This window comes from Durio zibethinus, chromosome 27 (genome assembly GCF_047325235.1).
Source record: "Durio zibethinus cultivar Kanyao isolate XHJ-2024 chromosome 27, ASM4732523v1, whole genome shotgun sequence".
Classification (NCBI taxonomy): Eukaryota; Viridiplantae; Streptophyta; class Magnoliopsida; order Malvales; family Malvaceae; genus Durio; species Durio zibethinus.
In genome coordinates this window covers 1,375,956-1,494,829 of record NC_143188.1, presented here as the reverse complement: position 1 = coordinate 1,494,829, position 118,874 = coordinate 1,375,956, and the positions used below count along the sequence as shown (strand labels likewise).

The following is a 118,874-nucleotide window of genomic DNA, read 5'->3' as shown; positions in this document are numbered from 1 at the left end:
CAATTTTTCTTTCTTTTAAAAATATAGGGATTAAATTGAAAGGATTACGATATATGAGTCAAAATTCAGTGCATATATATATATATTTATAGAATCAAAATCTTTGTCTGGAAAAAAGGAAAAGATGTTTTTTAAAAATTAAAAAAATTATTAGAAGAAAATTGGCAATTTTATAATTAGAAAATAAAATTTTCCCAATCCACTCCAATTTGAGTAAAAAATTCCAGATTTGGTAATTAATCCATGATCCCACATATTCTTTGATATTGAAGGAGAGGATTAGATTGTTTTGATTCAAAACTGAATCTTACAATCTTATAAAAAAATTATTGATGATCAAACATATTTTGATAATAAAAATTATCAATCCTGTTAAAAATTAATATTGATATTAAATATGTTATAAGATATTTTGCATGCTAGTATTAATCTTAAGTCTATTTGCTTAACTCCAAATTTTTTTTTTTTTATAATTTCTTGTCCAAAATTAACAATTTTTTATAGTCTAAACCCGTACAATAATTAAGGATAATAATAGATAGTAAATAAATAAATATTTATCATTATCAAATTTATTTATGTCAAATTCAGATAATTATAAATAGATAATTAATATATTTGTATAAAAAATCTATTGTCCATAATGCCAATATGGATAGTATATTTGAATATCTCATATTCAAATTTATTTAAATTTTAATGAATAATAAATGATATTTAATTCATATCTAAGTTCATTACTCGTTTATATATATATATAATATATAAAATTTTATATTTAAAAAAAATTTTGAATGTATAGCAAATATTTTTTATTTGTTATTAATTAAAAGTAAATTTTAATTTTAAATTAAAAATTTTATATTTTATATTTTAATAATTTTTTTAAAATAAATAGATATTTTAACCTAATTTAAATAATGATACTAAACTTAAATGAACTTTTAAATAAATTTTAATATTATAAATATTAAATAGATTAAAATAAAAAAATTTTAAAAATAATTAACATCCGATCTATTATTGTCATTCATATCTAAATTCGATACTCGTTTATATATATATATAATATATATAATCTTATATTTACAGAAAGTTTCGAATGTATAGTAAATATTTTTTATTTGTTATTAATCAAAAGTGAATTTTAATTTTAAATTAAAAAATTTTTATTTTATATTTTAATAAATTTTTTTTACATAAATAGATATTTTAACCGAATTTAAATAATAATACTAAACTCAAATGAATTTTTAAATAAATTTTATTATTATAAATATTAAATAGTTTCAAATAAAAATATTTAAAAAATAATTAACATCGGTCTATTATTGTTATTTCAAAATATAATTTGTTAGGCTTATAGGGTTTGGACTTCAACGATCCATGAATACATATGTACTTTATGACAACATTTGTACGACATTGCAATATTTTCATAGTTTTTTTTTTTTTAAAGGTTTGAGGGGCTTTAAAGATTTTTGATATTGGGAAATGGCAAATTCCAAACTTTTTGAACAAGAAAAATATTCACCAATAATTAAGTCAAATGCTTGTGATTTTTTAAAGATTTATCTATTAAGATAGCTGTGAATTTTGCTTAATATATGGCTGATGCCTTTCTTAGGATGAAGAATGTCCTACTGCAAGAGATTAGGATCTAACCTTAGATTCTGGCCTGGCTAGTTGAGCTTTGGTTAGTTACAAATACAAAGTATTAATTTAGAATGAATATGATGGAATGCTACAATTTCTTGGAGTAAGATTTTCCAAAAAAATAATAATAATAATAATGAATCCGTCGACCTAATCATCAATCGTGTGGTTTGTTAGTAGGGTATTAGATTTTTAATTTAAAAAATTATTATGACATTCTCAATTATCAAAAAAAATAAAAATCTGCCAATCTATCATGCATATATCCATTCTTGCAAAATATTGAAGTAAGAGTATGAATCAGATTGATTTTTCTGTCAATGGAGTTGCATCAGGCTGTTTCTTTTCTTGCAATTCAGTTGCATATACAGATAGCAATTCATATTCAACAATCCAGAGCCAAATGAAAAGAAAAAAAAGGGGTTAGTAACAGTTAAAGCAACTGACGAATATGTCAAAAGAAACTGGAGAATATGGTGACAAATCACAAACTTCAAGCAACTTTTTTTCGCTTCTGTTCTGTAGATAGCAAGAAACTCTGTCTCTTTCATGTTTCAAGCAACATTCAACCTAAATTTTCATTATCAAAAGCAAGAGATTGATCAATCTCCTGAATTATATGACACTGTCTATTACAAATTGGAAGTTTTTTTTTTATTAATATTTGTTAATGGCGTCTTAACTGAAAAGCGATAAGTTGACATTGAAGGAAAGACAGTCTAAACCTGCAACCAAAGAGCGCAGTAAGGGGACTTTGGAATTGTTTTTTGGGGATTAGTTCCGACACTCAAGTTAATGATATATTTGAGATAAGGTAACGAAGGACGGAAGGAAGCAAGAAGATGAAGCGTGTGTGAGAAGTTTCAGGGAAAAGAAAACTTAGGTATGAAGTATACGAATATCTTACATGCTTTAGCTTTTACATTACTTTATGCATGAGATAATGGGTGTTGATTTCATAAGGATAGCTGATACTTGTTGGGATATATAGGTGAGGTTGAAGAAAGATCTGTGTGATTGATTGCGAGTCACATTTAATGATTTTAAGTATGAGCTGTATTTAATGATTCTATATAAATCGAAAGTCAGGTGATCAATTTTGATGATTGCCTCGAGATATCAATAAGATGTTGAGCGAGTCATTCATTTGACGAAAGATAAACTGTTTCCTTAAGAACAGATGACATGGTAGTTTGGGCGTGCTTGATTTGGACGACCCAAGAGTATGTCTGTATTGACCAAATTTTGACCAAGTTAACCATTGCTCGGGTAACTGGGCATAACAAGAAACAAAATCTTAAAGTATGTAATCCTTGTAAGATTCATTTTTTATCCAGTTGGAGGCCTTGTTGGAATAAAATGAAGCAGTATCTTTAAACATGGCTTCTTCAAAGTAATTTTCATAGTATTTCATTAAGCCTTGTCCATCATCCACATAGATAGCCAGAACATTCTTTATCAGGGCCTGATCAATGTCTTCTCCTTCGCCCCCCCGATCAATCTGAAGATTGGAAGAAAAACATTAATGAAGGACCGATTAGTGTAGATTGTTAGGGACATTTTTGCACTGGTGGACTGAACAAACATGATCTAACCAGTTCTTGACTTAGTGATAAGTATTCATTCACTTGGTAGGAAAAATTTGGTAAAACTTATTGCTTTTATGCCACAGATGAAAAACTAGTATTAGGTTTCATAAGAAAGAGTAGAAGAAAACAAACAAAAATGCTCAAGGTTTACTTCTATACAGCATCAATCAGCTACACTTAGTTTTAGGCCGCAACATCCATCTCTTTTAAGCTCAGCCCAATCATAGTATTTTGGGCTAGGTCAGCCCCAACCAAGACCATGCCTCCACCCTCAAAGTCTTATTAGTAAGGGAATGCCCTGTCTTGGTGTTATGTCATGCATGGTGCTACGTCTAAATTTAGCTCCAAGTGAGGTCAAGTCAAGCAAAACCCAAAATATATATGCTCTTGTATCACGGACTTAAGGAGGAGTTTTGAATCCTACATCGAACATAATAGGAGGGTTACTGAGGTATAAAAGGGTTCACACTATCTTCGCCTTTTGAGGCGTCTTTTGTAGGATAAAACCGTGAGACCAGAAGGGATCAGAGCGGACAATACCTCACAAAGATGTGAACCGTAGTAGGAAGGCTGATCTAGGATGCCGAAAGGGTGAATGCCGGGGTCCTGGAGCCGCGCGAATTCGGAGCTTAAGTCTCGACCCGTGACAAGTGATATCAGAATCAGCCCTAAACTGTTCGATCCACGTCAAGCACCTCGAAAGAGATAGATTCGAAACTTAAGTGTCGACCGTGACACTTGCACATAACCAAACCTGCTTGTGCATGAACTAATGCAAGGTTTCTAATCACTTTGTGTAAAGCCTCTCCATTTTACCGATATTCAATCCAACTTACCCTTGGTTTTATCAAATTAAACATGTCTTATAGCAATCAATGGCAGTTCCCAGAGCATTCAATGTCCATTTGGGTCAACAGTTCTACTCATTTAAGATAATATGTAAAAGGACATGTACCCGAGTTTCTCTCATTATTCTTTCATTGTTGTTTAACATACCAGCTGGTTTCTTGACATAAATTTATATCTTTATTGCCAGCATCTTCCTCAGTAATGCTGGTGCTGTTGCTCTTTATGTACCTAAATTTGGTACAGGTTATAAATGTGTGCTTTTAAACTGCAGCCCTTTTATTGCCACATGCAGGAGGGTCTGATGCCAACTTCTTCATAATAATAGGCCAACAAATTTATGGTGCTGACAGTCAATTTAATATCCCTGGCTAGTTGAGCAAGATTGCTTGCTTCAGCTTCAAAAACTGGATGAATAAATCAGCAACGGAATATGGCAAAGAATTGTCACAAATCACACAGATACCATTGACAGATAGCATTCTTTTGTTTAGGCTTTTCATATATGCTGTGATCTTTTATAATAATTCTTTTCTTTTATTTGTTGGATGAAATGCTTATACATGTAACCTGGTGGATCTTCTTTATTATTTTTTTTTTTTGTCAGAAAAAGTTTAAGAGAAAGGGAAGTTATCAATTTCTAAGGCCAGGATAAGCCACCAACTCACAAAGAGATTTATGATTTTTTTTAAGGACTTTTCAAACTTACACATTGCTTACCAGCAAGGGACCGTGAAAGTTTGAATCTGGATCCTAAACCTTAATGATTTGCGCTAACTCTTATTGGCTTTTCTTCCGACCTTCTCAGTTATACCAACATGATTTTGGGAAGGGTACTATAAAAATAGGAGGTGGAGGCTCTATTCAATAGGTTTGTTTTGCTGATAAAAGAAAAAAGGGCTTTGAAGCAATATATATCAGAAGCAGAATCCTAGTACTTGCTAGCAATATCTGGACACTTTATTTTGATATCTCAACTCAAAATTTCTTCGTACATCCATCTTTGCCATGATTTGTTTGTGGTTGTTTTTGGTACTCTTTGTTGACTGTCTTTGAAAACCTACATATTGCTCTTTTCCTTGCTGAATTCCATCAACATTTTAACGCTACTTAATTTCTCCTCCCAAGGTTGATCACTTTTACACTCTAACTTCAATAATATTGGTGAAATTTTTTTATGTGAATTCTAGAAAACTCGAGCTTTAGACCCTTAACGTTCATTTGGATGACGAGTTAGATTTCATTGTATCATTATATCGTTTTGAAATTGGATCAAAATGATATAATAATACGATAAAAATATCTTTCCACCAACCATTTAAATGAAGCATTGATCAACCCGTTCAAAAAAAAGGAGACAGTGGCCAGACCATTTATTAATCCAAAAAATCATTTGCATTACAGTAATCTTCAACAGATTCTTTTCGTTTTTGTTGATAATAATTTCTTGTAATCATGATTGAATTTGCATTTAAAATTAATTAGATCTTAATTTTTTTATTAGGGGTCATGATGAAGAACAAAACTGTTGCCTCTATCAATGGTCAATTGCCCCATTTTTTTTGGTATTCAATTGTCATCCATCTGCAGTCAAAGAAAGAGAAAAATATAAGTGCATGATGATAATTTTCAGCCACTGAACCACCAGATGGACAGCAATTAAACAGTTATATTTAGGACAAATCATTAAAGATAATAGCAAAAATAAAGTGATTAAGGCTTCATTGCATGATGGATGAGATTTTTAATTACTGTCTCATTATGTATTCTACTAAATCCCTAAAAATCTAAGGGTTCAATTCTAAAATAAAAAGAAAACAAAATAAAAATATGTTTTTCATCTATCATTCAAATGAAACGTAAATAAATAAATATTTATATATTCGGTCATGCAGAATTTAGATTAATCTGTTTTAGAATATTAGTCAACTTTATGAATGACTTAATAAGTAATTGGGTCCCAAAAAAAGTTGTGGCTCATCTACTTGACCCTCCTAATTACAGAGTGGTGCTGATGGAATTTTGTTGAAGGATATTCCAGTTTCCTTGCATCTTTTTACTTAAATTAATTACATGTTTGGAATATCTGGAATAGAAAATTAAGCTCCAGCTGGAAGACTTGACTGCAGGTTCTCCTGTTTAAGTTCAAACTGATCTTGACCAACAAATTTCTCCTGTAGTTACCCCTTAATGCATAATGCAAAATAAATACGAGGACAGAATCGGAGCTTAGAAATTAAATTAAGCATTAAATTTACAATCGAAATCAATTAATAATAGGTGGAGAAATCCAATTTAAATATAAAATTATAAAAATTCAAAATTTAACGGATATACGATAGCATTACTAAAAGACACATGAACTTCAACTGTTATACTATCCACAATGGCCATCTAAATATTCTATGTTCAGTAAAAACTGTCTGGCATGGCATCTTGGCCTTTTGAACAGGCGACTTGAAAGCACATGAAAGACTTCATTGCTTGATGCTAAGGTGACTGTCATCACCTGGAGAGAATTCCTGCCATCTTGGTGTTTTTATCTGGAATGACTGATCCAATCCATTGCAATATATATATATATATATATATATATATATATATATGTAAGGAAGGATTTGCACTTGCCAACTGTCTGTTTGATGATGGCAAGGAGGCATGGCATGGCCATAAAGATTATGCACTGTGTTTTGAGTTTTATACATTGAGGATTCTGCTGAACATTCAATCAAATATTCTCCTCCTTGATGGCCATAGTGCAGAAATGAAATGATTGGGGGATATTTTCTAGTTTATACAATAGTTCTTTTGTCTGTCGTACACTTGATCTGTCTCATTTTTTATTCTGATGCATCTTTTTTTTTTCATGGGGAGGCTACAATTCAAGAGAAAACCTTGGAAAATGCGAATAGAAGACCATGTGCTAATGTGTAAAACAATAGAAACCCTAGCTAAACCTTAAACAGTATTGAGCAAATGCTACAGTGATATGGCTGCTAAATGGTGGCCCCTAACTCTCAACATTGAGTTAAAGGAACCCTAACCCTAGATAGATACTTTAACCAAGTCAATGTCTCCTACTTTTTTTTTTTTTTTGTATTTGAATTTGTCTTTAAACCTTGATTACCGGAACTAAAAGTCCAGTAATACTCTATTAACAGATCACACAGGTGTCAGCAACATCTCTTAACTTTGATACTAGTAAAGATAGTGTGAACTTACTAGAAAGAAAGGGAAAAAAAACAGACATGGCTAGAGAATATGATTTCATCATCTGGTATGATATATGGTACTATTGAAATGGGGTCCTTGACCAGGAGATCATGATCTCCAGATAAGGGGGAGAGTGACTAAATTAATGTGGAAGAACTAGCTCTGAATGTGATTATATGGTGAAGATGAAGCCAGATTCAACGAAGAAAGAGTACTGAAGACATTAGATGGACCAAAGTAAGCAAATTGCAGGAAGACTTTCTGAATTTCCTGAATGACAATGGTACTGGTTTGTTTAACTAACCTGATAGCTTCCTTCTTGTTGCAAACGGAGCTGATCAATGAAATACCTTGTCATCACCGTTGTCTTGAATCAGATTAATCAACATTCAAGTACACATAAGATTTCCAATATATTGATTATGTTCAAGTACTCAAACAAAAAAAAAAAATTGCAGAAGGTTTGGGTAAAAACCATGATGAACAAATTCCATACATGAAATAAAAGCAACCTTGTCATTTATCCAACAGAACACCATAAAATCAAGTAAATAGGACCAAATCTTGTTGATTAGTGTTATCATGGTTAAAGCTAGAAGCAGCTTTATATATATATATAACCTCAATTAAATGCCCCCGGATTGGAGTTGTTACTGCAGCTTCCAGTCATGCTGAACTTTAATGGAGTTGAAGCTACAGCCTGGTTTTCTGTTTGGATTTTTCCATATGAATTAGATGGTTCCTCCTTGTCTTGATTTGCTGCTTTATCTCCTTCTAGCTCTCTATACTTTTGCAAGTATCTTCTTAGCAGCACTGCGTAGTCATCAAAACCAAGAGTAGCCAAAGCCCAGCAAATATCATCTCCATTCACAGTCTTGCGCCTTTCCTTTCTGCACTTCTGAGATGCTTCACCAGTCACAAAGCAAATGAACTCAGAAACACATTCTTGCATAGTTTCCTTAGCTTCCTTTGAGACTTTTGCATTTAGAGGTAGAATTAGCTTCATTATGCGACCAACGTTGGCTATTGGAAGTAAGCGGTCTTGCTCTTTGATGCCGCCATCATCATTTGAAGCACTATCTCCAACGTTTTCAGCCATTCTTAATAAGAACTTGATGATCCTGTTGAACCTAGACTTGTTGCTCAAGGTCAAAAAGTTAGTTCTATAATCTATGCCAACTTAAATAAATGCTTGAAAGTTTATAACTACGCATGCAAGCATATATACACATATATATACGCATACACATACTTGCATATTAAACTTATGTCTTTTTCGATATCCATGTGACATGTGACGAAGCTGACCCGGTGTGGCCATGTCTACCAGCCCAATCTACTGGATATATATATGATTCAATTGTGAATTTGTTGTGATATTGTGTAAGTTGACTCAGTCCACCAGTGTAACAGGCAGGCATCGTCATATACTTTCCAAGTAAGCTGTTACGCTTCATCGGCATGCAACAATATATTGGATGCTGAGAGGGCTAATGATCGAATTTAAATAAACAATAAAGCTCCAATCATATTTTTGTAAGGTTTAATGGCGTAATAGTAAAACTTGGTGGAGATTATACTAATTGCATAAGGTTTCAGAGTGGATTCAACCAAACACTAGTGGGAAAAAAAAATTACTAAATATTAATTGCATAGGTTTTGCTCAAGATTACATCATTCAATACGACAGCATAACTAGTGTTTTTTTTTTTTTCTTCCTTAATTTCATAGAGTTGTCTGAAGTTGAAATTGGTCAATGGGGAGAGCGAGGGACCAAAAGGACAAAAGAGGAAACTAAATATGTAGTAAAGGAGCTTATGTTCATGATCTTGTTATGGTCCATATAATAAAGAACAATGATGAAATGTGATCCCATCTAAATATGATAATTTGTATATTCGTATCATAAAAAATATTAAAATTTATATATTCGTATTATATTTTGTATGAAAATTATATGTCATAATTTATAATGATATGAAAATATAAAATATATATTTTTAGTTTTGGTAAATTTATATATAATTATTATTAAAATTTTAAATCGTATTATTTTCATGTCTTATTTTTATATTGTGTTCATATCATGTCATAATTGCTTGGACCCATCCATAATTTTTGTTGAGAGTTGGGACATCGGTTGATAGTGCTTTTAAAAATTGACAAGTCTGCATAGATCCACATTAGCTGAACTATATGATCTCTTCATGAATTTTTTTTTTTTTTGGTTTTTTTGGAAATCAAAGTTTTCTGTTGGATATACCAATTAAAAATATGGGCAAAAAGACAGATCTAATTAAATTCTTAGAATTTTCTTTTTAATAAGCAGGCAAAAGCCTCATCTTCCTTTGCTTATTGCCTTCATTTGGCTTCTTACAGCTTGAAAACACCTTCCAATAAACTTGCCTTTACTTTTTCATAAATGATTGAGTTGAGAGTTAGAGAAATATGAAAAAAAGTTGGTCCTTTGTACAATATGACGTACAATTCTAGTTATTACATGGTGTTGGGAGAATTAATTATAAAGTGTATCATTTGTTTAAGGTACACATATATATTATTGAAAAGATCATCAGAGCGTGAATCATGATTGAGGAATGAGATATCAGTTTAGTGACATGAAAAAAGAAGGTTTCCAAATAACCTGAGCGAGAAACCAGGCCAATAATAAGGCTTTTCACATTGTTTTGACAAAGAGTAGATAGGGGCAATTACAAATGATGAAACTGATAGATGATGGGTCAATTCTTTCTAGATTTTGGTTGATGGGGGCAGATCTGATTCTTGCTAGTAGATAAAGATACATATGTGAGTAATGCTGCAACAATAACTATGATCCTCAGCTGTTCTGCCAACCCCACTTCCCATTTTCTAGTTTTGTATCATATTTTAGGTTGTTTTATTTGATAGTTTTGGAATGAAAACAGAAGAAAAGACAATTCATTTGAATTGAGTATTGTTTTGCTTTGGGACCACATATGAAAACTGGTTTATCAAAGAAATGTATACTATTGGTGGGACTATATTTGTTTGCATCTTGAAGATTTTGTTTTACATAAGAGGTCACAGCTTGGGAACAAAGGAATTACAAGTGCTGAGATTTGAACTCCAAATTTATTAGATGCTACTTCTTAAAAGAAAGTTATATGAGCCAACTGAATTAAGCTTCGGATTTAACTTAAAGTCTTTTGAGTCTAGTGATTTTTGATAACCTAAGACTGAAGAAAACTTCAGTGGAAGCAGCAGCAACCAGCAAAAGCAAACCTGGAAATAGCTTTTAGAAATGCTGGTGGAAGCTTTGTATGGTGCTTTGAAAATCTTGGGAATATGATATCCCATATATGATGTCCTGATCTGCTCCTTTTTCTTAATAAGCACAGCTAATTTTGCAAAGATTCCATTCTCTTCTTTCTTTAATACAATTTGATTTGGATTTAAGGATTGGCCCACTGGGATTTGGAACTAAGCCACACTGCCTTGTACAATCTCCATTGCTGTCATGCCACTTGCCATAATCTGAGTGGATTTTGCATATTTTAGATTCTAACCTAGCATATTTCTGCACCCTCTGCTAACCAAATACTAATGGTTTAAGGTCTGGTAATAAAGCACACAACAACTGTCAAATAAAGTGTTCAAACTTATTCTATTAGAAAAACATTTTAATTTAAATAATATATATTGCTTTTCAGTTGCATTTGTTGGTGTCCATATCCAGATTCTATGTATCTGCTCAAGTGGTGATGGGAATTTTTATACTGTGAACTAATGAGGATGATCAGAGACTTTAATATATTATAGGGTGAGAATCGAAACAACATACCAGACAACAAACTACCATTTATTTAGCTTTCATTCCTTTAGATATGCCAATTTAATATGTCCAACTTACTGCTTACCTGTTTTAGTTAACTTAACCAATTTAGAAGCCTAGTTAGTAGTTACTTTCTTATATCTGCATGTCTTATTCTTCTAGTTTGGTGTTGATGGATTTTCTGGTTGGGTGATTGGATACTTGCTGGTAGGAGGGAGGGACTGCTGACTTGGATGACTGTGATGACCTGTCACAAAGAGAACGGTCAGGGGATGTCACAAATATTATTCCGGGATGACTCCGATGTCAAGTCAGCAATATGTAGGAGAAGAGACGTTGGATAAGTCACCAACTTGGCAGTCAAGATGCCACAGAACGATCCGGGTATAATATTTGAAAAAACTATTGAAGCCTTTTTGTTCAAGATCCAAGTCTGATATGCTTAGGGTTAGGCGATGGGTCGGGACAGGGTGGGCTTTTGTTAGTCTTGAAATCGATCGGATTTTATAATAATAAAATTTAAATTCAACTCGATTTTTTTTTTAGAAATTTTTTATATCCGAACTCGATTCGATCTAATATGATATTGTATAAATTATATCTGATCAGATCCGAATTAATAAAATATTATTTTTTAAAATATAAATATATAAATAAAAAATTTTAAAAATAATTTTTATATAATATCGACTTGTGTTAGGTTTGCTTAAAACCCGAACCCAATTCAATCTCGATTTTTTTTAATAATATTTGATTTAATTCGATTTAAAATCTAATTTTAAAAAAAATAAATTTTATAAAGTCAGATTGGATCGAACTCGTCAAAAGCGGGTTAAACTGTCAACCCTAGATATACTTTTTATTATTAATATTTCTGCCAACATCTTTTTCATAGTTACAGGCTTGTATCCACTGTCAATGTGCAAAAGTGTAAATTTAAGTTAGATTATTGCACTTTATTAGGAAGGTGACAAATTTGCCACATTGTTGGTGAGAACTTTAGTGTCAAAAGATTCATATCTCAAAGATATGAACCATTAGGCTCTTTCATTTTTTTCTGGTTCAAGCCCCAAACAATTGATCCCTCCGCCACTATATCCACATTTTCCATCAGAAAGCATCAAAACCAATTCATCATTCCCACTTACAGCTGGCTCTCCATGAATCGGCTTCCGAATCGGAAATCAAGGTCATCGAATCTCAGTTTACTCCAAGCAGACGCATAGAAATTCCCAATAAAGGTTGCTGGAATCCCTCTATAGACCTCCAGCCAGTCTATCACTGACCACACATACTCATCTGTTATCCTTTCTCTAGCTTCCTTGATCTTCTCAAAACAGAAGGAAAATGGCTTCTCTACCAAATCAATCACTTTTGCATTAGCAAATGGTGTCTTGCTCTCCGATTATAAGCTACTATAGCCTCAAGTGCTGATCATTTCAGAAGTGAAAGGGAAGCGTTTATGAGTGTAAACTATTGAGAAAGTCAATGGAGATGGAGATCATGATTGTTCTGGTGCAGTAAAACATAAAGCAAGTGATAATATTTGATCTTTTAGTTTTATATACTCCATGTGTGTGAACCTAACCTGTAATGGATTTCTTGCTTTTAAGCATGTTCTATCATTAATGTAGATAACTTTGATTTATAGCCCTTCAGTTTCTCCTCTGCAAATAGAGGCAAGGTTCTTAAGCATCTCACTGGCTGATTTTCCATCAAGAATAGCATGGTTTGTCACAAAACCAATGGAGAAACCTCCCCATGCAAACCTTGTGACCTGCAAAATAAGAAAAAAAGCAAAAGTTTTGAATGAAAATTGTACAATAAACTTTCATGGCTAGTAACTACAACAACAAACTAAGCATTATATCTGATAACTGTGAGATCAATTATATGCAAGGTCCAAAAAAAAAAATCATATTAGGTTATAATTTTGAATTTTTTGTGCCACTCATTTCTATCTATGGATAGTAACCAATATACTAAATTTATTTTACTTGAACTCGGGTGAGTGTCCAATAAAATATGGGCATCCATATGTGTCCAACACAAATACATTCATTTTTTTTAGGTTTTTATATATTTGAAGGGTCGAACTTTCATATTCAATGGAATAAAAAGTCAGAGCAACATAGTGTTAAATAACTGGTTATTAAGCATTAATAATATGTTTACATGTATGAAGTGTTGTTTCATCTAGGCTTTTGAAAAGGACAGGCCGATGAACAAAATGATTAAATGTAGAATTCGGAAGAGAAAGATTCCAAAGATCTTTCAACCTAAGTCTTGATGTAGTCTATTGGTTTACTGGTTAAAGCTGAACCTGCCTGCCATGAAATAGTAAGGAACAAGGAGCACCTCAGCCAATGCTTGCTTCACTCTAAGAGAGATATTACTTCTTGCCTACTACGAGAGAAGGAATATTGGGTCAAGATTTAGGTCTATGTGTATTTTTTTTGTGGTAAGAAAAAAAATTTTAGATAAATAAATTATTTAATTTTTTATGTTAAAAAAAAATGTATTATATTCAATAATTTAAAATAGATATTTGAAGATCATGTATTTGAGATGAACTCAACACGCGATCACAAATTAAATTCTAATCCAATACTTTCATAAGAAGGACGATTCTCATCAATTAAATTAACTGGTAGATTAAAATTATGCTCACCTTGTTTGAGTTAAACAGAAATTGTAAATTATATATGTACGTTCAACTTTGATGAAGTTGTATTGGACCAATTAAACTCTAATTATCAATTATATCCATGGCAATTGACATGGGCTTTCTTTCTTTCCCCATTGAGCAGCAATTTATCAGAAAAAAAGGGACATCAACCAACGTTTTCTTTAAGGGTTACAATGTTTGGAATTAATTTGAATTTGATTTGATTTTTTTAAAATAATAATAAAATGTAAAATTTTAAAAATTAATTAAAATTTTAATCAAATTTTTATATAATTTGATTTGATTTGAATCAAATTTTATCGATTCAGTTTGATTCATCAGTTTTTAAATTTTAAATATTTTGAATATTATTTTAATATATTTAAATATATTTAAGTATAAAATAATTATTTTATTTGATAAAAGTCTTAAATATAAAAAAATTAATAAATGTATAAATTTGATTTGATTTAATTTTTTACTTTTCAATCTGAAAATCAAACTTAATATATATATTTAGTATCCAAATTTAATCTTAATTAAATAAAAAATCGATCCAAACCAAATTAAATAATATAATTTTAAATCAATTTTTGATTTTTTTATTTTTTTTTCTCAACTTCAGTTCTCTTTTAATCCTTTATTATTATGATTATTACTATAACAGTTCCATTTTTGTAAAATATTTTAAATTTTATAAGTTAGGTTAAAATATTTTTTAGAAGAATATGTGATAATTATTAAAACCATAGATGAAAGCATTTCATGCTATTTTATTCCACACCTGTCTTTCCTGTGTCTCTCTCAATTCTCCAAAACAAAGCCAAACACGAGTGACCGCACAAATAACAATATGGGTTTTTTCATTTTTGCCTGAAAGTGAAAAGCTATGAAAAGAAAACGAAGAAATAAGGGAGAGTAGTGGGCAGGCATTTCGTCGAGCAACTGGAAGGATTTGATCGGTGGACCAGTCACAACCCGCGAAATCAAGAAGGCCTTTGGGTCCCACCGATGAACAGAAGATCTCCAGAGCTTCCCAGTATGAAAATCTTGATCATGGTAAGTTATTTCCCCACTCGAATTAATAAAAGTTCGATTTTTTTTTAGTTTATATATATATATATATATATTTTTTTTGTGGGTGGTTGAATTGAAATTCTTTTGGGTTCAAGGAAATAGCTTCAAGAAGCAATCCTGATAATGTGTTGGAAGAAAGAGATCCAAAGTATGATGCAATGTTAGTTAAATGGTGGGCAGGATTTCAGCTAAGCCTGGTGGCAAACTTGAGATGGGCGAGGTCAGTTCATCAAAGTTTGGTCTTTTTTTTTTTTTTTTTTTGCTTGGCTTTATTTTGACCCGTAACAGCTCAGTCAAAAAGGAAAATCTATAGCTACAATGGTGTCCAAATTTCAAAACAATGCCGTAGATAGGATTGGCTGCAAGTTCTTTTTTTTTTTTTTTCTTTTTTATTTGGAAGGTTTCTCCTTGAAGGAAATGAAAAGTAGAGACATTCATATGGTTTCTTGATTCACTGTTTAAACACTGTGGCTTTGTGTTTATTCAACTTCTAGTGTCATTTCTACGAGAAAAAAGTTTGGAGCATTTGATGAACTTCATACCTCCATTTAATATGGGATTTGTCCTGTTTCACTGAATCCAATATACTATGACATTCGTCCAAATAGAGGGATGAGTGGCTAACGTAAAGAACTTAGTAAAATGATTTCACTTGGTCTTAAGTAGATGAAAAGTTTGATAAAAATTGCGGAACATAACGCCAGTGTCTGGAAGGCATGTAGAAAGGCCTGCACTTCCAGGAACCTTGAATGTCAAACAGCTACAACACCTGATGCTTTTACATCAGGGCAAGGCTGATGATCACAATGGCCCTATGGATGTTCAGCAGATTGCAGAGAAGTTCAGACTGAATGTGGCACAGGTCCAAAGGATCTTGCAATTCATGTCCCTTCATCCAGAGGACAGCACTAAACATAAAAAGCACTAATAAAGACCACTGACTTTCATTTGCTCTGGTGAACTATACTATTTGGGTTCTGTTGAATAACCTGGTTCATTTCAGGAGAAAATTTTTGAAGTCTCTATTACCTGACAAAATGGCTGCTATTCCTCAGCATGTAGATAGATACAGTAGATAATGTGTTTTGCTGTTCACTTTGATAAGAATGTTGTTTCCTGTATGATGTAATTTTTGATGTTTTATTTTCTTTTTAAAAGAAATGATGAAAAGAATATAGAGACCAATGCAAGTTCAAGGGAATTTTGAAGCTCAATTGATTTATACATAAAAAATGATATTTTGCAGGTCGAAAATTTAAATTCCCACATTTATCTCTTTATTTTATCCTTAAATTACAATATTTTTATAAAAAAAAAAAATACACATCAGCATTTCCTTGATTACACACTCTACATCTTGATTTCAACCTGGAATCTTTAAACTCTAAATATATGAACTTATTTCCTGCAAATACGGTGAAATTGAATGTAATAATAGGATAACCCCCTTCTTATCCTTCCTATGAGGGCTTTTCCAAAATTCAGGGAAAAAGAATGGATTATCTAAAAGATGAGAAGGAAAAGAAAAGTGAAAATAAAGGTTAGGTTCAAGTTAAAATGGACTCTAACCAATCTGATGTAAACTCATAAGCCACAAATGTTACAGCACCAGCAGGTGCAGCTTTGATTGTTGATGGAACAATTCCCTTATACAGACCATGCCAACCTTCTAACAGCAAGATTCGACGTAAGGCATCAAACATGTTCCTATAAGCATGATGTTCTACTCGAGCACCGTACCTTGGGTGCCTCTGTAGTCCTTCAATCTGCAACAGCCAATAACAGCAAAGTTGCGTAAAGAATTACACACTATTTAAAAAGAAATGAGCAAGATATGTAACACCTTGGTTAGTAGATCTAACAGAAATAGACATTTATCTAAAATTCACAGGTTGGGTGATGCTGCAACGTAAGGTTCAAGAAGCCCGGCAATCTACCTGGAACCTTTTCTTTACTACATCCAGCGGATGACAGACGAGTTTCGCAAAAGTACCAGCTGCTAGCCCACAAATGAAAAGTTGAAAACTTGAAAGGCTATCATCCTTGGTTGAGCTTGTATTAGAAGATCTTAACCGATTCCAAGCCTAACATGATAGTGCAAAATCCAAAACCATGCATCAAAAAGAGTTTGTTAACAAATATATATATATATATATATATATATATATTCAACCTTTTAGATCAAGACTAAGCATATACCAAGAGCAAATAAAATTTTCAAAATATTCAAGGAATTTCAGTTTATCTAGCATGCTCTAAAATTTAGCCAGTACTGCAATGGGTACTTAAACCTGCATTCCAAACTTCAGATGCAGGTAGTTTATAAGAAACAATAACATCAGAACCACCAAAAATATGTTATCTATTCTATGCATCATTCTTTTGGAATAATACATACCGCATGGACAATCAGACAAATGGTCTTAACATATAAGATCTAATCCCCACATTTCCTTAGAATAAAATAATCCAAAGAGCAAAGGAATGACAGGATACATGTATGACTTATACCAAGCATTTACAGAAAAGATTCTTTCAACATATAAATGAACAAAAATCTCACCACGGTCCAACGCTTAAATGTATCGTAGGTGCCAAATTGCAAGCCAGCATAAGGAATGATCTCAACCAATGTTGGTGACAACCCAGCATACAATCCGCTGAAGCCACGAGTTTTAATTATATCAAAGAATGCTGATCTCATGGTGGGATATACCTACACATAATCAGGATGTGCCAAATAAATAAATACCTTCAAGAAATCAAAGCTTTTTGCAGGTAACAAGCATGTGAGTAGACCTAATAATTTTAAACACGATACGAAAATGACATAGAAAAAACCGTGTATGGATTTAATGTAATCATATTTCATGTCTTAATCGTGTCAACTCGATTAAGACACGACATTATTCGTGTCGTATTCGTGTCAAATAATAATGACACACTTAAAACACAATTTTGTTCATAGCATAAAAAAATTTTAAAAACTATTTTAATTTATTTAATAATTGTATTCATATCATTTTAGTGTTTAAATATATTATAAATATTTAACATTTAAATAATTTTTTGTTTAAATACTAATTTAAATGATTTTTTTGTTTAAATAAATGAATTAATCATGTCTAATCGTGTTATTCGTACATAATTGTGTTAATCATGTCGTGTTATTTGGGTAATTAATCATCTAATCGTGTTAGTGGTATATAATAATGTTAACCGTGTGGTGTCGTGTTATTTGGGTATAAATTAATTTTAAATGTATTAATCATATTGTATCGCGTGTCACACGTATAATAAACATGTTGTATTCGTGTTTAAGTTATTTATGTCATTTAAGTATTCTTGTGGTATTTATGTCCAAATTATTCATGTCATGTTTGAAATCATATCTGACACGAAACACGATACAATGACACGAATTGCCAGGTTTACATGAGGGCAAATTGGGTGTTTGCATGCCAGAAATATTCATACATCACTTTATGAGTTCAGGTATACAATTAAAAAGATTTTCCAAAGAGGTTATGAACTTGTAAATTGTGTAGGGATTCAAATATATATTTTCACAGAATTGGATGTTTGTTGTCAAAGCAGAAAATGACAGTCATAACATTAGTCAAATTTTATACCTTAGGTTCACCTTGCGAAGCTAATATAGTCCGTAGAAGATCAAAAGGATAAGATCCAACAGTAGCTGCACAACCCGCTAATGCCCCACTGATGTAAGACAGATAGGGGCTTATATTAAGGTGATCCGCTGCACCATAATAAACAAGGCCATGACAAATCAAAATGCAAGGAACAACATAACGCTATCATCTTACACAATCAAGTCAAATACTCCATAAGTAACAGAGAACATCAGCCATAAATAATTTGTCATTAAGTGAATGTATGCCCCACATTACTATCACAATAAAACATAACTTATAACTTGTCACTTTTGATCATGCATGAGAAAGGCACTGCCCACTGTAAAGTACCTGTCTTGGAAGAACCAGAAGCAAATGTTTTCAATTTGTGTAACACCGCAAATTGTATGGCAGTATATGGCATAACCATAAGTAAAGCTGGGACATTACCACGCCAAAAACCCTGTCATAAGCAAGCATACTGAATGAAAAAGGAAAAAGAAAAAAAAAAAGCAAATCTACAGAATTTCAGGCAAATTAGCATACAGAAAAGAAAAGGGTAACCAACAATGCAACCAACCACACAAACTAATAAGCTCTTCATATAAATCATTGACACTCATAACCAGTAAAACAAATAGAAAACAAACATACAAGTCCACAACAAAAGGGCCTTCATACCGGTAAACCTTCTTCCCTGAATATATCCTTTGTTGCTTGAAACATTCCGGTGTATTTTGATGATCCTGAAAGATCTTTACGAAGCAAAGCCCACGAAGATGTGGGCTCCAACTGAACCTATCCCAGCATACAAAAATAACAAATTTCTTAATGTTGGGCAACAGAACACTAAAATGCTGAAACAAATGAGCGTGGCTGAGATGACAATTCTTCAATTGATGTGTGAACATACAACGATAAAGGAGTGCATATGGGACATGATGGATGCCACATGCATTGAGGATAAAAAAAACACATTTAAGATGATTTAAACATCAAACAAGGAGACATACAAATGCTCTAGTTAGCAAAAGTGAGAAAACGTGGATGAATGGAGGACAACGAAGAGGACGACCGAATAGTGCATGGTTGGAAATTATAAAAGAAAAAAGTGATTTTTAACAAGGATATGTTCCTAAGTACCACATAAGTACATAGCTATAAAATATGATTCATCTAGCCTCATCTCGCAATGGGAAAAAGGCTTATGTTGTTGTTTGATACCCAACGGCATGAATTTTTAAGCCAAACATGAAGCTATAATACAGTCTCAAGCCTGATTTCATTAATACTATGATTAATTCCCACAACTATTAGTTGATACTTATCAAGTCAAGTCAAGCATATATTTTGAAATGCAACATTACAAACCAAACTCAATTGGATTCACCTAACACTCTGTCAGGTCTAACAACTTTCCCTGTAAGCAGTTTTATTCAATTAAAAAATAAAACCCAAAAAGAAATTCATGAATACAACAATAATTACAGTAATTCCAGAATGCTCCTCATATTAAAATACTCCAAAAAAAAAAAAACAAAAAACCCAAAAATTTTACCTGAAATCTTATCTTAATAACATCAAGAGGAGAAGTAACTGTCCGGGAAATGCCACCAGCAATAGCGCCGGCGGTGGCATCAAGAAACGCCCTTTTTAACTGCCCTGGCTCTTCCATGGCCAGAGCTTTTGCCTTTAAAAAAAAAAAAAAAAACCCCTTTTTCTCTCTTGCTCTCTGGATTTAGGCTACCAAGCTGAAAAACCCAGTTTTCAAAAGGGCTAAAGGATTTAGAAAGATAGAGTCGGTGAGAGAATGCAGGTGGGAAAAAGAGGGATCAGGGAAGAACACAGAAGAGAGAAAGATAAGGGAAGCTGGGAATAAAGAAGGGGCAGATAAAGTGAAAGGTTGCCATTGAATACAAGTATTTTTTAAAAAGAAACTAATTAAAAAGAGAAAGCCTTGATTTTTCCTTTCTTGCCGCCTTATTTGATTGAGAGTGGGGCACCTCCTTCAAGTAAATACGGAGAGGAAAATGCACAGATATTCATAGGTGAAAGAAGAAGGGATGATACTTCAACACTTGAACTATTATAATATTTTTAACGTGGTATTTAAATTAAAATAATTTTTAATAAGATACCTTTTATTTTAATTTTATGTATTAAATTATTTTAACAGATGATACGGATTATTATGTGATAATAATATAATTGTTATGTATTATTTTTAAAAAAATAATTAAAATTTTTTTAAACAAAATAATAAAAAAAAAATTTTTTTAAAAATTATATTAAAATTTTTTAAAAATAACACATAATAATTTTATTTAGATAATGTGAAAGTCAGGTATCATTGACGTCAATATTTAAATGTTAAATCACGATTATTTTGATGATATTAAAAATTAAGGTAATTTAATATTTGGAGATGTAATTTGAGTATTGATTTGATTTTTTTTTTATTTAAACAGCATATTAGAAAAACAATAATAATTTAGATGCCAAATGAAATGTTATTCCTAAGAAGAATGAGAGATTTATTTTATTTTATTTTTGTTTTAATGAAATCTTTTTAGTAATAATAATATCTTAATATAATATTCTGTCTCAATTAGGGTTGAAATTTTATGATGAACCTTTTGGAAATGATATCTGTAAATTTTAGGGAAGATAATTGGAAAAAAGGTATTAAATTAAACAAAATCTGAGGTATTTTAGATTGTATTATCAAAATTTAATACTATCATTAAAAATCATTAACAATTTTAAAAATTGAAGCAAAAACCATAATATTAAGGTTGTTTACTTTAACAATTTAAGATTGATTTTGATGAACAATTGTTGCATCAAATATATATTATTTATAAGAATATTTTTCAGCATAAAATTTTCAATTGGAAAGTTAAATTTTATAAAATTATTATGAAACTTGTAAATCAATTAATATTATATCATATATAATAATATAGAGCAAGTTGATTTATTGAAAAAATTAATTCCAATTTTATCAATATTTAAAGATTAAAATGCATTATAGTGCCAAATACATATTTGTATAAAGTTTTTAGTAGTAAATTTTATGAAAATTACTTCATTACTTTGTAACCATACCAACATGTTTAGGACCATATGCTAATTATTCATTTCATGTGTTTAATTATTATTGGCATCACTAAAAAAATGTTTGGTCCAAAATTTTTATTTGTTCTTTTTGCATAAATGCCTCTGCTTCATGACAATATTGTTGGTTGAGAATCTTACAAGTAGACTTGGTCCAATTAAAGGTATAAATGATACATTAGTACTCACAAATTACTCGGATTCGATTCGAATAAAATTTAAATTCGATTCGATTATTATCAAGTTGAGCTTGAGCTAAAGTAGCCTGACTCATCTATCGAACCAAGTTCAAGTATTTTTATACTCGACTTAAGTAGCTTGTGAGCCTAATCAAATTTTTATATTTTAATATATTTTAATTATTTTATTAATAAAATATCTTGAACTCGAGCACAAATAATCGAATTTTTATTGAATATAAGAATTGAACTTATTTTTACATATTAATCGAGTTTAATCGAATGAGTTCGAGTAACTTGATTTTTATCTCAAGTCGAACTTAAGTTTAAAAAATAAAATTAGATCGAATTTGAGTTTGAGTAAAGTTTTGAGTCTTAAATTTTGAATCGAATTCAAACTCAAACTTAATATTGTATCAATTTGAACTTAATCGATTACACCTATAAATCAAACAATAGTTATCAAGACAATCTAGCATCAAAATTTTAAATTCTATTAGCTTATATTAATAAAGTCCCATTAATCCTCTTATTGTGGCATCCCACAAATTAATTTTTATAAATAAAAATTATAAATATTAAAATTTGAATATTAAATTTATTATATATCAATAATGATTGATTACATGAAAATTTTTATTTTTAAATATTTAATACTATGATACAAATGTTTACTTCTTAATACAAGATTTGATTAGATAAAACATAGAAATACCCTTTTATTTTTTACTAACTATTTGCAATTGAGAGGCTTTATTTGATTTGACCTCAGTTTGGTTTGGACCTTTGATTATGTCTTGGGGTCAATGCTTCCACATCTAAAGCTCACCATGGAAATTGTGTCTGGATTATCAAACATGGGTTGGCAACGTGAAACATTGAAATTGTGTCTTAAAATGATTGAAGTTTAGAGTCTAAACATAAAATATTTAAATTTGAATTTTATAATTTTTTATTGATAAATAATTTAAAATTTTAAAATTTTTTAAAAGATTAGTAAATTTTTTTATGGGTTATTGTTTTATCTTGACATTAAAAATAAAGTAACCTCGATTTTGAACTTTTTGTGACAAAAAAAAAAAAAAAAACCCCGTTGAAATTGTATCTAGCTCAAACAATTTGATGGTTGACTGGGAACAACTACCCTGAGGACTGGCTACATTATGTAAAGCATATAGATATGCGTCCAGAAACAAATCCCTTTTCGGAATGCAAAGGCAGATTGCTACCTTTGTGCCTTGGAAAGTGCCAGCTTCAGAATTACCTAATTTATGCAAGCATCATCTGATGATCTAAGTAAGTTTACAAGGTCGGCAGCTTTGGCAGTCGATGTTTCACCCAAAATCATGCCTGAAGAAGTCACGTGGTGATGTGTTTGGTGCGTGCTCTTCATATGAAAACCGTGTAAATTTCAGGTTAAATGGGGATCAAAGCAGCTGGAAACTATAATGTGAATCAACCGATTGGTTCTTTATTGTCTTGTTATTCGACTTGTGAAATTCCTGGGAACTGGCAGGTGTTCATTGCTCAATCTCCACCCGCTCTCCATCCCCTCCTAAACCAGATCACAGATGTGCTCAAGAACTATGTACTTGACCATTGCATTGCAGCCTGTAACGCAGGATGTCAATACGAGGCAAGGAACAACTGCATCTACAGTACATCCAATACCTTCAATGTTGACATATCCAGTCAGATGCCAACCGTACGACCAGGTGCAGTGAAATTGTATCTGACTTGAAGTGCTGGTTCGGTTATGTGCCTATCCATCTCTGATGATTTTATGGAATTAGTCATACAACTTCTTTCTTTGGTTGATGTGAAGTATCATTTGAAGTCAGTGCAAACCGAACTTGGGTTCAGTTGACAAGTCAAAAAAAATATCGTGAAGACTTTGATACCTGGCTTGAATCACTTACCATTTGTTTCCACCTTGTAATGTTTGAAAAATCAATGCAGATTATTCTAAATAACGTATTGAAGACTGCAGTGCAGGCTTTTCTTGCATTCACATTTGGCAAATTTAATGTTCTTCTTCTCATCCGCTTGGTTTTTGTGATGTTGCTGTCCAATGAACTACCCAGGAAAAGTAATTTTCTCACGTCTTCTTACAGAAGAATGTTAATTCATCAATCAACGCAAAAATTCTTATAAAGCAATAAATTAGAACTTCAGAAGTCAATCATCTTGGATCCAGCCAATTAGGAACTAGGGAAAAAAAATAAATTAAAAAAAATAGAAGCAATTGCTGGATATTTTATTCTTTTAATTGAAAAAAACATAAGAACAAGAAATTAGTCATTATCTTCCACCAACCGCCGTCAGTTCTCTTTTTCCAATGCCCCATTTCGAACGTAAAGATTTTCCAGGCAATGAATACCAAAAAGGAAAGAAAAAAAGCTTCAACTGGTTTGCCTAGTCTCCTCCAGCAAAATTTTCTTTCTTTCTTTCTCCTTGTAGCTATGGCACACAGAACCTTAGAGATTAACGTCATATCTGCAAAAGGCCTAAAAAATGTCAATCTCATTGATAAAATGGATGTGTACGCCGAAGTTTCCCTTAAGGGTGATTCATCGAAGTACAAGCAGAAGACTAAAACTCCAGTAGACAAAGAATGTGGTAAAAACCCAACCTGGGATTTCCCTGTTAAGTTCACCATCGACGAGTCCTTGCCCAAGAACAACAACCTGATTCTCAAGTTCAAGATCAAGTGTGAGCGTAGCCTTGGAGAAAAAGAACTTGGTCAAGTCAAGGTGCCTGTTATGAAACTCCTAGATTCACCAGGTGAAGACGGTTCCATTAAGTTCGTCAGTTACCAGGTAACGAAACCGTCAGGAAGACCTGAAGGTACCTTGAATTTTTCTTACAAGTTCGGAGACAAAGTTTCAGAGCCTGTCAAGTCAGAAAAAGGCAAGGGTGATCAGCCTGTTACTACATATCCTGTATCCATGGCAGTTGGGTCCATTTCTGCCCCATATGGTGGACCTGGACCTAATCCTCCACCACAGCCAGCTGGCTATGAATACCCTCCGCCGCCTGTAGCAGCAGCGTATGGTGGATACCCACCACAGGTACCACCATGCCATGGCTGCCTAACTCCACCTCCAGTATATGGTTACGCTCCACCAGGGGGATATGGCTGCCCACCTCCACCTCCAGTATATGGTTACGCTCCACCAGGGGGATATAGCTGCCCACCTCCACCTCCAGTATATGATTACGCTCCATCAGGGGGATATAGCTGCCCACCTCCACCTCCAGGATATGATTACGCTCCACCAGGGGGATATGGGTACCCACACCACCAGTGCAACAGCCACAAAAGAAGAATAACAAGTTTAAATTGGGATTGGCGGCAGGGTTGGATGAAGGGCGATAGATATGATCTCTGTCTCTGATGGTGGCGGTTTTGATCATTGATGTTTCTTGTTTTATGCTTTTCAATGGGAGCTTTTGTTTTGTATTAGGACCGTTATTGATCTTATTACATCAACTTGCTACTGTTTTCCTTTTGGATTTCATCACTTTTCTTTTTTAATGTTTTGTTGTTGTTGAAAGGAAATTAAAAAAAAAAAACAAAAGTTTCATTGCATATTAAAGAGCATCAGAATTACTATCTCACACTCAATTTTCGCTAACTTATGTGTGGAAGAAATAGCTCCTCGATTGGTATAAACAAAATGGCAGCTGTCACAAGTAGAAACCATGTCTAGGAGATCAAAAACCATCCAATAAGGATCCTGAAATCAAACACGCTCTCCTACAGTTGGTTTCGTCTCCGAGCCTTCCTCCAATTTTAAGAGATACCAAATGAAATAGCTTGGTATCAAAGGGTACAGCCAATTTTGCGAATGTGCTGATAGCTGGAGCAACTTTGCAGCTTTGCTGTTCGGAAGATGCATTGTAGGCAGCGCCGACTGACGGTAATTGTAAGGTCATGATCATCCATAATACCTTTTCTAAATTGTAAACCTGGAAATTCTACATGGATTAACTTGAATCAATGTTCCCTAAAAGACATTATGTGTTCAAGTAAAGACCAAGTCTTTTGTGCACTTTCACTCTAATGGAGCTATTGAAACTTGGGACCTTGGCGTCGTTGGCTATGTTCCTCCCTCTCCCAAAAGGATTTCCAGTGGCATTCACTATAGAAGAAAACGGTGAGGCATATGATTCAGATGAATATGACCCTGACACAGTTTTGTGTGACTCCATCCCAAGGTGGTATTTTTGTAACACTTAAACGTTGTGGAAGGTGGGAATTTTGTAGATGAGGGTTATCCACACGATGTCAAGTTGTTGTTTCTTGAATTTGTTTCCAACGATGCCTTTTCTAATAGCAAAGCAACAAGAACACCGGCAGTAGTTGAATAGAAATGAACGCAGGGAAACATATAAAAAAAAAAAAAAAACTGTGTAGCCGTCTTTTAACTATATAAACCAACCCTTCTTCTTCTTCTCCATCCCCATCTTCATCTCTTGCTTCTTGTAGAGCCAATTGGTTATAGCCATGGGAATCAAAGTTTATGGAATTGCAATGTCTACGTGTACTGCACGCGTCTTGCCTTGCCTATGTGAGAAAGGCCATGAATACGAGCTTGTTCCTCTTGATTTGGAAAATTCTGCCTGCAAACAACAACCTTATTTATCACTAAATGTAAGGCTACGAAGTAAACATTTGATTGCGAGTGAAATTGTTTGCTCTTTTCTTTGCATACAGCTAACATTATTTGGTTTTTTTTTTTTTTCTGTTCTTGTGTTCTATTTTCTTCTGACAGCCATTTGGCCAAATACCTGCATTCGAAGATGAGGATGTCAAGGTCTTTGGTAAGGTTCTTTAACGCTTACAATCACGAATAGTTTCGTTAATAGACTCCCATCACATGTAGACGAAAACAAAAATTATTTGTGTTGAGCTGATCTGTTAAAAGTAAAATCGTGAAATCAATAAAAAAAAAAAAAAGATAGCGGTTTAGACAAAGACTAAAAATGATCTTAGCGTTTTGAGCATTGGTTCAGATGGAAGTGATTCCAGTATTTATATTTGCACACTCAAATCAGAGATTAGTAAGAGAGGTAAATAGGAAAAAAGATCGAGGAAATAAAAGAGTATGAGTATTAGATAGATAAAATGGTACTTGAATGTTTTTATTTATAGTTGAAAAATAAAGGGTTTCATACAGCTCAAGCTGTTCAGGGTTAGTCTTGTGGTTAGGGGTGACCTGAAAGGTCAAGCTAACCAGAATGCTAACTGTTCACCTAGAGGAAGACGAGTCAGCATAAGTGAAGACTCGTTGGACAGCTTGATGAGGTGGTCGATCTGGGCACTATCACCTTAGGTTGGTCTAACATATCAAATCCGCTTAAAAATTTAAAATATTTTGGATTATACGTTGAGAACTTCTAACAAAAAAAATAATCAAAATATCTTTTAAAACTAAAAAATAAGTTTAATAAAATATATAATTTTTATTTTTAATTTATTTATAATTCACATATATATATATAAATAAATAACATATATATATGTAAGTTCGGATCAAGTTGAATCAAATTTAAATTTTAAATTTTTTGTCTAAAATTTGATTCAAAATTTAAATAAATCTAAAAATTGTATCGAAATTTATCTAATAAATTTTTAATTTTTTATCCAACTTTTTTTCAAAATTTTGAATGAATTTTTAAGTTTAAGCAGATAATTCGACCCTTAAATAAGTATACTTAATGTGTATGAGAATGACCATTTTTATTTTTATTTTTTTAATGGATTGAAGAGAGCTGATATCAAATTTTCAACACTTACGTTAAAAAAAAACACATTAATATTAATTTTTAACGAGTTATAAACAACTAAATAATAAGTTTAATATACTGAATTTCACAAGTAAATTTGGTAGGAAAAGAAATTGATATTCCCTTAAAATTAAAAACTTTTCCATCATTTAATTTTTTTTAAAGCAAATTTATCATTAAATTTTGATTTTGAAGAAAATTGACCATCATATTTTTAATTTTGGATAAAAAATCATGATTTGACATTATATTTAGTAAAAAAATACATGAGGAAAGAAGAAAAATAATAAAAAAGTGAAATGTGGATTTTATTTTAATGACTATTTTTTCCTCTTATATCATTTAAAAAAAATTTAATTATAAAACCAAAATATTTTCTAACCATTATGTCTTGAATAAATTAATTTCAAAATTAGAAATACGATAGTAAATTTGTTTCAAAACTAAAAGAATGATGTTACCATTAATTTAAATTATTTAGATAAATAGTGATAAATTTACACTTTATCCTTTTATAATAATATTTTTATATTAAATAAAGTGGTTAATAATTAATTTGATAAATTTTAATATATTTAATAAAAAAGATATTACTTAATTTTTTAAAAAAATTAATATAATGATAATTTTAAAAAAAATATCTAGCATTCGTTTTTACAATTTTTTTTTTTATATCCACCATTTAAAGCCCATTTAGCCCAATTAATTCAGTCTAGCCTTTTGGGCACTTTTCTTCTTCATTGTGAAACCTACCCAACTACCCAAGAAAAAAAAAGAAAGGATTAATACCGAAATAAACCCTAGAATTTTACTTTAAAATGCAATCAAGTCCTTGATTTTTTTTATTGCATGAAATTAAAATTATAAAATTTTATTTTTATTGTAATTATATACTTTAAATCTTAAAATTGAATAAATAATATCCAAATGAAGTAATTTTCAAACTATTGTTCTCTTAAATACTTATCATTTAACTTATTCAAATAAATTTAAGTAAGCATTTTTTATAAATTAAATCATTCAATTAAAAAATTTAAAAAGTAAATATTTCACACCGTTGAGATTCTAATTACAATAAAATAAAAGTTCATAGTTTTAATTTTATGCAATAAAATATTAAGGGTTTATTTGCATTGAGACTAAAGTTTAGGGCTTACTTGGTATTATACCAAAAAGAAAACATCATCTAAACCCTAGTCAACAGCCAGAAACAAACGGCAAAACCTCGAGCAAATCCTAAGCTGCAAAGATGAGACCCTTAGACGAGAAAGAAACAACTGCCGTATTCGAAAAGCTCTTCAAATTCACAGGCAACAACTTGAAGAACATAGTGGAAAACCCATCTCACGAAGGCCCGGACAAAACCCCAGGGCGCTACTGCTTCAGGCTCCACAAGAACAAAGTCTACTATGTCAGTGACTCCCTCGTAAAACGAGCCACCAACGTAGCCAGACCCAAGCTGGCTTCCATAGGGACCTGCATAGGCAGATTTACCCACGGAGGCAACTTCCATTTAACTATCGAATGCTTAAACCTGTTGGCTGCAAATGCAAAGCACAAGGTTTGGCTAAAACCCACCTCGGAAATGTCGTTTTTGTATGCAAATCATGTTTTGAAAGGTGGGTTAGGGAGGATAACGGAGAGTATTGCACCTGGTGATGGAGTTGTGATTTTTTCCATGTCGGATTTGCCTTTGGGGTTTGGGATTGCAGCCAAGAGTACCCAAGATTGTAGGAAATTGGATCCTAATGCAATTGTTGTGCTTCATCAGGCTGATATTGGCGAGTATTTGAGGATGGAGAATCAGAACGAGCAGCTAATTGAAGAGTAAATTGGGTATTTTTATATGTCTAGTTCTCAATTTTGGATTTTGAGGTTGAGTTTTGTTGCAACTTTGGTTGAATTTGTACTTTGGTTTTTCCTATTATAAGTATTTGCAGCTTCTTATGTTACTACAATCTTTTAGTGCAAATATTTTATTGATGCTTACCATTGCAATATCATATTCATTTGTATTAATCTGAATAAATGAGTCATAGAAGGTAATATTTTTATCATTTCTATTGCAATGTATATGTTAATAAGTGTTCTCTGAAAATATGAAAGATTTGAGCATGGATTTCATTATGTTGGTTAATTGAAACAAAAAATTGTTGTTTGTAGTGCTTATGTGTATGTGAATTGGGTTTCAAAATCTTAATCAGCTAGGAAAGTTTAAGGTGCAGCTTGGTATAATAGTTTTCTTCTTTCCTCAAACATATGAAAACCATTAGTTAAGTTATTTTGGTGCTCTAAAATTTTCTGAGATACTCTTAAGTTTCAATTTGAATCTTTTGACTTGTGAGTCAAATTCATTGTTTTGGTATGAGAAATCTCACATAAGGCTTTCTTAGTGCATTTTTCTTGTGGTATATCTATATGTATGTTTCAGTTTTTTCCCAGGTTAATATATGTTTTGATTTTTTTTTTTTTCGATTTAGTCTATATAAGCTCTAAGTGGTATATAAACAACCACATGTAGGAGTTAATGTACTTTCAGTTCAAATCTTTGTAGAGCTTTTGGTTTGCTTGCTTTTTACATTCTGCATGTTCTTATATACTATAATTTAACATGATCTGTATAAGATTTGGTTTCTCTCATTCATATTTGGTAAATCTCTGTCGAATGCTTAGCGGTGGTCACATGGATTGGATCCCTATGGACCTCTTTGATGTGTTCTTAAGGATAGCAGTGTTGCTAATGAGATGACAACCCCTTTAAGTATTGATAGTAACAAGTATGCAAGCGCTAACATTTTCACAAAGAATACTGCAGATCCTAAAGTGGAAGTGTCATCTGATTCATTTAGTTATGGGGTGTTTGATAGCCTCCAATGTGATCTAAATCAACCTGAGAATGATTTGATGGACATGCTTCTTCAGGGAGAGCTTTTTGCACACTAATAAAGGTATGTTGATGCCATTAATAAAATGGAAAATTATAAACTGTGAACAAGGCTGTTAGAATTAAGAAGTTTACCATGTGTATGTGTGTACTCATGCATGCATAAACAGCTGTGCAGGATTACATATTCTACTTCGATAGGAGCATTAAAACAATATTGCTGGTTAGTGTAAACAATGTGCAATCTTCCAACCTGTGATCTGTATGGTGGGCTATGTAGTCTGGGATAGGGATGTGGTTGTGTCATGGACCTATGGAAGAGTCCTAAATCTCACATCGAACATAATAAGAGGGTTACTAGGATATAAAAGGGTTCACACCACCTCAATCTTGTAAGGCATCTTTTGTAGGACAAAACTGTGAGGCCAGGGGGGTCAAAGCGGACAATACCTCACAAGGGTGTGAACCGTGGCAGGTAAGCTGATTTGGGATGCCGGAAGGGTGAATGCCCGGGTCTCGGAGCCGCGCGGGTTCGGAGCTTAAGTCTCAACCCGTGACAAGTGGTATCAGAGCCAGCCTTATACCGTTCGATCCACGCCAAGCACTTCGAGGGAGGTAAGCAAGGTGGCCGGCCTTAGTGACGAGGGCATCACGAGGTTGGGTGGGAGAGAATGTCATGAACCTAAAGAAGAGTCATGAATCCCACATCGAACATAATAGGAGGGTCATTGGGAAATAAAAAGATTTACACCACTTCAACCTTGTGAGGTACCTTTTATAGGACAAAACCGTGAAGCCAGGAGGGTCGAAGCGGACAATACCTCACAAATGTGTGAACCGTGATAGGTAGGCTGATATGAGATGCCGGAAAGGTGAATGCTCGGGTTTTGAAACCGTGCGGATTCGGAGCTCAAGTCTCGACCCGTGACAGCTGCATTCAGCTACAAAAGAGGTCGGATTCATATTTTAAATGCTAAGTATTGTGTTGTGTCTGGAATCTGGACTTAAACAGGACAGAGTCAGACCCAACAGACACAACTAGTGAGTTTTTAAACTCAAAAAACAAGACAATTGCGCATCCAGGGAATTGAATCCGGTCAGTACATTGGGAAGGTGCTTTAATAACCACTCAACAGATGCACTTCTTGCAGGTAAAGTTCCCAACAAAAATGCCCAAGAAAGAAATGAACCGAATTGACAGTTGCAAAAGAAAGAATAAAAGCAACTGCTAAAAACAGGGGAAAAGAATCATATTTGTTCTCGTCATTCTCCAATTCTATTGTACCAGGGCTTAACATGTGCCTATATGTGTTTAAGCTCGTATTTGAAGAATGTGAGACCTATTGAGCTTGCAGAGCTACTGCAGAAGAAATCTGTATTCTGCAGAGCAAACAAAAGGTCCTTTGTACGGTGAATAGGGATTACAGTCATATACGATGGTAAAACAGCAAATTAACAATTCAAGAAAAACAAGTCTTACAATCTGGGGGAGAAGTGTAGAAATGTAACTGATATTCATGATATTGGTGATCTTAAGACAGATTTTTGGAGTAAACATGTAAGATTGAGCTTGCTCCCAATTGTTCAGTTCAGTCCTCTGTGTGGTTAAGGCCAAAATAATATATAACACCTAGAGAGGAGAACACTGAATCAAGATTAACACAGTAACATAATGAAACCTAGTTACAACAAGAATCATACGGCCAGACAACAATATAGAACCTTCCTTCACTTTCCAGTTCAACTGCTGCTCCAAAATGATAATCTTTGAAACAGTGAAAGGACAGAATCCATGACACCTGCAGGAACCGCATTGCTGTTTGTTACCACATCCTTTGCATCCACCTCAATATCGAAATCCTTCCAGAACTTGATGATATGTAAACTCTCTTCCTCTGTTGATCTTTGGACAACAATTCTAGAAGCATAGCCCTTCTTCCGCATCTGAAGGCATATCTGTGAAGGATTATTTGCTGTAAGAGTCACCATGTACAACCAACCCCGTTTGGACAAAAGCTTATCAGCAATAGGCAAAATCTTATCGATTACCCTTCGACCATTCTCTCCTCCTGCCCAAGCTGAGGCAATTCCTTCTTGACCCACTTCATCTTCAGGTGTTGGCACATAAGGTGGATTAACAACCATGACATCAACAGAACCAGCCAGACGGCTCTCCAGCCCGGATGCAATGTCAGTATGTATCAACTCAGCATGAACTCCATGTGCTTCCATTGTCTCCTGAGTCACTCTAATAGCATGATGATTGATGTCAGTGGCAATAAACTGAGCCCCATTGCCTTCCTCCCCAAGCATAAGCATTAAAGAAGTGACAACATAACCACTTCCACAACCCACTTCCATGCACAATGTGGGTTTATGCTCCAACAAGTTTTTTCTATCAGCTAAAAGTGCATCAACTAATGCAAATGAATCATCACAGGGTTCATAAACCTCAGGATGTGAACTCAGAAGACAAATTTGGGCAATTCTTGAAGACATTTCACAGGAATTCCCTGGCATAACAATTAAGCTTTGTTTGGATCATGGAAAAATAAAAGGGAAAGGAAAATATGAAAGAAATAGAAATTCTCACAACTTCACCTCTACAACCATATCACAAACCCAAAGTAGCAGTTCATCATGTTTCAACGTAATGACCATCCATAAATCAATAACCATAAAGAAATGGAAGACCACTGGGTCTTTAGAATTCCAATAATTGGCGTAAGCTAGTGTAGGGTTCTTGTTGTCAACCTCTGGATGGATGAGTCTTAAATATCTCATTGCTCCAAGATTTTCCCTCATTTTTTTTTCACCTCCACCAAACATAAGAAAATAAATCCAAAAATTTCACTTTCTTTTTCCTTATACTCTCCATGAACCAAACAGGACCTTAACGTATAAGAAATTTTCTTAGTTTGATTATGGGAATTTGCCTAACATTCCTAGTAATTTTAAGGAAACAATTACAATCTGACATGCAAAACAAGCAATCCCAATTCAAGAAAAACAGAAACTTAATAAGAAAAAAACAAGAAATTTTCTGATCAAACAAACAAAGGTCTGAAATAAATAACTTTAATATCAACTGAACTTACAGATCTGTTTTACATGTTACTAACAACAAGCAAAAAGGTTGAGAAGAAAAGCAAACCTGGGATTTCGTGTCCCAATCCGAGGAAGTAAGATAGCAGCGAATTTTATTAAAAAAAAAAAAAACCTTGAATTTCAGTTGAAGAAAGAGCGACGCAGAAGGGAGGGTTAAAAGATAGAAAGAAGAGGAAGACGACGAAAGGATGACAATGGGCTTATCAACGTTCACCAATCAGAACTAGGGTCGAGATAAAAAAATTGAAAAAGAAAATCTCGTAGTGTTCTATTTGATATCGATTTTTTTTATTTGATTTGAATTAAAATTAAATACTAAATATTTAGATTAAATTTGAATTAAATTTTGGATTGAAAGATAAAAAAAATTAAATCAATTTATATATTTTTATTAATTTTTATATATATTTTAAAATTTTATAAAATGAAAATAATTATTTTATATATAAATTAAATTAAATATATTAAAATTTTATATTAAAATAATTTATAAAAATTAAAAAATAAAAATAAAAAACGGATGAGTTCATAAAATTTAATTTCTATTAAATTAAATCAAATAAAAAGTTAAATTAAATTCAAATAAAATTTTAAAAATTTATAATAATACATTATCTAAAAAATAAATTAGAATCCAAACCGTTATACTCTCAATCAAAATGGAAAAAACCCAGACTTGTTTTTATTGGGCCTATAATAAATCAATTAATAATTCGAAATTAAATAGTAATAAAAATAAAAATAAAAATTTATAAAAAAAAATGTAAAATCTTAAATGAACAGAAAGAAAGTAGGTCCCACATTTGCAGATCATCGAAGCTCATAGATGGCGAGATCAATGACTGATTGACTGTCTTAAAACAAACCCTATCTTCAATTTGCCCGCCCAAACGCTCCCAAATCTCCCAAATTCAAAATTAAGCTCATCAAATCCATTTAAAAAAAAAACCTAAATTTTCATTATTACCTTTTTTTTTTCAATCCATAATCGCTCACTATCACTATCACTATAAAAGTTCAAGTATTTCTCTTTCTTTACAACCAAAAGAAAAAAAAAATCAAAGCTTTGAATCAAATCAATCAAATACTAACCTCAGTTTCTAATTGTTACAAATGGCAACCTCTGATCCCACTCCTCCTCTTCCTGTCCCTGCTCCCCTAGCTCCTGTACTTTCTCTGTTTCCAGTTTTTTCTTTGTTTATTATTGGTTTTTCTACTTATAGTTAAAGATCTTTTCTTTTCTTTTTTGTTGCTTTTTTTCCTGCAAGTTTGGATTTGATCAGAAATATTGATCGAATTTTGTTTACCTATTTTCCAGAAGAAGGAGAATATCACTCCAATCGGTTCAAAAATCGCAGTAAGTTTTGGATTTTTTTTACTGTATTTGATTTATTATTTACTTATTTTTTTGTTCTTTGAAGAAAAATTGCTTGATTTGATTCATTTTGTTTCTAATTTTTAACTTAGGAATTGAATGAATCAAGGACTGAGCTGCTTGGTAGAATTCAAGGCTTGAAACAGGTAATTATGGAAACTATAACCTTTTTTTTTAACTTTTTCATTTTTTGGGTTATATATTTCAATTCTGACTAGAAAATGTTTGTATCTTCCCCATTAGGATCTACAAAATTGGAGGTCAAAGTTGGATACCCAAGTTAAAATTTACCGCGATGTAAGTTCTGTTTTGCATTTTTTTTTTTATCTTAGTTTAACATATAGTATATGTTAAAGTGGTGATTTGGTGAAATCTTGGGATTCATGTGGTCTTAAAGTTGGATGCTTAACATATTGGATCACATGTTATGTTATGTGATTCTTGTCTTATACCTCTTCTGAATTTGTCACGTTATGTTATATCTATGCGTTCTGAGTTATGTTAAAGTGATGTTATTTCACGTCTGTCAATTAGTTTTAGACGGATGCTCAACGATATATAATTCTGGTTGTTGTAATGTGCTGTGTTTGTATAGCTACTGCTACTATGGGATGCTTGGTCTGTGGTATTTCCATGGGTTCTTTTCATTCCTTTTTGTTTGTTCATACTGGGATTGTCGGTATCATAGAGAGAAGAAAAGGCTTGGAAAGGAAATCTATGGTGTTTGAATGTCTGTTCCATGTCATGCTAAGTATGTATTTAACATTTGAAGCATCTGAATCTTTTACCCTGAAAATGAAGGTCCTCTTAAGAGAATCTACATGTGGGTGCCGGCTTGTGTTTTAGTTTCCTGTGAATGAAATATCAAGTGGGGGCAAATCTGGCTTCAAACCCTGGTTTAAATTTTCATCCTTTGTATAAATGCAGTTGAGTTTACTCATATATATCTCTGCTGCTCATCAAAGTGTTGGTTATTTGCAAACATGTTAGCAATCTGCTTAACTGTGAAGAAATTTACAGGCGTTTAGGATATAACTAGATGTATAAGTGGATTTGATTTGATAAATCTTTCTGATGGGATGCCTTTCCTCATGCCTCTGAGTGGTTGAGACAAAGAATCTGAAGATTTGTGTTATTGTTTTAAAATATTGATGGTAGAACAGATTGTGGACTAAGAATACTTGCAATCAAACAATAAATTGTCTCATCGCTGTTTTACATAGATGCCTTAATTAATACTTTTTTTAGCCTTTTGGGTTACAATTGGAGTTCGAACTCGAGACCTTCAATCTTGGAGCCGACTCCAATACCATTGAGTAACAACTCGTTGGTTAATTAATTAATACCTTTTAATGTCATCATTTCTTAGGCTAATTTGCATGCCTCTTGCAGGAGCTGACAGAACTAAAGAAAACACTTAATGTTGAAGTGGAGCAACTACGCACAGTAAGTGCTTCTCTTGTGAAATTTTTTCATTCTGGATGAAGAGAATAAGTTACCTAAAATGTTTCATTCTTGAAATAAGGAATTTCAAGAATTGAGGAACACTCTCCATCAGCAACAGGAAGATGTTACTGCTAGCTTAAGGGATTTGGGGGTAAGTTCCTTGAGACTTTTGTTTTTCAGTCCTTATTCTACTCGTTCCTTAGCATCAGTCTATACTCTTTTCTTGTACAAAGGATGTCGTAGTCTGAGGATAGGGAAAGGGATCGCAAGTGTTGAGATTTGAATCCTAGACTTATTGAATGTCACCTCTTAAGGGTGGTTACACAAATTATTTGAACTAAACCCTGGATTCAGCACCAGTCCATGCTTTTAGAAACTAGTACGTGTTTCTATGTTGAATCGTTTGGAACTTTTTGCAGCTGCAGGATGTGTCAAAGGGTGCTGAAGATCCCAAGGTTGAAGGAGAGGATGAGGAAGTGGATAATTCACCCACAAAGGAAAATGGCAAGGAAGTGGAGAACTAGATGGGTTGATACTGGAATGTGCAGTCTCGTACTTCTTGCTCCTGGAGCTTGTTATAAACTATTATTATCATGTTTCTTTGTTTTCTAGCACAAGAAACAGCTTTCATCTGGATCAGTTGATATGGTATTGGCATTTATTTGGTCTTCTTTTTTAAACGATGCTTCCATATGGTCACAATGAAAACAAAACAATGCCTTTTGTCTTCCAGCCTGGGTGTTTAAAAGAATGCACATAGGCTCACCATCTGAGCTCAGGAAAGTAGAAATCATATTGCACTTGTGTGATTGTGTTTTGCCAGGATATGGCTTGTCTGTGAATGTTCCAATCCTATAAACTGGTCAAGGAGAGATTAGAGATTGGAGAAGGAGAATCACAAACTGATTCAATGTCACTTGGGGTATATATATATTGTACATATAAATAGGAAAATTATGATATACAATAGGCAACTATTTTTTTAACTTTTAAGAAGATGATATTTCCATACACCATTTCCGCAAAAATACTGGTAATATAACATCAACTATCTTGCCAACAATCATGTTGGTAGAGTATTGAAGTCTTAGTTTTAGTGATTAAGATTCAATTTCTGACAACCTTAAGCATAAAAAAAAAAAAAAAAAAACCTATATAATAAGGTTTTTTTTCCATCCCTTTTTTGTCCATGATATGGAAAAGGACCGGCATACATACCAGGCATCAATCATGTCATAGAAAGCCAGAATTAAAACATAGCACAAAATTGTGGTCAGAGAAGCTTGTAAGAATGAGGTGTGAACAGGTATAAAAGATGATGGGAGCATGAACAGGTAGTATCATGCTGAAGTGATTGCCCCATTGAGAAAATTGGATAAACTCTCAATATTCACACTAGGTACTAGAGGAAAATACTTAGAATTTGTGGTAAAATCGAAAAGAAAAGGAAAAGATCAGCTGATCAGCTACTTATTTACATTAAAGACTCTAATGCATGATTTAAGTAATACAAAAATTTGTCTGCAACAAATCAAGAGAATGTATCTGAATTTAAACTATATACAAATGAAAACTATGGTGATTTAGGACTGCGAAATCTACTACTGCAATTTGCAAGGCAGAAAAAAGGTTGATATGAATCAGAATCACACACAAGTTGATGGCTTAGAAGTGTGATGATTTGTTCCAAGAATGATCACAATAACAGTAACATCATCATGGTATTTCCTCCCACCAGCTGGAATATTCATTAATTCTTCCTTACTGAAACCTGTTATGGTGAAATTCATGTCTTAGAGATCTCAGTATAATTAATGAATATACTGCCATAGGCAACAGATATAATCTTATAAAATTTACCTGCAGAATGAGCTGCTTTTATTACAAGCTGTTCCACAAGATATTTTGCAGGATCTCCAGAAGGGTTACCTGAGATGTAAGCATGGACAAGCTTTACAGCCGCTTCATTGCTGAAGAAGTCAAATAAACCGTCACTGCCAACTATAACAAAGTGATCAGATCTTGTTATTTTGTGCACATTTAGTCATGGTTCTTTGGAAATATATGGGGGGCTAATGAGGTTATGAACTCGAAGAATTCCCATCAGTGCATCAATCAGTTTTTTCTGCAAAGGATAACAAACAAGATATGCTAATTTAAGGTAAGGACTGGATCAGCAGCAATGAAACATGCAATATAACACTTGGCATAAAGCTTAATGAGAAAAAACAGTACCAACCTTTTTCAAGTAACCGACTCCAAAAGCACGAGTGATCTTCAATTTTCCTTTCACTTTTCCAGCTATTATGGGCGTAGAGTCATCAGGATGCTCATGCAAGAGTCTAGTTCTTTCAACGTCATTATCAACAGTGTGACTGTCAATGAGCTGAATAGCTTTCAACCTTTCACTCTGGCCAACATCATTGCCTTCATCATATGTTGCCAATACAGCTCGGCTGTCACCTAAATTGAGTGTATGCAAATCTTTTCCGTGAAGAAGCATAACCAAAACACAAGATCCTACTGAAACTAAATCAGGGCGGTCCTCTATTTCCTGCTCTACCATGTACAAGAAATCATTCTCGGCTTGACTTAGAGCACATTGGAGGCTATCAAGCACCCCGTGCCTAAATGAATCAGATGACACTTCTATTTTAGGATCTGCACTTTTCTTCATGAAGCTTGCCCCACTTGCATACTTCTTGTTATCCATCCTAGGAGTGGTTTTCGCCTCATTACCAACTGTATCATCGTCAAGAAAATATTCAAAAGGTCCATTTGCGTCGAAACCATTGGATGCTTTGTGAACGTCCTGCTTCTGTTCCCAGTCTCGTAAATTAAAGTAAAACATTATAGTTTCATATAATGTCCCGGAAAGAAAATCAGCTGCATCCCTCCCATTGAAGCCATCATAGATTGCACAAAAGAGCCATTCATTTTCTTCAGATCAGACAGCTTGAATCCTGTCTTCACCAGCAGCTCCACCTGCCAATTGTACTTCCATAGCATTAAGGAAACTGTCACTTCTAGAAGGAGCACTCATGGTTTTCAGTAAATACGAATCAGGTTCCGGCAAAAAAACTGGACTTGGTGGACTGCAACTTAAGTTTGACATACTGCTTTGCAGGGAAGATGATAACATATCCAACCTTGAAAGAGATGGAGAAGAAGGAAACTTGCGAAACGAATTAGGGGAATCCAAACTAGGAAGAATCTCAGCTCCTATCAGACCATTGCAGATATTTGTGTTGGCCAATGTAGCATTGGCACTTAAGGCAGCACCAGACAAGCAAGAGAAACTGCCTGTCCTTGGCATTTCACTTCCCAACCGGATTTCGCACCCATTAGCAGCCCTGCAAGGAATACCTATGTAGCTGTTGCACTGATAGCCAAAACTTACCTTAATTTACCCTTCAGAATTAGTGAAATTTCCTCCTCGCATTATCTGCTGAAAATGAGCATAAATCTCCATTATGAAACATTTATACAGAAACGGATCATAACATTGTATTAACAAGATAAAATCCACAAATTAATACAAATTTCTGTAAGTTCATGATATAAATAATGTTTAACAATTCAGTCCAACATTTTACATAAAACAAATCTATGGTATTTCTCAAACGGTTACAAAAACTTGAAATGCAACAATCAGAAACTGAAGTCACTACAAACAACTTTCATTACAAGACTTAAGCCCTTGTTGCTAAAACGAACCTATAGAACGTATGGAATCTGGAGCATGATCATACCATTAAATCCAATTTCATCAAAGCATAAGTAACGATGATCAGTTGCTATGTAGGCTGTGAAACATATAAAATTTACATCTACATACAATTTCTGTTGTGTATGATTTAGCAACAAAACAGCAGAAACAGTTATAAGAGTAACTAAAGACTACTAAAACTTGTATTGAAATGATTATATAAAACAACGATATGCTTACACACAGGAAACAAAATAAAAGAAGAAAAACCCACAACAGTTTTTTATCTAAAAAAGAAGAACAACGTAACAAAACCAGAAAACAAATATAAGTAATACTGACTGTAATGCAAGCGAAAGGTGTGAACTTTGGGCAAAGAAAAAGCACTAAAAAGCAATGAAAGAAAAGGCAAAAGAAAAGAGATTTGGGTGTATGAGACTGAGAAAGAAGCAAATAGAGAAAAGAGAGAGATTTAGTGGAGAATCTGAAAGAATGGAATGATGCAATGCTTTGAGAGGAAGAATTGCGTGGTTGGTAAAGAAAGGGTCTTTGCTAAATTTGGTGGAAATTTTTTAGTTTTTTCTTCAGCCTTCTTTTCCCACTCAGATTCACTGTCACCAGTAGCGTCGGTTTGGTAGATTAGATTCTTGTTAGATTCAAACAGAAAGTAGAATATTTCAATAACAGATTTTTTGAGATTGCTTTCTGATTTTGTTTGTTTAAGTTAATTGCATCTGATCATGGATATTCTCATATGCTGAAAATAAAAATAACTAGAGTTTAATTCAATTGATTAATATAATAATTAAATGATATTTAATAAATTAAAAAGTTTATATTTGGTGTAAAAATTAGAAGTGTAATAGAATTAAATAAAATTTATATGATAAAAAAATTTAAATTTGATTTGAAATTTATTATTTAAAATTTGAATCAAATTCGATTGAATTTTATTTTTTAAATTTAAATTTAATCTAAAATAAAAATTAAATTATTTAAATTTATTTGATTAAATTTATTTAATAAAAATTTAATTTAATTTTTATATTCAATTTGAAATTTAATTTTTTGTTCGAACCAAAATTTAAATTCTATATATATAAATAAAATAATAATTTTTTAATTAAAAAATAAAATATATTAAAATTTAAAATTTTAATTAAACTTATAAATTATTTAAATAAAATATTCAAATATTCAAATTTTACTCACTTAATAATTTAAACTCATTAGATAACGATGTATTGAATTTAAATTTTATTCAAATTAAATATAAATAATTTGTGTATATTGGTACATCATTTAATAGTAAAAACAAAGGGGTAGTGCAATAAATTACCCAAAAATTGCAAATTTTCAAGGTTGGATATGTTGAGTAAGGGTGTAAATGATACATTAGTATTCGTAAATTATTTAAGTTCGATTCGAAGAAAACTCGAATTTGATTCGATTATTATCGAGTAAAGCTCGAACTCGAATAGCTCGACTTATCGATCGAGTTGAATTTTAGTATTTTTATATCCGATTCGAATAACTCGTGAGCTTAATCGAGATATTATATTTAAATATATTTTTATTATTTTAATTAATAAAATATTTCGAGTTCGAGCATAAATAATCGAACTCTTGTCGAATATATGAATTGAATTTATTTTTACATATTAATCAAACTTAATCGAGTGAACTCGAGTAACATAAATTCAATCACGAATCGAACTAAAATTTGAAAAATAAAATTCAATCAAACTCAAATCGAATATCAAACTCCAAATAAAAAATTGAACTCAAGCTCAAATTTTTTACTATTTAACTACACTTACCGATGGTGACAGAAGAGTTAGAAACCAAGATTGAATCTGCTGGCTGGCAGATACATTTAACCGATATAAGTGGCCAACAAACATTGCCAAAATTTCGGAGTACAATAGAGTGATAGGGCTATCAGAAGACAGAAACCATTTGACAGAACCCCGTTAGCCCACGTCGTCACCAAAATATTATTGTCACAGGCAGATAATCATAACGACAATGGGATCATGAAGCGTTTTATCTACCATTCAACGGATCAAACCAAGTGGCCAACCCATGCATTCCCAGTTTGGCAGCTTCATACAGGCTACATATTGGTTCACATTAATTTGTTAAATATCGTTTGCTTCCATTCATTTGAGTTTTACAATTTTATTCTATAAAAGATATTTTATAAGCTAAAAATAATATAAATACTTATATCTCAAAATCAGATCTAATATACAATTAATATAAAATTCATGATTCCATAACAATTTTTCCCATTCCAACATAAGACCACCCATTGTCAATCACACATCATTAGTATCCAACATTGACTTTGATATTATCCATTTAAATCTATTAGTTTTACGATTTTATCTTATAAATTAAAAATAATGTAAACATTTATATCTCAACCGTGAGACTCGAGAGACCATGACACTACATGTTTCCTTAAAAGATATTCATTCAGACGCCTTATATCTATAATTTCTAAGTATCAAACACCTATTATTAAGCTCCAACAGTGTAAAACACTTTTGTCGTTCCCTTCTTCGTGCGAATTTGAGTGACCTGAAACATGAGTAAAACATTAAGTTTAAAGCTAAATAGAACCCTCCAGAAAAATGCACCAAATTTTCTGAAAAATTTTAAACACTATGACGTAAACAGCTGGCCAAATTATAATGGAAAATATAACAAAGAGATAAGCATTTCTCAGCACCGTGTACATATTTAAGTAAGTAAAAATGATTCTAGAGAGTAATTTGACGTTCAATCATGGTATTAGATGCTTCATTTGTTTTAAGAAATCAATATCCCATCCTTCATCCTCCTAATATAGATGATAGCACAGCATAAAATGCCGATATTCATGACATTTTTTGACTGGAATATGGGTTCAATTCTAAATATGGCAACCCCCTGAGGAGGTGATTAAACTGTCATAATGCATCAGATATGGACACGAATAAGATATAAATGTGAAGTAAATTTGAATAGCAGAAATGCACTGCAGCATCCGGGATGATATCTCCATCTTCGGACCAAGAGAATGCAGTTCATAGAAAAAAGTATTTTCATTTTGGGAGGCAATAAATGAAATATGTTACATGATTGAAGATGATGACCACCAATCAAATTACCATTTTCAAGATGAAGCAAATTGGTGATATACCTTCATACTTATGATCTCTGAAATATCAGAAACATGGGTGCCACCACATGGACAACCAGGATTGTCCCCCAACTTAATGATACGAGGAGTACTGCCCTGGAAGAGATGCAAAAGAAACAAGCATTAGCAACAGAAAAGAATTGGATTCTGAATTCTGTCAGGATTTCAGTCACTGTGTCAAAGCCTAATTCCAATATTCTCCTACACTAGATTCCTTAAGTGTTTTGACAAAGATGTAATCCAAAAGTAAGCTTTATAACAGCTATTTACAGGCCATTAAGGCAAAAAAGAATAACCTTTTTCTACCACATCCTTACCTGGGGAATGTAATCAGGAAGAGAACCACCGCACAGCTCAGCAGCTTCTTCATATGGTAATACTGCAGCATAAACCTGAAAGAAATGGGGATCAAGATTACAAACAAATACGTGCGACTGCAACATGACTAAAATCACCTGGCATATCTAAAATGATACATACTTTACCTCCCTTAGATATCAAGGCATTAACTTCTATCTCTATTTCCCTCTGCTTGGTTTGCAATTCATTTGGAGAAACCATACCCTTATATTCCACAAATGGCCTGGACAAAAGTGAACTTCATGAATGCTAGTTCTAACTTCTAAGCAACCATTTATAGTTATAAACATAAAGACTGATGTAATATGAATATCAAAATGGAAGTTTCAGCAGCAAGATCCCCATAACAGTTTCAACCATTTATCATACGAATAAATAATGGTGTAGACCAACAACATAGAAAGAAATCGGATATTAATCCTAAGCAGTCGTGGTAAGCACTCGTCCTTTTATTCTTTTCGGTAATAGCACAGCACAAAAAGCACATATCTTTATGTACATCACAAGCAATCAAGGTTGACGCTTTTGCAACAGGCAATAAAATAACAACTGTCAGTTGGTTGAAGCATATACCCATCTGGAAAATGATAGCCTTTACCAGGCTCCAAATGCCCCAATCCGACATTTCTCACGCAGACATCAAGCAAATGCCCAGCTGAGTGCAACCTGCTCAAGAACAGTTAATGAAAGTAAAATAAATACTAGCAAATAAACCCAAGAACAGGAAAAGCCAATTACTTCCAGAGCTTAAACAGTGAGACAATTAGAAACAACAGAGCTTTCACTTATGACCATTGAACAGAAAAAAGGAACTTGAATCAGCAAATCTCAAGAAATGATTAGTATTTATAAACTTCTATAACTTCACAGAAAATTCAATCAAAATTTATGAAGAAATTTTCCTCCAAACCAACCTTCAGAAATTTATTCCAGACCAATATGTAACTAAATAATCAAGTTGTTTCCGATTAATAAGTAAAAAATAAATAGGAAAACTTAATACTGCTAAGTTACCCCTTTCCTCTCCTTCAATCCAAACTAGACGTGTTCATGGATTGAGCTGGATTCAATCGAGGTTCGGGTCTAATAATTTATATGCTTATCTAGACCCAGCTCGATCCAATATTTCAGACCTCAAAATTTTCTCAAACCCAGCTCAAATTGAAAAAATAAATCTCAAATTCATTAAATTTAATTTATATAATAAAAACTTTATAAAAAGTTTAAAAAATAAAAATTCACATATATATATATATACTTATATAATTCTAATATTTTAATTATATATAATTTATTTGGACTGAATTGGGCAACCCTTTAATTCATTCGACCAAAGTTTAGCCCGAAATTTAAACAAACGTAAAATTTATGTTCAAACTCATTTTAATTTTTTGTTCAAAACCTCTTAAAACTTAGATAGATTTTCGGACTTGAACGGATAATCAGACCCTTAAACAGTTATGATACAAACTAAAGATAACTAATTCATTCTCATTTAATGTCAAATACCTAGAATTCAGCCTCCGCCGTGACTCATCCACTTGCAAAATCACCTCTTTCCCGTTTCCTTGCTCCAATTCACTTTCCCTACTAGAATCCTCAGCAACTCCATAATGAAACACCTACAAACCAAGAAAATATATTTTTTAAAAAAGAAAAAGAAAAAGGAAAGAAAGTTCTAAGTTTCAGACAAGTAAACTTACAACACCATCTTTTGATCTAACATCTTGGACACAAAATCTAAGGTTAGAATCGGTAATACAAATAAAACCAGTGTCAGAAGGTTGACCGCCGCCTTGTGGATGGAAGACTGTAGAATCCAAAATCAAAGCTTTCCTTCCATCATCACCCTGGAAACCAAATTAAAAAGCAAATGATCAGTTTCATCGATGAATAGGAAAAACCCAGATAAGGAATGGGGTAAAGAAGTGACCTTGAAGGAGGAAAGAAGTATGGCTTTGGATTGAAGTTTCAACAATTGATCATAGTATTCCAGCTTTGTTGGAGTCGTCAGTTCCATTGCTGCTCCGTCACTGTGTTCCCGCTGCGCCATCCTCGTTTCAAGCCCCGGCTTCCAAAAAAAAGGGTTAAGTTTTTATCTTTGGTCGGGTTCATGCAATGAGAAATTCGATTCGAAATTACAATGTTTGATATGAATTTTTTTATCAATATTTTATCAATAAATTACAATGATTAACAAAAAAAGTTTGACTTTTCTTCCCTTTTCTTTTTGTTTTGGTCAAGTTAAAACTTCAAAAGAAATAGAAGCGAAAGGATTTTTTTAACTTTTATTATATTTAATATTTAATAAAATTTATTCTTTAGTATTAATCGAAACAAGAGACAAGACTTGAGTTTGTAATTTCTTTATAAAGTGGAATTGAAGTTCTCAAAGATAGCTCGATGCGTAAAGCTCTTTCGTTATCTGCAGTTATGTGCAGAATTTGAGAAAAAGGTCTATGCAGAGAACATGGTAATGATTATATCAGGAAAGACTTGCAAATGGTGGTGGAAAAGATGATTCATATCTGAAGCTCGGTGTCCATGGCATTCAATATTGGGCTACTGTAATTCCATACATGGAAAGCTTAGTTTGACATATCATATATCCAAAGCTTGAATGCAGCAAATTTTCTCTCAAAGTACGAAATTGTGATTAATCATTAACTACCCATTTTGTATCTTGCCATGCAATTTTGATGAATTTCCAGTTGATGGATGCTGCATAACTTCCTTTATAGCCTATGTCTTTTCCATGGTAATTAACCTTCTAAGTGCTAGGTTCAACCACGAGATTTCTTGAAGGTTGCCTGGAAAACACATTGATATCTATGGGAGGTTAAGGACTTGCTTTCCATGGCATCAAGCATCTTATGACTACCAAGTTCTCTGCAGACCAGAAGACATATTAAATGACAAATTAACAACAAAACTGTTGTTTGTTGGTGCATACTTGATCGCATCTTTCTATGTTAATGTTTGGTCAGTTCATTTCTTTGACAATCAAAGGGCAACAGCCTCTTTGCAGAAAAAATACAAAAGGAAAGTTGCGTATTATGAACTTCGAATTCGTTTGTGGACTTACTAAAATTTTATTCGTTTATATATTTATTTATTAAATTTTAAATTTTTTTTATATATTTATTTATTAAATAAATAAAAAATAATTTGCTTCGTTCATATTCACTAAAAATTTTATTTAATATTTATTTAAAATTCATTAGTTCATAATAATAATAATAATAATTTTATTTTTTTATCTTAATCTTATTTTAAAATTTATTTATATTTATTTTATTATAATATATTTATTTTTATACATTTGTTTAATATTTATAAATAAATATCGAACTAAACACATGTTACTGTTTAAACAAATCAAATTCGAATAAATAAAATAATTTTTTATCACATATAAATTAAATTTAAATACCTTTAAAAATAAATTAAAAATCACAAAAATTCATTTATTAATTCATGCTTGCGCCTAGTTTTTTAGTTTCTATTTATCATATTCCAAACATATTATCTACAGTTACTAGCCATCATTTTTTTTTCTATATATTCGATATTATAAGAAATAAAATTTTAATCTGCATTTCTATAATTGCCAAATTGAATATAGCAGCAACTTTTTCACTCACGTCGATCTCTTGTATCAAAAGTGATCTGATCCCTTTAAAAAAATACAAAACTTTAGTTTGGAGCGCTGCAAGAAAACGACCTCAGCCGCGCCTTTATTTCTATCAATCACTATCAATAGCACAAAACGCGCATAAAATTTCGCCACGCGACGAGACTTTGATACGCTTGAGCAGGCATTCGATTCTCAAGCACTCGTTCTCTCCTTCTGCTTTCTCGTGACTTTGAGAGAGAGCTTATATATATATAAATATATATATAATACTATAGATTAAATTTTGATAATTAAAATAAAATATTTAATATTTATTAATAAATTTTGTTGTTTCAATTACTGAATGAAAATAGTTCAATTTATATTAATTTCGATTTAATTTTTTAAAATAATATATAATATTAAAAAAATTTTAAAATTTAATTTAAATTTTTTTAAATCAATTTGATTTAAATCAAATTTTATCAATTTAGTTTAGTTCATTAATTGTTTTTATTCTTTATATATTATTTAAATTTATTTTACAAAAAATTTTAAAAATATATAATTAGATTGATTCAATTTTTTTAAAATTTTTCATATCCTTACCCTAAATGCAATCCAAAAGTAATATATATGTTTAATTTTTAAATTTGATCCAAGCCAAGTAAAAAAAAAAGCTAATCTAAACAAAACTAAGTATTATAATTTTGAATAGATTTTTTATATTCTCTTTTTTTTTTTTTTCTCACTCTTACTGAGATCTTATCAATATTTGTCACACTCTCACCTTAGTTGTCCATTACCTGGCCTTTGATGTCTGAACATTTCATTATAATGCTTATGATTTTTATGTTAAAAGAGATACAAATTCAATTGATAAAATCTAAGAGTATTTTTCATATAACATAAAGTCATAGTCAAAATTATTTTTTTCTAAATGCATTTGACATATGATATAAATAATTTGCATAATTATGGTACATGCTATTTTCACTTGTAGTTTAAGATGCACATATCATTTTTGTTCATTTGTAACAAATAATTGGGATTTAGGTGAAATTTCTTACTATGCTATTATTAAATATTGAATTTTGTCATTATATTTAAATTTTATTGAATTTTATCGCTATATTTTTTAATTTTATTTAATTTTATTAATTGTTGAAATAAAGGTAAAAATGAAATATTTTGTTAATGTGAATTAAATCTAATAATTTAAAATACAATTCTGTAATACGATACGAATAAAAAATATAAAAATAAAATAATTTAAAATTTTAAAAAATCATAAATAAGTTTAATAAAACTAAAAAATTATATTTTATTTTTTATATCGACACGAATTATGACACATTATTTTTGTATAAAATATGATAAAAAATAATATTTTACATGACACGATAATATGAATTGTTAAGTGTAATGTAAATGATAATTTTATCATTGTATTTTTATTTTTATTTTTAAATAAAATTAGAAATTTTCATGAAATATTTATTAATGAAATAATTATTTTTATTATTTTATATTGAAAATTAATAAAATTTTAATAAAATTGAAACACAATTACAAAATTCAATATTGATTCATTATACCTACAAGTATGACCTTAATCTCCCAATAATTCAAAGAGAATAATCATAAAATTAGAGATTATTACCGCATTGAAATTTTTTTTCAGTTTTTATTATTATTACTAGTTTTAAAAAAATGCCGTGAAATTATAAACAAACTTAAATTACAAGTAAAGGCCAAGTGGCATAATTGAAAATAAATCCAAAACCCAGTGGCTTTCTCTTAATCACAACCATTTATAATCTAAAAGGCTACCCTTATTTTCACTCCATTCATCAAGTGAAAACAAAAAGACCCGAAAATGGGAAACTCTGGGTTCTCCTTCAGTTTCCTCGTGATTTGCGCTATCCTGTCCGTCCACGTGGCAGTTTCAACTTCGTCTCATACGCTCGATTTTGTCGGCAACCATTTTCTCCCGACTAAATCGGAATGCCGCGGATCCATCGCCCAGTGCCTGATGCTAGGTGGGGAGGAATCCTCGGACTTCGACGCCGAGTTCTCCATGGGCTCCGAAATCAGCCGGCGCATTTTAGCAACGACACGTTACATTAGCTACGGTGCGCTGAGGAGAAACACGGTGCCATGCTCGCGACGTGGCACGTCGTATTATAACTGCCAACCGGGAGCTCAGGCAAATCCCTACTCTCGCGGGTGCAGTAGAATTACCCGCTGTCGGCGTTAGATTTATTCTACTATTTTCCTTTTCTTAAAATATTTATTGCCTCCCCGGAAAATGTATTATTTTCCCTTTATTTTCCTATATTTGATTATTAATTGTGTGTATTGCCGATGGGATTGTTGCTTTAATATCTTCCCAAATTTTTATTAATTAAGTTTGTAAAATAAGTGAATGGAATAAAGATGAAAATTGTTGTATAAATTATGGTATTATATTTATAATTTTTGTTAATATTATTAATTTTATTTTATTTTCTGTATGAATTATATATTTATTAATTTGTTTAATTTTTGGGTCCATGAAATTTGAGGACGATGTTGGTGAGAAAAAGGTGTATATATATATATATATATATATATATGAATTTATTTATTTATTTTAAGAGATTTTTTAAGAGAGTTTTTGAAGTGGATATTAAATTTGTGTTAAATTTAATAGTTTATATAGTATAAAATATTAAAATTTATATATTGTATTATATATTATATGAAATTTATATATTATAATTTGTATTGATATAAAAATATAAAAAATATATTTTTTTAATATTATTAATATTTTAAATTATATTATTTTTATATTTTTATTTATATTGTATTTATATTTAATTATTATGTTGTATTTTAAATTATTATATTTAATTATTATGTTAATTTTTGTGGTATTGAATTTGTCTTTTTATGGAGATTTCAGACAACAAATGGCCCAAAAAAAGAAAGTGAAATTTGTTGTTGAAAAATAATTGGATAATCCCACCTTCATTTAATGCCTCGTTTTTTTAGATTTAATCAAGATTTCAACGGACATTATTAAAAAAAAAAAAAAAAAAAGTTTTGGGTATATAAACCTGGCAATCACGCAAGTGCTGACGGCGACGGGTTCATGTTTGAAGCAAGTAAGCTTCGCTTTTATGGGAATCTAGTTCTTTTTCCAAAAAAGGGCAAGTCATTGTAATCCAACTGTCATCTCTCTTTTTATTTATTTATTTTTTTAAACTAAAAAAATATCTTTAATTAAAAATTTAATAATCATTCAAGCTTTTATTATTAATTTTCAATCAATTAAATTCTTAAATTTTTATTTTTATTGATTGAATCATTTAAAAAAAAGTTAATAGTGCTTTGTAATTGATGGTTTAATTAAATAAAAATAGATATATAAATATTAAATTAGATGAAAATAAATGTTTTAGTGTTCAATTGATTGAAATAAAAAATTTAAGGTTTGATTGATTATAACAAAATGTTAAAATTTTAAATAATTATTAATTTTTTATTTGAGAATTTTTTTAACCCCTAATATTTTTTAACAAAAGAAAATATATAGAGTTTTGAGAGAAAATTGCTTGAAGGAACAACACTAATAAAATCTTAAAAAGATTGATAAATGTCATACTCTAAGCACATGCAGAAAAAATATAATATTATGGGTGTTTATTTAGTTAATTCGATTATTTTTGAATTAAATTATTTAAAATATAATTAATTGAATTATATTATTTTATTTTCGTTGATAAAATAAAATTATTAATTTTAAAAATTAATTGACAAATTTTAATTCGATAAATTTTGTTAATTTTTTATTAACCAAATAATAAATATATTTAAGTTAAATTATATTTTAAATTCTTAAATTTTGATATTTTAAATAAATTAAATAAAATTATCCAACAAAAAATTTAAATATGAAAATATTATGTTAAAAACTCTAACAACTTATAAAATAAAATGATTTATTTTATCTTTTTCATTTTATATTTATATTATATTACATTTTAGTTAAAATATCGATTAATTCGATTTTTTAATTAAATTAATCAAAAATTAAATTTTTTTAAAAATTATTTACGTTAATCAATCAAAATTAATTCAATAATTAATAAATTAACTAAATTAATTGATAAATTAAATCGATTTAATTTATTAATTTAATCAAAATCAAATTATGAATATTCATATACAATATCACACCTTTGATGTCTTCTTCATATTTTGCTGCATGAATGAGAATTAAAAAAAAAAAAAAGGGAAAATCTGGAGCACCTGTGCTTAGTGATCATGAGCCAAATCAAACACAAATAAATTAATTAATCTAATTAAATTCTTAGTGAGTGGCATGATCTAAAAAAATAACGAGTGATTCCTCAACCATGAACCTTTGTGCCAAAACTACTACTATTTTTTTTTATACAAATCAATTCCTCTTGCAGATGCTGATGGTTCCTTGATTGATAATAACACAGTTCATCACAATCGTAGAATATTCTTCATGAGTAGGACATGGTTTGGAACCTTGATTGCTTCAAGATTGAATAATAGAGGAGCTAAATTCAAAAGTATATTAAATTAATCATAGTTTAAAATTTAATAACACAGAATAAAAAATACTAAAGATTAAACAAAAAAATGTAATGCTTTTATTTTATTTAAAAAATAATTACGTGACTTTGGACAAATTTAAACTATATTATTTAATAATTTGAATGAGTTTAGACAGGATTTGAAATAAAAAATTTCAAATCAATAAGGTTTGATAAACATATAAGGTGTTATTCGTGTTTAAATTTAAATTGGTTTCGAATATTTTTAATTATGATTATGAATTTAATTTTGTAAAATTTTTTAATAATTTTTACATGGTTTAATTGTAATTATAAACTTTAACTTACAATAATAAATAAATAGGTTATGTTTTAAATATTTTAATCGGATGACTTTGATTTCAATTAAAAATTTGTGATCTTAATCGAAGCCGGTTCGGGATTGAAAGTGGGAGACAACCAAAATGCCAAATGCCAACTCACTAAAAAGGTCAGGCTCTTAATTTAATATTGGCCGTCCTTAGGTAAAATAGTCTAAAATAAATAAATCCCATTAATAAAAAAATACTAATCAAAGTTGTTTAACATTAAACATCCCTTCAAACCCATGTGATTTGGCGTAAATGCAAATCTCCACGCCACACCGACATGTGCGCTCCTTCTAACGCGACAAATCAACTCACCGCGGTAATGAAAGTTCCACCACCGTACGGTCTATTTTTAATAAATCCTAATAAAATAATAACATCGAATTTGATTTAATTTTGTTTATATAATACGTAATATTATAAATTTTTAAAATTTAATTTAAATTCAAATGATTTTTTTAAATTAATTCGATTCTAATAGAATTTTATGAGTTCAATTTAATTTGATTCATTTATTTTTAAAATTGAAATTATTTAAATTTTATGTTATTTTAATAAGATTTTTAATATATTTTAAAAAATTATATATAAAATAATTATTTTTATTTATAAAAATATATAAAAATTAATAAAAATATATAATACAATTTAATTTTTTTTTTTACATCTCAATCTAAATTTTAATATATACATTTAGGCTTTATTTAACATACAAAATTATAATAAGATAAAATAATATAATATTGTTGATATAATTAAATTAAATTATATCATTTTATATTTTATTTGATATGCATAAAAATTAAGAACAAAATAAAATATTAATTTATCATATTTGTTGCATACAAAATTAAAATTAAAAAAAATGATTTTTTTTTGGGTCAAAATTTCTTTTTATATACTAATTTGATTTTAAAATTATAACTTTTTTATTGACGGTGGTTCTTTCTTCTACGAGAATCACTTGAACATATGAAACATTATAGGAAGCAATGTCTAATTTTTTTTTGGATCAAATATAAAATTTACATTTTTATTTGATTATCAAGAAAATAAAAATCAGAAAGTTATAAGTTTGCATCTTCAATTATGTTCACTTACAAGCGGAGAAAACACTTCAAGCAAACGAATTTCAAGTTTTGAAATTAAAACTGGTTTATATTTCATCAACGGAATCAAAAAATAAAAATTTTTTTATTATCGAAAAATCTAAAAAAAAAATGAAAAAATTATACTTGATAGTGAGAAATCTAAAAAAAAAATTTGATGGAGAGAAACGAAAAAAATTACTTTGAAATTAGAAAGTTTGAGAAACACATTTTTTTTGTGAAGAATAAATTGGTTTTTTCCATCAATAAATAGCGAAGAAAATTTAGAAAATGAAAAATATTTTTAAATATTTGATAATTTAAAATTTAAATATTTAAATTTAAATGAAAAATAAAAAATTAATTATTTAAAAATTATAATAAATTATTTAATCGTATAAATTAAAAATAATATTTTATTTTTTCAAATGATAAAATTATCTCATTAACATATGATATATAATCATTTTAATAATCTAATCTTTTTATTAAGTGCATAAAAATATGTGATAAAATAATTAATATCTTATATTTCAATTAATTTTATGTGTCAAATGTAATTTTAATATCTACTTATAATTCGAATAAAATAAAAAATAAATAAATTCAAATCAAATCAAAATTTTAATTTTTAATTTTTTTCTCACCTCTACCCTCCGCCCATGAATCCACGGCTGTCGTTACACCATCTTAAATATAAACGTTCCCGGAACGTGTTCGACAATCTCTACCATTTTTCAACTTTCTACGTTTTTAATTTGCCCTCTTTTTCTTCCTTCCTTATTCACTTCCCAACTCGAGGGCATATTTCGCCTTCCGTTTCCCATTTATTTACAGTCCAAACCAATCGCTTGAAAGGCTAAGGCGGCAATATGTTGGACCCGTGGTCACGGCCTCGCCGTTCGCGAGCCAAAATAACCGTTCTCTGCCTTCTACTAACAGTCATCGTCCTACATGCCACCTTCACCCCCGCAAAACACGGCTCCTCCCAGGAAAACGAAAATCACCACTCTTACGCTTCTCGCAAGCGCGTGGAGCCCCGTCGCGTACTCGAAGAAGCTCAGAACGACGCCGCTCAGAGCGACAATAACGATAAGAACTACGCCGAATTTGATATCTCCAAGATTCTCGTCGATGAAGAAGATGGAGGAAAGGAAAAACCCGACCCGAACAAACCATACTCACTCGGACCTAAAATATCCGATTGGGATCAACAAAGATCCGAATGGCTGAAAAACAACCCGGATTTCCCAAACTTCATCGGTCCAAACAAGCCCCGAGTCCTCCTCGTCACTGGTTCATCACCCAAACCGTGCGAAAACCCAGTCGGCGATCATTACTTATTGAAATCGATTAAAAACAAAATCGATTACTGTAGATTGCACGGGATCGAGATTTTTTACAACATGGCGCTATTGGACGCGGAAATGGCGGGATTTTGGGCGAAATTACCGTTGATTAGGAAGCTTTTGCTTTCGCATCCGGAGATCGAGTTTCTTTGGTGGATGGACAGTGATGCGATGTTTACGGATATGGCGTACGAGGTTCCATGGGAAAGGTATAAAGATTTTAACTTGGTTATGCATGGTTGGAATGAAATGGTTTATGATGAAAAAAATTGGATTGGTTTAAATACGGGTAGTTTCTTGTTAAGGAATTGTCAATGGTCGCTTGATCTTTTAGATGCTTGGGCTCCGATGGGTCCGAAAGGGAAGATCAGGGAAGAAGCTGGCAAAGTTTTAACTAGGGAATTAAAGGGTAGGCCTGTTTTCGAAGCAGATGATCAGTCTGCCATGGTTTACTTGTTGGTCAAGGAAAGAGCCAAGTGGGGAGAAAAAGTATATCTAGAGAATGCTTATTATTTGCATGGTTATTGGGGGATTTTGGTGGATCGTTACGAGGAAATGATAGAGAATTATCGTCCGGGGTTAGGGGATCATAGGTGGCCCTTGGTTACTCATTTTGTCGGCTGCAAGCCTTGTGGGAAGTTTGGTGATTATCCGGTGGAGAGGTGTTTGAGGCAAATGGATAGAGCTTTTAATTTTGGGGATAATCAGATCTTGCAGATGTATGGGTTTATGCATAAATCGCTGGCGAGTAGGAGAGTTAAGAGAGTTAGAAATGAGACTGGTAATCCACTTGAAGTTAAAGATGAGTTAGGGTTGCTTCATCCGGCTTTTAAAGCTGTTAAGGTATTGAAATCTTGATAATGTCTCATTGGAATAGCTTCAATTGATTGATATGTAACAGTCATACACTGCTGTTCTTGATTAATTCTTTTGCTTGTCGACTTCCATTCCATTGCTAATCCTTCCTTTTGGTAGCTTGGATATTGTACTCAATTTTTTCGATATGTTGGATATCAATGTCAACTGAAATCATAATTGAACTCTGTATTCAATGAACTGTTTGTTGCCTGAGGCCTTGAGTTGAGTTTCGATTTCCATTCCATTGCTAATCCTTCCTTTTGGTAGCTTGGATGTTGTATTCGGTTTTTTTGATATTTTGGATATCAATGTCAACTGAATCATGATTGAACTCTGTCTTCATTGAACTGTTTGTTGCCTGAGGCCTTGACTTGAGTTTATTAGTTGTGTTGGACTTAAAGTGCTTGTACTTATGATTGGCTGGGCAGAAAGAAGAAAAGGAAAATAAACAGAGGAGATGTTACTAAGATTGATAATCACCATACTAGATTTTTAAGTAACTACAGGATGTTGCTTGATTTCATGTTTCAATGATGAATTTTATTCTTGTCTCTGTTCAGTGGGTATGAATCTGTTTGTAGATAACCAATGCCAAGTGAACTATACATTGTTATTTTTTTTTAAGTACAAAGGAGGTCGCAGCCTGGGAATGGGAGCAAGGGTTGCTAGTTTTGGGATTTGAAATCCAGATCTGTTGTATGCCACATTTTAAGGGGTGACTGCGTGAAAAAACTATTGTGCAATTGTTTGCAGCTTACTGCTGCTTAGAAAGTTGTTGATTAAAGAATATGAATGAAGTAGATGTCCCGGGAGCTATTCTCTTTGTTTCTAACATACTCTGGCCCTGAATTCTTGAGGGTATTGCCATTGTTGCCACTGGTCTGCACTATGCTCTTTTGTTAACTTACAATTAGATTACTGTCTTTTGCATTTGAGATTTCAGTTCTTCCTTCCTCAGAGTTCTCTATAGAAACATGGATACAAAGAATGGGGTTTATGCATTTGGAAGACGAGCTAATGAAATCATCTTTTGGAAATGAGATTTTTGTTCTGTCACTGGTCCCTGAAATTCTTTTGTTTATGCTGACTTTTAAAGTTAGGCCAGATAATCTTGCCAAGAATTATGCACCGTCTAGTAGACCTGATAATTTAAAAACAATACAATGACACGATATAAATATAATACGAATGAAAAATACAAAGATAATATAATTTGAAATTTTAGTAAAACCCATAAATAGGTTTAACAAAATAAAGAAATGTATTCTATGCTTTCACGTTGACATGAATTATAATACGAATTCGAATATACAAATTGTTCAAGACTATTCTTCAGTATAGATTGCAAAGTTGTAGCTTCAACTTGAATAGCAAACTGGTTACTCTGCTTCCACGCTGCAACAACTGATCCACTAATTTCACAAATTCCACTTGATGAAATCCAACATTATTCCATTTATCCAAGATGAACATGTCAAAATTGATGTACGACATGGATAAATATAGATTTCTCAATCCTCTTCACATTGCCGCTTTCACTGTTAGAAAAGACATGATCAAACATAAAATTTCATCTGGTAGTTCTTCCAACCTGCACTCCTTCAAACCAGTTTTCTGTTCAATCATATCAAAATTTCAATGTCAATTATAGCAAGAAACAAACAAGGGTAGTTTGGTAATAAAAAACTAGTAAAAAAATGTTACTCCATTGATTATGCATGGTAAACTAGAGATGAAATCGTCTCATTTATGTTCTCTTGCAAAATTTTTTTTCTGTATTATTAAAAAAAAATATTACGTCTATAAGTCAATATGACATTTTTTTATACAAAAATTAAAAAAAATTATAAAATACATTGACAACAATATTTTTTAGTTTTACAAATAGAATGAAAATAATAATACATATCTTTTATTTATTTTAAAAAAATTAATTAAAAAAATAAAAAATATATTATTATATTAATCTCACTCGTAAAATTAAAAAAAATTTATTTTTATTGTATCAAATAATTTTTCGTGAAAATTATACATCAACGTGGTCAAACCAACTGTGAATTTTTTAATTTTGTTACATTTTGGATTGATATTTTTCATTTTAAAAAATATAAAATTAAATTTATCCAAATTATTATATAATTGACTACATTATGATTTTTGGCCGAATAAAATAAAATATTCAAAACCTTGACTTTAAGCAAAACCTCAGAATCGCCACACAACTTTGGACCCACAATAAAAATATCAACGGTTGTCAATCTCACACCTAAACTTCCAATCTCACCAAATCGGCACCTACCTTTAAATTAAAAAAAAAAAAAAAAAGCCCTTGCTCCGTCTCCGTTATAAATCTGCTAAAGGTACTGACTTTGTTCTTTCCTTCATTCAATGGCGGTTCTGTAAAGCTTCGCCCTCTCTTCTCAGTCCCTTTTAAATACATTTTTACTTCTTTGATAAAAACCCTAATTTGGAAATAGGTTAGATTTAATAAATTTCCATTATCTTTTCTTTTCTTTTCTTTTTTTTTTTGTTTTTGTTTTTGTATAATAAGAATGGAGGGTTCAGCTGGGCTAAAACACAAACACTTGGAGTTCACTTTGGCCACAGTTTCTGAACTTTCTTCTTCATTGACTTCTTCTTCTTCTACGCCGGTGATTGCTCGTTTCAGTGCTGATGGTGGAGTTGCACAGCTTCGGTTTCACCAAGATTCAAAATTTATTGATGGATTCAATGTCTATCTTGGAACCTCTCAGGTAAGAAAAGAGAGTGTTGTTTGGTTCTTGAGAAAATGGGCATGCGAAGCAAAGGTAAAGAAAGGGGTAATTGGTCATGTTTTTGTTTTTCCTCTTAACAAAAAAAGAAAATATTTTTTGCGTTAGTGAAAGATTACGTTTTCTCCTTTGGCATTGAAGAGGTGCTTAAGATTTGCATTTCGTTTTTTTTTTTCTTATTTTTTGCGTTGGGTTTGTTTCCAATTGCTACTTTTCCCTATGGTTTGGTTGTTGGTGAGGCATTGTGAAGTGAAATCGGATTGGATTATTGAAATTTACAACTTTTAAAACGAAATCTTTTAGTTTCTGTCAGCTATGAAGATTGTACATTGGTTGAATTTCTTTTTTTATTGTTTTCAGATTTTCAAGTTGGGACCTGTTCAATCGCTTTGTGTTTCCAAAAGTTGTGATACCAATAAGGAGGTATTAAAATCATTTCAACTTTTGTCTAATATATATGGAAATGTTAGCAATAGAAGGAACGCTTATGTATTTCATTCTTTTATTTTGTTGAACTTTTTCTGCTGTTTTTCTGGTTTGGGTACATTCAATGACCTTTTTTTGTTCATGGAAAAATGCCGGCTAGCGGTTACACATTGATAATTTTTGCCTGTTTATTACTTAGATTGTTGCAATTTGTGAGTATATATCCTTGCCAAAATGTTTTTTTTTTTTTGGGTTGAAAATTTTGTATAATCATTGCTGATGATAAGTATAACGTTTAGTTATAATTTGAAACACTGTCAGATATTACATTTTTGACAGTAGTATTTTTGAATCAGAAATCATATTCACGGGGAGTCACCATTCAATTTAGGAATGAGGAGGAGAGCAGGGACTTCCATTCTGCATTTGAGCAATTGCAGAAGGAAGATGATATTCAAGGTGCTACTTTTGAAACCTGCTTATGATCATGCGCAAATTTGTCTGCTGTATTGGCTTTTGTTTGATCTGTATTTTTTTCCCTTTTCATCCAGGAACACATTTGCCAAATGGAGCCATTTCTGCTTCTAAGAGCAAGTTTGATAATAAAATCGAGCCATCTTCTGCTAAAATGTATTTCCATTATTACGGACAATTGCTACATCAGCAAAATATGTTACAGGATTATGTGAGGACAGGTTATATCACAGAGTGGTGCTTCATTATTTCCTTTGATTTTCTGTTGCACATTCACTTTGAATTTTTGTGACAATGCTAACAAAGCCCACTTCTATGAGATAGTAAACCATTATGTTTGATCAACATACAAAATAAGTTATCAGACAAGTAACTTTTAACTACAGGTCATGTATCTTAGGTGCTGATTATTTTCTCCAGGAACCTATTATGCTGCTGTAATTGAGAACCGTGCAGATTTTATGGGTCGTGTGGTGGTTGATGTTGGTGCTGGAAGTGGTATTTTGTCATTATTTGCTGCACAGGTATCTTAACCTTTAGGTCTATTTTGTCCATGCAAATGTGCTATTACTTTTCCTGTGGTTTGTAGATTGATGCTCAATTTCTTTTCTTCTCCCTATTAGGCTGGTGCAAAGCATGTGTATGCTGTTGAAGCCTCTGAAATGGCAGAATATGCTCGCAAACTTATTGCTGGGAACCCCACATTAGGTCAACGGATTACTGTATGTGCTTGTCTTGTCATGTTGTTGCTGTTTTCTCCTATATTTAGATTGATCTTGTTTCTCATTTGTTTGGTTACAATGGTGTGTAAAATATAGGTAATCAAAGGTAAAGTTGAGGAAGTTGAGTTGCCCGAAAAAGTGGATATTCTGATCTCTGAACCAATGGGTATGTTGGTGTGGGTGAGGCTTTGCTTTTGTCATTATGTGAGATGATGAAAATCTCGTTATACTGATGCTTCTAAGCTCTTGCTTCCATGCTTTATTCTTGTGAATATGACGCTTTCTCAGTCAGAATATGATAAATATAAATGCTATGAAGATGTGATGGAATTATTTTTTGGATGTTTAAAGAGTTTTCATTCAAGCAAGATTCTTTAATTGATTTTTGTGTCATTTGCAGGCACCTTATTAGTTAATGAGAGAATGTTGGAGTCCTATATAATTGCAAGAGATCGGTTTCTTGTGCCTAACGGGAAAATGTTTCCATCAATTGGAAGGTAAAAGTTACCACATTCAATCTGTTTATTTCTCGAGCAGTTGATAAATGTTTTCTGATTTGCAGATAAATATCATCTCAATGCTTTTAAGACTTTCACTTTGAATAGTAGCATGTATTTTACTTCCTTGATCTGTTCAACTGTTGGTCTTACACTACCAGGTTTTCTTTTTCCCAAATTATCATGCTCAGCCAGTTAAATTATATGCAGATTTATGATTGCCGTCATGCCTTCATCCTACTCTACCTCTTGCTTATTAATTTTAATTGTTTTGTTTCATATGGTTTTTCCCCTTTTATCTTAGGGATATTTTTTGTTCCTCTTGTATTTCGTTGATTTATTTTTGATCATCAAGCTGTAAAATGCTTAAGGTCTTTTTCCTTGAGTTACTCTCATCCTATCTTAATCTTGTAGGATACATTTGGCACCTTTCAGTGATGAATATTTATTTGTTGAAATTGCAAATAAGGTATGTATATGACATTGTTTTGCTGGGGTAATGTAATGCAATTTTATACGTGCCTGTGTAAATTTATACATCTTTGAAGAAAGTTAATCTGAAACATCTCATGACTTGTTGGCATGAATCTTTTTCCTCCTCCAGTCTGATTAAGAGAATTACATAAAAAGTTGTTGGCTGTATAAATTATTTTATACTGTTTCTATTCTTCCATTATATAATCCATGTCAGACATTTCCTGAGCATTCTTTTCCCTTGTTCTTCTGGTGCCCATCAATGTATTTATCTTTAAAAATAAAAGAAACTTATAGGCTTTACAAGTTTTCAAGGTGGTGTTTTATAAAATTTACAGAAGAAAGTGAAAGATGCTTAGTTTTAAAGCTTACCTTTATCAGAAGACCTTCCTTGTTGGCTGCTTTATTAAACTGTATGGTTTGCTACCAGAAACTCCCTTGAAACATGTTATTTATGTATTCGTAGTAATGCTGTCAACGCCAATGTTTAATGCTATCAACCACAATGTTTTCTTTTCATTGTGCATTTCATAAATTTTAAGGCTCAGACAATGCCCCATTCTGCATTCCTCGAATTGCTATCAATTTTCCTGTACTTTTCTATTTAATTTTGCATTGTATCTACCTTTTCTGTTGCTCCCCCTAACCCGGAAGAACTGGCAGGCTCTTTTTTGGCAGCAACAAAACTATTATGGTGTAGATCTTAGACCGTTATATGGGTCTGCATTCCAGGGATACTTCTCTCAGGTTTGTTTTGTACACCATTACCTGCGTCTGTAGAGTGAAATGTGGCACTTATATCCTAGTGTTACTAAAATGCACGGTTTACATTGGGTTTTTCTCGATACTTGCCTATAAAATTTCTTTGGCAGTTTCCATACTGGTCTTCCTTCATGTGTTTGTGGTTACTCCATTGATGTCGCATTCTGATGCCTTTTGCTTTCATACAGCCTGTGGTGGATGCTTTTGATCCAAGATTATTGGTGTCTCCTCCTATCTGCCATGTAATTGACTTCAACGAAATAAAGGTATCAATGAGCCATTGACTTGTTTCTCTTGTTAACGAGTTAGTCTCTTATAGTAAACTTCATTTCATTTTCCTCGAATCAAAGTGCTATATCTTGTATTTGCATCTTTGCTTTTCCACCTTCATATGATTTTCCAAGACAATGAACTTTTTATTTTACCTCTTGCATTGCATTCTATCACATCCATTTATGTTTATGTTTTGATTCTCGGTTGCTTTGTAGAACTCTGTACATGGGAAAGCTTTTTTTAGTTGTTGGCTTGTTGCAAACTTGTAACTTCCATGGGACATTAAGACCTTTTTTTCTGAGCGTTGCAATATTTTCACTTAATCATAGCTGTTTGATTTAAACTACCTTTCTCTGACCGTAATCAACTACTTTTGATGGTTACTATTTTTGCAGGAAGATGACTTGTATGAAATAGATATTCCATTGAAATTCATAGCATCTGTGGGGACTAGAGTGCATGGGTTGGCCTGTTGGTTTGATGTTCTGTTTAATGGGAGGTAATACTTTCCAGTTTTGCATTTCATCAGATTTACAGTTTCATCCATCTAACCGCAGTTGAACTGCTTTATCAATAGTTCTGTGCAAAGATGGCTTACCACTGCCCCTGGTGCGCCTACGACCCATTGGTACCAGATACGATGTGTTCTTTCTCAGCCAATTTATGTTATGGCTGGGCAAGAAATAACTGGCCGACTTCATATGATTGCCCATAATGCTCAAAGTTATACCATACATCTAACGTTGTCAGGTTGGTTTCGATCTTATTTTTGCGTTTCTAATTTGCTGTTTTTTTTTTCTAATGAGGTACGCATAAACTCTTAAATAGCTAAAATGTGGGGCCCTGGGGCGGAACAAGGAGGAATTCTTCAGACCTCATCGTGCAAACTTGATCTCAAGGAGCCTTATTACAGAATGTCACAGCCACAACCCTACACATTGGCACAAGACCAGCAACCACATCAATTGCTGCAGGCTCAGGTATCAGCTTATTATCCTGTCAGCTCGTATGTGATTTGTTAGATTCATCTAAGATTGATGGCTTTTAGCTAATTTCTTTAGTGCAATTGTATTCCATCTCTAACATTGCTATTCATAAACAATTACTATTGGTTTGCTTTTAACAGGATACACCCTTACACACTGATGATTTGGAGGAACCTGAGTTGCTGAACGAACCATCAGAAAATTCAGGCGCTCAGCTCCAATAACTGATGAAAAATATTTGAATTTCAGGACTCTTAACAGAATGCGCCTGTAACATAATTTTGCTTTTACGCTGGTAAATCTAGGGTCAAGCCTCTGGTGATTTGTGCCATTTGTTTCTGATCCCTGTAAATTAAAATCGACTTGATTCACTATTATTGTTTCTTTTGAAGTAGCTTCACACGATAACCGTACTCCTTGTAATAAGCTTTTCTCTGCTCCTTGCTAAGTTTATCAACCTGAGATCCCCTTAGACGCTTGAATGGGGGAAGCTGGTCATATTCATCATAATCTTCTTCATCAGAATTTATTGAGTCTCCTAATGCAATATCCAAGTCAACAATCTCACCATCCTGATTGTTAGATAGTTTTAGAGGACGAGATTGCAGTAGGGAAGACAGCAAGTAAGTTAGTGGTGGAGAACGAAGCTGGACACCCAAATGCTTCTGGTAATCAAACGGATCTTGAGATTTTGATAAAGAACTTGCTTATGATAAGATCTTCATTGAATAGCACAAGAGTAGCAACTGTGACCTCCAACTTTGTCCACTGGGGAGCAAACTTTCTCCATTTCCGTTTCTCTGACATGATGGATGGTTCTCAAAAAGAGCCACTGGATGCATCATACTTGGATTCATTAGATGCAGATCGCCAACTGCTTGGCTGATAGATGGATGAACCACATGGGACCTTTGAGCAACAAAGACCTCAAAACTTAGGGTTTCCCTCAATGGTCCCTCTGAGGAAGCAGACGGAGCATGAGTAAAGAGTTACAATGGCATTTTGCCATAATGATGACCCGAGAGAATCAGTGAGATATTATAGTAATAGCAAATCACTAAGGTCTCTGTCATGTGTGTCTAAACGATCAACATAGAGAACATCTGGGGGGGACTTCCTTACAAATATCTTTATAGATGCTAATAGTTTGCGATTAGTATCTTCTTCTGTCACAGGAGATCTAAGACCAGGTGATCAAAGATTCTGATCTTAACTACATCTACTGTTCCAACAATCTCCTTCACAGCGGTTGTGGCTGGTTCAAAAGCATAAATTCTGGATTTTTTGTTCCTAAAAAATGGAAGTAATGCAAGCACTCTTTCCCACTCCAGTTTTTCCAAGAACACCAGGATATTCAAAGAAAAGTTTTAAATCATCTTTACCTTCTGCTTCAAGCTCTCTTGGCTGATTCAATGGTGAATTCTTGACTGAAAAGACTACCCAAAGCTAGGGCCAGCCTGCACAGTTGCATGGGATCAGTGGGAGAATGACCTGGTCTCTTTACAAGTCTCAAGAATTTCACTCTTATTAGTTGTAACTTCTCGTACCTCTTCTTATCTTCGTCACTGACATTGTCCTCGGACACAACGTCGACCATATTTGATGGTGGAGGCTGAAGCAGCTTTTGAAGTATGGAATGAGGAAGCTGAATGAGTAGGGCGCTCGAGAGAACAACCAGGAGAAGTGATTGTGAGGCCACCACCATCAGATTCAGCACCTGTTGCTGCTTTCAGAAGAGAAACCAATGCAGCAGAATTGAATAGTTAGTTCCTTTGCTTCATGTTCCCTCTCGGCTTCCACTTCTTCATCTCCATGACAATCTGCTCACTTGCCGTCTCTAACTGATCCTCCGAATTTACCTTCAAAAGAGAAGTGGAGGTTAATCCATGCTCTACCTCATTCAGTACTTGTTTGCTTGTTTCAAAGCTTCCAAAAATCAGTTGCTAAACATCTTCAATGAACCTTAACCACAACAGAAACCCTTCCATCTTCCACATCAGTCAACATTTCAGCAAACTGTTCATCATCCATTGACAATTGGGCAATAGGAATAACCCGATTTGAATTAGAACTACCCACCAAACCAATGCCAAAACCACTCTCTTCCCCATCTACAATTGACTTCTTTAAGCTATCAAAATCATCATTTTTGTTAGCCACATAAATTTTGTAACTTTCACTAATACCATTATTCTCTTCTTCCAAAGTTTCTTCTTCTGGGTCTACCACTGCAAAACTCCTCATCTTCAAACTCCAACTCACTGTTGTTCTCAAAACTATTTAAACTACTCCCACCAACAGTGCTTGCAGTTTCATGACCGTTAGATTCATATTCAGAATCAGAATCAACAGTTATGGGAGCTCCGATAAGTAAAGAACCTGTTGATAAAAATGGGGTCTCTTTTGCTGTGGAAATAGTGACATGCGGCATTGACTCCATGGACTTGAGCAAACACTGGATGCCAAAGAGTTATGAGTAAAAACAGATGGGGAGCCTTCTATTTGTATTTTCCTTCTTGGGTTGTGTTACCATGAGTAGACAGTAGATTTTAGGACAGGCTTTGTTATGTTTGTTGTTCTGTTTTTTAAGCATCTGTTTTGAGCCAACTAACCCCAAAACCATAAAAGCTTTGGGCCTACCCTTGAACTCTTCGTGCCTTTCTTTTTGCGTAAGCTTTACAGGTGAGGAAAAAAAAACGAAAAAAACTTAAAATCGATTAGAAATTGTAGTATTTAATTTGATACGAATTAATTTTTTTATTAATTTGGATTAAGTTTATATACTAATAATATATATTAAATTCAAATAAAAAAAATTGAAAAAAAATCAAATCGTATTGATTTATATATTTTATTAATATATATTTTAAATTTTTATAAAATAAAAAAATTATTTTATATCTAAAATTATTTAAATATATTAAAATAATATACAAAAATTTAAATTTAAATTTAAAAATTAATAAATTAAATTAAATCCATAAAATTTAATTTAATTTAGATCACGTAAAAATTCAATTTGTATTTAAATCAAAATTTAAAAATTTATAATTTTATGTATTAACAAAAAAATTTTAAATAGAATCCGATCCTATCCATTCTTATTCCTAATAAACTTTAGCCTATTATTTGATACCTCGCTCTCAAGGCTTGTTGTTGGCTTTTAATAAATAGTCCAAATTTATTTGGGCTCCAATGGAGGCCTGCCCTAAAACCAGAAAAACCAACATTTCTCAACCGTCTTGTGTGTCCTTCACTTGCCGCTTTCGAGCTCCAACGTCAAATCTATGGCGGTGGCTGTATCCCTCGTCTCCCCCATTTTCTCCTTCGTTCCCAAATTTTCACTAAAGCCACTTCTGTTTTCCCCTCTTTCCACTCCATCTCCCTCAAAGACCACCAAGCGTAAAAACTATTTGCGCCTTAAAATCCTCAAAACCCTCACTAAACCTTTCCCTTCTTCCTCTCCTATCAATCCCATAGCCCCCCTACAATCCCCACCTGAAACTAAACCCCTCGACGTCGTCGTTTTCGAGCCTCCCTCTGATGAAATGCCAAACCAAGTTTTAGAAGAAACCAGTAAAGTTGAAGAATTTCGGGCTTCTGAGACATGGGATGTTGCTGGAGAGATCAGTGGCAGTTTTGGTAAATTTTCCGCTTATTCCGCCTTAAAATTCGGGTTTTATTTTGTTGGGATTTTTGTCTTTCAGACATTAATTGCTGTTTGGGTGATGGGAAATGGTAACTCTCAGGATAAAGATGGGAACTTGGATGATTTTCAGAGGAATAATGAAAGTAAAAATGGAAAATTTTTAACTTACGAAAAAGTTGGATCAGTTTCAAGAAATGTGCTTTATTGTGATGAATCTGAATTGGAAGAAAAAGTTGAAGAAATTAGAGCGATGGCTAGGGAAGCACGAAATAAAGAGAAAAAAGAAATGAAGAACAGTGATGAGGAAGGTGATGTAATTGATGAAAGTTTGACTTCCAAGGCAAGAATTGGGATTGAAAAGGAGATTGGTGCTAGATTGAATAGGTTGGAGAAGAAATTGAATTCGAAAAGAGAGAACTTTCCAGGGTCGTATATGAGTTTTTTGGACAAGTTAAAGGATTCTGAGGATGCACAAGAGATGAATAAAGCGTTGTCTACACGAGAGTTGAATAAAGCATTGTTCATAAAGAAGAAATTCAAATTCAGAGCACCTGAAAAGAATTCAAGAAGTGATGTGAAGGGTTTTGGCAGTTTCAAGTATGGTAAAGCATCAAGCAATAAGAATGCTATAGCTACTAATGGTTCAGAGGCTAAGGAAGTGGTTGATGGAAAGAGAGTGCCTAGTCGAAACTCGGATTCCTTGCCAAGTAACAGAGAGAAAACTGAGAAGATAGAGGAGTTCGGAGCTTTGCGCAATAATACAAGGTTTGGTATTGTTTCTGGAAATCTTTGCAATAGTAATTGACTGTTGAAAGTTCAAAAATTAGTCCTGCTTTTTGAAATTTGCTGACTATTCTTGAATATCCTTTTGTAGTTATGTGGATTTCAGAATTAGTCATTAAATGTGAAATCAAGTTTCTTCAGCTGTTAAAATCTTCATGCATTAGATTCATGATAGCAAATGATTTGTTATAAATTTCAAACTCAAAAAATAGAAGAATTAAGGATGATGTTGCTGTTCAATTTTGATTTTAAGCTGTTTATTTATCATTTTATATGATGTGTAACTTTTGTAATCAGTTAGATTTGAGTATAAAGTTTTATTGAGTTCCTGTGCAATCCTTGGTTATTTGTTAAATTTCTAGTGCTGGTTCAGAGAGCAGTCAAGAAATGTTGTCTACTGAAGTTATGAAATCAAGAAAGTCGAGAGATTTGGATACCCAGAATTCGCAGGTCTTTACAAAAGAGAACCAAGAAGCTAGAACCAAATCTGATAAGCATGCTTTCTTGCATACTTCAAAAAGCAGAGATGTTTGCAACAAGCCACCAGCCAACAAAGTTAAGGATAATCAGCCAGGCATCAAAACTGATCCATGGTGGCTGAATCTTCCTTATGTTCTGGTACGTAAATGCAACTTCTGCACTTAACAATTATTCCATCTCAACAGCATGAAAGTAGGCATAGTTTCATCTCTTAAACAAATAATACTTATGAAACCTCATAGCAGGCACATTTTTCCTGGACTACCAGTCTTGAATAACTCAAGTATGCTATCGGTATTGGATGCATGACTGTTGGAATTTCTCCATTTCCTACCCTGCAATCTCATTCCTCCTTGTAAATGATTGCCACAAGAATAATTATGACCATACTAGCTATCTTATTTGCACTTCTCAAGCATTGTAAAAATTCAGGCTTTTCTGCATATTTTATCATATTTAACTTTTCTGCAGTACTCTAGTTATGTTTTCTAAGATAAGACAATCTTGACAAATAGCTTCATAATTCATTCCTTAGGATCCAATTGATTAAAGGACTATTATCATTTGAAAATTAATTCTCTTCTTTAATTAGTTATGTATTTCATACTGCTTGATTTTCCATGTCATGCATCATTATATTACTGATGTTTGGGAATGGATGTACCTTTCTTTAGATTTTCTTTTCCCTGTCTAAAATAAGCAATTTCTGGGTTTGCTAAGCATCAGCTGTACTTGCAATTGTTTCCAGGCTATTCTCATGCAAAGAGGTATTGATCCTGATGGACCAGGAGGGCTTTTTACCTTGCGAATCTCCTCTGCGGGCCAGGAACAGAGGGAAACTTCTTGCACTGTTGCATTTCAGGACCACATTGATGCCAACAACTTCTGTTATCTTCTTGAAAGTTATTTTGAAGATCTAGGTGATTTCAGTGCTGAAGTTGTTCCTATGTCAGTAAAAGTAAGAATTATAACTTGATTTCATTAGCTTCTGTAACTTCATAAATCAGTGTTTTTATTTGACTGAATCAAGCATAAAAGAGGCAGAGGATACTACTTGTTATCAGTCCACAAAAAGAATATTGCTTACCAATTTATTGACACATCTCAATAGCTCCAATCGCTTGCTACAGCTAACAAACTATTTTTTCTTTGGCTGGCACATAATTTTCCTAGATCTGTACAGAGGCGTATTATTAATCTGAGAATAGAACCTGTGACTTCTGCAGGAACTTTGTGAAGCTATAAAATTGCATGCGGTGAAGGTCATTGTTGTCAAGAAGGGGCAGCTTAAGCTTTATGCAGGTCAACCATTTGCTGAGGTTGAGATGGCTCTGCACTCTTTGATTGAAGATAACCAAAGTGCCTCTATTACAAACTCAGAATAGGCCATGGTATTGGTTACAGAGACGGTAAAAATTGAAGAGGATACATGCCTACGGGAGGTGAGACTGGAGTTGATCAACTGTGATCTCTCTTCTTGTTCTCTTCAAGCTATATACATATTTCTTCATGGGAAGCTACGGATGAGAACAATTGAGTTACCCCCACGAACATCAATCTCTCCTACCCAGCATATGGCAGTGGCTGTGAGATACTGCCACTGAAGTTTTGTGACCATTGTATTTAATTTTCTGGAGTTGCATAACAACAGTGATTCCGTAAGAGTATTCGGAAAAAGAAAAAATCTTGGAAAACAATTTATTCAATTACTTGATTAATCTTCAAGAATTTCAGATTTTATGCTCTGATAAACTTGTGGGGATGTCTGAAGTTTCTTTCTGTAATTCATGGTTGCTGGCATATATTGGGTCAAACTGGATTTATTTGCTTTCAGATACACTGCCTGGATGTGTAGTTGGTTCTTAAATCACTTGAGACGGTGAAATGGGAAGAGAGAAGTAGTTGATTATCAATTGCAGGCGGATTCTTGTGGTAAAAAACAATGAAATGTGTTATTCCATTCAGTATATAGAAGAAAAACTCAAAATGTGTTATTCCATCATTAAAAAATACCAAGAAAATGGAGAAAACAAGAATACCCTAGCTTTCTACCAACTGTGCTGCTGCTGAAACTTTTTCCTTTAAGCTCTACTGGAAAGAAATGACTTTGATCATGGAGTGAGCGTGAATGGGTGCTAAATTTGTCTGGCAAAAGCTTTGCCAAGTCTCCTCCTGATTCTGCTCTTCATTTTCTGTAAATGCCTTGTATATAGAAAACACAATCCTTCTTGCCGCTTCTCTTGCCTCCGGCAGCCTATCATTCAACAAATCTGCAGCCATTTGAAGCAGTGCAACTAACCCAAACTCTTTGATTTCTTCCAGGCCCTGCACAATTGGTAAACAAGTGAGACAATGTTCAAACATTTTATTAATGTTTGTTTCCGTAGAGTTTTTCTCTGTAATTTACCATCTTGAAAACAGAATTGGAAATGGAAACAGCAGCTTTGGCTCTGACTTTGAGGTTGCCATGGTTGACATATCCGCTAAGCTTCTGAAGCACAGGCAATGGAGCAATAGACTTAACCATTGCATTCAGCGACTTATCTGCTTCTTCACACACAAACTTCTTGTCCTGACAAGCTTTCAGTAACAGCTGCAATAGCTGTAAACCCACCACAAATTTAACACCATTTTAACACATCAAAACAGAAAATTGGAAACCTCAAAAGGGAAATGATAATTGGTAGGATGAGAAAAAAAATCGATGAAAATCCATTTAAAATTGTAGTGTTTGGTTCAGTTCATATCAGGATTCAATTCGTATCGAATCAGTTTCAAGAGAAGGTCAATTCACATTTGAATCAAATTTTATAAATTTATAATACTATGCATTATTTAAAAAACCGAACCGAATCTGATCCGATTTGTTAAGCCAAATAGGCACCCACCAACTGATCAAATGCACCAGAGTCAAGCAACTTTTCACCAAAGGCATCGAAGATATCCGAAGCAGCCATAATCGAGGTCTTGCAGAGAGCACTTCTGGGGTTCTTCATTGCCTTTACCATTACCAAAATCACCTTCTCTCTGCATAATCACATACATGTTTCCATCACAACAACCCACCACCAAGAAGGAACAAACAAAACAAAACAAAATTTAGAAGCTTACAAGATTGGAAGCAGAAAGGTGGAGTGGTATAAACAGAACCGCCTAACGTCATTCAATGACTCGCAAACCTTAACCCAATCCTTGGAATCTAACCCTTCCACTAAGCTCTGAAAATTTCAAATAAATTTCACAAAGAAAAACCAATCAGAATCATAAAATTGCAACAGGGTTAACTTTTAGAATAGTAGAAATGGGAAATACTTGGATGCTTGATTCAGGGTCTTGACAGGGTTTGAGATTCTCTGAAGGGATGTAATCAACAGAGGCATCTGCAGATGGTTGCAATGGAACCTTGTTCTCGTCATTTACACCAAATCCTGATGGTTTTTTCTGGATCAGAACCGACATTTTAGCTTGTTTCTTGTGTCTCTCTGGTGCAATCGGGAGGGCATTATCTATGGGTTTCAAAGCCATTTTTCTACGAGATAAGAGGAATCTTTGATCTGAAAACAGATTGACTTGAAGTGGGGCAGAGGAATTTGAGGCAAAATTTGATTTAAAAAGGTCGAAATTGAATATGCTTTGATAGGAAAAGAGATTTGATGCCAGAAGAACGTTTCAAAATTTAAATTTTGAAGAAAGTGGAAAAGAGACGTTGAACTTTCCTTCAAAATTCTAACGATCGAATCTAAAGTGGTAATGATTTTCTACATTCAGTTGCATTTTACTGTTAAACTATGCTCAATACGCTAGGACACGTGGCATGACACTAATGGTAAAATTAAATAAAAAATAAAAAATAAATATATTTAGTTGAGGGATTTAGATTCTAAAGTAAATAAAAAATATTTAATTTAATAATTGATACATAATCTCTTATACTCGATAAAGAGTATCGTTAATTTTTTTTTGCAAATTAAAGAAAATCATAAAGGAATTAATCAAAAGAAATTAGAAGAATTTAGGGTTTACAAAGGGTTTAGATTAGAGAAGAAGGGCAGGACACAGGAAGCATCTTCGAATAATCAAAACGACTCGTTTTTATTTATTTCTCAAAACGCAACGTATAAACCAAATTTTTTCACACTGAGAAGGAATAAAAAAGAAAAAAACTATCATTTTCTTAAGTTTTGATCACATTGACCAAGTAATTTAGCGTAACCCAAAAGTTTTGACGCTAAACTTGCATGCTTAATGCAACTTGAATAATTAAATCGTTCCTCCTGCACAAAAGTCTATATTACACCATGTCATTCCTATATCTAGAAGTTCTCTTAATAAGATATTCATTCCTTCTTGACGAAGCTGCAAGTTAAGAACAAACGTTATTCCAATGGCAGCGACCTCAATGCCTCCTCCACTTTCCCTTTCTTCACCAGGCAAGTAAGAATGCAGTTATATGCAATCCCAAAGCAAGACATTTGTAATATCCAATCAAAATTTTGACAAAAAAAAGGAAAAACATGGAAAAAATAATATTAATTTTGAATAAAAAAAAAACCAAAGAGGAATTAATCAAAAGAAATTAGAAGAATTTAGGGTTTATAAAGGGTTTACATTAGAGAAGAAGGGCAGGAGACAGAAAGCTCCTTCAAATAATCAAAACGCAGCGTATAGACTAAATCTTCAATGTTCAAATCCACACTGAAAAGGAACCAAAAAAAAAAACTGTCATTTTCTTAAGTTTTGATCACATTGACCAAGTAATTTAGCGTAACCCAACCGTAAACAAACTTGCCAACTATATTTTTTTAACGGGACTTGAATAGTTATTCAACTTGCATGCTATATTTTTTAATGCAATTTGAATAACTAAATCGATCCTCCTGCACAAAAGTCTCAGTTATACCATATCATCACTATATCTAGAAGTTCTCTTAATAAAATATTCATTCCTCCTTGACAAAGCTGCAAGTTAAGATAAATGTTGCTCATAATATATTTTTTTAATCCCAATGGCATCGACCTAAAAAATTGACTTAAAAACCTGTTTTGAATTGGTGAAGGTTTCAACTGTGAGCTATAAAACTGTCAGGTAAGTTTAAGAATTACTTCCTTCAAAACATCTAAGCGTTTTTCCTTATTAATGGCTTCTTCTACATCTTCCACTTTTTCAATCTCAGAATCCATAAAATTCAAAGGGGTTGGAGGGATCGTTGTCTTATTTCTATCCATACTAATTTCTGCGATTGTCATAATATACAGATGTGTGATGAAGCGTCGAGCAAATAATAATATAAACGTCGATAGTGAGGGTACTGATGAGCATAACGTCGACGTTAAGGGTACTGAGCATAACGTCGATGTTGAGGGTATCGATGAGCATACCGTCGATGTTGAGAGTACTGAGCATAACGTCGATGTTGAGGCCTGAGGGTACTGAGCTTGTTCTTTTCATGGTCGGAACTGAGCTTTCGTTGCACAGCAATCATGGTCTGTCTGTTTTTGCACCCTACTGCCAAAGGAGAGACTCCTGTAATATTAATGTGATTACACCATAGTTGTGTTGGTTTTTTTTTTTTTTTTTTGTTGGGTTGAAATTCAATGTGTTGCTGTATTATTTTTTTTTTGTAATTTTACGTATTTAGTGTGCTTTTTTGTAAATAATAAACTATAATAATAAACGTATTTTGCTGTGCTTTTTTGTAATTGACACGTACGTTACGTATTCTTTTTTTTGTAACAAAGAAGCAAAAATCTGATAGAAGTGAGATTGTCACTGTGTCTTCAAAAGATCAAAACGACTCGTTTTGATTTATTTCTCAAAACGCAGCGTATAAACCAAAACTTCAATGTCACCGAAAAGGACAAAACAAGGCTTCCTTTGATTCTTCCTTACGATCTTTAACGACAGCGTTTTAACCTGAAAATGGAACCGCAATTCTCGAAGCCCCGGTCGTACGAACCGCGCCGTCCATTGCAACCTCAATTCCCTTTGCGAACACATCCAAACGGAAGGTTTCAACGGTATCTCCTTTTCCGACATCGTCGTTAACACCATGGGGCCGACCTACCACCTCCACCGCCTAATCCTGTCCCGTAGCTCCTGCTTCAGGTCTTCCAAATAAAAAATTAAAAAAAAAAGAAAAAATCCAAAGTAAACAAATTTAACACTGATTTAATGGTGGGCTTGGAAAGAAGCCAATGCTCCGATTGTATCGTTAAACGTCGACGATAGCAACGTTAACGGTGAAGCGATCGCATTGGCGTAGTTGTACGGACACACCTCAAGCTTAATGATGACAAGGTATTTTCGTGTTTCATTTCTCGATCTTCAGGTCCTTAAAAAGATCGAATTTAAAAAAAATCTTTAATTTTTATCATTTTGCTGTTAATGAATTGAAATTTAGTTTTTTTTTTTTTTGGCATTTCAAACTGATTGCAGGATCTATGTGCCATATGTACAGATTTTATCATATCTGAGCTGTTGACTTCGAATTTCTTAAGCTCATCAGGTTTCACAACGATAATTTCACAGTTTACTTTTTTTAATTTTTAATTTTTGCTTTTTTTAATTGAAATTTGGATGTGAATTTAGGTGTTTGCTGAGAGTCAAGAATATGAATGCATGGAGAAAGGGTGAGGGATGTTTGCTGGGGCTATCTTTGTCAAAGTGGTGCCATGGAATTAAAAGAGTTAAAGCAGAAAAGGCCCAGTTTTGGGTGTTTATCAACTCACATTCATGTTTTCTGCTATGAGATTATGACTAAATTGTAGATTTTTCCTCAAGCGTAGGTTAATGGTGAATGTTATTTGTTATGAGTTTTTTGGTAGCAGGTTCACTAACTGGTCATTGGTTCTTCCCATCATGGATAGGTGCTGCCTAAACTTCCATATCAGACTTTACATACGTTGGTAACCTCGGATGAGCTCTGGGTACCTAGTGAAGAAAAACGGTAAGATATGTAGGATACTTGTAAACTTGGGCCTTGTGGTTCGTGTTTATAAAGTTGGATGAACCATTGTTTTCATTTTAATATAAAGGTTTGAACTGGCATTGTACACTCTTCTTGCAAAAGGTGTTTTTTACAAGACTGAACATTCTGATCAAGAGAGTTCCTCTCCTGAGATGGCAATGGGCACTTCTCCTCAGTCTTCTAAAGCAAAGGGAAAAGATTTAGTTGATTACTGTCCTGGTTAGAGGTTGGAATCTGAATTGCGACGCCTAAGTTTAAAAGATGACCTAGAGCACCGCAATACTTCTGAGAAGCTCCTGTTTGAGCTTGCAGATTGTGTGGCTGACATCCAAATAGGAGCATCTAGCTCTGATCGATAGCTGCAGCAACCTGAACATGCTCACTCAGAGCCTATGTATCGCTGCAACATGGATCTGTCTTCATCAATGAGTAACTCGTTTTCAGATGCAGAGGGGATAAGAGCTTCATGTTCATATGTTGAAAGGCCAGTTGCTGTTGGAACAAGTGGATTTGGAGCCAGTGGAATGGCCATGGAGGGACCATCTGAGGAAGGCTCGAGCTACCATTTGAATAACAATGACTGGCTTGCAAGCGATCAATCAAGGCATTGCTCTTCCTTGGACTCTTTATGTAGTGGGCTCATGTTGAATGATTGGGGAAGATGTGGCATGGCTTCTCTTTCTTGGGGTTGGGGTGGCAGGGTTGTGGGTAAAAGACAGGTAAAAAGTTATGCAAAAGGGAATTGCGGGGTTCATAGTGAGGAATATGATGGTTTTGTAAATATATTTGAAGGGGCTTCTCTTCTATATTGCAATATGTCCTTTGCGGTACTTTTGAATGTGAGGAAGCAACTTGAAGAGCTGGGTTTTCCTTACAAAGCTGTGAATGATGGTCTTTGGCTGCAGGTTTGTTTTCTGTACCCATTTGTTTCCATGTCTGTTTTATCTGGTGCTGTATAAGGAATACTTGTTGAAGGCTGGATAATATCTAGTCCATATTAACAGTTATGTTAGTGATAGACGCAATTGGTATTGATGAATAGGTTTTGGATTGCATATTTGGGAAATCATTGAATCTGGTAGTGTTTGAATAATCTATTCATTAGACTTATGGAACATGGCAAAGACTTATTTTATCTTTCTCCTGGAAGTTTGTATTTTTCTCCCTTTCTAATAAAAGCATTTATAATTCTTTAAAACTGTGGCCTCTGCTTCTGGCTTTCATAAGGATTTGACTAATTTGTATGGCTATTAGGTAGATGCTGTTAAACCAAAGGGTGCAAGAAATTGGAGCTGACACACGCAAAAATTGCTGCCTTACTAGTATGCAATGCGCTTGCAGGTTATTATGTGTAAGAGCATGATCAAAATCATCCAATTGGCTACATAAAAAATGTATATGTGGTTGACAATGCTCAAGGTGAAAGAAAATGGCCTCTTTAGGCCCATAAGATGCATGTCAGGGGGCCTATTGATGGGCTTGCAGGTATAGGACGTGGTGCTACTTATTCCTGTCACTGCATGGACTCCAACATGTTGTCTTTTCCCGTGTGCCCTTTGGTACGGGCAACAGAAATGGCCAGCAATCTCTTGCTAATGATGATTCAGAGGCTAGAGCAGACCATAATGGAGACATGTCTGGAGGTGGGTTAACGGCTCTGGTTGAGTTAAGCCAAGGAGGGAGTAATGCCACTATTGTTCATGGAGAACAAACAGAGAGGAGTTACGAGACGAATCTGCAAAGCAGAGTGCCTGTAACTTCTGTTGCAGGGCCAGCTACTAGTGGGATTGCCATGCAGATGTTAGAGTCACCAGAACATGCCATTGGAATTGAGTGGGAGAATGCAACTAGTTCTTCTATATCATTGGACATGAAAACCCCTCTGAGTTACTTCCCTCCCTTTCGTTTTGGGTAAGTTATTTTTGCTTTGCATAACTGTTGTTTTGTGCTTTGTAATTTGAAAGAAGTCATGTAAGAGCTTCTGTACACTGCAGAGGTTGGTGCATACAATTAATGGTGGAAATTCTTCCACTCGGTGGCTTACTTGAGCATTATTCTCTTTTCTTGGAAGATAACTTATTAATAGTAATACATTTTACCTCTATTAGTTACTAATAGGATCGGGATCTTGATGTTGTTTCTAGCACATGATCACTTCTTATATTAAAGAGAATGTGGAAAAACTAAGAAATAAATCAGTGTGGAAACTGAATGTATATTGAAAAACTGTTCATTAAGAATTATACAAGAACCTTAGGTTTATATACAACTAACTAGGGGTTAAACTAGGAAACTAAATCTTCTTAAAAAACTAATCCTATAATTGAGGGATTGTCTATCCTAATTTTTGTCCTTAATTCTAAAGATACAAATATAAATATACAGATTACAAGATTACAACTAGCTGTAAATAAGTGTTTTCCCACAGAGAAGAAAGACCGCATTCATTGGATTTTCAGGTGGCAGCTGTCTATACTACCTCTGTTAAAACCTGTCAATCTTGTGTCAGCCTTTGTCCTTTTTCTTTTTATTTGGTACTTCAAGTTGAAGACTTATTCTGATAATCTTCTGTAAATTCTTTGCTGGCTTTACAGTGTTGAATTTTAGGATGTGCACAGGCTCAGTGATGGTCAAGTCCAGCACTCTCCAGAATTTTTTTATACTGGTTCTTTGTGGAAGGTATTTGAACATGAAGACCCTTTAAGAACCTCAGGACTGATTTAGTTTCACTCTACACCTGTCTTAACATCTCATATAATCCAATATGATTGAATGTTTCTCTGAAAGAAAATTATGAAACCAACAAAACTTAAAAACTATAACCCGATTCTCTGTTTTTGAATGTTCTCAAATGGCTGCTAATTCTCCTGTGTATAGAACTTCTTGATGTTATTAGGCTTTTTGATTCTATAGTTGATGTTTGTGTCAAGATTTGTATTATAAGATCTATTTTAATTTACAGGTTAGTGTTCAGGCCTTTAACGACGAAGATCCTCAAGGAAGTAGGGCAATAGGTAAAGTTCGTGGTGAGGAATATGATGCTTTTGTCAATATATTTGAAGGGGTTTCTCTTCTATATTGAAACATGTCCTTTGTGTCACTTTTGAATGTGAGGAAGCAACTTGAAGAGTTGGGTTTTCCTTGGAAAGCTGTGAATGATGGTCTTTGGCTGCAGGTTTGTTTTCTATACCCATTTGTTTCCATGTCTGTTTTATCTGGTGCTGTATAAGGAATACTTGTTGAAGGCTGGATAATATCAAGTACATATTAACTGTTATGTTTGTGATAGACACAACTGGTATTGATGAATAGGTTTTGGATTGAATATTTGGGAAATCATTGAATCTGGTGGTAATTGAATAATCTGTTTATTAGAATTATGGAAAATGGCAAAGACTTCTTTTATCTTTCTCCTAATAAAAGCATTTATAATTCTTTAAAATTGTGGCCTCAGCTTCTGGCTTTGATAAGGATTTGACCGTATTTGTATGGCTATTATGTAGATGCTGTTAACCCAAAGGGTGCAAGAAACTGGAGCTGACACATGCAAAAATTGCTGCCTAACTAGTATGCAATGCGCTTGCAGGCAGCTGTTTGGATTTCCACATGGAGTACCTACTGCAGGTTATTACGTGCAAGAGCATGATCAAAATCATACAACTGGCAACATCGAAAATGTATATGTGACTGATAATGCTCAAGGTGAAGGAAATGGCCTCTTTAGGCCAGAAAGAGTGCATGAGGGGGCCTATTGATGGGCTGGCAAGTATTGGAGGTGGTGCTACTTCTGTTCCTGCCACTGCAAGGACTCCAACACGTTTTGTCTTTTCCTGGATGGCCTTTGGTATGGGCAACAGAAATGGCCAGCAATCTCTTGCTAATGATGATTCAGAGGCTATAGCTGACCATAACGGAGACATGTCTGGAGGTGGGTTAACAGCTCTGGTTGAGTTAAGCCGAGGAGGGAGTAATGCCACTATTGTTCATGGAGAACAAACAAAGAGGAGTTATGAGACGAATCTGCAAAGCAGAGTGCCTTTAACTTCTGTTGCAGGGCCAGCTACAAGCAGGATTGCCATGCAGATGTAAGAGTCTCCAGAACATGCCATTGGAATTGAGTGGGAGAATGCAACTAGTTCTTCTACATCAGTGGGCATGAAAACCCCTCTGAGTCACTTCCCTCTCTTTCGTTTTGGTAAGTTATTTTTGTCATGCATAACTGTTGTTTTGTGCTTTGTAATTTGAAAGAAGTCATGTAAGAGCTTCTATACACTGCAGGGGTTGGTGCATTCAATTAATGGTGGAAATTCTTCCACTCGGTGTCTTACTTGAGCATTATTCTCATTTCTTGAAAGATAACTTATTATCAGTAATACATATTATTAGTAATACATTTTAGTTCTATTCGTTACTAATAGGGTTGGCGTTCTTGATGTTGTTTGTAACACATGATCAATTTTTGCATTAAAGAGATGAAAACCCATTCATTGGGATTTTAGGGTGGCATCTGTTCTATACTACTTCTGTTAAAATCCATCAATCTTGTATCAGAATTTGTCCTGTTTCTTTTTATTTGTTACGTCAAAGTTGAAGACTTATTCTGATAATGTTCTGTAAATTCTGTAAATTCTTTGCTGGCTCTACGGGGTTGAATTTGAGGATGTGCACAGGCTCAGTGATGATCAAGTCAAGCAATCTTCAGAATTTTTTTATGCTGGTTCTTTGTGGAAGGCATTTGAATATGAAGACCCTTTGACAACCTCAGGACTGATTTAGATTTACTCCAAACCTGTCTTAATATCCCGTATAATCCAATATGATTGATTCTTTCTCTGAAAGAAAATTATGAAACCAAAAAAATTTAAAAACTGTAACCTGATTCTCTGTTTTTGAATGTTCTCAAGTGGCACCTAATTCTCCTGCTTATAGAAACTTCTTGATGTTATTAGGCTTTTCGATTCTATATTTGATTTTTGTGTCAAGATTTGTATTATAAGATCTATTTTAATTTAGAGGTTAGTGTTCAGGCCTTTAACGACAAAGATCCTCAAGGATGTAGGACACTAGGTAATATTCTAATTAATGGTAGGATCAACCTGAAGAGCTTTTTACCCTGTGTTTTCAAGGTCAGTAGAGATGATTTTGGAATTTTTTTCTCAACCCTTTCTTCTCCCACTTCGGGATTATTTCTTCACGGGCGGAAGGCTGAGATGACTGACTCTCTCAGAAAGGTCAGCCCTCTTTTGCCAAATCAAAGCATGAGATGGTCCTTCATTTCATCCATGGATGATGGAACAATCTTTTGCTGTTTAGATCTTGGTGACCAAGAATTTGTTATTGTTTGATTAATAAGATTGTAACCAGAATTTCTGAGTAATAAGAATCATCCTGTTTTCACTTCCAGGTTCACATGTCTGTGGATTCTCGAGAAAAGGTCACTGCCTGTTATCAGGTAATAGACATGTTTAAAAAGAGTTGGAAGTCCATTCTCTCAGTTATTCTGAATGATCCTATGCAAAGATGAATGATGTTTTATTATTCTCCATATCTTATTCCTTCATTTTCCAGCTAATTTGTCCATCAAAGCGAGAAGTCATGGTGTTTGGGAGATTCAAACAGGGGCACTCTTTTACCAAAAGCTCCCAAGGGGTGGGGATGGCGGACAGCTTTGTTGTTTGATGAGCTTGCTGATCTTCTTCAAAATGGGGCCTTGAGAGTAGCTGCTGTTGTGCAACTTGTCTGAAATCAAACAAGAATCTCAACATTTCATCTAAACCATAAATTGCTTATACTTTTTCCCTTGTTTCAGATGTAAAAAGCAGCAACCTTTTCTCTTTTGAACCAACCTGGTTGGATTGGCAAGCCTAATTGTGCAGTTTTTTTTTTTTTCTTTGATCTAGTTAATTATATGTAAGTCAAAGTGTGATACAGTACAGAAATCACCTATTCAAGTAATTTTTCGTCATTTTTTTCATGGAATTTTTCCAAAAAAAAGTCAATAGCTTTTTGTCCAAAATCCTTATATATTTTTATGGTAATATTTTTTCCCTAAAAATATAAATCCTTACGCAAAAAAAAAGAAAAAAAAATCCTGTTTAAAAGTTAGGTAGCCGCTAGGGGACATACAATGTTTTATTTTTTTGGTGGCGGAAAGCAAATGCGAAAGTTTCAAATCTTTTGTTCCAATCTCTATTTCTTTCAATTTCTTTCAAATCTTGAAAAGATTCAATCTTTAATTCTTATTTAGATCCAAATTACAGCACAAGCAGAATCACCCGATAAGTTCTTGAAAATTCCCAAATTAGTCCATCAATTCTCTTCCCATTTTGCCACCTATTTTCTCCTCTTCAAAATTTCTAGGGTTTTTTTTTTTCTAAAAAAAATCCTGTCTTCTCATGGCGTTTTGATGTATCTGGGCTTTTTAAATTCTGGGTTTTCAACGTTTTACTTCAGAAATGGTTATTGTGGCTTATATGCTTTTAGGGTTTTTATAAAAGCCCAACTTTCCAAATCTATGTTTCATGGTTTTCTTTAAATGGGTGTTGAGTTTTCAGGGGTTTGAAGTTTGTAAATTTCATCAATGGTTGCTTTAGCAATTAATCGGAAACGCGGTAGGGATGAGTATTTCTATTCCAATTTCAGTCACAAAAACAAAGCCTCGTATTCAAATTCCTTAGATTTTCAACTTTCTAAAAAACCTAGATTTTCTCTGCTGAATCAAAGCCCAGAAAAACAAATTTTATCCTCAAACGACACCGTTTGGAGAATCTCTCGTTACCCGAAAGCCAAGCTGCCCTTTCCTAGAGAAATTCACGCCCCTGTCAGACACCTTAAATTTGGGTTATTAGCTACAAATATCTATATAGGGAATTTTATGAGTAGTAGATTAAGTATTGCAAAAAGGCAAGCTTTTGATACTTTGAGGTACTTTAAGAAAGAAAAAGAAGTGATTTTTGTGGAAGATGGTGAGGAGAAAGAAAAAGAGGTGGTTTCAGATGATTTTAGCGCTGAAGAAGTTGAGGTTGTTGAAAAAGGGAAGAATAATGTGGAGTTGGAGGAAGAGAGGCATGTTCAGCCATCCTCTTCGTCTCTGCTTACTGAGTCGAACAATGAGAGTTTGAGAGTGGAGCATGTGTTGGATATTTTGTCATTGAATCGGGAGGTTTCCACTGTGTATGATTTAGAAGCTTATAAGAAGTTGGTGGAGAGTGCAGAGAGGAGAACTCCCAAGTTGAAAGATTTGGATTTTCAAATTGAGTTGAATGAGAAGCGTATAGCTGGACTTCAGGCATTGCGGTCTGAGAAGAAACCAGGGGATGAGCTAGAAGAGGTGAAGATCTTTTGCTTACTTTGTTTTAATTGAGTTGCTTTGAGCGGGTAGTGTCTTTCAAAGAATTTTTGTTGTTTCTAGAATAGAATAAATGGTATTTTTAATTTGTTCAGAATGATAGGCATTAACATTATCATTTATCGAATTCCAGGTGATACCTCCTGAACCTTTTATGCCTCTTACAGAGGAGGAGAAGGAAGAGGTTTCCCAAGCTTTTTCTGCAAAAAACTGGTATGTAATAATGCATGTGTTAGTGTTTGATTATTTGATTGGATGTCACTTGTGTTGTAACGTTTTGAGCTTGCTTTTGCAGGAGGAAGATATTGGTCTCTCATGAGAACTCAAGCATTGATATTAGAGGAGAAATTTTGCAATGTCTGAAACCAGGCGCATGGTTGAATGATGAGGTCATTTTCATTTACTTTCAGGGTTATATCTTGTGTTGTGTATCTGCCTATATTAGTCACTGGAAGGATTTGTTAATTTGTCCACATTCAGTTAGGACTTACTGGAATTAAGTGAGATGGTAATCTGGTTTTAACACACATAATTTCTCTTTTACAGGTCATAAATCTCTATCTTGAATTACTGAAAGAAAGGGAAAACAGAGAGCCGAAGAAGTTTCTGAAATGCCATTTTTTCAACACCTTCTTCTATAAAAAGGTAGTTGCTTGCTCTTCTACCTTCTTCAATTTTCGCATACCCTACTTTGTTCTTTCATGTAAGTCTGTATAACTATCAGTTTCTCAGCTACTTTTTCCCTTTCCCCTCTGAATTCTGATGCTCAGTTAGTGAGTCCGGAGAATAGCTATAATTATAGAGCTGTCAAAAGATGGACTTCACAAAGGAAGTTGGGGTACTGCTTATTTGACTGTGACAAAGTAAGTATTTATCTTTTCTTTCTACAATCATCTGTTTGGCATGATTGAACATTGTATTTATCCTTAAATCAATTATTCCATTTTGCTCAGATATTTGTCCCCATACACAAAGATATACATTGGTGCTTGGCAGTTATCAATAAGAAGGATCAGAAGTTCCAGTATCTTGATTCACTAAAAGGAAAAGATGCTAAAGTGTTGAATGCACTGGTATGATTTTCAGTGACATGTTTTTCTGTTTAGATGTCATATTATTTTGATGCATGTAATGAATTGATTCAAAGTGTATTAGGTGGTTTAAATGTACTAGGATTTGAAGTTTAGGATCCTGTTAGCTGCAAGACTCATTTCCCAGCTACTTCTTTTGCTATAAATCTTTATTGTCTATAGGGTTTGCTTTGGCTTCCTGCCCCCTCTTCCCCCTATAACAGAATATCATCAAAGAGGAAGTACATATATGAGTTTTTGGCACCTCTGCAAAACTTGTTTAATATTGGTTGTTATGTGTCAGGCAAAATACTTTGTTGAAGAAGTGAGGGACAAGAATGGAAAGGACATCGATATAAGTTCTTGGGAACGGGAATATGTTGAAGACCTTCCCGTACAGGAGAATGGGTACATATTCCAATATCTATTGCAGTCATGTTTTAGAGATCAGTGCTCAGAATACTTATTCTTCATAAGCTTATTGCATAATAAATAACTTATGAGGGCAAGCAATTTATTGTGCAGTAGCTTTATAGGCATCCGATCCTTTTTGTAATAACCCTTTACAGCAATTGGTTCCAAATATTTGATGAACCGAAATTAATGTAGTAATTACAGTACCTCCCACCCAGGGCACTCATAATTAGTATTGTTAACTATTACTGCTAGTTTCATGGTGTCATGTGCCTTGTCTATTAGAATTTTAATCGTTTCCCCTAAACAATCTTCTTTGTGAACAGGTTTGACTGTGGCATGTTTATGTTAAAATATATGGACTTTTATAGCAGAGGCTTAAGTCTTTGTTTTGACCAGGTAAGTCCATGGAAAATGATTTCTTATGCTTGTAATGCTCATTTTATATAATTTATTTATTTTGTTTGAAGAAATTGTGGTCCTTAAGTCATAAGTTATTGGGATGTAAAATGTGTTGTCTATCTGCCAAAATATGAGAGGCACCAAGGCGGACACAAATATGGATGATGTTCCCACATTCACAGCCATTCTGTTTGAAAAAATGAGGTCTGATAAATTTGTCTCTGATTGCTAAGAAATACTTTGAAAATTTTTGTTCAGGAGGAATCCACACACCCTCTTCTTGAAACCTCAGCCTGCCGAATTTTATCCATCTCCCTGGCAGACTGCCAAGAAGAAATATTTCTGTAGTTTAAAGTAAATGATGATTTGATGTTGTCTTCAAACTGAATTATGATTTTCCCTGCTTTTGTAGGAACACATGCCCTATTTTCGGTTAAGGACAGCCAAGGAAATTCTGAAATTGAGAGCTGATTGATTCTGTACAGACTGGCATCGACAACACATTTGCTATTCAAGTTCTTTTTTTTATTCGTATATGTATGCCTGCTTGTCTATTTTTGGCTAGTGAGAAGGCTTTTACTAGGAGTTGGAATGGTATGCAAGAGTTTGCTTCTGATCAGATTATCAATATAATTGGCGTGACCGGTTACTAAATTGTAAATGCAAGCCATGAGATGTAGGTGTAGGGCGGGGCAAGACAAACTTTCTGAAGAGTTGTCTTGGAAGTAATAGGTTTTTGTTTGTATCTTTCTTCTAAAATTTTCCCATTCCCCTTTTGTACATCAGTTCTGCCTGGTTTCTATTTACAACTTCTGAGCCTTTCCCAGTTATTATAGGAGTAATATATGTCTTCTTTTGTTTTTTTTAACTCCTAAGAGTAATATCTTTCTGTAAAATGAAAATGCTTTGTGTTTTCCTTTTGGCCTTTCTGCATTGGCTTTATGTTTCTACGGGCAAATATAGATGGAGCCAAATCATTCTACCTTTTCCCTTGGATCTTAAAATTATAACTCAAGGGCTAGTATTGTTAATCGGGCAGGATGAGTCGGGTTTGGTTAAGGTTACTTTAGGGTAAACAATTTCAAAATATGATATAATAATACGATATAAAAATAATATAAATAAAATATAATTTAAAATTTAATAAAAATTATAAATAAATTTAACAAAATAAAAATATATATATTTCATGTTTATGGTTTTGTGTTAAAATGAATTGAAACAAATAATTTTTAAGTAAAACACAATATGAATAAATAAATGTTTAATATTTTACAGTCTACTTTAAGATCATCTGGATTCAAAAAGAGTCAGATTTGGGTAAAATTGCTTCAGGATGTCATTTGGTTAAGGATAAGTTAATTAATGGGAACATCAATATTCAATAAAAAGGGACAGTTTTTGAGTATTCTGGAAATATTTAAGTACACGTTCATGTTTCTTAAAACTAGAATATTACATGCACAATGTGCTTTTGAGGCGAGAAAGCAAAATCTACTTTCAACGGTACAAATAAACAATGGAAAAAGAAAAAAAAAAAAAAAAACACTATTTTCCTTTTCTCCCTTCCTAAAAATGACTTGTGAAAACATTTCTTTGTCACCCTTTAAACAACATCAGAAGGCCACAAACCCATATCAATCTCAACAAGAACACATCAGATTCATCTAAGCAATACATTTAACCCGAATCATCGATGCCATTGTATTTGCAGGAAACATGTATGTGAACAGCAACATTGATGCCTACAAGAACGAACAAGATCTGCGCATTGTTGAATTTCCTCTCAAGATCCGACATCTCCATGAATTGACTGCCAGAACCGAGTAGCTTCATTTATGAGAAAATTTATCTGTTTATAGCAATATTTAATGTAAATGTCCACCAGGAAAAGTACCATAATAATCTACATAAGAGAGGAAATTACAGGAGAGGATCTCATGCGGTAATGAAAGTAGAGGACCAACTGCTGCCTTAACGAGGAACTCTCTTCCGACTCAGAATCTCCTGCTCTTTTAGTCGATGTTGGAACCTGGCAAGGCGAGCTTGAAGGCTCACCAGACCAGCCGCCTTGCGAGAAAGCACAAAGTTCAGCTGTGTCAAATAATCGTCAATGTGGCTGCCTGGTTGGTCCACCTCCGCCAAAAGCTTCATTTCCTGTAAGATAGATGCAAAACATCAAGATGAACAGTGGTTTAATTGTGATCAAAAGGAAAAGATAGTTTCTCCAGCTTATTGACGAGGGTTCAGAAGCATAGTTCAGGTTGAGCATGAACCAGAAATAAAGATGAATGTAAGCGCCTCACAACATAACACTCAAAAAATAAAAAAATTCACCAGTGATCAAGTGCAAGGTTACTTACTTCACGAACAATCTCCATTGTATTCTCAATTTCTTTTCTGTGAGCAGCAATTAGTGCCTCTTCCTCCTGCAACGAACCAAAAGTATAAACAATGAAGAAAATCCTGAGAGCCCCTTAAATAATAAAACAAATGAACCATGTTTAATAAAGCAAATGAACCATGTTGATGGCCTACCTCAAGAATTGCATTGATATTCCCGTCAGTGGAAGGCTCAGGATCATATTGTCTATGTCCAACATTATTTGTGTTATAATTAACAGCATTCGCCTGCCTAGAGTTTGTAGTAGACGAATCAGATCCCCCTCCATCTTTCTTGGTCAAGTTCCCCATCTTACCAAAATTTTCTTCTCTAGTCACTTTTCTACGAGGTGGTGACACCTTCTGCACTTTCTCTTCTGTATCAGCTGAATTTTGAGAATTTGATGAGTAAGATCTTTGACTTGTAGAACCACCATAAGAATTAGTCACTTCAAATCTCTCCCTATCTGTTGGCCCAGAAGCCATTCCAACTTCCTCCCTCCCATTGAAAGAGTAACTTGACGAAAACGTTGAGGGCTGTTTGTCAAAGTCAACAGTATAAACATCTTTCTCTACAACCCTTCGAGTTGTATCAACAACTTTCACTTCCTGTTGTCGCTCATAAACATCTTCTACGTCTGCAGTAGCTGACAGAGAAGATGCAGAAGAAGCATCCTTATTACTTGGTGGTAAAGAATTTACAGCTTGATCTTTTTTGGGATTACCACTTTTGGAAAGACTTTTAACCCTGTTGATTTGAATAACAATAAACTTCAATTACTCAACAAGTACAACAACACGATCTACTGCAACAAAGGAAGCCCTTTTATGGAGGCTTGTTATAGAAACAAGCATACCTATCAGCATATCTCAGAGTATTGAGAGTGTGTTCACATGAACCTGCATTTGGAGAAATACACGAGATCATAACTGTCCTTGAGTTGCCAACAAAAGAGTCACGGAGCACTTCAGTGAGTTTGCTCCCACGAAATGGTATATGGTTCTGGTCATTGTCCAGAGCACGAATGCACTCCTTAAGAGCCAAAAGGCTCTTATTTATTTCTGCACCCTCAATCCTGGCAAGAATTCGAACCAGTGATATCAGAAACAAGCCAAAAATAAACCAGGTGGGGAGAAAAAATAATGTTAAAACAGTTAACAAGCTGACAGACAAAGCCAACCAGTCTATAGACCTTTGGAAGTGGTTTCAGCACCCTTTTTTCCCCACAGGAAAGTTCAAACTTACCTAGTTTGCCGGTCACTGTCAGTAGTGTCTGCACCTCTTTCACTGCCTGCAAGATCAATAAAAGAAATCTTTCCCACAACCTTCCCAGCTTTAGACTCATTCCCATCATTGTTCCTCTTGGACTCCTTTATCTCAGGGTGCTTCTTGATGGCAAGTTGCAAAATAGCATGCGACCTTGAAGATTCTTCGTTTGCACCGGTAGATCCGGTGCTTCTAGCAGCATTTCCCCTTTCAATGTATTCCTTCACTATTTGCACATCTGACACCTCAAATTCTTCCAGTCCAACAATGCAGACTTGTTGTCTCCCATCTTCTCTCATACAAAGCTTCCTATTGGAGAACATTTAGATTATTCCGTGATCAATTTGTTATTTATACATATGTGCATCCACATGTACAAGAGAGATGTGTATTGAAAGAGAATATGTGTGCTTGACATAGGACAAATTGTGCTTAATAGACAGTCAGACCAGCAGACATTTCAAAGTCATTACACAAATCACAGAATCAATCAGGTATGTTTTAGGGAAAAAGGATTTATCACAAAAACACACACATAAATAAGCAAGGAAAGGAAAAGAGAATTACTTTCTATCACTCAGAAGGTCAAAGAGTTTTCCACCATATATCTCAAAAAAGCTAAGCCACAATTTAAATCTCTGATTGCAATATACAGGCTGATGCAAGATTCTAACAAGGTCTTGTGCAGCTCTGAGAGGTAATGGTTGCATTGTAAACGTCTTACCACTACCTGAAATAAAAAATATATTCCACAAGACAGTGCAGAAATTAGCAACAATGTCATACAACCATAAACTGGAAAGACAAGGAGATATGATGTGCAACAAGTATAAGGACCAAGGAAAATGAGAAAATGACAATCACGTCTTAGGTTTATACGATTTCTTTAGTTTAGAACAGTGTTTCTTTCTCTTTTTTTCAAAACCCACCCAACCCACCTGAACTTAACACAACCCAATTTGACCAAAAAGTCAACAATCTGTACCTGTCCAATCCTCACCTAAAACGATTCAAACCTGAACGACCTGAAATGAGCCAAAATTATATGATTTGACTGTAAAACAAAATAATGTGGACCCGAACTGATTCAAACCTGACAAACCCCTGTGTCTAATCCAAAAGACTCGAACCCAAGATGATTCGAACCAGAAACCCCCGAATTTTTTTTATCCGAAGTCACCCAAACCCAACCTGACCTGCCCATTCGCCACCTCTAAATAAAACAAATGTGGTCTCTAAATTCCAAAGCCCAATCATATGCATCAACTTTCTAGTAATAATTCTAAACCTCCCAAATAGTTTCCTTCATTATGTTTAAAATACCATGTACCTCATTTAACATTAAAATTATGGTTCCCACTAGAATCTAGTTTCTTCCTAGCTCTTTGACTATGGTTCCCACTAGAATCTAATTTCTTCCTAACTCTTTGAATATTGTAAAATGATTTGGGTTCTATCAATGATCTACATAAACAAAAGCAAATATTCCTTGCAAGGCACAAGGAGAAATGAACAAATGTCAAAAAAGGGAATAGAAAATACAAACAGAGAGCTAAAAAGATGTTTGTAGCTTTTACATCCAAATATAATTCTCCTAGAACTTCCGAAAAATTATAATGAACCAAAAACTACCTCTTTAATCTTCATGTAAAAAATATAACGTAGAACAAACTGAAAGGAATAGATGCTTAGATGGTAACCAAGATGCACGTAGGCTTTGACACAGAAAAATTTTCCTTCTAACATGAATATATACAAAAATAGAATATAGTAAATATAGCACATGTGCCACTCAGGAAGAAAAATTCAAAACTCTATGCACCTGTTTGCCCATATGCAAAACAAGTGGCTTTTGTTCGCTGAAAAATGGTGGGAATAATTGGCTCAACAGTAACACGATAAACCTGTTGAAGCAAACAAGAGAAAAAAAATCAATCTTTTGCTCTAACAAATCAATAAACAAAGAGAAGACAAACTTTGGTCATAATATACTCGAAACATTATTCACGAACCACATTTGGATAGCAACAAGGCAATACACTTCAACTAAGTATTACCTCGTCATTAGTAACAAGCTCATCCAGAACAGCATCAAAACAGAACTCATGCTTCTCTATATACGCTGTCAAATCCACCTTTCACATAACAATCAAAGCAGATATGAGAAAGAAAAGAAATTGACATATTAAACAATCATCAATAGTTCTAAAATATTCATCTCAATAACACATAGAGATGCCACATTAATTTATTTGAAAAAGGGACAAACCTTCAGCTTGGGTTCATGGACAGTTAAAGCATTCTCACTCACTGTTACTATATCATCCTCCTTCCGAGAAATCTCCTTCTTGTTTAATGGTCTTTTACGTACCTTATACCACATGAAACACAAAAATTTAGCTTCCAAGCAATTTAAAAAGCAAGGGATATAACACTGTACAGTGAACAGGCACGCATAAATGCATCAACTGTAACCACCCCAGACAAATAATAAAACACAAAGGCAGGATAAAAATGAAAGGAACAAAAAATACTAAACTAGAGAATATAAACTTCAATCTTAGCAAGTATAAAAGGATGACCGCATATCCATAGAGGAGTGAGAGAGAAGAGAGAGAAACAAAGCACCATGACTAGAAATCAACATACCACAACTTTAATCTTAGCAACATTATTTTCCCTTGGGCTGATCTCTTTTTCATTGGCAGAGAATAATGAAGCGGAGGCATCTGCATCACATTGCTCTTTTTGTTGCTGGCTGCTTGTCACATTAAATCCATTTTCAAATGCTTTGTTCACACCAGGCACGAATGGTGATGGCTCAAAAGGTTCTGAGATGACGTGCTGAAAATAAATCAAATCAGAATTTATTTCCAGAGGAAAAAGATAAAGATACTATGATTTAAATTGAAGTAAATCTTTGACCGAATTTAGGAAAAAAAAATCTAAAGGGAACAACATCCATAAATAACTATCCATATCACCACAAAAATGAAAGAAAAACAGTAGAGTTGCATGCAATTAATCAAAACTTCAAGCAATCAACCATTGTAGAACTTTCCAGCAATGTTATGTGCAATGCCCTCTAACCATACCTCAGACAGAAGCTCTGTATCATCCATAGCATGAAGATCTAAAAGCCCAGCTCCAAAATCCCCCCTGAACTCTGGAGAATAAAACCCATCAGATGTAGCTGGCCCTCCTGAACTTTGGGCAGTTGGCGTGTATGGCTCTGACCCAGATTCCCCATTAAAATTGAGGTTCCTAATTAATTTGAATATCCTCTGTTTCTCTTCCGCTGATTGTGCTCCATAACCCTTCAATAATGTAATAGTAACTTCTCATTATCTCAGAACAATGAACATGTAAAATGCAAACCCATTTAATCATATAAAGTAACCACACAAGATAGTAGATAAAATACATATAGTTTGCTCAAAAGGAATTAAAAATCAATAAACTCATGGGAAAAAAAGGAAACAAGCATCAGCATGATCAATTAATCATGAATTCCAACTTTCTTAAAAGGCTCATCAACATAATTGTCAATACTAAAAGTGACTTTTTCATAACTTCATGCAAATATACATACATACATACATATATATATATATGCATTCCTACATCTTGGCATCAAACATTACAATGCCCAAACTTCAAAAACACTTCCCTCGGACGAAAATGCGAAAGCCACGAATCTGATCACTAAAAAGTTCGTCAAAATGACAAACCGAAGTAAATTTGAAGCAATTAAAAAAATAAATTAACCTAATTCAAATTGCATGCATCTGAATCAAGCAATAAAAAGTTAATGATTAAAACCAACAGAAAATTTAAATAAATACACGTAGAATTAAAAGCAGAGGTTTGTTACCTGCACGAGGAGCTTGGGAAGGAGGCGTTGATCGATGCCAGTAGAAGCCAAGGGAGAGGCCAGATGCTGCAATCCAGCAGACTGCAACCACCGCGCCATAACGGCATCACCAGCATCGCCGGCAAGATCCCCACTGTGCAAGGACCCGCCACCACTGGCATGATCGTAAAGTGCCGTCGCTGCAGCATTGCTTTGCTGCATCTGGCCACCCATGTGGCGCTGCGATCGCCTTTGAGGAGCCAATTTTTAAGATCTGCTTGACAATGCTACCCTAAAAACAAAACAAAACCAAACTCCAAAATCAAAATTCAATAATAACAATAATAAAAATAAATATAATAATAAAAGAAATTAAAAATATAACTGAATTTTACTTACAAGGCGGAGAAAATCCGAATTTGAAGAAGAACATGAAAGAGAATTTCTTCGGAAATGCAACTCCAATAATCCGAGCAATTTTTTTAGACCTATAAAAAAAAAACTCAAAATTCACGCATTCAAATTGTTAAAAAAAAAAAGCAAAAATAATAAATAAAATTACCAGAGAAAGGGGAAAATGAAGAGGTAGGTCGGCGATTCGAGATCTGTGATCAGATCTGAAAGAGAAAGAAAATTATAAAAGCAGAGACCCTATTTTAATTTGATTGTACGGTGGCTCTGATTTTATTTATTTATTTATTTTCCCTTTCTCTGATTTTCTTTCTCCGAAAAAAAAATGAAAAAAAAAAAAAAAAAACGAAGAGAAATGAAAGCAAAGAGGGAGAGAGTAAGGATTTTTTTTTTTCAAAATTATTGAACGGCTACGTTGAATTTGTTGAATGACTTAAATGTCCTCGTTTCGTTTTTTTCATTTTTTTTTGTGACAGAAATGCCCTTAACGGCGGTTTTGCTGCAAAGTAAGATCACTATTGCTTGTGCTGAATTTTTTAATTAAAAAAAGAAATAATTTATTTATGTTTTATTTATTTTATAAGTTTAAAAAAAAACAAGACAATTGTCGTTTAATTTGAAAATAATCAGGTATTATTTTGGTATGGTTATTTTATATTTTTTAATTAAATGAGAATTTTTTTTTAATTGACGTGAACTTTAATGGTTGTTTTAATGTTTTGATCTGATTTATTATTTTTTATTCTAATTTATTTTTTTAATTAATTCATTTGTTAATTAAATGATTTGAAAAATGGAAATATTTTTTTAAAAAGATAAATGCGGAGAAAAAATAAATAATTATCACTTATATGGATGGCAAGTCATTGTAATTATGAAAAACTTCGTGGTCAGTTTGATTTGGTCCATGATTAAAGATGCAAAGGTTTTCAAAAATTTCAAACTAACCAACGCATGGACGGCATCTTGGCGGAGAAAGCGTATGTTATTGTTAATCGTTTTACTTACGAATCCGGCTGACGGGTGATTATGAACACTGATTCAAGTTAAAATAAATTATTTTTATATTTAATGTATTATTTTTACAAAAATTAATAAAAATTAATGCATTGATCATAATTTTTTTTTTAAATATCACGTTAACCACTAGCAAGTTAAAATTTCTTTTGTTTATTTAGGTATAACACATATTTGCTTCTTTTGATCAAAATAGTCGCTGATTTATCATTATTATTTTTAAATTTGATAATTTATATATTTATATTATTTAATATATTAAAATTTTTATATTTATTTAATAATTTACATGAAAATTATCGGTCATAGATAAGCATGAAACATGAAATATATATTTTTATATTTGTTAAACTCATATAATTTTTACTAAAATATTAAATCATGTTATTTTTATATATATTTTTTCGTATCATATTCGTATTGTGTTATTATATCATATTTTAAATTATCATATTTAACTATTATAATTAAAAGAAATTTAGTTGAAAAAAATGTACTTAAAAAGTATGATAAAAAATATTATTAAAATTTTTAAATGTTTGATATTATAAAAAAAATACAAGTAATTAAAAATATCTAAAAAAATATGTATAAAATAATAAAATATTAAAAAATAAGATAATAAAATAATTTGTAATCCAAAATATACTTTTTCATAGAAAAACCAAAATTTTTAAATTAAAAAACTAAATTCATATTTGGATCAAAAGTCATTTTTGTAAGCAAAAATTATTTTCAATAATAATGCTAAATGAGCTTTATAAATTTTTGAAATAGTCCATTTAAGTTTTAAATTTCGAGTTTTGAAGTTCAATCATGCAACTTATTATCAATCAAACTCAAAATTAATTGATTTTCAACAAATGCAGAATGTGAAAAAATTACATTATTAGTTTATTTTTTTTCTTAATGCTTCATTTTTTATTCGTGATCTAAAAAACTCGAATTTTTTCATTTATAATCTTTTAAAATTGCTTTAAATTCATTTATTCATATCAATATTATGTTAGAATTTGAATGAAATATAAACAAAATTTACCATGTAACATTTTGGTGACTACACATATGATAAATTTCATTTAAAATTTAATACTATGCCAATATATAAATTAATTTGAAACATAGTTTGAGTTTATTTTTATTTTTTTGCGGATAAAAATGAAATTTTGTAATAAAATCACATAATAATAGGGCCCAGAGTGTCTGACTTGATTGTCATATATTTTAATTTAAAATTATGCAAGAAAACCATTTGATAATTTTATATATAATATGATTATAAGATATGAAAATATATGAAAATAATACGATTTAAATTAAAAAAAAATCGCATATCAATATGACAAAAATAAAAAAACATGGATGCACAAAAACAAAAAATCATAAAAGAAATGATGATTATGATGATAATATAAAAGTTTTAAAAATTTAGAGTTTCAAAGTTGAAATTTTCAAATTCAAATGTTAATTTTAATTCAAAAGATAAAAATAAAAAATAAAAAAGTGGTATTTTACTAAGTGAATTTTATGTGATATAAAATAAAAATTCCTCGGAAGATTTTGTCTAACTTTGTGCATTTATAGGCATCTTCAGCTCCTTTGTTTAGTTGAAGTTTGAGCAGAAAAAGTCTAAATTAAAAAAAAAATGCATGCAATTGAATATTATTTTTGTTTTAGCCTTGAAAATATGAATTTTTTAATAGGTTGTGTTGTTTCGGTCATTGTGGCCCACGTAAAAGAAGATGATGGTTGGTTGGATCTCAAGGTGGGCCCAACATGCAGTTCACTTCATTTAGAAATAAAAGCCTTTGCTTTAACTTAAAGCATGTGAGGGTGACACCTAAAGATTTTATTAAACATTAGGTAAAAAATATATTTTTAATTAGAGTGCATAATATCTTGATTACATTAGCTAATTTGATATCATTCTAGTATATCTATCTCATTTTTTTATAAATTGAAATTATCAAACATTAATTTTCAAAAATAAAAATAAAAATTTTAATATTTTATTAAAAATTACACAAATGTCTAATTTGTTTCTATTACACAGATTCGATAGTCCGGTCTGGTCTGGTGATATAGATTGAGTTGAAATCTGAATGCTATCAAAGTTTCTATGTTACACTTGCCAAAGTTGTCCAAAAATCAATCCAACAACCACACCAATTAAATTAAGGATAAATAGAACATTGATTTAAGTTATTTTAGTCACCCCATAAAATTAAAAACATTCCATGACAAAGAAACAACAATTAAAACAAAACAGCAGCAGCCATGAGGCCTTTAGTCTTTACCAGTACAAGAGATAGAAAACAAGGCAAAGCAATAACAAAGACTAGAACTATAGCAAGCACTTCTACTTCAAACTCAGCATTTGACCTCCTTCAATGCATAGGCAAAGTACAAAAATGTTGGGTCAACAGCACCTTCTTTGTAGTAAGCAAACACCAAACAGCCATCATCATGCATGCTCTCTCCAACGAAACTGTGAAAAAACAAGCATAAACTTCAATTTTTCTCCCCTAAAACTGAAAAGAATACTTTAAAATACAAGAAGAATACTCTGATCAGAAGCACTCACAATTGAAGGTCCTTGAGCTTTGAAAGCAAAAACTTGGTTGCACCCTCAATGTGTTTCTTAAAGTTTTCAGCCTTCTCTGCATCCAACGTGGGTGTCAAATTCTTGATAAACTTCTTTATGAATGCGACAAACTGCTTCTTGTCAAAAGCAGGTTGCTCCTGCAAGCAATATCATAATAGATTCTTCACATTCTACCTCAAAAACATCAAAAAATCGAAAAAGCATGAATTACTTTTAATAGTGAAACCAACCAACCTGAAGCCTAAAGGTGTCGACGATGTCAACAACCTTCACAGCTTGGTCATCAACACCCTCATCCTCATCCGCACCTTCAGCAGAAGGATTAGCACCAATGTCAACATCAACAGCTCCTTGCACAACCCACTAGAAAGCAGCAAAAAAACAGCAACAATTACAGTTTAATTCCAATTCTCATTACAGAGAATCAAAAACTTTAACATAACAATTAGACAAAACACTAACCTTTCCCTCAACTTCCCACAGCATTCCATTCTCAATTTCCTTGTAAGGGAATGAATCAGAAAGAAGCTCATCGCCTGAAATTAATTACCATAATTTCAACTCAACTCAACTCAACCACACAAAGTTCAACACAATAGCATCAACAAAATTACACAACATAACTAAGCAAAGTATTAAAAGATCTGCACTTTTTAACTTTGGAAACACCAGATTGCTAGATTTTGAAGACCCACTAGCTAAAATTTGTCAAATTTTTATCTTTTTTAATAAAAATCTAAACTTTCCAACATTAATCTAAATTGAAGGAAAACCCAATATTACACGAGGATTAAAACAAAGATCTAATAAAGCAAAAACTTTAAACTAAACTAAACTAAAAACAATGAAATCAATATAAAAACCCTAATCCAAATTAGAGAAATTAATGGTGAAAAAGGGTCATACCTGAAAGGAGATCCTGGTAAACCAACATGATTGCAGTCTCTCTCTTTGAGAAATTGAAGCGAATAGCTAAGACTTTTCCGCGTATTTAAGAGAGAGACGCAAAGGACTACGACCAGAGAGAGCGAAAGAGGGCTTTTAAGAAGAGTGGATGAATGTTATTTATAGGCGAGGGTTTCGCTAGAGGTCTGGATTGGGGCTAAGATCAGCTAAGGAGTTTTTGTTTTCACCTTGTTTGGGAGTAGGGATAGGTGTGTGCTTGACTTGGGATAGGTATACGACTCTGCTGATGTTGCCGTTTGGCACGAATTATGTTTATTAAAATTTAATTTATAAATATGTTTGTTTTTAAAGAAATTTATTAATATTTAATTTTAAAAAATTTTAATTTCATAAATTTATTTTTTTGTGAGAGGGTTTAATGTTTGGATTTGATGCTTAATTTAGAATAGTTTTGACAAATTTAAATATAGTATAATATTTGACAAAATAAAAGCATATAATAAAATATCATGATATAAAAATAACATAATTAAAAACATTAAAGCATTATTATTTATATTTAATAAAAAATATTATTATTTAAAATTTTAATAAAAATTATCTATAAATTTGATAAAAATAAAAAAATTATATTTTATATATTTTATATAAATATAAATTGTAATATAATAATTTTTATATTTTATATATATTAAACACAAAATAAATATAAATACATAAATTATTGGATACAACATTAAATAATAATTTTGTGAAAAGTTAAATTTTCTCCAAAAATCAACCAATGAAAGAAAAAAAATCAATCAATGAAAAAAATAAATGAGTATGAGTTTTAAATAAATTTGATAATTTAAAATATAATACGATAATATAATAAAAAAATATAAAAATAATAAATTTTAAAATTTTAATAAAAATTATATATAAATTAAAAAAATATTTTGTATTGGTATTATTTATAATACATAATTTTTATATAAAATATAATATAAATATATAAAATTTTAATATTTTATAAAATAAAAATCTAAGAATTACCCCTCTAGTTCTATAGTTGAATTTGTGTTCTACCTATTGGTTGGGTCGGAACGTAGGCCCAAAATTTCAATAATTTTTAACCATTTTTGAAATAAATGCCCTCTCTTTAAGCGGGAACAGAAAAAATTCAAAGAATTTCAATGAACACCAGCTAACCCTTCCCCCAAAAACAGAGAAACTCTCCAAACTGAAAATCCAACCTGAATTTGCAAAGAGCCAGAGAGCCATGGAAGAAACCATAGCAAGAATTGTCACAGACCTCGAAGAAACCAATCAAATCGCAGACACCCAAAGCCAGACTCCACTCATTTCTCGCTCTACTCTCTTAGATCTCCAATCCCTTTTATCCACAAACGACCCACACCTCCTTTCCCAGTTCTTCGATGACCTCGCTTCGAAGAGCCTCTCCCCTTCTTCTGTCAGTAGCTTGTTATCTTTCACAATGGATTCTGACCCTTCCCTTCGTCTCTCTCTTTTAGCTTCCAAAGTCTACCTCTCTCTTCTCCTCTCCCCAAATTCCCCTGTTTTCACTCTCTTCACTCCCATTTCATTCCTTTCTCTCCTCCGTTCCCTCCGTCGCGCCTTCAAAACCGGTCCTTTAGCACAACCTGATGAGCCTTCTCCTCCCCACACGCGGCCTAATCGGAAGAGGAAGAGTGGGGGGAGGGGCCGTGGAACACGGAATAACGTTAGGAGTTCGGGGGGTAATAGTGAGGAAGAAAGTGATTCTTTGGATATAAAAGAAGTATTTTTTATGCTTGAAATGTTGGTTTCTGTTGTGGGTTTGATTCATTTGGACAGGTTTCCTGATAGTTTGAAGTCTTTGATACAAACCATCGGTGAAATTCCTTTGATGGCAATGGAAAAGTTTGGGAATTCGGGTTGGTTTAATCGTTTAATGGATTTTTGTTCGCGGGTTTTGAGTGAAGTGCTGAGGTCTGAACATGGAGAGATGGCTAGTACAGCAGCTGAGGTTCTGAAATCTTTATTGCCATTGATATTAATGGTTAAATCGCAAGCAAGAAGTTTTGCATTGGGGTTCGTGACAAAAAGGATGATGGAGTTGGGAAATGAGAGTGATGGTGTCAAGAAAGCTGTTGTTAATTTCCCTAGGTATTTGGTTCAAAAGGCACCCGAGAAGGCTGAGCCACGGGCTTTGGCTGTGGACTCGATCATGGAGGTGGTTAAAGTGATGGACTTGGAGGATCAAATAGGATATATAGAGTATGTATTGAAGATGACTAAAGGAAAGACTAATCTTAGACTGTTAGGTGTTGATCTTATTGCAATGATGTTGATGTCACTGAGGGATCCTTTAGGGGTGTATTCGGATGTTAAAGTAAGGGATTATTGGGGCACAAAGTGTTTGCAAGCTTTGATTCTGAGGTGTTCTGATTTGAGTGCTGGAATTCGAGCTCGAGCCCTATCAAGCTTGGCACAAGTTGTGGGGTTTTTGTCTGGTGATGATAGGAATACAGGTATTTTGAAGGAAGTAATGGGGTTAGGCGAAGGTGGGGAGGAGAGGCCAGAGGCTGGAATGAATGATCTTTTGAGGAAGAGGTGTATGGATGAGAAGGCAGCTGTTAGGAAGGCAGCACTTCTTCTGGTCACTAAGTTGACAGCCCTTTTAGGTGGTTCTTTAGATGGAGTCCTGCTCAAGACGATGGGTATGGCTTGTTCAGATCCACTTGTTAGCATACGTAAAGCTGCCATTTCAGCTCTTTCTGAGGTTGATTTACATTTTTGCTTAATCTAGTTTTCCTTGTTCAAATATGTTTCTTTATTCACTTAGCATGCTCATTGTGATGTTCAATTAGTTTATGATGCTCATTTGACCTTAAGAGCACTATGCTTTTGTGATGATTTTATGCTTAATCATAATTCAGTGCATAGTATGATGTTGGATTTGTTTACTTAAGTATATGTGTTCTTTCTTATGCATTTCTCTATCTCATGTTGATTTTTTGCATTAACTTTGCAGGCCTTCAGAACGTTTTCAGATGAAAGTGTGATTACTGAGTGGCTACTTTCTGTTCCACGTTTAATAACAGATAATGAATCTAGCATTCAAGAAGAATGTGAGAACTTGTTCTTGGAATTGATTTTGGACCGAGTGTCTAGAGCAGGATCAGCTTGCTCACCAAAGAAAGGATCTAGTTTGTCTGATTCAAATCTAACAGCAAAGAGTTTAGAAAGGGAGATGGAATTGTTATTCCCTGAAGGGGTATTAGTTCTTTTGCAAGGCATCTGCAATGGGGAGGTGACTCCATGGGTGAACAAAATTTGCACAAGCCTTGGTAAAAAGAAACGACTGAAGCCCAAGATTGCTATTGCTCTTCAAAATATTATAAAGACATCTGAATCTCTCTGGTTGAGCCATTCAATGCCAATTGAGAAGTGGACAGCCCCAGCTGGTGCTTGGTTTCTTCTATCAGAAGTGTCAACATATCTTTCAAAAGCTGTGGAGTGGGAATTCCTCCATCATCACTGGCAGCTCCTTGACAAGAATGGAGAAGAAGACAAGTTTCAAAGCCCATTTTTGCAAGGAAATGCTGATGCAGATGAAAAGGGCATAGAATCCAATTCAGTTGCGTGGGCAGGAGATCGAGTTTTCCTCTTGCAAACCATCTCAAATGTTTCCGTGGAATTGCCTGCTGAACCTGCAGCAGATTTGGCCCATAAGTTGCTTAAAAGAGTTGAAAAGTTCAGCATGCATTCTACAGAGGTATTTATCATTGGGTACATTGACAACTCAAGAACTGCAGCAATGCTTCGTTTGTTTTCCTCTGTGGACCTTTTCCCTCCCTTTTAGGCAATAAACTTGTTTGTATGCAGTTAGCTGTTAAATATTTATGCTTTTTCAAGTTAATTAATGATAATATATCATATGCATAATCAGCTAGAATATTTGATGGCAGGTTAATGCTCATATAAAGGCTCTCAGAACATTGTGCAAGCGGAAGGCATTAAATCCTGAGGAGGGTGATCAACTTGTCCTGAAATGGTTACATCTCCTTCTCTCTAAAGCATGTGAAATTTTAGAAAAGTACATTTCTGATAATAAAGAAGCAAATAAAAGTAATAGTTTCTTTACACCACCAAGTAGCGGGAGCAGAAAAGGGAAGCAAGGAGCAACTGCTTCACGTTTATTGTCAAAAGCAGTCACTGCAGTTTATACTGTTGGGTCTTTGGTCATTGTCTGTCCTTCTGCTGATGTGAGCTCCATTGTCCCACTATTATACACAGTCATAACTTCAGGGAATCCTGATTCAAAGTTGAAAAAGTTACCAGGGCCTAGGGTATCTTTGAAGCAGACAGCCCCTTCTTTGTACATTCAAGCATGGTTGACAATGGGGAAGATTTGCCTGGCTGATGGGAAACTTGCAAAGAGTTACATTCCTCTCTTTGTGCAGGTCTGGTCATCAACCCTGTAGCTTCTATAGTAGATGCTCTGAAATTCTGAGTTACAAACCAGAAAGGTTTTTGTATGATTTCCGGTAATGTTTTACAATCCATGTTTCTTCAAAGTGAGTGAGAAACCATTGTTTAGACCATTTCTTCATTCACTCATTTTCATCACAACTTACATGGCGAAACATTAATAAGCATAGCCAGCATCATTAATTCTTAGAACACATAAAAGGTTCCTAAATTATTTCCAAGTATCATGCTTATGCTCTTATCTAATATGCATTTCTTCCCTCCCTATTGTTTCCAAGTTATTCCCACAGTTTTTCTCAACGTCATCAGTTCTAAACAGTATCCGATAATAATCTTAACCATAGATTTTAAAAAGCAGGAGCTCGAAAAGAGTGATTGTGCGGCACTTCGCAACAACCTTGTCGTGATGATGGCAGATTTTTGTGTTCGCCATACTGCTTTAGTTGATTGGTGAGTCCTTTGGAAATTTAATATAAATGAGCTTACTAATTATGCAATAGTCAAACTGACTATTAAGAAGAGAGTGAAATGAAAGGAAAAAATGTAACAAAGAATCATTTTGTATGAGAATGGCGCTATTCTAATGAACAATTCTTGAAATATACAGTTACATAGCAAAAATCACCAAGTGTCTCCGTGATCCATGTGAACTTGTCAGACGTCAGACTTTTATACTGCTCTCAAGATTATTACAAGTAAGTTTGGGTCACAGGTTGTTTCACATGTGATATTATCTTAATAGCCTATTTAATATTGTAATTTTGTTCTTAAATCCAGAGGGACTATGTGAAGTGGAGGGGAGTGCTATTCCTTCGGTTCCTTCTATGTCTAGTTGATGAATCAGAAAAAATAAGACAACTAGCTGATTTTCTCTTTGGAAGCATTTTGAAAGGTAAGGAGCTTTAATAATTCATTATAACATTGTTGAAGTTGGTAATAAATGTTCAGTGGATTGCTTCCAGCCAAGGCTCCACTTCTAGCTTACAACAGTTTTGTGGAATCCATTTATGTTCTGAATGACTGCCATGCCCACAACGGACATAATGGTTCCAAGAATTCACGGATGGAGAGTCGGCTTTTTTCCATCAGGTGCTCATGTTCTTCTTTCAGCCACAAGAAAAAAGGATTTCTGTGATTGAGGCACATGTTTATGATCTATTCGGTGTTTTCTTCCTTGATAAAATCTATCCCATGTGACTATTTCCAGGGGTAATGATGAGACATCCAGGTCTAAGAGGATGCGCATCTATATGTGTTTGCTGAAACAAATGGCTCCAGAGCACCTTTTGGCCACCTTTGCAAAGTTATGTGCAGAGATTCTAGCAGCTGCATCAGATGGCATGCTCAACATAGATGACATAACAGGACAATCTGTTCTGCAGGTACTTATCATCTGCACATTTGTAAATTATGCTAGCCCGACAATGTTTCTCTTTTCTTTTGTGATCATGCATGATAGCAGCCAATCACTTTTTCGTACCTAGTGCCTAGTAAATTTAATTTGTAAGTTTCTGTTACTAATAATTTCCATGCAAAACAATTCTTGAATGTTGGGAGAGCAGGATGCTTTCCAAATTCTTGCCTGCAAAGAGATGCGAGCCTCATCAAATCGTGGATCTGCATCCGACACAGCAGAGGTAGAGGAAGAAGGTGGAGATAACGGTGCATCCGCAGCTGCCGCCAAAGGAAGGGCTATAACACAGGCAGTCAGAAAGGGCCTTATTCAAAACACCATCCCCATTTTTATAGAGCTAAAACGGCTATTAGAAAGCAAGAACAGCCCTCTCACAGGTTCTCTCATGGAGTGCCTGCGAATCCTTCTCAAGGACTATAAAAGTGAGATTGATGACATGTTGGTTGCGGATAAACAGCTTCAAAAGGAGCTCATATATGACATGCAGAAATATGAATCAGCAAAGGCTAGAACAACAGCTGCAGAGGCAGTTGCCAACTTGCAAAACCAAAGTACCTACCAATCACCTTGTGTTTCAAAACGTGCAGATGGAACTCATGCCAAAAACAAGTTGAACCAAAAGTTGCAGAGTGATTCAAAAGTTGCATCGGCAATCGCAGATGCAGCTGCTGAAGCCATTGCTCGGTCTGTACTAAAGGAGGTGAACAAGGGAGCAATGACACCACCACTAAGTTCCATTAGTATGCCAAAACTCAAGTCTAACCAGGCAGGAAGCCATGCTCAAAATGATCGCCCCTTACATGTATTGGAATCCTTGAGGAAACGACAATCCTTTGATTCTGATGATGAAAATTGATGTTTTAGAATGCACTTTTTTTTTTCTTTTTCATCTGGTCACTAGTTAATGTAAATATAGTAAATAAAACTCAACTTTTTTTTTTTTTTTATCTATAGTTGTTTCAAGCATCAATCAATTTATGTTTTGATTGGTTCATTGACTTGGCTATTTATGAATTTTTATTACATAAAGTATTAAAATTTATGTAAATATATTATGTTTTACACGAAAATTATATGTTATAATTTATATTAATATAAAAAATAAAAAATATATTTTTTAATTTTATTAAATTCATATATAGATATTATTAAAATTTTAAATTATGTTATATTTGTATTTTATTTTCGTATTTTATTCATGTTTTATCGTGTTTTTTATTTTTTATTTTTTTTAAAGGATTATATAAAAAAAATTAAAAATAAAAAAAAACAACGAAAATAATCACAAAAAATAAAAGTATAAATCAAACGGAGTTGTATTGAAAATTTATTATCTTTTTATTTATTCTAGTTTAAAAACATTTAAATATATATATATTAATATTTAAGTTTTGACTGCTGTTATTTTTATAATTTTTATTTACTAAATTATTTATTATCTGATGGCCAAAAATAATTTCTATATAAAAGTACCATGCTGTTAAAAAAAAAAACAAACAAATAAAATAAAATTAGAAAAAACAGCAAAAAAAGGCCTAGCTCCTCTACTTTATACCTTCTCCCAGAATATGACGTGGCGCATTCTCATTGGACTCCCACAATCTATAAATTTAAAACCGGGTCATTTCCCCCCTCTCTCTCTGTATCGGACTCGGATCTTCCATCTGGTAAGTCTCCTCACTCTTTAATTTGGAATTTTTAATTCCCCAAATCTGCATTTCCTTTTGATGTAGGTGATCAATTTTGGAATTCTCTTGTGAAACTTTTTTCGGAAGTTTAGGGTTTGATCTAGAGAAAATTTTAGGGTTTTCTTTCTTTTAATCGAAAAATTATGGATGGTAATAAAGATGAAGCTTTAAGATGTGTTCAAATCGCTGAAAAAGCAATTGCTTCTGGTAACAAAGAGCGTGCATTGAAATTCATTAAAATCGCACAACGCCTTAATCATAGTTTATCCGTTGATCAGCTTTTGGCTGCTTGTGAAAACCTCGATTCTGGGTCGTCCCCAGTTTCTCCTGTTGATGAAAAGTGTGTTACTAATGAGAATAAAGGTGGTTCGTCGAAGTTTAATGAGGGTTTTGATGGGGAGAGGAAATATACTGAGGAACATGTTCAGTTGATTAGGCAGATTAAGAGAAACAAAGATTATTATTCGATTCTTGGCGTGGAAAAGACTTGTTCGGTTGATGAGATTAGGAGAGCATACAAGAAGTTGTCATTGAAAGTTCATCCGGATAAGAATCCGGCTCCGGGTTCTGAAGAAGTGTTTAAGAAAGTGTGCAAAGCATTTAAGTGTTTAAGTGATGATGATTCGAGGAGGCAGTATGATCAAGTTGGTTTGGTTGATGAATTTGAGTACAATCGGCAGCATAATGTGAGACAGAGGAGGAGGAGAAGATATGGGCATGATTTGTTTGATGATGATGATTTTGATCCTGATGAGATATTTAGGTCGTTTTTTGGTCAGGGGGATATGTTTAGGGCCTCTCATGTTTACAGGACTAGAGGAACGGGTGGTCATCAGAGGGAGGAGCATCATGGAGGTGGACCTAATTTGTTGATTCTTCTTCAAATATTGCCATTTTTGTTGATTTTCTTGCTTGCTTATCTGCCGATGTCCGAGCCTGAGTACTCTTTATTTAGGAATTACTCCTATCAGATTCCTAAGACAACTGAGAAATATGGAGTGGAATTTTATGTCAAATCATCAGCCTTTGAAGTGAATTTTCCCCATGGAAGTCCTGCTCGAGCTAATGTCGAGGACAATGTGATTAAGGATTACAAGCATATGTTGTGGCGCTATTGCCAAATGGAACGACAGAAGCTTCATTGGAATAAGAATTTACCAACTCCACACTGTATTAAACTGCAAAATCTTGGACATGCATGAAGGTAAGTTTAAATCCAAAATTGTGGCTCTCATGTCTCCTTTATGCACTATTGTTAGTGGGTAAAAAACCATGTGTCTCTCTCTTTTTATATCTGTGCTCCTTGTATAATATGATGTTCCCATTATGCAGTTTGAATGACTTAAATGTGCTTTTTTTTTTTCTGATTGAATAGGGTATAAGATTAGATTCTTTGAAATCATCAACAAGATGTTATATTGATGTGCATGGAACCCACAACAATTTTGTCAAGTCCAAGGGCATTCTTTTGCTACCGTTGATCATCTGCTAAGATGGTTCGGGACTGATTTTCAATGTATGCCAAGGACACCTCCAGGCCATAATGTTTCTCTTTCGGTAATGTGATGAAATACTACAGTCTGCAGTTTGTACGTGGTATGATTATTGTGCCATAGAAGGAGTTAGCACAAATAAAATAAGTAGAACAAAAAATGGTCTTCAAGATTGTTTCTTTTTGTTGTTTCCTTCTCATTGATTTCCAAGGATGTCTATACTTCTGTTTTGAGATCCATATCTTGGATCTTCCATGTGACTATGTTAGAAATATGCAAAATCCATTGAAGTGTTCTTTGTTCTTGAGCTACTTTTCTTGGTTTGAGTTGCAGAAATTTGTTACTTATTCCATAATCTCTTGAATTGAGCAATTACTTTATGGGAAAGAGATGGCCCAAAGTAGCTCAGCTCCTCTAATGAAAAATTTCTTTTGGAGGCCCACCCCACCAACAAAATAAAGGTCCCTTTAAATATTTGTTCTTACAATTAGATCGTGAAAGTTCTGCTTCTTAACATAAAGAAAGCATGGACATTGAAAGGAACGAAGGCATTAAAATTTAAAATGACATAGGAGTTTGATGCACTTATTTATTTAATTTTAGGTACATGATGGCTGATGCACACATTTGTTGTGTTGCCATGTTTAACGATTGAAAGCTTTTCCATTCTTCTGAGATGGTCCATTTCTTCTGAGTTTGGTGGTTTTTTTCAAAGAAAATCATATTTGGATAAAGTAATTATAAATGTTAAGATTTGAGCTATATACTTATTAAAGGTGAGAAAAAAAGTTGAAAAAAAATTGATTTAAAATAATAAGATTGAATTTGAATCAATTTTTTATTTGATTTAGATTAAGTTTGAATATTTTATATATATATATATATATATTAAGTTTAGATTAAATTTCGAAGTGAAAAGTGAAAAATTGAATTGAATCAAATTATATATTTTTATTAATTTTTATTAAATTTTTAATTTTTTTATAAAATAAAATAATTATTTTATATTTAAATTTATATAAATATATTAAAAATTACACTAAAATAATATATCAAAACATAAAACGATAAAAAAAAAAAAAAAAGAATTGAGACTAAGCTATAGTTGCACCACCGTCCCAACCACCGTGTCGCCCCTCAGACAACCACCCCATCCACCGTTAATTAACAGTCAGCAAGATAAAAGACAGCAATATACGTATAATTAAACAGTGCAATAAGACAATTCTGTAATATCAGTTAAAAATTTTCAACGCTCCATTTATTAAATTACAACAATGCCCTCAGACCACTTGAGTATTCACGTAAATTCACAAAAATACTACATTAAAAAAAAATAATCTACGCACTATACCGTATACAAAACAAAAACGAAAAAAAAATAAGAAAAAGCTCTCCCAGATAGAATCTGTCAATCGTCGGAACCATCACCACCGCCAAAGATGGAAACACGATTGTAAAGCAAGAACAAGATGAGGACAAGAAACAGGGCAACTCCAAAAGGGGAGCCACTGACTCGGTGAATAGTGTCAGGTTCACCGGTGGAGAAAATTCTGGATACAAAGGAGACGCCACGGTCTGAGGAAAGGAACTGGATTGCAAGGAGGAGGATGACGGGCAAAAGGAGAAGACCAAAGGGAGTCAAAAGCTCGGAAATGGCTTCAGTTATAGCTTCACCATGGTCACCAAACAGGAAAGGAGCCAACACCACGATACCTACCACCACTGCTAGTATTACTCCATGGGGTGCACCACCACCTTGCCTGTCTGGTAACATGGCTATTTCGTAGGGTTTGGTCTTTTTCTTTAAGGTTTTTGGGTTCGCGAGATAGTGAAGGGGAAAGGGGGGATTGAAATATATGGCGAGCGGAAACGCGTTTGTGTAAGAAGTAAAGAAAGAATTGTTTTTGGTTTTGTTTACCATTTCTTTGACTTGGAAGTAGACGGGACGGATTATCCGTCTGAACCCAAAGTTCTTTCAAATTTTAAAAGAATTAGATAAAAATTTATTCGATTTGAACATAATTTTTAAATTTATTTAAATTTTGAATAGAGTCTTAGATAAAAATTTAAAGTCTGAATTCCGCTCGGTTCAATCTGAATAAATTATATATAATTAAAATATTATAATTATATAAATATATATATGTGTGAATTTTTATTTTAAAAAAATTTTAGTTTTTGTTTTATAAATTAAATTTAATGATTAGATTTGGGGTTTATTTTTTTTAATTTAAATCAAACTTAAAAAGTTTTAAATTTTAAAATATTAACTTAAATTAAATTTAAATAAATATATAATTTTTTAATATCAAATATAAATTGATTCAAATTTGGTTTAGACTATAAATACATAGAAATAAAAAATATATAGTTCAACTGTTTATTATTGCACTTATTATCTTTCCTTGTTTTTGTTCATTACAGTATGGGGTAGTTCCTAATTCAAGCAAATGAAATTGCATGGAAAGATCGGTAACTCAAGAAATTTCTTTCCTTCTTTTTTTTTTTGGTGAAAGTAACCAACAACCATCTATGTTCTAAGTGGTTAAAGGAAAGACTTATTTGAGTCGTCTAGTTAACTTAATGTAGCCAGAAGCATGTGGGAGCCGAGGTTGAGTAAAGTTGGGAGGAAAGTTTCAATGGTGGAAGATCAATGAGAAGGACCCTTCATTTGAATAATAATAATAATCTTTCCTTCTCCATAATTCAACAGTCCTTTCCATCAATGACCAAAAATATCATCCAATTGTCTTCTTTGTAGTAAAGATTTGCCTGCAAATTCATGACCATATGATAACCCTTTTCTTAGTTTTGTTGCTGTTTTTTTTACCAACTGTTCTTCATAGGCTTTTTTTTTCCTTTTTAGCTTTGCTGTTGTCTCGATCATTTGATTTTGTAACTAGCCTTAGCTTATAAACTACTTTTTTTTAATGCTTTGTAGTGACTTCATTTTCGTTCTTCACTTTAGTGAGTTTATACTTATTTATATGATGAATATTCGAGTTAAGTTTATACATGATATTAATAAATTTTAAATTTGATCGAATTCAATCTAATATGAAATATGAGTTTAATTTTACTATCTAAGTTTGCTTATATTTTAATTTTTTTAAATAAAAATAATTTATATAATAAATATTAATTATGATAAAATAAATAATTAATAAAATAAAACCTAAAAAATACTTTATTAATTTGAGTTGGTGTTTGAATGTAATTAGTATATATAAAAGCATAAAATATTAAAATATTATTTATTTATTTATTTTTATGTAATATTAATATAAATAATAAAATATATACAATAATAATTTGGGTCAACCAAGATTTTGGTCTTAAACTTTACATCCAAGATTTGGCTTAAAATTTAAACCCAAACGGATTTAAAATTCATATTCAAATACTTTCAAATTTCAAATGAGCTTTCGGGCTTTGACGGATAAGTTTTTGGATCCAGACGGATAAGCTGACTCTTGGACAAATCTAGCATAATCGTTTGTTTCAGGTTTTTTTTTTTAAAGGATGTTGAAACTTGGGATAGAAAAAGAAAGTGTAGGCATTCAAATTTAAATTTTAGATCAATTGAATATCATCTAATTGAAGGTTATCTTTCGTTTGTTTCATATTTTAATAAAATCAATTGATGACAATTTGAAGAGTGTACAAATAAGATCACTAGCTGCTCATGAGCGTAAGAAAATCTAAATTTGAGGACAATTAAAGAGCAAAACTGGCAATATATGCCAACTAGCAAATGGACAATTTATTTTTAGATTAACCGAAGATCCAAGAGGGCCTAGGGTGCAGATTAAATAAATGTTTGCAGTTCCATTGGATTCCACACACCACATGCTGCAAAGAAAAACATGCTTTGATCTTACAGAGAAAGTTGGAAAAAACTTTTTAAGACTGTATTATTGCCTCTATGATTACATTAATATTTTAACTCAAAGTTTCGTATCATGATTTTAAATATATACGATACGATGATACGATATAAAAATGATAAAAAAAAAAATTACAGTGTACTCCGGAAACTCAATGATGTATTTCAGTAGCTTCAGCAGAATCATTATTTAGAAGAGAAATAAGAACCAGGAAGAACCCAGCAAAAGACCAATGCCAGAGTGAACAATTAAAGCTGCATAACTGAAACAGAAGGAAGAATTGTTTTAAGCACTAAATTTTTTAATCTATCACCCATAATCACACATTGCAAAGGAGCAACGATTCTGTCCAGGACATTTTTCAAAACAAGAGCCACAGTTGTGAGGATCATTCTGAATATCAACACACTTTCCATCACAGCAAACGAGTCCATAACCACATGCCCGACCACATGCTCCACAGTTATTGGAATCCCTAAGAGTATCCCTGCAAAACTGTTGAAAACAACAAGTGGTGCCACCCCAAGGATTCTTCTCACGATCCAAGCAAATATTAGCATCTCTAGCACATGATAACACCCTTTGCCGCCCTCTCAATGCAGCTCGAAAGAAGCTCATATGTGTTGGAGCTTCAGACTTCCGCAACCCTAGTTCCCTTCCTGCAGCAACCCCATCAGAAGTTTCAGTTAACACGAGGACAATGAAAAGCAGACAGGTTGTTCTAACAGCATATCTGAAACAGGAGTTTGCAGAAAACATGGGAAGTTACATGCAACACTTGTCGTTGGCGATTTTGTTTCATTATCTTTAATGAGAAAAGCTGGCCTGATGAGATAAGGAAAGCATCAAGCGGGACATTAATTTTATATTGAACTTCTTATGTGAACTGGTGGCCTTTGTTACAGTCTCATTACGTAGAGGATCAACCTAACATGTTTCAAACAATTTGGGGAGTTGAGATGTGAAGCAGACTTGAATGGGACTTGGGAACTTCCAATTTCCTATTAGTTTTAATCTTAGTCAATGAGAATCTTTCAACAAATCAAAATTTTATATTCTCCGCAAAACTTAAAAATAATGGTCAGATTCAAGTACTGAGCATATGCCAAGGCAAAATTTGCCCAAACTACTGCTAGAAAAATAGTTTATGCACGGAAGAAAACACACAGATTCGATCTAATTAAATATTCAAGCCTTTATCGATCATCTGACAAGAGAAAATATTAGATTGACAAATTTGAAGAAATGGGTTGCTGAAAATGTGATGGTTTAGCATAGAGGTAGAGGGATCAGATTAACTGGTATTCCTTGCTTTTGTGAGTTTTCTGCTAAAGCAAGCTTACTTTTTGTATTGAGTGCTCCTCTCTTTGTTACTTGGGTTTGAATCCGATAGCAGACCGTGAGAAGGTAATTTTTCATTAATTTGCTTTGAATGTCATATAGATAATCCTTAAAAAAAAAAAAAAAGAAAGAAAATGAGTTTGATTAAGATTAGAAAGGGTGGAATGATGGGAACAAAAATACAGAAGGGACAAGACAAAAAGAAGTCCAACAATCTACATTTAATAGGATAAAACTTATACAAAATTTTGTGAATTTATTAAAAATGAGTAAATAAAAGTTTTAATAAAAAATTCAAAATAATAAATTGATAGAGTTTAATATGAAAATTAATAATATGTTAAAAAATTATTTAAAATATTATTTATAATTTAAATTTAATTAATGCTTATTCAATGATTAAAATCTTATCAATGTTTTTATTAAAAATATATATTTAATAAATAAATCAAAATTTATTAAAATTTTACACGTTTGATTTATGTGACAAAATTTTTTAATTTATTAGTTATTATTTTAATTTTTATTTATTCATTTTTAATAAAAAATTTCATAAACTTTACTTATAAAACTTCGTGTGAATCTTTTCCCCTTTAGTACCAATGCGAAGTGTATGCATAGACGTGCATTGAAGATATAGCAACAAAAGAACCAATTCAAAAGCAAGAGACGTATGATCAAATGATTTCTTTGATCACGCAAGGCAAAGGGATTAAGTTAAAAAGTGAACAGACAATAAGGCTAGAAAACATATATTGATTAAGATGAAGCTTAATCTGAAACTATTTGCAGAGATACAATACCTCTTCTCCAGGTTTTTGATTCATTAAGAGCAGTCAACAGTATCTGCAAAAGTAAAAGTGTGAAGTGCATGAGGGTGGTTCAGGGAAGGATTTATGCAGGCAACAGGCTGCACAGATTCAGGCATTCAAGTTAGATAAAGAATCTTTAAATTTGATACAAATTTGTGTAGCAGTTGAAACCTCTAGTTACGTATGTCACTCTTTACAGGCTCACGGACAGAGAAGCCGGCATTTAAGGTCGAGAAAAAAAATAAAAAAATTAAAAAAATTTAAAATTAATTTAAAATTATAATGTTTGGTTTAATTTAAAATTTTTTTATTTGATTCAAATTAAATTTAAATATTAAATATATATTTTTTCATATTTTAGATTGAGAGTTAATAAATCGAACTGAATTTATATTCTTATTAATTTTTATATATATTTTAAATTTTTATAAATAAAAATTATAATTTTATATCAAATTTTATATTATCAAATAATAATTTTAAAATAATATATAAAAAATAAAAATTTTAATTTTAAAAATTAATAAACTAAATTAAATTAATAAAATTTGATTTGATTCAATTTAAATTTTATAAAAAATCTGTTAAAATTCATATCGAATTTTAAAATTTTAATATTATATAATATCTCCAAAAATATTAAATCAAATTCGTTCAATCTAATATTATCTTTCCTATATATGCTCTCTGATATGATGTAACTGATGCAAGACTGGACGCCTGTAAAGCAGGCAAGACAATTAAATTGTGGAAAGAAGTTGAGAGTACAACTGAAAAAATAATTTAATAATATTAAAAAAAGAAAATAAATATAATTTTACTTATTTTATTCATCTAACTAATTAATAATAATAAAAAATATTAATATTACATATTGCTGTTAAATGAAACATCTCTTTAAAATTAAGAAATTGAGAGTAGAAATGATAGTTAGGTGGATCATTGGAGTTTGATAGTTGATATTGAAGTTATTTAAGTTTCAATCATTTTAAGTCAAAATTAATTTAGAGTAATATTTTAAATTACTTTATCTATCTCTTTTTTTGGTCCGTCTTTTTTTTTTAATTGAAAATATCTCAAAATTATTTTTTTTAATATATAAAATCTTTACTTTTTATATTTTAAAATTATTTTTTGTTATTTTTTTAATTTTTTATTTTGAAAATCATAAATTTTAATTTTATAAAAATATTTAAATTTTAATATTAAATATATTAAAATCAAAATTTTTCTTTAAATTTCGTGAAAATCAATAATATTCAAATAATTTGAGACGGAAGAAGTGTTTAGATTGAAATAATTTTGATTCAGATTATTCCGATCAAATCTAATTGAATCGAATATAGATTCCGGCAAATTAAAAAGAATTCTTACATTTCGGATCAATTTTTTCAGCTTCAATTGGAAAAAAAAAGAGAGTAAAATGGGCTATGTCTTCTTCAACAAAAAACCCCAAATCCAGCCCAACCCAACCCAGCAAGATTGACAAAAGACTATCCCTAGCTACCTTTTTTCTCTTTCTTGCTGCGTTTTCTTTCTGCAACTAAGCAAAAACTTCAAGCAAGTCTCTCAGGTTCGTTTGATTATTTCCTATTTTTCTGCTGATTTTAATTTTCTTAATAAATTTTTCGACGTTTGCTCTATTTGCCTGCGTCTGTTCAAATTTGCTATCATTTTGATTATTTTTTATGCGTTTTCTTTTTGTTTTTCGGAGAATTTTTTTTTTTAATTTATTTTGACTGGAGTTTGGTAAAACTCAAAATTTGAGCATTGAGGGTTTCCAAAATTACCCTTCTCTTTGGAATCCAACATTTCCTCTCTGTCATTTGAGGCTCAGATCAAAAACCTCGCCGAGGGAACCAAACTCTGAGGTGTGTTGTGTCGTGTCTGCGATTCGTAGGTTGTAGGAACTGAGCTTTTAAGGCTTCTGTTTTGTGATTTATTGGATTTCAATTTGATTTCTTAGGGTTTATCGAGTGTGATTAATTGCTAGATTCCTGTATTTGGCAACTGTTTTTTACTTCTACTTTAAGTGAAATGATTTCCATTTTTGGGACATGTTCTGTTCGCAGTTCATATTAGAAGCAGCCAAAATGGCGAGAAAAGGTTTGATGGAACAAGACTTAAGTAAACTGGATGTGACTCAGTTGCATCCGCTCTCTCCGGAAGTTATATCTCGCCAGGCGACTATAAATATTGGTAATGTTTGAATTCTGTTGTGTCCATACTATTACTTGTAGCACCTATTGTTATAGTGCAAATAGTTAGGGTTATTTAAACTCCGAGTCATTGCTTCTGGCTTTATTGATCAAAACTTTGATTTGGGTTTCAATTTATCAGGCACCATAGGGCATGTGGCACATGGGAAGTCAACAGTTGTGAAAGCAATATCTGGCGTTCAGGTGATTTAGCTTATTTTTAATGAGTAATACCCATCTAGGATATGATAATTTACCTTTTGAGAGTCTGCTTGGTATGTTGTGCCTTTTGTACAGTGAGTAGCGTTGCTGTTGAATTTTGGAGTCTAGTAAATGTAAACACATTGTGCCTTGTGTGATTTGTGGTGTTTCTGCAGACTGTTCGTTTTAAGAATGAGTTGGAGCGAAATATTACTATCAAGCTTGGGTATGCAAATGCTAAGATATACAAATGTGAAGATGAACGATGCCCTCGTCCTATGTGCTACAAGTAGGTTGATATCTAGCTGCTGTTTTCTTAATCAATTTCATGAGTATTAATAACAACTGCAACTGTTATCTGAATATTGTTTTTGTAGGGCATATGGAAGCGGAAAGGAGGATAGTCCTCTTTGTGATGTGCCTGGCTTTGAAAACTCCAGGATGAAGTTGCTGAGACATGTATCTTTTGTAGATTGCCCGGTAAGGTCCTAAGTGCCACTCTTTGGAGATGAGGGAATTAACTAGTCTCTCACTTGCTCACTCACTATTGTTTCAATGCTACAATAGGGATTAAGCATATTGCGTTTCAGATTTATTAAAGTCTTCTATTTTATCATATATGAATTTATTTTTTATCTTCAATGTTTCCATCAGGGTCACGATATTCTCATGGCTACCATGCTTAATGGAGCGGCAATTATGGATGGTGCATTGCTTCTCATAGCTGCCAATGAAAGCTGTCCGCAACCTCAAACTTCTGAGCATCTGGCTGCTGTTGAAATCATGCGACTCCAGCATATTATAATTCTTCAAAACAAGGTTGATCTTATTCAAGAGAATGTAGCCATCAATCAGCATGAAGCAATTCAGAAATTTATTCAGGTTACCATATTTGTTTTACAAAAAATAGATGGACATTTCAGTCTTGTTTTTCTTCTTAATCTTTTGCTCAAAATATTTCATTGCAGGGTACCGTTGCTGATGGTGCACCAGTGGTACCAATTTCTGCACAGCTAAAATATAATATCGATGTTGTATGCGAGTACATTGTTAAGAAAATCCCTATTCCAGAGAGAAACTTCGTCTCACCCCCTAACATGATTGTCATCCGATCATTTGATGTCAATAAACCAGGGTTTGAGGTTGATGAGATTAAAGGTGGTGTTGCTGGTGGAAGTATACTCAGGGTATGTATTTATTTGGAACGTGCTTGTTACTTGTTAGTATTTCTTTGGAAATGAATGCTACAATTTATGCACTTTTTTACTTACTACACGCGGGAGACTTTCCATATTTTTGTCTCGTTTCATGCTATCTCTAACACTTTTAAAGTATATTATCTGTTAATTAGTTGACATTCCTAGAAATAGCATGCATTTAAATGGAACATTTACAAAATATTGACTTTTACCTGTTTGTAGTTGGTAGAGAATGTATTTAAAGTGAGCTTCTGTAGCTTTGCTTTGTATTCATGATTATTTTGTTAATATTTGTTCTTTTCAGGGTGTTTTGAAGGTGAACCAATTTATTGAAGTTCGTCCTGGGATTGTTGCTAAGGATGAAAATGGAAACATCAAATGCACACCCATATATTCCAGAATAGTCTCACTGTATGCCGAACAAAATGAGCTACAATTTGCTGTTCCAGGAGGTCTAATTGGTGTTGGAACAACTATGGATCCAACTTTGACACGTGCTGATAGGTTGGTGGGTCAAGTTCTTGGCGAGGTTGGGTCACTCCCAGAAGTTTTTGTTGAGCTCGAGGTAGGTGCTGAATTTCTTTAGCAGGGCTCCACATTGTTTTGGTAACCATTGTGGCTTATGTGAAGCAAGTGCAAGTTTATATCTCTTCCTCCTTGCTTGATAGGTTGGGAACCCATAGCTGTGAAATCATTTATTTATATGTTCTTCCTACATTTTAATTTCAAAACTGTTTTGATGCACGCACAACTCACTCTCTTTCTTTTCTGAGAGCAACATGGGTTTAGTTGGCAATGTTGGTTTATTCTGTTAGATGTTGTCTGTGGCTGTTGCCATGGTGAACAATTATCATAGAAACTGTGTCTAATAACAAAAATGAAAAATAAATGCTGAGTGCGGTCATGGTGTGTCTGTTCTAATTGTGCAGGTAAACTTCTTCCTTCTTCGGAGGCTTCTTGGTGTTAGGACAAAGGGCTCAGAGAGGCAGGGAAAGGTGTCAAAGCTGGCCAAGGGAGAGATCCTAATGTTGAATATTGGGTCTATGTCAACTGGGGCTCGAGTCATAGCTGTAAAGAATGATTTGGCAAAGCTGCAACTCACATCCCCTGTGTGCACCAGCAAGGGAGAGAAGATTGCACTAAGTCGCCGAGTTGAGAAGCACTGGCGTCTAATAGGATGGGGCCAAATTCAAGCTGGAACAACCTTTGAGGTTCCACCCTGCCCTCTTTGAACACCAATAAACAGGTAAACGGAAAGCAAAAACATCAGTAAAGAAAGGCAGAAGAAGCGATTTTTTTGTTGAAATGTGGGAAGGCAGACAATATCTTGGTACTATTTTTGTCAGGTGGAGAAGAAAACATTGTTTGGATAATTTTATCACTGTGTGTTGGTTCTTTTTCCCCCTATTTTCTGTGCAGGAACTTGACCGTTCCGTACATGACATTTTTGAGTTTTGTTTTTCTGGGTGTCTTTCTATGCGGAAACATGGAAATTCTACAGCAAAGTCCTGACTAGTGTCGATTTACAACAAATTTTTGATCGAAATCTCTTCAAGTTTTATATTTCATGTAATCAATTTTAAGAGTTGATCATTCAATAAGATCGAAGTTCAAATCTCAGGGTGGGCTGGAAAAAGAGGCATGAAAATGAAATTTCAGCACTAGGTGATGATCAAGAGCCTTTTTGAGGTTTGCACTTTCCCTATAATACTTCTAAAGCTAGCAGCCAAGTATCTGTACTTTTATAATATCTCATCTAAACATCAATGGGTACCAAGCAGAAGGAAAGTTCCAAAGTCTTGGTGGGTTAAAAGTGCAGAGGTTCAAGTCCCATGGTCCATAAAATTAATGTTCTGGTCCATTAACAGTATCCCCTGCTAGTAGCGGCAGCTTTTCTCACGTCTCCTTGCAATATCAATACATAAATTGGATTTAAGTAACCACCAAAGTTTCAGTTAAATTACATCTTTATCTGGTAGTAAATACAATTAGTTAAAATTGACAAAGTTAATAAATCCACGTATTTCTTGCTCACTACAAAACTGTTGATGTTTAGTATCAAGTCGAGGTTCAAAATCTTGAAATCATCAAAAAAAAAAAAAAAAAAAAGACCGATTAGGATAAAGGTAGATAATATTTTTTACCTTTGCATTCCGACACATTAAGTTAAAGATTGGAACTATAGAAGCTGGAAGGAGAAGAAAAGGGAAATGTAAGGAAAAGTTGGATTAGATTAATAACACATTCATGATTTTATTTATAGACGAAAGGTGAAGAATCTGTGAGATAACATAATGACATAATTGAATTTACATAATGTATATATCAAGTCAACGATATATCAATACTATCAATCTCTAACAAAAAAAAAGATCAATTTGCTCTGTGTATCCAAAAATATCTCTAGGGCTCAGCTGCTAAATTCTAACTTTAGCCTAGCAGCTGCTGATATTGCTCAACTATGTTGCCCTTTGTCCTGTCAAGATGCCTTGAATGTGAAGTCAATTAATTTGTGTTTCAGATTGGCAGAAGGGGATCCAGGGGGAGGGACTGAGGGATGGAGTACATTGAAGAAATGTCACCCTTTTCTCCTTGAACTCATTAAAGTGAACCTAAATTCTCCTACCCAGTTTTACAATCTTTCATTTATTTCGCCGATTACATTTGCATCAGATCTCTTGAATGGCAGTAAAACTGCCCCAACCCCAAGCTGATAACTGATAACCCTAATAGGTGTCCGTCTCTCTGTTAGATAGAAATACAGATGTGGTCTATTCGCATCATATTTTACATAAAAAAATGAAAATGGGATCTCACCATAACACAAAATACCTTATTTGGAGTTCATATCGATTTTGTGTCATCGTATGATGTTTTAAATTGAGATGTCTGCAAAATATTAATCGTCTGTCTAGTTAAAAAGCCTTAAAATCAAACAGTCAATGGGGTTGTTAACATGGGGTTACTACTTTCATTAGCATTAGCTAGGCGATAAATGTGTTGTGTGTTTGGATCTTTCCAGTTTGTCTAAGACCAAAAAACACGTGTATGCATGTGATCAGGGAAAACTTCTTGTAGAATACATAATAAAAACCACATTTTTTTGCCATAACATCAAGGTACAACTTACAAACAAACACCACAAAGATTAAAGAATACAATTTTCTTTAAACAGAAAACTTCTGCAGGAAACGAAGTGAACACCTTGAACCAGTTTCACTTTGCCAAAACTCACCTGAGTTCTGGTAATGGTATTCCAATTCACAGCTGATCTCAGCCACCCAACAGAGGTAAGCACCAGGCAAAAAAGTTAAGAAAGAAAAGAGTGTAACATTACTAATGGAAGAGAGTACAAGAAAGATCATAAACACAGAAATAAACAGGAAACCAAATGTAATGTCTATTAACCGAAATCAAGATCCCCCGAGTTGATCTCTTTAGCCTCTAACAGCTAACAAGGAAGGAATTGCTGCCAGATTGGGAGGGGTGTTCTTGTTTGATTGTCTAATGATGGTACCTCGCTTACTATCTTTAGAAGGCGGCTTGCTGAAAGCTCTCATGGGACTGGCAAAAGCCCAACCCCAACTCTTACTCCTCCCATGAACAAGAGGCCCAGCTGTTGATTTGACATGATCCTCAGCTGAAGAGGATAGCCAGTAAGCTGATGAGGATGAAGATGATGAAGAAGAGGTCATGATGAAACC

At 33.1% G+C, this 118,874-nt stretch overlaps 20 protein-coding genes and 6 pseudogenes across 31 annotated transcripts in view; 14 read left to right on the top strand and 12 right to left on the bottom strand.

Annotated features, from left to right (window-relative positions):
• Nucleotides 1–7,092: 7,092 nt before the first annotated feature.
• On the bottom strand, nucleotides 7,093–8,735 carry LOC111279862 (nuclear transcription factor Y subunit B-5 pseudogene; annotated as a pseudogene).
• A 6,062-nt stretch (nucleotides 8,736–14,797) lies between these two features.
• Nucleotides 14,798–16,336, top strand: LOC111279133 (uncharacterized; annotated as a pseudogene). The gene is made up of 3 exons (XR_016334522.1): nucleotides 14,798–14,845; nucleotides 14,959–15,102; nucleotides 15,538–16,336. The product of XR_016334522.1 is annotated as an uncharacterized LOC111279133 (transcript).
• A 51-nt stretch (nucleotides 16,337–16,387) lies between these two features.
• On the bottom strand, nucleotides 16,388–20,547 carry LOC111279823 (mitochondrial thiamine diphosphate carrier 2-like). 2 transcript variants are annotated; one of them, XR_002688965.2, is made up of 7 exons: nucleotides 20,057–20,547; nucleotides 19,180–19,296; nucleotides 18,850–18,961; nucleotides 18,496–18,623; nucleotides 17,427–17,579; nucleotides 16,707–16,947; nucleotides 16,388–16,629 (listed from the first exon to the last, which is right to left on the bottom strand). XR_002688965.2 is itself a non-coding variant. In XM_022866878.2 (7 exons), exons 1-7 carry the CDS (start codon nucleotides 20,171–20,173, stop codon nucleotides 16,411–16,413), a joined length of 993 nt encoding a protein of 330 aa, XP_022722613.1. In that variant the 5' UTR covers nucleotides 20,174–20,542; the 3' UTR covers nucleotides 16,388–16,410. The 2 variants fall into 2 exon arrangements, 1 of the variants encoding a protein (XP_022722613.1); XM_022866878.2 differs by having other exon boundaries at nucleotides 16,801–16,947; nucleotides 20,057–20,542.
• A 3,600-nt stretch (nucleotides 20,548–24,147) lies between these two features.
• Nucleotides 24,148–25,315, top strand: LOC111279825 (protein SRC2-like). The gene has a single exon (XM_022866879.2). The coding sequence runs from the start codon at nucleotides 24,167–24,169 to the stop codon at nucleotides 25,190–25,192; it is 1,026 nt and encodes a 341-aa protein (XP_022722614.2). The 5' UTR covers nucleotides 24,148–24,166; the 3' UTR covers nucleotides 25,193–25,315.
• A 3,446-nt stretch (nucleotides 25,316–28,761) lies between these two features.
• Nucleotides 28,762–29,590, top strand: LOC111279671 (uncharacterized). The gene has a single exon (XM_022866653.2). The coding sequence runs from the start codon at nucleotides 28,837–28,839 to the stop codon at nucleotides 29,416–29,418; it is 582 nt and encodes a 193-aa protein (XP_022722388.1). The 5' UTR covers nucleotides 28,762–28,836; the 3' UTR covers nucleotides 29,419–29,590.
• Nucleotides 29,591–31,966: 2,376 nt separating this feature from the next.
• LOC111279670 (uncharacterized) lies at nucleotides 31,967–33,859 on the bottom strand. 3 transcript variants are annotated; one of them, XM_022866652.2, is made up of 3 exons: nucleotides 33,626–33,859; nucleotides 33,073–33,287; nucleotides 31,967–32,984 (listed from the first exon to the last, which is right to left on the bottom strand). In XM_022866652.2, exon 3 carries the CDS (start codon nucleotides 32,968–32,970, stop codon nucleotides 32,212–32,214), a length of 759 nt encoding a protein of 252 aa, XP_022722387.2. In that variant the 5' UTR covers nucleotides 32,971–32,984; nucleotides 33,073–33,287; nucleotides 33,626–33,859; the 3' UTR covers nucleotides 31,967–32,211. The 3 variants fall into 3 exon arrangements, with proteins under 3 accessions (XP_022722387.2, XP_022722385.2, XP_022722386.2); XM_022866650.2 differs by lacking the exon at nucleotides 33,073–33,287 and having other exon boundaries at nucleotides 33,626–33,784; XM_022866651.2 differs by lacking the exon at nucleotides 33,626–33,859 and having other exon boundaries at nucleotides 33,073–33,363.
• A 512-nt stretch (nucleotides 33,860–34,371) lies between these two features.
• On the top strand, nucleotides 34,372–37,132 carry LOC111279693 (uncharacterized). Its single transcript, XM_022866697.2, has 7 exons — nucleotides 34,372–34,746; nucleotides 34,898–34,936; nucleotides 35,047–35,100; nucleotides 35,198–35,251; nucleotides 36,347–36,400; nucleotides 36,480–36,551; nucleotides 36,820–37,132. The coding sequence occupies exons 1-7, from the start codon at nucleotides 34,693–34,695 to the stop codon at nucleotides 36,922–36,924; spliced, it is 432 nt and encodes a 143-aa protein (XP_022722432.1). The 5' UTR covers nucleotides 34,372–34,692; the 3' UTR covers nucleotides 36,925–37,132.
• A 924-nt stretch (nucleotides 37,133–38,056) lies between these two features.
• Nucleotides 38,057–40,017, bottom strand: LOC111279900 (putative protein phosphatase 2C 40; annotated as a pseudogene). Its single transcript, XR_016334577.1, has 3 exons — nucleotides 38,640–40,017; nucleotides 38,330–38,525; nucleotides 38,057–38,171 (listed from the first exon to the last, which is right to left on the bottom strand). The product of XR_016334577.1 is annotated as a putative protein phosphatase 2C 40 (transcript).
• A 2,363-nt stretch (nucleotides 40,018–42,380) lies between these two features.
• Nucleotides 42,381–45,857, bottom strand: LOC111279710 (threonyl and alanyl tRNA synthetase second additional domain-containing protein). The gene is made up of 8 exons (XM_022866723.2): nucleotides 45,593–45,857; nucleotides 45,363–45,509; nucleotides 45,169–45,281; nucleotides 44,233–44,325; nucleotides 43,780–43,882; nucleotides 43,617–43,691; nucleotides 43,300–43,395; nucleotides 42,381–42,695 (listed from the first exon to the last, which is right to left on the bottom strand). The coding sequence occupies exons 1-8, from the start codon at nucleotides 45,710–45,712 to the stop codon at nucleotides 42,636–42,638; spliced, it is 807 nt and encodes a 268-aa protein (XP_022722458.1). The 5' UTR covers nucleotides 45,713–45,857; the 3' UTR covers nucleotides 42,381–42,635.
• A 3,253-nt stretch (nucleotides 45,858–49,110) lies between these two features.
• On the top strand, nucleotides 49,111–49,777 carry LOC111279778 (protein RALF-like 33). Its single transcript, XM_022866810.2, has one exon. The coding sequence runs from the start codon at nucleotides 49,155–49,157 to the stop codon at nucleotides 49,533–49,535; it is 381 nt and encodes a 126-aa protein (XP_022722545.1). The 5' UTR covers nucleotides 49,111–49,154; the 3' UTR covers nucleotides 49,536–49,777.
• Nucleotides 49,778–54,028: 4,251 nt separating this feature from the next.
• On the top strand, nucleotides 54,029–55,741 carry LOC111280050 (xyloglucan 6-xylosyltransferase 2 pseudogene; annotated as a pseudogene). Its single transcript, XR_016334883.1, has one exon. The product of XR_016334883.1 is annotated as a xyloglucan 6-xylosyltransferase 2 pseudogene (transcript).
• A 2,105-nt stretch (nucleotides 55,742–57,846) lies between these two features.
• On the top strand, nucleotides 57,847–63,410 carry LOC111280049 (putative histone-arginine methyltransferase 1.4). Its single transcript, XM_022867203.2, has 16 exons — nucleotides 57,847–57,875; nucleotides 58,067–58,268; nucleotides 58,647–58,709; nucleotides 59,069–59,171; nucleotides 59,264–59,407; nucleotides 59,607–59,710; nucleotides 59,810–59,908; nucleotides 60,005–60,074; nucleotides 60,309–60,405; nucleotides 60,820–60,874; nucleotides 61,543–61,626; nucleotides 61,830–61,907; nucleotides 62,310–62,413; nucleotides 62,492–62,664; nucleotides 62,743–62,894; nucleotides 63,041–63,410. Exons 2-16 carry the CDS (start codon nucleotides 58,068–58,070, stop codon nucleotides 63,122–63,124), a joined length of 1,611 nt encoding a protein of 536 aa, XP_022722938.1. The 5' UTR covers nucleotides 57,847–57,875; nucleotide 58,067; the 3' UTR covers nucleotides 63,125–63,410.
• On the bottom strand, nucleotides 63,275–65,486 carry LOC111280052 (translocase of chloroplast 159, chloroplastic pseudogene; annotated as a pseudogene).
• Nucleotides 65,487–66,050: 564 nt separating this feature from the next.
• On the top strand, nucleotides 66,051–69,556 carry LOC111280048 (ABC subfamily C protein). Of its 2 annotated transcripts, none has more exons than XM_022867201.2 (4): nucleotides 66,051–67,314; nucleotides 67,695–67,950; nucleotides 68,561–68,770; nucleotides 69,039–69,556. In XM_022867201.2, the coding sequence occupies exons 1-4, from the start codon at nucleotides 66,188–66,190 to the stop codon at nucleotides 69,195–69,197; spliced, it is 1,752 nt and encodes a 583-aa protein (XP_022722936.2). In that variant the 5' UTR covers nucleotides 66,051–66,187; the 3' UTR covers nucleotides 69,198–69,556. The 2 variants fall into 2 exon arrangements, with proteins under 2 accessions (XP_022722936.2, XP_022722937.2); XM_022867202.2 differs by having other exon boundaries at nucleotides 66,067–67,314; nucleotides 69,021–69,556.
• Nucleotides 69,557–69,747: 191 nt separating this feature from the next.
• LOC111280051 (uncharacterized) lies at nucleotides 69,748–71,449 on the bottom strand. Its single transcript, XM_089756465.1, has 5 exons — nucleotides 71,125–71,449; nucleotides 70,924–71,030; nucleotides 70,701–70,839; nucleotides 70,220–70,414; nucleotides 69,748–70,137 (listed from the first exon to the last, which is right to left on the bottom strand). Exons 1-5 carry the CDS (start codon nucleotides 71,335–71,337, stop codon nucleotides 69,901–69,903), a joined length of 891 nt encoding a protein of 296 aa, XP_089612591.1. The 5' UTR covers nucleotides 71,338–71,449; the 3' UTR covers nucleotides 69,748–69,900.
• A 2,260-nt stretch (nucleotides 71,450–73,709) lies between these two features.
• LOC111280231 (uncharacterized) lies at nucleotides 73,710–80,625 on the top strand (annotated as a pseudogene). Its single transcript, XR_016334683.1, has 12 exons — nucleotides 73,710–74,110; nucleotides 74,249–74,318; nucleotides 74,402–74,525; nucleotides 74,680–74,759; nucleotides 74,848–74,999; nucleotides 75,093–75,685; nucleotides 78,284–78,973; nucleotides 79,424–79,511; nucleotides 79,796–79,845; nucleotides 79,960–80,011; nucleotides 80,185–80,232; nucleotides 80,349–80,625. The product of XR_016334683.1 is annotated as an uncharacterized LOC111280231 (transcript).
• Nucleotides 75,713–77,937, top strand: LOC149510817 (uncharacterized). The gene is made up of 5 exons (XM_089756574.1): nucleotides 75,713–75,733; nucleotides 75,823–75,858; nucleotides 76,039–76,121; nucleotides 76,266–76,691; nucleotides 77,743–77,937. The coding sequence occupies exons 1-5, from the start codon at nucleotides 75,713–75,715 to the stop codon at nucleotides 77,792–77,794; spliced, it is 618 nt and encodes a 205-aa protein (XP_089612700.1). The 3' UTR covers nucleotides 77,795–77,937.
• Nucleotides 80,626–80,888: 263 nt separating the features above from the next.
• LOC111280232 (ubiquitin-like-specific protease ESD4) lies at nucleotides 80,889–84,882 on the top strand. Of its 2 annotated transcripts, none has more exons than XM_022867444.2 (9): nucleotides 80,889–82,110; nucleotides 82,262–82,341; nucleotides 82,424–82,517; nucleotides 82,675–82,773; nucleotides 82,899–82,991; nucleotides 83,082–83,201; nucleotides 83,503–83,606; nucleotides 83,939–84,011; nucleotides 84,427–84,882. In XM_022867444.2, the coding sequence occupies exons 1-9, from the start codon at nucleotides 81,361–81,363 to the stop codon at nucleotides 84,487–84,489; spliced, it is 1,476 nt and encodes a 491-aa protein (XP_022723179.2). In that variant the 5' UTR covers nucleotides 80,889–81,360; the 3' UTR covers nucleotides 84,490–84,882. The 2 variants fall into 2 exon arrangements, 1 of the variants encoding a protein (XP_022723179.2); XR_016334682.1 differs by having other exon boundaries at nucleotides 80,907–82,110; nucleotides 83,503–83,734; nucleotides 84,427–84,491.
• A 512-nt stretch (nucleotides 84,883–85,394) lies between these two features.
• Nucleotides 85,395–92,179, bottom strand: LOC111279232 (kinesin-like protein KIN-13A). 2 transcript variants are annotated; one of them, XM_022866197.2, is made up of 15 exons: nucleotides 92,079–92,179; nucleotides 91,916–92,004; nucleotides 91,538–91,808; nucleotides 90,759–90,980; nucleotides 90,313–90,507; nucleotides 89,933–90,034; nucleotides 89,721–89,798; nucleotides 89,486–89,567; nucleotides 88,231–88,393; nucleotides 87,643–87,972; nucleotides 87,254–87,472; nucleotides 86,553–87,144; nucleotides 86,378–86,443; nucleotides 85,942–86,171; nucleotides 85,395–85,866 (listed from the first exon to the last, which is right to left on the bottom strand). In XM_022866197.2, the coding sequence occupies exons 3-14, from the start codon at nucleotides 91,748–91,750 to the stop codon at nucleotides 85,989–85,991; spliced, it is 2,445 nt and encodes an 814-aa protein (XP_022721932.2). In that variant the 5' UTR covers nucleotides 91,751–91,808; nucleotides 91,916–92,004; nucleotides 92,079–92,179; the 3' UTR covers nucleotides 85,395–85,866; nucleotides 85,942–85,988. The 2 variants fall into 2 exon arrangements, with proteins under 2 accessions (XP_022721932.2, XP_022721933.2); XM_022866198.2 differs by having other exon boundaries at nucleotides 85,395–85,827.
• A 2,939-nt stretch (nucleotides 92,180–95,118) lies between these two features.
• Nucleotides 95,119–96,588, bottom strand: LOC111280066 (translationally-controlled tumor protein homolog). Its single transcript, XM_022867220.2, has 5 exons — nucleotides 96,456–96,588; nucleotides 96,012–96,085; nucleotides 95,784–95,912; nucleotides 95,529–95,686; nucleotides 95,119–95,432 (listed from the first exon to the last, which is right to left on the bottom strand). Exons 1-5 carry the CDS (start codon nucleotides 96,481–96,483, stop codon nucleotides 95,315–95,317), a joined length of 507 nt encoding a protein of 168 aa, XP_022722955.1. The 5' UTR covers nucleotides 96,484–96,588; the 3' UTR covers nucleotides 95,119–95,314.
• A 997-nt stretch (nucleotides 96,589–97,585) lies between these two features.
• On the top strand, nucleotides 97,586–103,214 carry LOC111279685 (condensin-2 complex subunit CAP-D3). Its single transcript, XM_022866676.2, has 9 exons — nucleotides 97,586–99,222; nucleotides 99,475–100,218; nucleotides 100,412–100,906; nucleotides 101,293–101,384; nucleotides 101,542–101,629; nucleotides 101,712–101,826; nucleotides 101,897–102,023; nucleotides 102,142–102,316; nucleotides 102,497–103,214. The coding sequence occupies exons 1-9, from the start codon at nucleotides 97,720–97,722 to the stop codon at nucleotides 103,202–103,204; spliced, it is 4,047 nt and encodes a 1,348-aa protein (XP_022722411.2). The 5' UTR covers nucleotides 97,586–97,719; the 3' UTR covers nucleotides 103,205–103,214.
• Nucleotides 103,215–103,990: 776 nt separating this feature from the next.
• Nucleotides 103,991–105,840, top strand: LOC111280088 (chaperone protein dnaJ 49-like). Its single transcript, XM_022867250.2, has 2 exons — nucleotides 103,991–105,240; nucleotides 105,412–105,840. Exon 1 carries the CDS (start codon nucleotides 104,180–104,182, stop codon nucleotides 105,236–105,238), a length of 1,059 nt encoding a protein of 352 aa, XP_022722985.2. The 5' UTR covers nucleotides 103,991–104,179; the 3' UTR covers nucleotides 105,239–105,240; nucleotides 105,412–105,840.
• A 924-nt stretch (nucleotides 105,841–106,764) lies between these two features.
• On the bottom strand, nucleotides 106,765–107,374 carry LOC111279849 (uncharacterized). Its single transcript, XM_022866911.2, has one exon. It carries the CDS (start codon nucleotides 107,304–107,306, stop codon nucleotides 106,941–106,943), a length of 366 nt encoding a protein of 121 aa, XP_022722646.2. The 5' UTR covers nucleotides 107,307–107,374; the 3' UTR covers nucleotides 106,765–106,940.
• Nucleotides 107,375–109,632: 2,258 nt separating this feature from the next.
• On the bottom strand, nucleotides 109,633–110,919 carry LOC111279250 (uncharacterized). Its single transcript, XM_022866227.2, has 2 exons — nucleotides 110,763–110,919; nucleotides 109,633–110,078 (listed from the first exon to the last, which is right to left on the bottom strand). Exons 1-2 carry the CDS (start codon nucleotides 110,836–110,838, stop codon nucleotides 109,729–109,731), a joined length of 426 nt encoding a protein of 141 aa, XP_022721962.2. The 5' UTR covers nucleotides 110,839–110,919; the 3' UTR covers nucleotides 109,633–109,728.
• A 2,176-nt stretch (nucleotides 110,920–113,095) lies between these two features.
• Nucleotides 113,096–116,716, top strand: LOC111279248 (eukaryotic translation initiation factor 2 subunit gamma-like). 2 transcript variants are annotated; one of them, XM_022866223.2, is made up of 9 exons: nucleotides 113,096–113,145; nucleotides 113,645–113,771; nucleotides 113,913–113,974; nucleotides 114,148–114,260; nucleotides 114,349–114,451; nucleotides 114,626–114,853; nucleotides 114,940–115,158; nucleotides 115,475–115,735; nucleotides 116,100–116,716. In XM_022866223.2, the coding sequence occupies exons 2-9, from the start codon at nucleotides 113,666–113,668 to the stop codon at nucleotides 116,400–116,402; spliced, it is 1,395 nt and encodes a 464-aa protein (XP_022721958.1). In that variant the 5' UTR covers nucleotides 113,096–113,145; nucleotides 113,645–113,665; the 3' UTR covers nucleotides 116,403–116,716. The 2 variants fall into 2 exon arrangements, with proteins under 2 accessions (XP_022721958.1, XP_022721959.1); XM_022866224.2 differs by having other exon boundaries at nucleotides 113,096–113,443.
• A 1,516-nt stretch (nucleotides 116,717–118,232) lies between these two features.
• Nucleotides 118,233–118,874, bottom strand: part of LOC111279249 (uncharacterized) — a 2,279-nt gene continuing 1,637 nt past the window's right edge. Inside the window, exon 1 of the mRNA XM_022866226.2 lies at nucleotides 118,233–118,874. This exon is cut by the window's right edge and continues 1,637 nt beyond it. Coding sequence (XP_022721961.2) covers nucleotides 118,608–118,874 — 267 coding nt within the window. The 3' untranslated portion in view covers nucleotides 118,233–118,607.

Excerpts from the sequence above, each read along its gene's own strand:
- LOC111279823 (XM_022866878.2), bottom strand. The coding sequence starts at position 20,173 with ATGGAAGAGCCAGGGCAGTTAAAAAGGGCGTTTCTTGATGCCACCGCC. Across the intron at positions 18,962-19,179 it reads TCAGGGAAGAAGGTTTACCG|GGTTTTTGGCGTGGTAATGT; the intron begins GTATGAAGGCCC and ends TGCTTATGACAG. Across the intron at positions 16,630-16,800 it reads TAGTAAAGAAAAGGTTCCAG|ATTGAAGGACTACAGAGGCA; the intron begins GTAGATTGCCGG and ends TGGCTGTTGCAG.
- LOC111279825 (XM_022866879.2), top strand. The coding sequence starts at position 24,167 with ATGAATACCAAAAAGGAAAGAAAAAAAGCTTCAACTGGTTTGCCTAGT.
- LOC111279671 (XM_022866653.2), top strand. The coding sequence starts at position 28,837 with ATGAGACCCTTAGACGAGAAAGAAACAACTGCCGTATTCGAAAAGCTC.
- LOC111279670 (XM_022866652.2), bottom strand. The coding sequence starts at position 32,970 with ATGTCTTCAAGAATTGCCCAAATTTGTCTTCTGAGTTCACATCCTGAG.
- LOC111279693 (XM_022866697.2), top strand. The coding sequence starts at position 34,693 with ATGGCAACCTCTGATCCCACTCCTCCTCTTCCTGTCCCTGCTCCCCTA. Across the intron at positions 34,937-35,046 it reads CAATCGGTTCAAAAATCGCA|GAATTGAATGAATCAAGGAC; the intron begins GTAAGTTTTGGA and ends TTTTTAACTTAG. Across the intron at positions 36,401-36,479 it reads AAGTGGAGCAACTACGCACA|GAATTTCAAGAATTGAGGAA; the intron begins GTAAGTGCTTCT and ends TCTTGAAATAAG.
- LOC111279710 (XM_022866723.2), bottom strand. The coding sequence starts at position 45,712 with ATGGCGCAGCGGGAACACAGTGACGGAGCAGCAATGGAACTGACGACT. Across the intron at positions 45,510-45,592 it reads TACTTCTTTCCTCCTTCAAG|GGTGATGATGGAAGGAAAGC; the intron begins GTCACTTCTTTA and ends TTTGGTTTCCAG. Across the intron at positions 44,326-45,168 it reads CGGCGGAGGCTGAATTCTAG|GTTGCACTCAGCTGGGCATT; the intron begins GTATTTGACATT and ends GTTCTTGAGCAG.
- LOC111279778 (XM_022866810.2), top strand. The coding sequence starts at position 49,155 with ATGGGAAACTCTGGGTTCTCCTTCAGTTTCCTCGTGATTTGCGCTATC.
- LOC111280049 (XM_022867203.2), top strand. The coding sequence starts at position 58,068 with ATGGAGGGTTCAGCTGGGCTAAAACACAAACACTTGGAGTTCACTTTG. Across the intron at positions 58,269-58,646 it reads TCTATCTTGGAACCTCTCAG|ATTTTCAAGTTGGGACCTGT; the intron begins GTAAGAAAAGAG and ends TATTGTTTTCAG. Across the intron at positions 60,075-60,308 it reads TCTGATCTCTGAACCAATGG|GCACCTTATTAGTTAATGAG; the intron begins GTATGTTGGTGT and ends TGTCATTTGCAG.
- LOC111280048 (XM_022867201.2), top strand. The coding sequence starts at position 66,188 with ATGGCGGTGGCTGTATCCCTCGTCTCCCCCATTTTCTCCTTCGTTCCC. Across the intron at positions 67,315-67,694 it reads GCTTTGCGCAATAATACAAG|TGCTGGTTCAGAGAGCAGTC; the intron begins GTTTGGTATTGT and ends TTAAATTTCTAG. Across the intron at positions 67,951-68,560 it reads TGAATCTTCCTTATGTTCTG|GCTATTCTCATGCAAAGAGG; the intron begins GTACGTAAATGC and ends AATTGTTTCCAG.
- LOC111280051 (XM_089756465.1), bottom strand. The coding sequence starts at position 71,337 with ATGGCTTTGAAACCCATAGATAATGCCCTCCCGATTGCACCAGAGAGA. Across the intron at positions 70,415-70,700 it reads CTGGTGCATTTGATCAGTTG|CTATTGCAGCTGTTACTGAA; the intron begins GTGGGTGCCTAT and ends GTGGGTTTACAG. Across the intron at positions 70,138-70,219 it reads CCAATTCTGTTTTCAAGATG|GGCCTGGAAGAAATCAAAGA; the intron begins GTAAATTACAGA and ends CCAATTGTGCAG.
- LOC149510817 (XM_089756574.1), top strand. The coding sequence starts at position 75,713 with ATGTCTGTTTTATCTGGTGCT. Across the intron at positions 75,734-75,822 it reads TGTCTGTTTTATCTGGTGCT|GTTTTGGATTGCATATTTGG; the intron begins GTATAAGGAATA and ends ATTGATGAATAG. Across the intron at positions 76,122-76,265 it reads AGTATGCAATGCGCTTGCAG|GTATAGGACGTGGTGCTACT; the intron begins GTTATTATGTGT and ends ATGGGCTTGCAG.
- LOC111280232 (XM_022867444.2), top strand. The coding sequence starts at position 81,361 with ATGGTTGCTTTAGCAATTAATCGGAAACGCGGTAGGGATGAGTATTTC. Across the intron at positions 82,111-82,261 it reads CAGGGGATGAGCTAGAAGAG|GTGATACCTCCTGAACCTTT; the intron begins GTGAAGATCTTT and ends ATCGAATTCCAG. Across the intron at positions 82,992-83,081 it reads GCTTATTTGACTGTGACAAA|ATATTTGTCCCCATACACAA; the intron begins GTAAGTATTTAT and ends CATTTTGCTCAG.
- LOC111279232 (XM_022866197.2), bottom strand. The coding sequence starts at position 91,750 with ATGGGTGGCCAGATGCAGCAAAGCAATGCTGCAGCGACGGCACTTTAC. Across the intron at positions 86,444-86,552 it reads ATATCAATGCAATTCTTGAG|GAGGAAGAGGCACTAATTGC; the intron begins GTAGGCCATCAA and ends GGTTCGTTGCAG. Across the intron at positions 86,172-86,377 it reads CAATGGAGATTGTTCGTGAA|GAAATGAAGCTTTTGGCGGA; the intron begins GTAAGTAACCTT and ends TCTATCTTACAG.
- LOC111280066 (XM_022867220.2), bottom strand. The coding sequence starts at position 96,483 with ATGTTGGTTTACCAGGATCTCCTTTCAG. Across the intron at positions 96,086-96,455 it reads TTACCAGGATCTCCTTTCAG|GCGATGAGCTTCTTTCTGAT; the intron begins GTATGACCCTTT and ends AATTAATTTCAG. Across the intron at positions 95,687-95,783 it reads TCGACACCTTTAGGCTTCAG|GAGCAACCTGCTTTTGACAA; the intron begins GTTGGTTGGTTT and ends TATTGCTTGCAG.
- LOC111279685 (XM_022866676.2), top strand. The coding sequence starts at position 97,720 with ATGGAAGAAACCATAGCAAGAATTGTCACAGACCTCGAAGAAACCAAT. Across the intron at positions 99,223-99,474 it reads CCATTTCAGCTCTTTCTGAG|GCCTTCAGAACGTTTTCAGA; the intron begins GTTGATTTACAT and ends TTAACTTTGCAG. Across the intron at positions 101,630-101,711 it reads TGCTCTCAAGATTATTACAA|AGGGACTATGTGAAGTGGAG; the intron begins GTAAGTTTGGGT and ends TCTTAAATCCAG.
- LOC111280088 (XM_022867250.2), top strand. The coding sequence starts at position 104,180 with ATGGATGGTAATAAAGATGAAGCTTTAAGATGTGTTCAAATCGCTGAA.
- LOC111279849 (XM_022866911.2), bottom strand. The coding sequence starts at position 107,306 with ATGTTACCAGACAGGCAAGGTGGTGGTGCACCCCATGGAGTAATACTA.
- LOC111279250 (XM_022866227.2), bottom strand. The coding sequence starts at position 110,838 with ATGAAAAATTACCTTCTCACGGTCTGCTATCGGATTCAAACCCAAGTA. Across the intron at positions 110,079-110,762 it reads AGGAGCACTCAATACAAAAA|GAAGGGAACTAGGGTTGCGG; the intron begins GTAAGCTTGCTT and ends GGGTTGCTGCAG.
- LOC111279248 (XM_022866223.2), top strand. The coding sequence starts at position 113,666 with ATGGCGAGAAAAGGTTTGATGGAACAAGACTTAAGTAAACTGGATGTG. Across the intron at positions 114,854-114,939 it reads CAATTCAGAAATTTATTCAG|GGTACCGTTGCTGATGGTGC; the intron begins GTTACCATATTT and ends ATTTCATTGCAG. Across the intron at positions 115,736-116,099 it reads AAGTTTTTGTTGAGCTCGAG|GTAAACTTCTTCCTTCTTCG; the intron begins GTAGGTGCTGAA and ends CTAATTGTGCAG.